This window comes from Peromyscus californicus, unplaced genomic scaffold (assembly GCF_007827085.1).
Source record: "Peromyscus californicus insignis strain IS unplaced genomic scaffold, ASM782708v3 Scaffold_4__1_contigs__length_199733344, whole genome shotgun sequence".
NCBI classification, from domain to species: domain Eukaryota; kingdom Metazoa; phylum Chordata; class Mammalia; order Rodentia; family Cricetidae; genus Peromyscus; species Peromyscus californicus.
In genome coordinates this window covers 62,237,971-62,374,240 of record NW_026294562.1, presented here as the reverse complement: position 1 = coordinate 62,374,240, position 136,270 = coordinate 62,237,971, and the positions used below count along the sequence as shown (strand labels likewise).

The window sequence follows — 136,270 nt, the reverse complement described above, 5'->3', positions numbered from 1 at the left end:
CTGTAGGCAAGCTTGTAGGGCATTTTCCTAATTAGTAATTGATGGGAAGGGACCCAGCCTGCTGTGGGCACTCTCCTGGGCTGGTGGTTCTTGATTCTGTAAGAAAGCAGGCTGAGCAAGCCACAGAGAAGAAGCCAGTAGGAAGCATTCCTCCATGGTCTCTGCATCAGCCTCTGCTTCCAGGTTCCTGCCCTGCTTGAGTTCCCGTCCTGACAAATGATGAAGAACAATGATGTAGAAGTGCAAGCCAAATAAACCCTTCCTCCTCACGTTACTTCGATTATGGTGTTTCATCACAGTAATAGTAACCCTAACTAGCACATAATGTATGTATGTATGATTTATTAGGGTGGCTTACAGGCTGTGATCTGGCCAGTCCAACAATAGCTCCAGCAGTTTGTCAGTCTACAAGACTGGATGTCTCAGCTGGTCTTCAGTTTCCTTCCTAGAACCCAAAGAAGTGGGTTCTAACACCAGTGAAAGAATGCCTCAGCCACAGGACAGATGAACTTGCCAGCAAGAGCGATAGCAAACAGGAAAAATGTGCTGGGCGGTGTGGTGCACACCTTCAATCCCAGCACTCGGGAGACAGAGCCAGGCAGATTTCTGTGAGTTCGAGGCCAGCCTGGTCTACAGCTAGAGATCCAGGACAGGCACCAAAACTATACAGAGAAACCCTGTCTCGAAAAACAAAAACAAAACAAAACAAAAAAAAAAAAAAAAAAAAAAAAAAAAAAAAGAAAGAAACCAGGGGAAAAAAGGAAAAACGTCCTTCAATGTTCTTTTATGTAGACTACCACCTTCAGAAGGGTTTGGCCAAGATTTAGGGTGTGTCTTCCACCTCAAATGATCCAGTCAAAAAACCCCTCCCAGGTGTTCTTGCCTTGAGTTTTAGTTGATTCCATATATAGTCAGGTTGGCAACCAAGATTAGCCATCACAATAGGTATGGGTGGAGGGCAGGGTTAGGAAGAGATATGCTTTAGTCAATCAGGCTTTAAGATCACTGACGTCACATTTCTCCATCAACTTGAAATGCCCTTAGAGTCTATAATTTGTATAAATATCAAATCCATTTGATAGTTGAGCCATAAAATAGTCATGGTGTATAATTATTGTTGCTTTGAACTTTTAACCTTCGGATTTAAGGATGACTGACCCAGTCAGTATCTGTGTAGACCCTGGTCTATATGGACTCATTCACACATACCTCTGAATACTCATATGAAACAGTATTCATTAAGTCATAGGATAGAAACTGTGTTAAGTTGTTAGAACCTTTTATTTGACTGCTTAGACAATATAATAGTATGTATGCATGTGTCTGTGTTTATGTGCCATGTGTGAGTGGGTACCCTCAGAGGCCAGGAGAGGGCATCAGATCCCCTGGAGCTGGGAACCAATCTCCAGTCCTCTGTCACAGCAACAAGTGCTCTTAACTACTAAGCCATCTCTCCAGCCCCAGAAATATCTTAACATATAATGATAGAACTAAAATTAGAGTACTCCTAAGTAATGTACAAAAAACTTTTCTATTTTTTTTATTCTTTGCATATATTACATCCCAACCACAGTTTCCCCTACTTCCAATGCTCCAGTTCCTTCCCACCTCTACTTTCCCCAAGATCCACTCCTCCTCCATCCCCAACCCCCCAAAAAAGAGCATGCCTCCCAGGGATATCAACTGAACATGACATAACATATTTCAATAAGATTAGGCACAAACCCTCATATCCAAGGATGGACAATGTGGTGATGTATGTGTCCCCCAATATACTGTGTCTCCCAATAAAATAAAACTTGCCTGGAGATCAGAAGAAAAAGCCAGCCACTATATAGAAGTCAGGCAATGGTAGCACACGCCTTTAATCCTGTCACTTGGCAGGCAGGGATCTGTCTGGATCTCTGTGAGTTCAAGGCCACACTGGGAACAGAGCCAGGCATGGTGGCACATGCCTTAAATTCCAACACTAGTTAACCATGGAGGTCTGGAGGTCTGTACAGACTGACAGAAAGTGACAGAGCTGGGCAGGAAGAGGAAGTGATGTAGTTGGGCTGAGAGAGCAAATGAGAAAACAACAGGAAGGAATATAGGTGTGGGTAGACAGGAAGTAGCTTGTCTTTGGAAGCTGCGAAGTTGGTGAGGTGAGGTTCTGTGGCTTTCCCTATTTCCTTGATCTCTCAGGTTTTCACACCTATATCTGGCTCTGTGTTTTTTATTTCATAAGACCATTTAGAAATTTATCTACAGGACAAGGCAACCCATTAGGAGGAAAAGGGTCCCAAGAGCAGGCAAAAGAGTCAGAGACATCCCTCACTCCTACTGTTAGGAGTCCCACAGGAACTCCAAGCTACACAACCACAATGCATACGCAGAGGGCCTAGCTCAGACCTATGCAAGGTCCATGACTGCTGCTTCAGTCTCTGTGAGTCCCTGTAGTTGATTCTGTGGGTCATGTTCTTGTGATGTCCTCGGCCCCTCTACCCCCTGTCTCATAGGATCCTTCCCCCCCCTCTTCTGAAGGGTTCCCCTGACTTTCCCTCATGTTTGGCTATGGGTTGAGCAGTGCGCTGTTTAACCAACAAGTGTAATGTGAGCTACATCAATGAACACATTTGGGTCTTCCTATAATACCAGAATTTATTACATAAGCCTAAGTTTACAAGGTGCAGTAGTTTAAGAAGCAGCAATACTGACTTTTCAGCGGACCTGTGTGGATCTTCTCTACTGGACCTGGACTCTGAGGACCTGGAAGAATGGGGCGGACCACAGTCTAGTGCTTTTACACACTGAAACAAAGAAAGCGACCACCTAAGGAAGGTTGTCTGAGTTCAGAAAAACATGCAAACAAACGCCAGTCAGCACACAATCAACACTAACAGAGCAGCCCTTTCCCAGAACTTTCTTAGGACAGATCAGTCTAAACACAGTTGCCTGACACCTACCACAGATTATATCCGGACATGCACGAAAGCAAAGCAGAAGGCCATATCCAGACTCAGGGCACACTGAGCAGATTGGGTCCGATAGCTACGTTCTGACATCCAACAAGAATAAGCATGCCTGATAAGTATTGGATCCCTGGTTGCTGGGTTCCTCTGCCACTGATACAATAAGCCAAGTCAAACCAAATTAATAAATCTAGATTTAATAAACAGGGCAATGCAAAGCAGAACACTCCTGGGTGGCCCTCAGGAAGGGAGGGGACAGAACAGGAGCGCACACAAGGCAGATCTATGGGCCGGGTCTTAAATAGCCTTGTAAGCGTGGTCCGGGGCATATCTCAGGCAGGAACTGCAGATGCCAGGCTTTCTGGAATGGGGAAGGGTCTTCTAGGAGAGAGAGGTGGGGCTTCTACCTAATCAATGTCTTATAAATTGAATGTGAATGTTAAACACAGGAGGCACAAAAGAATATCCAAGAACAATCCAAAGAACAAAATGCACCTGAGGTAAAAGGCCCTCTGCCTTTTTTCCTAGAGCCTCTCTCACAGTCCCCCAAGACATCGTTTACCGTGGGTCATTCTCTTGAACTTGTTCCAACAGCAATTTGCTAGACATCCCTGCTTTCTTTGATTAACCTGACCAAGGCAAACACTTTGGTTCCTATCTTAATAAATAATATTGACTCTCAGCCATATACACATTGCACAGTAAATATATGTGTGGGTTACAGAATTGCTGTAAAGTCTTAAGAGGCCACAGCAAGTTTGAGGGGTTTCACAAGTCCTTAGACTATCGAGGAAGTTTATGGAAATGTAAATAGAGTCTGTACTAGTAGATAATGAAGCCATCAAACAACAGAGAAGTTGGAAACAGGGTGGTGGCTCCTGCAGAGTCGGGCCACTGCAAGGCACAGGTTTGACAGTGAAGCCCAGAGTTGAGTTCAGCAGCAGAGAGAAAAGCAAGGAAGCAGGTGGGTGGGTGGGCGGCCTGCAGGTTTAGATACTCAAACAGGACAGGCAGATAGCAGTTGAGCACTGTTATCAACAGTGGAGACTGAGCCAGGATGAAGCTCCTAGGCAGTTGGGAGTTCTTTGTGACTCCTCAATGCACATACGAAGTATTAAGATGGCAGGTTGGTGGTAGTTGTCACCAACGCCATGAAAATAAGAGCAGTCCTGGTCAAAGACTCAGTTTACAAAGTGCCTGGTACAGTTCTGTAATGTCGGGCTACAGCATTCCGTGGCTAACATTAGATTCCTGGACTGAGCTTCTGAAAATTCCCCAGTGGTGACACACTCAATTTCCTCGTCTCTTATTAATAACCTTCCTTCCACGAATTATTAGTTGCTTTTGTTATTTCAGAGTGGTAGATTTCTGAGGCAGATTAAAGAGAGGGAAGGCAGAAAAAAAAGGAGGCACCTGACCTTTGACGGGATCATGCTTATTGGTGCACACGGTGATGGCAGGCATAAGCAACCGAGGGAAGCTGAGCTGTCTGCCAGTGGAAAAGATGGCTGCAACCGGAAATGACTGCAGCCAGTAGTTTACTTTCCCCTCTTTCTGGAGTTGCTTTGCCTGGTTGCAAGGGACGCTGGGAAGTGTAGTCATTTAACTGCAAACCCAGATTCGATTCCCAGCACCCACATTGGGGTGGCTCACAACAGTCTGTAACTCCAGCCATTAGGAGATCCCACGCCCTCTTCTGGCTCCTGCTGGCACTGTGCACATGTAGTGTACAGAAAAACACGCAGGCAGAACATTCACACATATAAAAACATAAAGACTAAAAAGATTTCAAACTTAAATCTCATTTTGAGGTTTGAAGATGGACTTGGGACTAGTTGGATCTTCCTGTCCCCCTTCCCAACGCGGCTACATTGAATAAATCTCCCTTTTCTGCTTTGCATGTTTAATTTGACTCTTTTAATTGGCTTATAGAGGATAGGTGGCTGGACCTGACGTGGGGCAGGGCTGGGGGTTAGGGTTCTGTCCCCCAAATTCTATAACACTAAATTAGTACAGCAGGCAGGCACCTGACAGAGGCCCACCAGGGCTGCCAGGTGGAAGAGGCTTCTGGGAAGGAGACGCGCATTTTCTCATTAATCACATAACAATCCCTCCCATCTCCTTTTGCTTAGCAAGACCAAAGAGTAGATTTAGAGCAAAGCCCAGACACCATCACCTTTTCATATGGTAATTTAAATTCCAGGATAGGGCAAAGCTGATGTTTACATTTCTAGTGTCACCAGGGAAACTGCAAGTAGGGACCCAAAGCTTCAATAGCTTGAGGCTACAAAAAAAAAAAAAAAAAAAAAATTCTTGATTAGTTGAATACAGAAAAAAAAAATCAGTATCTCCTACTATATTGCTACAACTATATGGAACATTCCTGTGACCCCAGAAGCAGGCAGGCAACCCTTCTCAGACACTAAGGGACTAGGTGCTAGATTCCCAAACAGGTAGACAGATAGAGGGGCCATAACTGGGTAATAAAGTTGACAAATCTCACCCTCCTGACCTGGGACAAAAGCCTGGCCACTTAAAACAAAGGCTCAAGCCTCTTTCCTTCCCGCCAGTAAAACCCCCTTGCTGATGGGCCTGAAAGATGAACGAAGGCCAGATAGGACATGATTGCACAACACTAGTGAGCCAATCAGACACCCTGTCTTTGTTCTACCAAACAAACTCTTAAAGCTGGAGAAGAAGACCTTTAGAAGTTTAAAAAGCCCCGAAGGAGAGGCTGGGTTTTCAGGCTTCCTCCTCTCCTGCCTGGAAGACCAGCTTTCAGCCATGTCGGAGAAACAGGAATCTTAAGAGGGGTGTCCGCGGGCTGAACTGCATAGGCACTGAAGACTTTTTTCTGAGGCCCAAAGCTTAATTCTTCACTTCATTTTTCCCTCTTTTCCTGTCTTTCGTTTCTCCCTTATCCCTTTTATACCACCTGAGGTAAAGATTTCCGTTGAAGAGAAGATTACCTCATAACCTCGTTACATATTTTCCAAAAACAAATTAAAATCTACATAAGAAGAAATCATATTATGATCACAAGTTACATGTTTTCCTTAGAAGCCCACAAGTAAACATTTTCTTTGTATTAATTTTCCCACCACAACATCTTCACCCCAAAGCAATGGTTCTTTTTTTTTTTTTTTTTTATTTTCAAGACAAGGTTTCTCTGTAGCTTTGGAGCCTGTCCTGGACTAGCTCTGTAGACCAGGCTGGCCTCGAACTCACAGAGATCTGCCTGCCTCTGCCTCCGGAGTGCTGGGATTAAAGGTGTGCGCCACAACCGCCCAGCACAATGGTTCTTTTATGACTGATTAACAAAGTTTTGAGCAAACTAAATGTATTTCAGCCCTTTCCTTTTGTCCTGGCAGGCAGCTGTTTTGGGTTTCACTGTAGCAGATTTCTGTTCTTAATTCTCCTCTGGAGAAACTTTACATGAGTGCTCAGCTAACCATCTATTTTTCCTTATGCACAATAGGGTCATCTAATTTCCTTTCACAGCTTTATTTTTCAAGGTGCTTACCGGGGCCCCTGATTAATTCTGTAAGTTACATGACCAAGGAACTCAGACCTATCCTTGGGTGTAGGGACATACTTGTTTTCTTTGATCATAAGCCCATTTTTCCACAGACAGAATTCATGGGTCTATAATGCATGAAACTTCCTTGTTCTTATTTTTCATCTTCTGCAAATCTCATATCTAACTAAAGGGAAGGTAACTTTTAGCCTCTTTATATCTTTTTTGTATCTCTTATTGGAGCAATTGTCAGAACAACCTAAATCATGTCCCTAATCATCTTTACTAATGTCTTTTTGTTTTGTTTTGGTTTTTTTCGAGACATGGTTTCTCTGTAGCTTTGGAGCCTGTCCTGGATCTCACTCTGTAGCCCAGGCTGGCCTCGAACTCACAGAGATCTGCCTGCCTCTGCCTCCCGAGTGCTGGGATTAAAGGGGTGCACCACCACCACCCGGCCTAATGTCTTAACCACCTGTACTGTAATGCCTGCCTGTGAGCCCCCAAACAAGACTGCCAAGGAGCCAACTTCTGATGCAAGAACAATAGGTTTCGTTTATTCCAGCCTAGGCAGGGACCTCCCCAACACCACGTTACAGCAGGTGAAAAGAAGGCAGGTCCCGGGCTGGAGAGATGGCTCAGAGGTTAAGAGCACTGGCTGTTCTTCCAGAGGTTCTGAGTTCAATTCCCAGCAACCACATGGTGGCTCACAACCATCCGTAATGAGATATGGTGCCCTCTTCTGGCCTTCAAGCAAAACACGCAGGCAGAACACTATATATAATAAATAAATAAATCTTTAAAAAAAAAAAAAAAAAAAAAAGAAGGAAGGTCCCGAGCACTCACTTTAAGTGGTTTATATAGCAAAGGTTTACATCTAGAGGGTTACATACCTCAGGATTGGACAAGGGGTCTAGGGGTGAGGTAGTTCTTTGAAGTTACTGGCTGAACTATAAGCATGAGGTTACTGATGGCTAACAGGATTCAGGGTATCTACAGAGACATAATTTTTTTACTCCCTATGTCCTGCTTTTGCTGAACCCAGGATATATACATTCAGATTTATTGTTCCAGTCTTATTCTCCCATGAGTTCAACTTCTAGTCAGTTGAGTCCATTACTCCCCGTATCTTGTTTTGCCAAGTCCAGGATACACAATGTAGGGCCCTGGCCCCCGTTTTGGGTAGCTATTGCCTTGCTTGCTGACCTTGACCTTGATGTCCTCCCTATGCTAATCCCCTGCTGGTTTCCACCCTCCTGAATGCTTAAGGGAAGTTCCTTGTTTGTGTATCCTGCATATTGGGCGTTAACAGCTTAGATGCAATATGTAGAACATCAGTAGCAAACTTCTGCCCTCCAGGGTTCTCCCATTGTGCTGTAAGCCTGTATTTAAGGCCTCCTCCCTCCTTCAATAAACGGCATTCAGCATTCTGCTGAGGCAAATGACCGGATGTCTCTTGTCTTTGTTTTTCGATCCACAGCCCCTCGCTCGGACACGGTGAACAGGTGGTGGTAGCACAGGCATTACCACTACAACATAGATTTATTGTTCTAGCCTTATCTTCCCATGAGTTCAACTTCTGGTCAGTTCTAAAACTGCTGGTCAGCAAATACCTTTAGAGGAAGTGGGGGAGGGGAAGGAATGTCTCTCAAAATGGCTACCAATTTTTCCCTTTCATTCCCTTCTCTCCAAGTAACTCGAGGACACCCAATCATGGGTTGTCAATACCTTGTTTGCAAATGTCTACCCTGAGTCAAACAGCCCATTTCTATATCTTGGTTGAGGGTCTCATACTGAGTTTGGGTCCTTTGCACCATTAATTGAATGGCCCCTGACCTTTCTCCAGTGAATTTGCATTAGATTGTTTAAGGGACAAGGTCCAAACGTTAGTATGAGGACTAGTAACAGTAGGGGTCCCAAAAGAATGGAGATTAGAGTTGTTAGCCTGGGGGAACTGTTATACCAAGATTCGAACCATGCCTGGCCAGCTTCCCTATCCCTTTTCCGATTGTTGAGGCCTTCTCTTACTTTGGCCATAGAGTCCTTAACCAACCTGGAGTGATCTATATAAAAAACATTCCTCTTCCAGGGCTGCACATAGTCCTTCTTGTTGTTAGGATCCTGCCCTCACTCCCGAATATGCACAGCTCGGGGTCTGCATCTTACATCATCAATGGGCGCTGGTGACTACGTATGCGCCGCGTGGTCATGCAATCTGTGATTTAAAAAGCTAGACGTGGACCTTCACCCTCTCTTTCTGTTCTCTCTTTGTTCTCTGCTCTTTGTCTGCTCTGCTCCCTGATTCCCTCCCCTGCCAGGCCTGGCTCTCCTCTCTTTCTCCACCCCCCCACCCCTGCTTTCCCTCCTAATAAAGCTCTAAAACTAGCACTGGGTTCTGTCCTGACCATGACCTTTCCATGTGGTAACCAGCACCACCACCCGTGCTGTTTACCTATCTTCCAAGATGAGATCTAATAACTACTTCCTCTAAGGAAGTCAGAGATTCCTGTAAATGAGAGATGGAGGTTTCCAATCTCTCTATATCTAGATCAATAACTGCTTGAAGGTTAGAATAATGCTGATTCTAGGTTTTCAGAGAGGCAGTTCCAGTCCCCATCCTGACAAGGCTAGCTCCTAGTAAGACACTGAGAGTTAAAGCAGTCACGGGTTCCCTTTTGGTTCTGATATGCAGATTCCCGATCTCATCAATGAATTCGTCTTCCGCATGGTAAGTGAGTCTAGGGACCAGGTACACAGAAAACTAGTACACAGAAACCCTCAGTACCTTTAGGAGTCATAGTGTGGATACAGGGGGTGAGGCTAGTGGAACAGGCCCACCGGGTATCATTGTGGGGAATCAGGTAAAAGGCCTCTGTAGGACTGGTTTATAAGGAATTGCATAAGGACTACCGGTTAACTGGGACATCTCCGATACATGTCCCTGCTCCAGCTATCTGCTGGAGGGTCAGCTGTGCCATGGACCTCCATGAGTGGGATCTAAAATCAAAAGCCCGTTGTTTTCCTCCGTCCAAATAAAGTTCTGTCCCTCTCTTGTGGCTTCGTATAGGGGCTTTGCCAGTTCAGCGAAGCCTGGGATCCACAAACGACAGAACCCAGTGGTGCCTAAAAACTCCCTCACTCCTTTAGCAGTAGCGTGAGAGGGGATTTTTTTTTTTAATTAAGAAATTTTCCAGGGGCTGAAGAGATGGCTTAGTGGTTAAGAGCACTGACTGCTCTTCCAGAGGACCCGGGTTCAATTCCCAGCACCCACATGGCACCTCACAACTGTCTGTAACTCCAGTTCCAGGGGACCCTCACACAGACATACATGCAGGCAAAACACCAATGCACAAAAAAAAAAGAGAAAAGAAAAAGAAATTTTCCATTCATCCTACATATCAGTCACAGATTCCCCTGTCCTCCCTGGGAGTTGGGGTTTTTTTGTTTGTTTGTTTTTTTGGTTTTTCGAGACAGGGTTTCTCTGTGCAGTTTTGTGCCTTTCCTGGAACTTGCTTTGTAGACCAGGCTGGCCTCGAACTCACAGAGATCCGCCTGCCTCTGCCTCCTGAGTGCTGGGATTAAAGGCGTGTGCCACCACCGCCCGGCAGGAGTTGGGGTTTTTTTTTTTATTCGTTTTTTTTGTTTTTTTTTTTGTTTTTTTTTCGAGACAGGGTTTCTCTGTGTAGCTTTGCGCCTTTCCTGGGACTCGCTTGGTAGCCCAGGCTGGCCTCGAACTCACAGAGATCCACCTGGCTCTGCCTCCCGAGTGCTGGGATTAAAGGCGTGCGCCACCACCGCCCGGCGAGTTGGGGTTTTTAACACAGTCTCTTTGTGTGCATCCGAGAGCCACCTTTGGCCCCCCCTCCAGGACATACCCCAAATACATTACCCATTGTTTGCCTTCTTAGCTGAAGTTCAGTACCCCAGGTTTCCAAGAGTTTGTTAAGCTTTCTGTACCCACCAGGGGGCTTTCTTGGTCTGTGGCTGTGATCAGCAGATCATCTACACACTGTAACAGACTGATACCTGGGTTCTGTGTGCGATACTCACCCAAGTACTCATGGAGGGCTTCATTAAAAATGGTTAGTGAGTTTTTGAACCCCTGTGGTAGTCGGGTCCAGGTCAGTTGTCCACTGACCCCAATCTCAGGTTCCTGCTACTCGAATGTGAAGTGACTCTGGGTCACCAAGGGTAGGCTGAAGAATGCATCTTTGAGATCTAGAACCGTGTACCATTGCCGGTCTGGAGGCAGAGTGCTGAGTAGAGTGTATGAGTTTGGCACTGTAGAGCGGATATCTATGACCCTTTTATTTACTTCCCTTAAGTCTCTGGTGCTTCTGGATCGTCTGGAGTGTATCTCCTGAAGGTCTCCTGCAGGCATTCTAAAAACACCACTGGACTCTCCTCAGCCCTCTGTCTCACGTCATATACTTTACTCATATCGGCAGGCCACCTAGCCGCTGCCTTAAGACCTGCCAACAGAGTCTGGCGATAGATCTTGAGTCTCTCCTTACCTTCTGCAGTGTTATAATCCCAACTGGGCCTTATTGTTGGGAAACTCATGTCTATGATGGCAGATCAGCTGTCGGCCCTCCTCCATTTGGTCCTGGCACTAACTGAAGGGCCTCCAGGATAATCCTGCCCCACTCTTCTGTGGTGAAGAGGACCAGTAACAACTGCTGTACATCTTCCCGCATGGGCGTGTGTGTGAAGAGGATAATTTCTAATAGATTAATAAGATCGCGAGGGTTCTCAGAGAAATGGGCGTTCTGCAAACACCAGTTGTATAGGTTGTTGGTAGCAAACGGCCAGTGGTGAAGCTGCTGGCTGCCATCCTCGCCAGGTGGCCCCACTGGTCTCAGGGGTAGGACCACAGGACCCTGAAGTTGGGGAGTACCTCCCCTTCAGCTCCGTGTACCGCGAGTGGGACCCACTTCTTTAACCTGAGGCGGGACCACTTCCTTGACACTTTCCCTCCTGGGGTCCCCTCCTCTCTCCCTTCCCTTGCTTGGTGCTGGGGCCATTGTGAGCTGCGCTGATGGGAGCCTTCCGTGAAAGTGCCTCTGGCACAGGAGCAGGAGCGTGGGGCGTGGCAGGCACTGAGACGGGAGCCTGGGGGACATAATGGGGGGAAATATATCTTCCTCTGGGGTGGTGTCCTGTAGAATCGGAGAGGAATGCGGGTTCCGCTACTAGGACCCTTCATCTGTTGAGGCAAGAAAGGTTTAACCTAAGGCGGGGGTTTTCAGTTAGCTCCCTCCAAGTGACTACATATGGTATCTGATCAGGGTAACCATCCTGTGGTTGGAAAACCATCTCCTCCACCACGTTGATGAGATGGGCATCAGAAGTCCCTTCTGGAGGCCATCCAACATTGAATCTTGGGCATTCTGAATTACAATAAATGTTAAATTTGCCCTTACTGACCCTAACATTATTCTTTTGAGTGATGCTTCTTACATCGCTCCAATGTGCCAGACATAAACCTAGAGGAGAGGAGGAGGGTTTCTGTCCCATGTTAGCAGTTAGCGTCAAGTCAATCATCAATGTCACACACAGAGACATGACAGCTAAGACAATTACAAGGGTCCAGTGAGACGAACAGGCTATCTCACACAGATTCAACAGGTCAGAGTCCTGTCTCTGCCTCTGACCTGAGTCTGGAAGATTTATAACTCTGAAAACCATATAGACCGGAGGCTCTCCATTTTCCAGAAGGGATTCAGTATCTCCATTAACGGGGTCTGGGACATCTCCCAGACTCCTGCTATCTGGGCTGTCCAGTGCATCCACTCAGCTCCACCAATTGTCTCAGAAAAGAATACTTCTCAGAGGGTTCTACTTCCCTGAGTAACAACAAAAACCTGAGGCTGACAGAGAAGACAGGGATGCAAAAAGAAATAGATAAAAACTCACTGATCAATTGAAACCTTTGGAGTCGGGGTCCAGGGGTCATGACTGGGGGAATCCCGGACGAGCCCCCAAATGTACTGCCCACGCATGAGCCCCCCAACAAGACTGCCAAGGAGCCAACTTCTGATGCAAGAACAATAGGTTTCGTTTATTCCAGCCTAGGCAGGGACCTCCCCAACACCATGTTACAGCAGGTGAAAAGAAGGAAGGTCCCGAGCACTCACTTTAAGGGGTTTATATAGGAAAAGTTTACATCCAGAGGGTTACATATCTCAGGATTGGATGAGGGGGCTAGGGGTGAGGTAGTTCTTTGAAGTTACTGGATGAACTATAAGCATAAGGTTACTAATGGCTAACAGGGTTCAGGGTATCTACAGAGACATAAATTTTTACTCCCTATGTCCTGCTTTTGCTGAACCCAGAATAGATACATTCAGATTTATTGTTCCAGTCTTATTCTCCCATGAGTTGAATTTCTGGTCATTTGAGTCCATTACTCCCCATATCTTGTTTTGCCAAGTCCAGGATTCATAGATTTATTGTTCCAGCCTTATCTCCCCATGAGTTCAACTTCTGGTCAGTTCTAAAACTGCTGTTCAGCAAATACCTTTAGAGGAAGTGGGGGAGGGGAAGGAACATCTCTCAAGATGGCTACTAATTTTTCCCTTTCAGTATCTTTTAAGCTAACTCAGAAAGTCTAATTAAATCATAGATCTAACTAATCATCATTGCTTGTATCAGGAGTTTCAAAATCATAGATCTAACTAATCATCATTGCTTGTATCAGGAGTTCCAGCAGAGCTTTGCAGCTGGTTTCATTCCAAGTGTTAGCACCTGGCTTTGGTCTGCCTTTTGTGATGCTACTTTTCTGTTTAAAGTATGTAAATTGTATCTGAGTGCTTCCTAAAAGGTTCAAAGCCTAAGCAAAACTTGGTTGCAGAAGAACTGGAAAAACTGAGACATTTTGTGCCTGAGAATTGCTGTGGCATGTCTCTTTGTTGAGCTTCCGATGTGGAGCTCAGATAAGAGGTTTTGGTATGTGGAAACTGACTTGCTAAAGGTAGGAAATGTATAATCACCCTAGCTTTCCCCATACTCGCTCTGTAGACCAGGCTGGCCTTGGACTCACATCCACCTGTCTCTGCCTCCTGAGTGCTGGGATTATTAAAGGTGTGCACCACCACTGCCTGGCCCGCTTTTTAATTCTTTAACTGGCAGATTAAATGAACCTCATCAAGACCCCAGACATAATGAGAGTCTAGGAGTTAGACTCCCTGTTAGGCAGATAGGGGAGGGGCTGCGGCTAGGTAATAAAGATGACAAATTTCCAACATGGCCGGCTTCTTCCTCAACCTCCAGACTTGAGGCAAAAGCTTTTGTCTCACACTTGCAGGCCCCCTGCTAACAGACTGGTTCAACAGGTTCAAGATCCAATCAGGACTGTCACACACAGTTGTGGACCAGATCAACCATCCTGTCTTCACACTGACTCACCCCAAAGTAGGGGAGTAAACTCTTCAGAGGCTTTCAACCCCCAGCCCTCAAGACGACACTGGATTTGTTAGCTTCCTAACCCAGCCCTCTTTGCAAAGGGTCTTTTTCTCTGTGTGCCTGTTCCATGTGAGTGTTATTCACCCCAATAAAGGCCTTCCTTCAACTGCTGATTCTTCTGCAGTGTTTGAGATTTCTCTGCTGCTGCCTGTTGAGCTTCAGATTTTTCCTGTCTCTTAATTCTTTAACTGGCAGAGAAAACAAACCCGATCAAGACCCCTGGACTGTATCAATAACATCACCAGCTGGGTTTCTTTTCAATTCAGTTCTGGCACTGTCCACCTGGAGGTTGTTAAACAGGGACTGACCAAGGTGATGTGGAAATGAAAGATGACAGACCGGCCTCTCCAGGGTAGATGGTCCTTTAATTAGAACAATGAAGGACACCAGTCTCTCTGGGGGAGTAGGGTCTGTGCACAAGGCACGAGGAGCTTAGGGGCTTTATCGGGCAATAAAAGGAGATTTTGGGGATGGAAGATCCTATCTGTTCCCCTGTAGTATCGAAGTGGTGCATACCATCAGAGATTGGTACTTGATCTCATCAGAAGCCCCTGGGGTCCTAAGAGCCCACAAGTATCTTCGGTCAACTCAGTGTTCCTGTCTGCCTGGACTTTCTCAGCCCACCTGAGGCTTTTTTTTTTCTTTTTTAAAATTTTTACTTATTTTTATTTCATGTGTGCATGTATGTCCATGTGAAGGTGTTGAATCCTCTGAAACTAGAGTTACAGGCAGTTATAAGATGCCATGTGGGTGCTGGGAATTGAACTTGGGTCCTCTGGAAGAGCAGCCAATGCTCTTAATCACTGAGCCATCTCTCCAGCCCCACCTGAGGCTCTTAGGTGATCAGTCCTTCAGAGATAGCAACAGATCCCACAGGTCAGGGCTGAGACCAGAATACTGACCCCCACACACATATACACTTCAGATGCCATTAACAGCCCCAGGTCATGACCCCCATCCATGCTTCTGGATGGTAGACTGACTATACAGTCAGATAGCCTTCTTGGAGTCAATTCATTTTCTCAAGTCACACACAAAAGCTCAAGGGAACACTTTTATTGACTGGTTCATTGTAAAGGGTATTTTTAAAGTTATAATTATTTTACCTTTATTTATTTATTTATTTATTGGGGGACAGTGCAAGCATGCTATGTGTTGTGTAATAGCCTCAGGTCATAAGGAACTGAATCAGGCTGTACTGGGCAATAGCCTAGCCCTAAAGTACTGCTCAGCTCCAATCTGAGGAACCATTCTGTCCCATCTGTGGAAATAATATGCCAGGTATCAGAAACAACCCACGCGGATCCCAGTCAAACCACACACACACACAAAAGCTGTAACTTCCTGGTAGCTACATTTGAATGCATACATACATACATACCCTCCTGCCCCTCTAAATGCACTCAGCCTTCATCCTGAGGAAAGTTTGCCCCCTACCCCAAGTTATTCTGATAAAGCAGGCTCAGCCTGTTGAGGTCAAGTCTGCTTCTCGGCCTCATTTTTCTTCCATCTGGTGTTGAAAACCAGGACCCTGTAGGATCCTTCAGGCAGAAAGCCCTCCTTCCTCCCTCCGCAGGGTCATTCCCTTGGGAGAAGAGATACCCTCTAAGCTCACTATACAGACTAAACAGCCACCGGTTTCGACACTAGACCTCTGGTCTGTGAGCTCTGCCGCCATGAGCAGAGCGAGCCTCATTGACCGAATTTGGTTTGGGAACTTGTTTGTGCTCTGTGTAAATCTATCTCGACCCCAGTCCTCTGCTCTCCTACGGATCCTCCCCATCCATCGTCCTCTAACCTCTTCATCCCAGACTCTGATCTCCAGGCTAAGAGGACTTTTGTCATTTGGTCATTGCCATCCATGCACCCAAATTCTGCAGGACAAGGCAACTGCCTGGGCCTGACTCAGAGGTGCCCTGAACAGACCCCAGAAACTCTGGGAGCTCCTCACTCCTTCTGTATCACAGAGGCTTGGATGTTCTGGAAACTTCCCACATTTGTGACTCCCCCAAGTCTTAGAATGTGGGGACAGACCCTCCTAATACTCAGGTCTCTCTGTGAGTTCAAGGCCAGTCTGGGCTACAGAGTGAGTTCCAGGAAGGAAAATCTCATTTCACAGCCTCCTACATTCTTACTACACACTCACTCAAGGACCTCATCAGTTACTATGTTTTTCAAACACTCCCCCACCCAGGGTACAGCTTCTCCATGCTTACATATTAGATCCCAACCTGTGTATGAACCATGCCCATCCCTCAACTCCACAACATTCCTCCCCCAAACCCCTCTACATTCTCAGATCTCCTTCAATCCTGATCATATATTTCATTACCCCCTGCAAAAGACTGGTAGTACCCTAAAACAAGCCCTTTATGCAGCAGGATATGCTTTACTTCAAGGGGATCCAACTACCCCTACAAGCTCACATGTTGTTGTGGGATGTTCTGTATGGCAAATGTGTTGCTAATTAGTCAATAAATAAAACACTGATTGGCCATTGGCTAGGCAGGAAGTGTAGGCGGGACAAGGAGGAGAATAAAGCTGGGAAGTGGAAGGCTGAGTCAGAGAGACACTGCCAGCCGCCACGATGACAAACAGCATGTGAAGATGCCGGTAAGCCACGAGCCACGTGGCAATGTATAGATTAATGGAAATGGATTAATTGAAGCTGTAAGAACAGTTAGCAAGAAGCCTGCCACGGCCACACAGTTTGTAACCAATATAAGTCTCTGTGTTTACTTGGTCGGGTCTGAGCGGCTGTGGGACTGGCAGGTGAGAGAGATTTGTCCTGACTGTGGGCCAGGCAGGAAAACTCCAGCTACAACATGTACTAGAAGGCAAAGCTCTACCCTCCACACAACTTCACAACAGGCAGAACTAACTGTTCTTACCTAGGCTCTCACTAACAGGCTTCCTGCCAACCCTCCCCCACCACATAATAAGATTCTCCGCTGATGCAGTAAGCCAGAGCAAGCTGAAATTAAAAACTGTAACAACAGGCCGGGCGGTGGTGGCGCACGCCTTTAATCCCAGCACTCGGGAGGCAGAGCCAGGTGGATCTCTGTGAGTTCGAGGCCAGTCTGGGCTACCAAGCGAGTCCCAGGAAAGGCGCAAAGCTACACAGAGAAACCGTCTCGGAAAACGGAAAAAAAAAAAAAAAAAAAAACCAAAACTGTAACAACAGGTACATTTGAGCAAAGAGCAGGGCAACTCCTGTGCGGGTCCTCCAGTCCCAGAGATCGAGGCCAGAGAAGTCGCACCCCCAGACGAAAGAAAGCAGGGAGATTTGACAGGTTGTAGCGGAATGGGTGGTAAGGTGTCTGCCACAAGCTGGGTTTGTACCCAAGTGTGGTCAAAAACTGAGCGCTCAGGTGGGGACTCGGGTGGCTGATGGCATCAGGGGAGGAAGCTGCAGTAGCCGCCAAGATTTCAGAACTGGGCTTTTGTGCGCCTTCCCTTTGTTCAGAGACTCTCTGAGCAGGTGGAATTTGGAGAGAGACAGACCAGATCATGCAGGGGTGAGCCGGAGGTTCCAACTGAACATTCATATATGCCTATAATATAATACACTCACTCCATTGTCTTAATCTGGAAAGAGAAGAGCTTACTAACCCAGAAGGGAACTTGCCAGAATTTAGAACCATCTGAGAGACAGGCCTCTGAGCACAACATGGGTTGGTTAGGCTCTGTGCAAGTCCTTGGAAGATTATCTTGATTAGTGAATTGATGCCGGAAAGACGCATTGCATTGTCAGAGGGACTATTCCCTGGGCAAAGGATTCTGGACTGCATAGAAGGAAGAGAGTGAGCCGGACACCAGCATGCTTGCATTTGCTGATCTCTTCTGACTGCAGACTTAGTGTGACCAAGTGCTTCAAGCTCCTGCTGCTGCCTCGACTTCCCTGCCCCAGTTGACTGTAACCTGGAACTGTGAGGCAAGATAAACACTTTCTTTCCTTGAGTTCTTGTCAGGGTATTTCATCATAGCAACAGACAAGAAATACGGCAGAGCATCAACTTTTTCTTTGAGGTAAAATTTGGATTTTTTAAAGATTATTTTTGTTTTATGTGATGACTGTTTTGATTGTCTATATGTCTGTGTACCATGTATGTGCCTGCTATCCAGAAGAGGATCAGATCTTCTGTAACTGGAGTTACAGACAGTTGTGAGCTGCCACATGGGTTCTGGGAAGAAAACCCAGGTCCTCTGCGAGGACAGCAAGTCCTCCTAACCACTGAGCCATCTCTCCAGCCCCTGATTTGGGATCTGTATTCTCTTTTCTTTTTCTCCCCAGTATCAGAGCTTTATTAGGAGGTGGGGGACAGAAAAGAGTTCGGAAGGGCGGGGGGTGGGGGTGGGGAGCAGAAGAGAGAGCTCTTTTCTTGAAATAGTCTCACTATGGAGCCCAGGCCAGCCTCTAACTCACTGTCCTCTCTGCTCAGTCTCCCAGCAGCTAAGAGGACAGGTCTGAACCACCACACCCAGCTTATGGCAAAAGTTGCATTTACTTATTTATTTATTTTTGAGTCAGGGTCTCATGTATGCCTGGATGGCTAGGTAGCTGAGGGTGGCATTGTACCACCTCATTGCCTGTATTGCTAGGATTATGGGCATTTGCTACCACTCCTGATTTATGCAAGGCTGAAGGTCGAACCCAGGGTTTTGTGCTAATTAAGCAAGCACTCTGAATGCTGAGCTACAAATTTAGCCCCCAAAGCTTTCAATGTTTTTGTCCTAGTTTCTCAGTTTTCTTTTTAGTCTGTTTATGGTATTCTGTTATACAAATTTTTAACATATTTATATAATCATGTGCGTTCCTCTATGTTCTTGCCGCATCTGGCCTTTTAAGTCTTCCTTGGAAAGGCTTGTCTTAACATTGAGGCTAGAGAATTATCCCTGGGCTCTGATGCTTGTGTGGCCTCAGCTTTCATGTTCAGATCCTTGATCAGTTGTGTTTCTCTTGTGTATGGTGGGAAATACAGATCTCTTGTTGTCTTGCCCCAGGACCCCCCAGCTGCCCCAGGACCCCCCCCCCAGCTGCCCCAGGGCCTCCCCAGCTGCCCCAGGACCCCCCAGCTGCCCCAGGGCCTCCCCAGCTGCCCCAGGGCCTCCCAGCTGCCCCAGGGCCTCCCCAGCTGCCTCAGCACCATTCACTGAAGAATCTACATTCATCTCACACACTATATACCTCCTGTGTTGGGTTCAGATCTGGATTGACTGTGTTCTCTCTGTCCTACCTGTCTATGTCTGCGCAGAGGGCGTACCCAGCTTTAGCCGGGCCTCTTCTATGGCCTCCTGCTCTTGCTCAGCACTTGTGTCTTTAACGTGTCCTTGGACTTTTTCAGTATGAGCCCAGTCTGTGGGGGTAGCCTGAGCTGCCTGAGGCTTTCCTTGGTTTTGTTGCAATTCTTGGACCCAGGAGCTGCTTCTAGGAATCCCCTGAGAGTTCACTGACCCATCTGTCTCGAGGCCCAGTGTCCAAGAGCTGGCTAGTCTATGGGTAACCAAAGCTCTACTCCCCATCTTTCACTGGCCCCGCGGAGAAAGGGGTGGGAAGCCAAACTCCTCCCTCTGACCTTCCCATTCAAAGCCAGACAGTGGGCCCCAGTGAGGAATCGTTCCCGGAAGCCAGCTGCTCCAGAGTGGATTTGAGGGAGGAACAGTTTGTCCTTCCCCAACTCTGGAATGACCAGAACCTTTCCCTTCCTGGGCCCTCCTCTCCTTCACAGACCCCAGGACCCGAGGAACTCTGGCTTTTCTCCTGAAAGATCCCTTACAAACTGTGTTTGTAAACTCACTGACACGAAACTTATCTCATCCAAGTAACTCTTTAACCTTTTCAAAAGAGACTTTGGATCTGTTGATAAGGCCAGAGGGTCTTAAGCCCCACCCCCACAACCCACCCCCACACCCCCACACCCCACCCCCCTCAGCCCCCCACCCCCCCCACCCCCCCCCCACCCCCACCCCCCCACCCCCACCCCGCAGGGACTAAAAGCCAGTGCTCAGGGCAACCTTGGCTGAGGCAGGACACATAAAACACTGAGAAAGATTTCTAAACAAAACAAACAGAAACTCAGGTTTCCTGACAGACAAGAGTCTCACAGTAAAGCAGGCTTCCAGGCTGCAGTTCAGACTTGCTGCCAAGAAACCAGCTCCAGGGCCCTGCCCTGCTGGTCCCAGCTCCCCAGGGCAGGGAACCATCTCTTCTGTGCACATACCAATGAGTCCACCCTGCCAGGGCCCTGTGCCAGCCCTGGAGAAGCCTGAACACCATGAGCCACAGCAACTAGGAGTGGTGATCAGAAGCAGCAGTGGGACACTTTGTTTTTCTTGATCAAGTTCGGTTACCGTCACATGTTTGGAATATTTCTCCATTACAATCTACTTTGGATTTGTCCTTAAGAATTATGGTGGCTCCGGCCTGTAATCCTAGCAAGATGATCATGAGCTGAAGGCCAGCAAGAGTTGCATAGCAAGACCCTATCTCAAATACAAATAAATAAATAATAAATAAAATTGTAGTATCCTTGGGGTTTGGCTTACTTAAAGTAAAGGTTCATCCTTGCACTAAAACTTTTCTCTGCCACATTTATGGCTATCAGCTGTGCCCTGCTGGAATATGCCTCAGCATGGCATAAGACACCTCATACTGAGTGGAATAGTGACCGTAGACTGTGCTTTACCTTGGGAGACTACATTTTACTAAGCAGAATTAGGCTTCACTCAGTGCAGAGGCAGGACAATCTCATTTGTGTGTGTGTGCACACACACACATATGCACACCCCCTGTCCAGCATCAAACATGCACACACATACACACACACACACATACACACACACACACACACACACACACACACACACACACACACACACACACACACACACGCATACATGCACACCCCCCTGTCCAGCATCAGTCATGATGTATAGACTAAAACTTGTTCATACAGGTTAAGGAGTACCACCCATGCATGATCTCATCAAAACAGATAGAGACTACAGGACATATTAAAAGCATCTCAGAAAAGCCAGGCTTGTTGACTTACTAAACATACCAGACCAACCAAAGGATGCCACTCTCTCACCTAGCTCACGTAAAATGGGGAACATGTAACATTGGGGTGGTGGTGGCCCCACCAGTCAGTCACTCAACCACCCAATTGCTGCACCAAGGAGTAGACAGGCAGACAATTTCAGTGTAGTCCCTACTGCACGATATGTCTATCTCTTGAACTGCCATGTTGATCTGGGTTGGTCCTGAGTTTTCTGTCGACTTACTATGTACCAGCTCAGCTCTGCACCTGAGCTCTGTTGCCTACAGCAGCCCTCTGAGTTCTTTAAAATCTTACCTAACCAGCCAGGCATGGTGGTGCATGCCTTTTATCCTAGCACTCTGGAGGCAAAGGCAGGAGGAACTCTGTGAGTTCAAGGCCAACCTAGTCTACCTAGTGAGTTCCATGACAGCCAGAGCTATCAGTGAGACCCCATCTCAAAAAATAAAAAAATAATTTAAAGGAAAAAAAAATCTAATCACTAGAATCTTTCTTAGCATCCATGTCAGCTCTCTACCTCTGTCTTCAGGAAGGTGTCTTTGAACTGTGATCTATATATAGTTGTATAAAGTGTAATACATGACCTAGGTTAATTTTAGTAAATAAGATTATAAACCGGGCAGTAGTGGTGCACACCTTTAATCCCAGCACTTGGGAGGCAGAGGTAGGCAGATCTCAGTGAGTTCAAAGTCAGCCTGATCTACAAAGTGAGTTCCAGGATAGCCAGGGCTGTTACACAGAGAAACCCAACTCCCCTTCCCCCCAAAAAAATTTTTTTTAAATAAAGGCTGGGCATGGTGGTACATGACTTTAATCTCAACATTCAGGCAGCAGAGGCAGATAGAACTCTGTGAGATAGAGGCCAGCTTAGTCTACTGGTGAGTTCCAGGCCAGTCATGGCTGCATAGTGAAACCCTGCCTAAAAACAAACAAGTAATAAATCAATAAATTAGAATAAAGGAACTGTCACCATCATGGTCCTACTCCTGTCAAGAGAAATCTGGACGACTCTAAATTGCAGCCAATAAAACCAACTAACGTCGTTTGTGAACTTGTTTTTGTTTTTGTTTTCAATAAACTCTGACATCATGGAAAAACACAAAAGATGTCCATGTTTCTGACATGATGTGCTTATTTTGGATCTTAGGAAAGGTGTTTATATTCAAACACGGACATTTCAATTGCTGTCACTGTATGTCATACAGAGTTAATCTAGTGAATGAACTATTTTGTTTTCATGCTGGGATGCCAGGGCAGGGGGCAAACAAACGCTCCCCATATCCCCCATATCGATTTCACTCTACACCTCACCCGGGCAGCCCCAAGAGCCTCTTGAGGCTACAGTCTGTTGAGGGAGCTAGAGAGAGGCATACCCGCCTGAGGGTTAGGTCTTCACAGTACGGGTGATTCAGCACAAGGTCTCATTGGTTGCCAGAACAGGAGGCTGAGCCTGGAACGGCAGGCAAAGAAAAAAGGCTGTGGGGGAGTCCTCACCAGTTTTGGAGAAGCCAGGAGGGTTCTTCCTATCTGGAACAGTGTAGAGATGGTCACGCCCCGTGGCTCCCTTAATCCCTAGATGGGCTCTTTGCTAGATATAAGAACGTAGCTAATAGTTTTCTTGTCTAACAAGAGAAAAGCATAACAGTTTTTTTTTTTTTTTTTTTTTTTTTTACTAACTTTACATACACATTGTGGGGATAGTCATCACTTAGAACTGTTTTTTTCTGAGGTGTTTGGGGTGTGTTTGTTTATTTGTTTGTTTTTTTCAGTAGAAGTCAGACACACTGAGCTGGGACTCAGATCAGTTCCTTTGCTCGGCCATCATCAGGGAAGCATCCTTTTGCAATACTTGGGAACTAACAGAGACCTACAACTGGACAACACAGAGAGCGAGAGATTCTGGAACATTCAGTCCTAACTGGGATGTCTTCATCAGACTCCTTCTCTCAGGGCTCAGGAATCTGTGTGGAAAAGGAGCCTGCAGAAAGATTTAAGAGCCAGAGGGCATGGAAGGCACCAAGGAAACAGTGTAACCACAACAGGGCTGACACACGTACGAACTCACCGAGACTGTGGCAACGTGCTCCGGGCTGCACAGCTTCAAGCCAGATGGAGTCCCAGCACTGAGAGAGGGAGTGGACATGAACTCCCATCCCCAACCAAAAGCTATGTTCACTTGGCATCCACTTTCAAATGAGAAATCAGTTTTCTCCAGTGGAGTCTCAGGTGTATTAACTACACTTAAGGGTAGGTCCCATGAAGCGCGCATATGTGCAAGTGCATACACACACACACACACACACACACACACACACACACCACAGGAAGAATGTCCACCCTGTTTGCCCAGACCCATAGGCAGTAGATGGCCAACACAAGAACTCAATGGTAGTAGACTTCGTCTCATATTGCCTTTGTGTGTGTGTGTGTGTGTGTGTGTGTGTGTGTGCATTTTTGACCTACTGATCTTTTGCTTATATATGATTTCTGAATCTGTGTTTTTATGGGTTTTGTGTGTACATTTATTTTTTAAATTTTGGCTTTTGGCCAGGCAGTGGTGGTGCACACCTTTAATCCTAGCACTTGGGAGGCAGAGGCAGGTGGATCTCTGTGAGTTCGAGGCCAGCCTGGTCCACAGAGTGAGTTCCAGATGTTAGGATTCTGCCCCTACTCCAGCTGCATGACTGCACATGTGCAGTTCAGGAGCTAAGCAAGGGGTCTTGCATCTTACGTCATCAGTACACACTGGTGATTATGCGCGCATGGCGTGGCCACGCAATCAGTGCATGCATGGTGTAGCTTCCTAAGCCCACCTGCATATGTTCACGGGAACCCTTAAAAAGCCGGACATAGACTCCTCCTTCTCTCTGTTCTCTCCTGCCCCCACTATCTCTAGCTCCCTCTCTCTGTTCCCTGCATGTGCTTCTCCCCCAGGCCTGATTCTTTGTTGTCCCCCCCACCTTCCTCCTAATAAAGGTCTGATACTGTGTTTTGTCTGGGCTCAGGACCTTTCCATACAGTAACCAGCGCCGCTTCCCATTTTTAAAAAACAATACCAGAACAGCTAGGGCTGTTACACAGAGAAGCCCTCTCTCTCTCTCTCTCTCTCTCTCTCTCTCTGTTTTGTCTTTTTTCCTGTTTTGTTTTCTAAACAGGAAGCAAAGGAATGTGGATTTGGATGACTGACTGGGGAAGATCTGGTAGGAATTGGGAAAATGGAAACCATGATCAGAAAATATCGTAAGAAAAAAATTTTTCCAACATAAATACGTAAATAAAATAAAAGTGGAAGTCCCAGAACAGTTCTCTCCTACCATGTGGGTCATGGAGATCTGTCAGCCTAAGTGCTCTGACCTTTTGACCCATCTGGCCAGCCTATGAGAAGGAGACATAACCAAAGTATGATGTGCCCACAAATTACTATTATATTTTTATTTTTTAAAAGGCAGAATCCAGGATGATCTTGAACTTCTGACCTTCCTGCCCCTACCTCCCAAATGCTAGAATTAAATGTGTGCACTGCCACACCCCCTTTATGCTGTTTTGGTGATGATACCAAAGGCCTGGGGCATGCTCGGCACGCCTTGAGACAAAGAACCGTAAGACTGTGAAGGTAAGACTAAGATAAACTCATCTGTGAATAAGGGTGGTGAGGTCTAGGGCTGGCATCAATAAGGGTGGTGAGGTCTAGGGCTGGCATCAAGAGATAGGGGTGACACAGTTAGTGCAAGGAGTGTGTTCACTTCAGGTTCCAGGCCATTTGGTCAACTTAGTTAGTTAACTAGCTTAGGTTAGTGGCCACAGCAGCTCTCTGCTTCAATGTGAGAACATATGTTTCCCTAGAGACTCTCTGTGGCTTCTTGCCTGTGAGGAAGGAGGCCAAACAGCCCTTTCTGAAGTTCCAGCCCTGGAGAGGCCTAGGCCTGAAACAACTCCAGCTCCCCTGTGGGAGCTACCACCTCCCTCACTGCAAGGGCTTCCGGTCTGCTGTGGACCCCACCCCACTCCAAGCTAACAGGGAGTCGGCCACGTTCTTGGAAGCTGTCAGGAAATAAGAATCTTGGAGTGAGAGCCAAAAGATGTGGCTCCCCCGTCCCTAGGAAGAGAAGATCACCCGCCTGCAGCGTCACAGTCCAGACTGACCCTTCAATTGGTGTGACCTTCGGCCTAGGGAACTCTGCCTGCTGTGCTCAGGGTGGCTGAGCGGAGGAGGGTTCCACAGACAAGACACACAGAAAGGGTCTCCCCCACCTTTCACCTTAAAGCAACTTTCACTCTGTGAAAAAAACTATTCCCCCTAAACTGGGACCTGGAGTGGCCTCACCAAGTCATTTCCCCATCTCTGAGTCCGGAGCTGCTCACTGGACTGCCTGGTCACTCTAAAGTTTAGTTGGAGTGCTAGAATACTGCTCAGGACAGAGACCCCGCCACAAGTGGCCTTTCGGGGGTCACTGCTTCTCTTGAGAGGCTGCCAGCTACAAACTTACAAAGCTGAGGTTTTCCTTCCCCCAGCCTCCCTCCGAAGGGAAACTGGCACTGAGCGGAACCCTGGCAGCACCCCGACTCGGGACTCACGAATTTCTATACTGTGCTGAAGGATTCTAGGACCAAGGGCAGAAGCTGGGGCTGGGCAAACAGGGTGGACATTCTTCTTGAGGGGCGTGTGTGTGTGTGTGTGTGTGTGTGTGTGTGTGTGTGTGTGTGTGTGTGTGTGCAGGCGCTGCCTCCCGTATTCTGGGCCCTTCTTTCTCTGTAAAGTCAGAGCTCCAGGGGCCCTCACTCTGAGACCTAGCTCTTATTATTCCTCACCTTCCCAGCTCAGTACTCTCCCACAATTCCAGGCCTCTTCCTACCCCTCCCCCCTCTTCGGGGATCCCTCTCCCCCGGGCCTTCATTCGCTTGCTCCCCTCCCCCCATTCTTTGGGAACTCCCTCCCCCGAGCCCCGTTCGCTCAGTCCGCTCCCCAGCCCGCTCTACCCAGCAGTCCCTGTCACTTCTCGGAAGAGAGGAGGCGGGAAGCTGGGAAGCAGCCAGTCTTCTCTGTCCTCCCACGTCCCCACATGCCCGGGTGCATCACAGTTCTCCAGCTCTAGCCCCTCACCCACCCGCCCTTATCCAAACGGGCCTGCTCCCTGTGTGCCCCCTTCCTCTGTCTCCAAGTGTTCCCCACACATTCCCACGAACCCCTTTGACCTCCAGCGCTACTGGCTGAATGCCCACGGACTCCCACCCCCTGCCCCCTGGCTCCCCGGACCCTGTCCCTTCCTGCAGCCTGGAGACTAGGGCCTCTGTATTCGAGGATACTGTGGACATAGCCTCCCGATATTGTGCTCCAGGCACCAAGCACATGAGAAAATGCCACTCACTGCCAACAGCCCTCCCGAGCAAGCACTCAGGCAGCCCAGGACTTCCTAGGCGCAGCCTGGCGCAGATCCTGACCCAGGGCAAAGTCCAGAGCACTCTGAGACCCAAACTGCGAGCCTGCGGCGCCACCTGGTGACCATTCTAACAGCACGGACGTCATGGACAGGAGGGGTGGGCCCCAGGGGCGGGAGCGGGAGGTGGGAGTGAGGGATGGGGTGAGAGGTGCGTAGGAGTAGGTGAGGAGGGTGGGCTTCCCCAGAAGCTATCCCTTTCATTTCGGCAGGACCCCAGGCGCCCGCATTTCTTCCAGATGTCAAGCATTCCTGGTTACACTGAAGCTAAAAAGCCAGCACGGTAATTGGAGAAAGGTGAAATTGCGACATGAAAGAGAGGTCCGGGTCCTGTTGGCCCTAGGGTCTGGAGCAGGGTGTACGGAGCATAGGGATGGAGAGGATGTGAGTCACAAAGGCTGTTTGGCACAAGTCCCCGAAACCCACTCATCTCCGGGAAAAGATACCCTCCTCCACAAGAATTAGGGACAAAACAGAGAATCGGGGTCCATGGCAGGTTCCAGGACAGAAAAGGCCCAAAGATGAGCCTGGAAAATCCCAAAACGCCATAAAATCAAGAACTCAGAAAAACAAAGCCCATAAGAGATAGGTTATGTCATAGCAACACTGGAACCAGACAAAAGAGCCCTCTTGTGGTCAAAGCCGAACAATTTGGGCAACTAGATGAGCAGAGGGGTGTTGGAATACCCAAAAGCATGAAATTAATGTCCAGGAGTCCAGCCTGCGCCACCAAATCGACGAATAGGAGCAGCTCTCACAAAGAATCCTACAGCAAAGAAGGGGTTCCCCCAGACTTTAAACCTCGACTCTTTCCTCCGCCTTTCCCAGAGCTCGGCAGAAGTGGTTGTTCTGAAGAGACACAACAAACACACCTCTTCGATGCTCTGTGTCAGCATCAGCGGTCCTGAGCCACAGAGCAGAGCAGTGAGGACCCCATGGGAGGTGACCTGAGGACATTGCCTTTGGAGTCTCCCTTCCCAAGCCCCCAGTCTCGGGATTTCCCCACCCTGAGGAAAACAGCAGGCAGCTCTGGATGGAGCAGAGCCCTTGCACAGGCTGACCAGTCTTGTTCTTAACCACCTGGGACATCAGAGGCAGCCTGTTATCACCTGAGGAGATGTGATGACTCCGTGTTCTGTAAGACTCTGGACAGATATCTGGGCCAGAGGAGGACACTGGGGAAAATACGAGAAAACTGAGGAAATATGAACAGAGCAGGAACTTCAGTTTAAACAGTGTATCAGCCTGGGGAGATAGTGCAGGGTGAGAACATTGATTGTGCGAACATGAAGACCTGACTTCCTGGCCCTAAAAGTCAGGCCATGAGGGCCTGTAACCTGAGCACCGAGGGAGTGGAAGGCAGAAACAGGATGGCTGGGGTTTGCTGGATGGCCAAACTAGCCAAAACCCAGAAGCCTCCAGATTTAGAAAGAGATCTTGTCTCAAGACGGCAGGACAGAAATGATAGAGAAGGACACTTGATGTCTTCCCCTGGCCTCTAAGTCCACGAATACATGCACTTACACACACACACACACACACACACACACACACACACACCCATGGAGTAATATATTAATATTACAGTAAAAAATACATCACAGAAAAGCAAAATTATGGCTTGAAACTATGTATTATATGTTCTGAATTTCTATAAATGTATATACTGTTCTAAAAAGTTATTATTTGGGAGAGTCTATGACTCCCAGGCTGGCCTGGAACTCACTGTCTTCTTCCCTTAGCCTCTCATGCTGAGGTTACAAGTGTGTACTATACTTTGCCTTGATTCTATTTTATTGTTTTTTGAGACAAGGTTTCTCTGTGTAGTCTTGGAACTCACTCTGTAGATCAAGCTGGCCTCAAACTCACAGAAATCTACTTGCCTCTGCCTCTCAAGTGCAGGGATTAAAGACATTCGCCACCACACCCGGCTTTTGATTACATTTTTTATTGTTTTGAGACAAGGCTTTTTTTTTTTTTTTTTTTTTTTTGGTTTTTTGAGACAGGGCACACTATGTAACTCTTGCTGACCTGGAATTCGCTCTGTAGACTAGGCTGAACACAGACATCCATCTGCCTCTGCCTCCCAAATTCTAAGATTAAAAGCATATACTACTAGAGCTGGAGAGATGGTTCAGTGGTTAAGAGCACTGGCTGCTCTTCCAGAGGTCCTGAGTTCAATTCCCAGCAACCACATAGTGGCTCACAACAATCTCTAGTGTGATCCGATGCCCTCTTCTGGCATAAAGGCATGTATACAGATAGGGCACTCATACATAAAATAAAAATTTGCTTGCTTGTTTGTTTTTCAAGACAGGATTTCTCTGTGTAGCTTTTGGAGCCTATCCTGGAACTTGCTCTGTAGATCAGGCTCCAGGCTGGCCTTGAACTCACAGAGATCTGCCTGGCTCTGCCTCCGAGTGCTGGGATTAAAGGCGTGCGCCACAACTGCTATTTTTTCAAACTGCTACACAGCTGGATGTTGTATTTGTTTACCCAATCCTTCCCTGACTGGGCCCCCAGAAACATTTGGAAGACCCTTCCAGTTCACAGGGTCCTGAGACTGATTGACAAGGAGATTCTGAAAGCCTCGGGGGCTCTGGTAATACTGCGACTGAAGTGTGACTCTAGAAAGGCAGGGCCAAGGGGGCTTCACCTCCAAAGATGAGGGAGAATGAAGACTCTGGTGAGCAGTAGTTAGAGAAACAAAGAACCAGGCATGATGGCGCACACTCAGGAGGCAGAGGCAGGCAGATCTCTCTGAGCTAGAGGCCAGTCTGCCCTACAGAGCGTGCTCCAGGCCAGCCAGGGTTACGGTGAGACAGGGAAGGAGAAGAGGAGCAGGAGGAGGGGAAAAGGAAGGAAGAACTACTCACAGCAGAGGGGGCTGGGGTGAATATTTAGCAGGTAGTCTTGCAAGCATGAGGACCTGAGTGGGATCCACTATAACCTATGAAGCAAAAGCTGGGCATGCCATGCTTATAATCCTAGCACCAGGGAGGCGGAGACAGGCCGGACTCAATGGCCAGCCACTCCAGACTTCCAGGTGAGTTCCAGGCCAGTGAAAGACTCTCTCTCAAAAACCAAGGTGGATGGCACCTGAGGAATGACAGCTGAAGCCGTGCTCTAGTCTCTACACGTGCACCTAAATGTGCACGTGAGAGCGAGCACACACACACACACACACACACACACACACACACACACACTCACCATGCCACAAACATCTTTCTGCTAGCTAGTTTGTAACAGTGTCCAGAGGAACAAAATCAAAAGGCAGCTGTTAAAAGTTTCACTCTATCCAAGCCAATCAGAGTTACATGATGGGGCCGGTGGGTAAGGAACTGAAACAAAGTGTGGTTCACGTTTGTAACCTCAGCATGGGAGGAAGCCTATGAGTTCAAAGCCAGAATTGGAGAAAGAGACACAACACACCCCCACCCCCACCCCCACCCCCCACCGCCAAATGAACCTTTCTTTCTCTTTCTTTCTTTCTTTCTTTCTTTCTTTCTTTCTTTCTTTCTTTCTTTCTTTCTCTCTTTCTTTCTTTATCTATTTATTTATTTTCTTTTTCTTTCTTTCTTTTTATTTTTAAAGATTTATGTATACAATGTTCTTCCTGCATGTATGCTTGCAGGCCAGAAGAGGGCACCAGATCTCATTATGGATGATTGTGAGTCACCATGTGGTTGCTGGGAATTGAACTCAGGACCTCTGAAAAGCAGCCAGTGCTCTTAATCGCTGAGCCATCCAGCCCCGAACCTAGTTTCTTAGAACAGTATTCACTTACAGAAATTTAGTAAGTAGAAACTTGCCAGACAGCTAGGACATTCATAACCAAGTACTGAAGAGCTCTGGCCTTAGGGCATGGGGACAGGCCCCAAGAAGTTCAAGACCAGAGAACAGTCAGGCACTCCTACAACCGCAGAGTCAAGGTTCTGGAGACTCACTGACCAACGTGTGGTCCTGGGCAGCAGCAAGTCCAGTGGATCCCCAAAATTTGAGTCAGAAGAACATGAACCAGACAAAAGTGACCCCATCTAAGACAGAATGCACTTGGTTTATCTCAAGCTATTATCAATGGCATTGCGCACATTCTGGCACAGCCAGCATCCACAGCCAGTTGTGAAGTAGTACTACCTTAATGGGTTTGCCTGTTCATAGTCTGCCAGAAAACTTTGTAGGGAAAAGAAACTAGGGTTACCCAGGGCATCATGGCAGTTACAACCCACAATGCCTGCAGCCAGGGCAAGTTGGATCCATACATAGAGAAAGAAATGAGCTGCTCACTGCTCTGGAGGCCAGAAGTCTGAAATCAGGGTGCAAGTATGGCCAGGTCCAGGATCACACTTCCTTCCTTGCTGCCCAGAGATTCCACATTGCTCGTTCTTAAGAGGGGTGGGAACTGAGCTCCCTTATAAGAGACCAGGACCCCTCCATGACTTCACCTAACTCTAGTTACCTCCTCCAAATACCACCTCATACCATCACACTGGAAGCTAGGACCCCAGCATATGAAGCGGGGACTCTGCGCCTATAGTAAGAGCCAGGTCAGACCATCACAAGAAGGAATCTGAGCCTGGGAAGGGGGAATAGGCAGACCTTCCAGGGACTTTGGCTCTGAATTGGTGGATTCCTAGAAACCTGAAATCCACTTGTCAAAGGGACTCATGGAGGACAGGGTATTTATGGGCTCTTACCTAGGCCCAACTCTCAGAGGGGCTGTGGGTTCCTAGACACAGGCTGTGTTTACTCCTCTATGGCCCAGGCATAAAGGAAGAGCCTTGTGTGGATTCCTCAGCCCAGGCAGAAGCTGTTGAAATACCTACACCTGGAAACTGGGACGAGACAAGTGTACTGCCTCCTGTTGAGATGCCCGCACCTGGAAACCCGGACGGGACAAGTGTACTGCCTCCTGCTGAGATGCCCGCACCTGGAAACCGGGACGGGACAAGTGTACTGCCTCCTGCTGAGATGCCCGCACCTGGAAACCGGGACGGGACAAGTGTACTGCCTCCTGCTGAGATGCCCGCACCTGGAAACCGGGACAGTACAAGTGTACTGCCTCCTGTTGAGATGCCCGCACCTGGAAACTGACACGGCACAAGTGTACTGCATCCTGGATCATGTGTTCCCATAAAAGACTTGCTATGACTCCACATCACCCTGCACTTCGCCTATGTTTGGCCTATGGAGAAAACAGTACTTCTTAGAGAATGAAGATTTGTTATTGTAAATGTGATCAGACCATAGCTCTTGCAACTGCCTTTCCTGATTAGTTTCAGCACACTTACATCTCTACCCCCACCTCCACCCCACAGCTGTACTGATGTGCAACTGCCTTTCCTGATTAGTTTCAGCACACCTACAACAACACATCTCTACCCTCACCTCCACCCCACAGCTGTACTGATGTGCAAGTGTCCTTTCTCCATACTTGTTATAAAAGTGTGAGGGTGAAAAAGTGAGGATGACGACATTACTTTCAAAAGACAGCTACACTTTCATGGCCCTATCTCCCAGGACCAATGCTCTAGCCCAGAATTGTCTCCTAGTCCATAGGGACCTTCATCGCCTTTCCTTCCCATCATAGTCGGTGGCACAATGGTGACTAACTTGGTGGACAGAAAGCAGATGTTACTATCTTAGTAGAATTCACATGCCGAAGAGTGGACGCCACAGAGCCTGGGATGCACTGTCTTTGGAATTCCAGGGTGTTGGCTTGAATGAGAATGGTGCCCATCGGCTCATATGTTTGAATGCTTGGTCATCAGTTGGTGACATTGTTTGGGAAGAATTAGGAGGCAGGGCCTCGTTAGAAGAGATGTATCAGGGGCTGGAGAGATGGCTCAGAGGTTAAGAGCACTGGCTGCTCTTCCAGATGTCCTGAGTTCAATTCCCAGCAACCACATGGTAGCTCACAATCATTTATAATGAGATTTGGTGCCCTCTTCTGGTGGGTAGGCATACATGCAGACAGAACACTGTATACATAATAAATAAGTAAATCTTAAAAAAAAAAAAAAAAAAAGGCGTATCACTGGAGGGGGGGGTGATCTTTGGGGGTTCAAAAGCCTATGCTATTCCTAGTTCTCTCTGTATGTCCAACTCACATGTCCAGATGTAAGCACTCAGCTACTGCTTCAGTGCCATACCTGCTTGCCTGCTGCCATGCTCCCCAACATGGTGATCATGGACTCTAGTCCCAATAAATGTTTTCTTTTAATTTGCTTTAGTCATGGTGTGTCTTCATAGCAATAGAAAAGTAACTAAGACACCAGGGTCCAGTGCATCTAGTCTCTTCAAGCATAAGACCACCACCACCTAGTGGTCCCCGGCCTATATACTCTAGTTCCTCCCCAAGATCACAGGCAATTAAGGCAGAGTTACATACACTAGATGGTAGAGAACAGCTGGATACTCAAGTGAGAGTCTCATGACCCTCTCCACCCCTCTATAAGGGGGTACAAACTATCAATAAGCCCAACTGGGATGATCTTTTGCAAAGGGCTCAGTTGAATTTGAAGTTTATTGGCTCGAATGTCAGTCGCTCATGACAGGGTGCTCACTGCAACTCCCTGTTGGGGAATATTATTTTAAGGTGTGTTACTTTTGTTTATGTTGCATTTGTTTAGCTCTGTGAAGCTATGACAGTTTGCCTGTCTAAAACACCTGGTGGTCTAATCAAGAACTGAATGGCCAATAGCAAAGCAGGAGAAAGGATCGGCCGGGCTGGCAGGCAGAGAGAATATATAGAAGGAGAGCTCTAGGAGAAGTAGCCAAAGGAGGAGGAGGGCATCAGGGGCCAGCCACCCAGCTACACAGCAAGCCCCAGAGTAAGAGTAAGATTCACAGAAGTAAGAGAATGGGAAAAGCCCAGAGGCAAAAGGTAGATGGGATAATTTAAGTTAAGGAAAGCTGTCAAGAAACAAGTCAAACTAAGGCTGGGCATTTGTAATTAAGAATAAGCCTCCGTGTGTGATTTATTTGGGAGCTGGTTGTGGGCCCCCCCAAAAATCGAAAACAACCAACAACTGCCTAACTGAATAACCCAAAACAAGAGAAGGCTCTGCAGTTGTGAGCACTTACTGCTCTTACACAGGACCAGGGGTTAATTCCCAGTACCCACCTGGTGGCTCACAACCATCTGTAACTCCAGTTCAAACAGACTGCAATGCACTCTTCTGGCTGCAGAGGGTACTGCATGCAAGTGGTACATATACATACATGCAGGCAAACACTCATACACATAAACTAAAAATAAATAAAACCTTTAGTTGGAGCGAGGGACAATAAGTCCAGGCTAGTCCTTCAGATGATTATTACATTTGGCAAAGTGCTGCCCTCACCAGAAGAGCACTATTCTGGTTCCAACTGGTACCCTAGATACTGAGCATCTCTCCTAAGCCACTGTTAGAACATCTGACCCACTAAACCCTGGAGTGGAGTTCATGGTAGTGTCCCTCACTAATGAAATGTGATATATAGTGCTGGCTCAAGGAAGCCCTGGAGGTCCAAGTAGGCAACTCCAGGAAGCAGACCACATTGTTAAGTCCCTCTGAAGCTATCCATACCAATGGCTCAGTGGGAAGCTGTCCCATGTAAACACTGACCCAAGCACCACTTCAGCCAAGGCGACAGGAGATGCTGAGAAGAATGTGGATGGGACAGCCCATCTGTGGGACTATCACTTCTCCCCCGGCACCCTGCTCTTATCCAGGAGGAAAAAAAAAAAAACAACCAAGCACTGTGGCAACATGAATACATGTTAGACACAACCTCATGGGCTGGTTAATTTTTTTTCAACTTGACACAAACTGGAGTCACCTGGGAAGAGGGACCCTCAACTGATAAACTGACCTGTGGGCGTGTCTGTAGGGCATTTTCTTAATTGCTAATTGATGCAGGAAGGCCCAGCCCACTGTGGGTGGTGCTATCCTTAGGCAAGGTGGGCCTGGACTGTATAAGAAAAGGAGCTAAGTAAGCTGGTAAGCCGTGCTCCTCCATGGTCTCTGTTTCAGTTCCTGCTTCTAGATTCCTGTTTCAGGGCCTGCCCTTGCTTTCCTTAATGACAGACTGTAATCTGTCAACTGAAATAAATCCCTTCCTCCCCAAGCTGCTTTCTGTCAGAATGTTTCATCACGGGACCAGAGGAGCAAACTAATACACACCAGAACCTGGACTTCCCGCCACAGGCTCATTCAGTTATGGCTACTGCTGGGTGCCCAGTTGCCAGCAGCAGAGAAAGGCAGCGACCCTTCCATCCTGAAGCGGGCAGAGCTTTGCTCTCCCTAGGATAGTTGCTTACTCTGGTTGTGGATGCACCTTCCCTGGCAGCCTAAGGGACTCAGAGGAAGACCTACTCCACACAGCATAAGTTTCTCCAGAGAACTCACTGTCTGGCCATGTTCCCACTGAACAGTAAAAGGGCTCCTAAAAGCTGTTTTGGTGCCAGCAGAGTGGCCACACTGTGGGGCAGGGATGTACCCAATAGGCCTGATGCTCTGGATCGGTGTCCACGCTACAGCTCACCACGGGTCCAGGGGTCAGGAGAAGAAGTAGTGTAATGATCTTGTTTCCTGCCCCTACAACTTTGGCTCTACTGGCCTAGCGATCGCAGATCCGAAGGGACCAAGCAATTCATCTTGGTTCATCCAAGACTCCCCTGGGGTTAAAGCTAAAAGTACTTGGTCTTTTGAGCCCCTTTCAGTCCTGGGCAAATGCAAGAGTGTTCTCCCAGGGGACATATCATACAAAAGGCTGTCGTGGAGGAGATCTGTAGAGAGAATGGTCTGAGTGTTGTCCAGGATGCTAGGTCCTGTCAGGAGGAGATCAGGGCCATGTTATAGACAAGATGAGAGATTTAGAAGGCAGGGATTTCTTGAGGGTGTCCCTTAGCACCTGCAAGTCCCATAGGAAACAACTACAGAAAGCCAGCTCCATCGTGTACAAACAAAACTGTTGAAAGCACAGACCTTTTGGGAGCACAGGCTTAGGTTTCCCCATACCAGGGAAAGCAGCTCAGCCTTTTCTGAGGGCAAAGGTATCAGGATGCCCCATCTAGAAGGGCAGCTGTCAGTGCCACTACAGCCCGTGACTGAATGGTAAGTGCTCTCCCTTACCCTCTGGTGACCAACTCTTTGCCTCCTTCTTCCTTCTCGGGTTCCCCTCCCATCTAATGCATGTATTCACAGTGGTTAATGTGTTTCTGTTTGTAGCATTTACCTCTTGGATGTGCTCAGGGAGTATGACTCAGCTATAGGAATGAACAGTACCCAAAGGTAAACTTTGCATCCTCTGGCGATGCAGCCGATTTGGGTTAGGAGAGTTTAACTGTGGTTTTGCTTTGGTTAAACACAGTTGTAGGAGCTGGAGAGATGGCTCGGCAGTTAAGAGCGCTGGTTGCTCTGCAGATGACTCAGGTTGAGTTTCCAGCACTCATATGGCCACTTATCTCCTGGCAGTCATCCAGGAGATTCATCACCCTTTTCTGGCCTCTGTGGGCACCAGGCACACAGATGGTGCACCAGGCATGCACACAGGCAAAACACCCATACACATAAAACAATTAAAAACTTTTTTTTTTTTTTTTTTTTTTTTTTTGGTTTTTCGAGACAGGGTTTCTCTGTGTAGCTTTGCGCCTTTTCCTGGAACTCACTTGGTAGCCCAGGCTGGCCTCGAACTCACAGAGATCCGCCTGGCTCTGCCTCCCAAGTGCTGGGATTAAAGGCGTGCGCCACCACCGCCCGGCTAAAAACTTTTTAAGTAAACAGTTTTTTGTTTTTTTAAGAGTTCATGCACACTTTCATCAGGAGGGCTACTGTCTTTTTGTCAGCTTGGTTAGACTGGAACACTTCCCTCCATGGTTGGGGTGAGATGTGGTCATAGCGAGATGTGTTAGCAACAGGAACAGCTGGCTGGCTGGTCAAAGATTGCCTACTCAATTGCTCTGCCACCACCCTTTACCCTACTTGCTGGATTCCAGATGAACAGAGGAAATTCCCTAGCTGGGGACCAACGAAGAGTCCCACACACTTCTTTGCCAGTACCTGCTTTCCAACATCTGCTTTCTTTAAAGCGTTGCTTATTTTGTGTCTGCCCAGTAAAACATGCTTCCATCCACAGAAGCAAAGACCTTATCTCTTGTTATTAGTCTTCCAGCTGTAAAATACTGAGTAATGTCTCTTAGCTGAATGACTATGAAGATACAAAAGCAGCTACAACATGTGACGTGGAAGGGGTGTGTGCATGTGTGTGAAACAGACTGCTGTCTGATGAGAGCAGCAGCTGATGGTTGGAAGAAAGTTTTTTGGTTTTGTTTTTAAAAAACCACTTCATAAGGATAGAAATGTAACCAATTTGTTTTTATGTCCCAAGGAGATATATATATACACAGTGATGGTAGGGCAATGTTAAACCAAAAGACAAGCCAGGCAGGCATGGTGGCACCCGCCTTTAATCCCAGCATTCAGGAGGCAGAGGCAGGCGGATGTCCAAGAGCTCCAGGCCAGCTAAGGCAACATAGGGAGACCCTGTCTCAAAACAAAACAAAACAAAAAAACAACAAAAAAGAAAGACAAAGAAAAAAAAAAAAAGAGCCAAGCAACCTCCCAAACAGGACCAGTGGGTTGACAGTGATGCATGTGGTGTGGGGTAGCTCCACTGCTGAGCTGGAGGCCACCCCTTAGAACAGGCACAGGAAGGTGCCCAGTCATCTCTGCTGGGGCACAACCACTCCAGGGTGAGAAGGTCTCTGAGTGATTCCACCCCGATGCCGATGGCATCTTTCCACTTAAGGCCATGACATCAGGGAGGAGGGGAGACTATTCAAATGCCCAGTCCACATTCCTAACCCACGAGTTCTGCAGGCTCGCAGCAGCTTCTGCTACACCAACTGAAGTACTGTGGTCAATAGGCTGGAACCCCAAGAAGAACCGACTGGTGGCAAGGTGGAAGAGCGGCGGTACTCAGGCGGGTTTAGATGCGCCAGCAAGAAAGCAAACAGAGTAGACAACAGAAGCAATCTCGACAGAACCGCCCTCCACCCACCTGTCCTCCATCACAGCTAAACGAACTAGAACATCCCAGCCTAGTTCAAGTCCGACTGAGACCTAAGCTGAGCTCCTCTTTGGTCCACAAGCTTTCTCTGCGTGCTCATTATCCCCAAGGTTTTCCCAGACACACAGCCGTCTTCCCGCAGCACCCCTCACCCCCGCCACGGCCTCCACGGTGACAGCGACCTCTTACATCCCTCTCCCTGAACGTCCCTGGTGTCCCTCAACGCGGATTCGGTACCCGCAAACCCCGCATCCCCCGGCGCGCGGCCGGCGCCGACCAGGTAAGTGCGAGCGTCGTGAGGACCACTGGCACACCCTAACGCGCCGCCCCGCCTCCGAGCATCACGGATTGGTTGTGCGCAGGCTGGCCGCGGCCGATTGGCTCTAGCCACGCGGCCGCCGGTCCCGTTTCACGGTGGGTAGCACCGCAGCGTGGATGCTGCTCGGTCCCGCGGCGGCCGGAGGAGCTTAAGCAGCCGGGAGGGGCGGGCGGGGGAGCGCCTAGAAGAGCCGCTCCCACCGCCCACCCCGACCGCGGCCCGAGCAGCCCGGGCGTCGCGACCGAATCCCGTAGCCCCGGCAGCGGACAAAGGGCCATGCGAGGCTGCAGGCGCTGAGCGCAGCAGGGTGGGCCGGGGGATGTGGGGCGGGGCAGGCGGGGCCGGGGGGCCGCAGCGACGCCTCTGAGTGTGGCGTCGCGATGCCGTGGTTCCCGGTGAAGAAGGTCCGCAAGCAGATGAAGCTGCTGCTGCTGTTGCTGCTGCTCACCTGCGCCGCGTGGCTCACGTACGTGCACCGGAGCCTGGTGCGCCCGGGCCGCGCGCTGCGCCAGCGGCTGGGCTACGGGCGAGGTACGCGAGGGCGCGCGGCGTGAGGGCCCGGGCCTCCCAAGGCGCGGGGGGTCTGACTGCCCAGAGCCCCTGCTGCTGTGCTCCTCCCAGCTCCGCTATATTGGGGGAGGGGTCGCGGCTCTGTTCGGCGGGACTCCCGATGACGTCAGCAGTAACGCCGGGGACCCTCTTGGGGCGCATCCCTAACCTTTTCTGACCCTGGAATCTGGCTTAGACCCAGTGGTGATGGAGTTAACGGTGGGCTATTGCGGGCACCCGTGCCCTTAGCCAAGAGGCCTGGCAGGCCCTTGCCTACTTAGCAGGGCCTCAGTTTCCTTGTCTGCTGGGGGTGGGGGGTAAGGGTGGCGTTGAGGGATCCAGCTGCCTAGAGTGGCCAACACAGTTGGAAACCCTGGGTACACCTGTGACTGTGGACTGAGATGCCTATGTGCTAGGGACCAGTGTTAACTTGAGTAAATGCTTGTAGTCTGCACATTTAAGAAAGAGTGGGTAGAGGATGTGCAAAGCCGCTCAGGCCTGGCGAGCCCGGTGGGCTAGAAGCAGGGGAGAACCTCTGGAGATGGTGGCCATTGACCCACACTTCGGTGAAAAAGTTCCAGAGCAGGGTGGGCGTCAATAACAGCTAGGTAGAAAAAGACCAGGGAATGGATCTGAGAAGCCCAACCAAGCTGGATAGAGCCCAGCCAGGCTGTCTCTGATCCTTGTGAAGGAGGCTGGTGAGCTGAGGATATAAGGAGGAAGGTAGCAAGTGTCTGTCCTCTGAAAGACTCAGAGCAGTGACACTGACTTGTGACGTCCTGGTCCACTCCACCTGATGGATCCCAAACTCCCTGTTCAGCCCTGCTCCTGTCTCTAACCTGCAGAAGGTCCTTTGCCTCCGCATGCACCTGGACACCCGCTTCCATACATCTTCCACCAGATCCAGGGCCAAGGATCTGAGACAGATCCCAGCCCCAAAGAAAGTCTATGGGTCATCCCAATCCATGTACCTTATAACTGGGACGTCTTCAAGATACCCTGGCACATCTCTATCTCTCCCTAAGAGAAGCCTTGTCTCAGCTGTGAGCTGATAGGTCTGGACCCAGAGCTGACCTAGTACCCAATAAACCCAGCTCCTATCAGCTCCCCTTGTGGGTTTCTCAACAGCCACAGGCCTCCCTTCCTCCCGGCTAACTTCCTGAGCAATGTGATCCTGAGACCAACCAGGAAGGGGTGAAGACAGGGAGGCCCACTGCTGAAGGTTGGATCATTAGGGCAGCTGGCTCTGATTCCTCCTAGGTGGGTAGGATCTCTCCTGGCTCCTGGAAGACCAGTGCTGCCCAGTGACACTACTAGAAGCAGCCTGGGCTGCACAGATGGGGTCCTGACCACATGGACTTTACTCTGGGCTGAAGCCCCACCTCTTGTCTGGCCGCCTGGGATCCCACCAGGCACTACACGGCTGGTGAGAAGCTGAGCAGCTGCATGTGTCTAAGGCTTTCCTGACCATGTAGTCAGTCTTCAGTGCAGGCAACATTCAGTGGGTGACCTGCAGCCTGTGCTTCTAGATTTCCACAAGTGAGAGTGGGGCAGAGGCCTGTCTGCACACCCTCTGTGCTGAGGCTTAGCTCCTGCAAGATGGTGATAGTGGCCTGGGCTGAAACCCCACCACGGAAGGCTCCCCGTATGCCAGATGCCTGGACTTAGCTTGAGGGGCTGTGGGTATCCAGACCAGGCTATCCAGGCCAGGCTCTGGGAATTTGACCAAGCGAGTCTCAGTTCACTTCCTGGCTGGTCAGGAAAGGATTGAGAATGTAGAGCAAGTGAGAGGTACCACAGGAATTTCAAGAGAAAAGACCACAGGCAACCCCTCACCTAGAGACAGTTCGGGCCCGGCTGTACCCGAACAAGAGCCCAGCTTCTGAGCTCTGCACTGAGGGGCCGATGTGGATGCAAAGCCTAGTTTGAAACAGGAAGGGTTCCTGGATCCAGTGTCTCTCACTGGGAGCACCAGGAGAGACAGGACTGCGATAAAGTGAAACTTCCTGTCTTTGAAGACTCAAGTCCAGAAGAGTGGACACCTAGGAATGACGTGGGCTTGAAGCTTAGGGAGAAGGTCCAGGAAGTGGGACGAAACAAGGTACAGGGGTGTTCTACCCCAAACTGGAGGGGCAGTTGTGGACATGTCTTCATAAGATCTGGGGAGAGTCAGGAGGCAGGCACCCTAGCACATGGGCAAGGCATCGAGGGTGCCAGGCCATCTGCAGTTCTACCCAAGGCAAAGCCCTTCAGAAGATCACCAGATGGGGGTGAGGTGTGTAGTTTCACAGTAGCCTGAGTGTGTGTATAGTCCTGCTTCCAGCTGTCATCCAGGACTGGAGAAGAGCTGGAGAGGGACTCTTGCTTTGCACTTCCCACTCTAGGTGGGTTCTAGAGGGGCCCCAAAATGAAGGATCAGAAGTGCAGGAGCTTCAGCAACTCTTCCCGCCCCTACCCCTCCCCACAACAAAGATGCTAACCTTAGAGAGAATCTGGGACCTGACACTTCACATGCTCTCTGCAGATAGCGAGAAGCTGACTGGTGTGACAGACAGCAGGGGTGTCCGAGTGGTATCGTCCACGCAGAGGGCAGAGGACTCCAGTGAAAGTCATGAAGAGGAGCAAGTGGTAAGCAGTGACCAGGAAAAAACTGTGCACAAGAGGCCACTGTCTTAGGCTTAGGCCATGGATAGCTAGAGCCATGGGTTGTATGTGAGCTTCAGCATCCCAGTCTGGATGTTGTGTCTGGGTAGCAATCGATGATCTGCTTATGTTGTGCATCCTGTCAGTACATCCATCATACCTGCCTGGGCAAGCTTGCTGAGGGTTTCTATGTGGAGAGTACTTAGGTGATGTGCAAAAGGGGGACCATGAAGTTCTGCTTTGGGGTGTGTGTGTGTGTGTGTGTGTGTGTGTGTGTGTGTGTGTGTGTGTGCCTAGATGGACTGTGCAGTTGTGACACTTCCTGCCTTTAGAATGCTAACATGGCTACCCTTTCCTGCAGCCTGAGGGGCGGGTCCCAAACATGCTGTTTCCTGGAGGAGCTAGGAAGCCACCACCACTGAACCTCACTCACCAGACACCTCCATGGCGGGAAGAGGTGAGCTCTGTTGGGTTGGGTGGGGCTGGGCTGGGCTGGGCTGGGAGGAGGGGTGAAGCAGGGCTGTGTAACAGCTCAAGTCCCCTCTGGCCCCTAGTTCAAGGGACAGGTGAACCTGCACGTATTTGAGGACTGGTGTGGGGGTGCTGTGGGCCACTTGAGAAGGAACCTGCACTTCCCGCTGTTTCCTCACGTGAGTACCTCAGGAAAGGATGGGTGGGCAGAGCGGGCACGGCATGTGATGAGCTGTGAGTCAATGGTTGTTGCCCTACCGGCAGACTCGCACCACTGTGACAAAGTTAGCCGTGTCCCCTAAGTGGAAGAACTATGGACTCCGGATTTTTGGCTTCATCCACCCAGCCAGAGATGGTGAGTAGGTGGGGTATGCCAGGGGCAAGATGCCTCGAACAGTCCGGCTTACTGCGCCTCTGTCATGTGGACTAGGAGACATCCAGTTCTCCGTGGCTTCGGATGACAACTCTGAGTTCTGGCTGAGCTTGGACGAGAGCCCAGCAGCTGCCCAGCTTGTAGCCTTTGTGGGCAAGGTAGGTTCTGCCCTCCTTCCTCGCTCTATCTGCACCATATCTGTCTTCACTGGGCCTCCTGCAGCCTCTTGAAAATACAGACTGAATGTGTCAGATGCCCACGAGGAAAATGTGATCACTCTTCTACCCCTTCCTTGTGTCACCCCTAGACTGGCTCTGAGTGGACAGCACCGGGAGAATTCACCAAGTTCAGTTCCCAGGTGTCTAAGCCGCGGCGGTGAGTGAGGGTGCATGCATCGTGTGTGTGTGTGTGTGTGCGCGCGCGCGCGCGCGCGCACATGCGTATGTGTTGGCATGTGAGAGGGAGGCTGGGTGTCACCCTTGCCCATATTACACTAGCACCATCCTCCTGAGGGACCATCCCAGAGGGATGTGAGAGTCTTTCTTCACTCTCCGGGCTCTTCATCTGTTTGGTGGGAGACAACCCCGACTCCTTATGTCCACAGGCTCATGGCCTCCCGGAGATACTACTTCGAACTGCTTCACAAGCAAGACGACAAGGGCTCAGACCATGTGGAAGTGGGTGTGAGTGTGGCCTGCCCTCTGGAGGAGCCCCAAAGACCACAGCTCTCCTCCCATCCACTTCCCATGTCCTTATTGGACAGGCACTGCAGGGTGGTCCACAACCCAAAGGGATTTCCAGTCTAGGAAATAAAGCAGGGACACGGGCCAGGGTCAAGAGGGCACGTGTGCCTGCTGGATGCTCAGAGTGGCTGCACTGAAAAGTGGCCCATTCACCAGGAGACGTGGGGGAGAGAGTGTACAGCAGGAAGCACAGCATGTAAATGCTATACCTGGAGAACTGGCCCCCATCTTCTAGCATCTTTTGAGACTTCAAGAAGTCTGGTAGCCAGGCCAGGCCTGAGCTGTAATGCTGCGCTGAACTGCTCAGACTGTCATGTGAGAGGGGCAATGAGGTTTGCCTGCCAGGAGTCCCTCTGGCCTCTGTGGAACAATGGGAAGCCAAGAAATGGAAAGTGTATTGTTATCTTTTTATTGTCATGACTATCACTGTCACAAGTACCTAACAAGAAGCAACTTAAGGAAGGGTTTGTTTTAGCTCACAGTTTGAGGGTGCAGCCCATCACGGAGGGGGAGTCCTGGCAGGAGTGTGAGGTAGCTGCTTAGATTGCATCTGCAGTCTGGAACAGAGAGAGATGAACGCTGGTGCTCAGCTCACTTTCTCCTTTCTATTCAGTTTTGGACCCCAGTCCATGGAATGGTACTGCCCACATTTTAGGGTAGGTCTTCTCCCCTAATGAACCTCATCTAGAAAATCCCTCACCGACATGCCCAGAGTTTGCCTCCAGTGATTTTAGATCCTGTCAGGTTGAAAATCAGTATCAGCCATCACAGGGAAGAAAGACATGTAGCTGGGAGGGAGGGAGAAAGGTTCCTCAGCAAGATGGAAGAGCCCGGAGGATGAGGAACAGTGACCTCAGTAGGAGTCGGGGTTCTCAACCTCAGCACCATGGGATATTACGTATCTACCTCGGTAGAGACGAGACTCAGGGTTTTGATGGTCCTAGGGAAGCAGAGGTATTGGTACAAAGGTCTAGGACAAGCTGGCAACAGAAGTGCAGAGTCAGCCCCCCAGGAGCCCCAGATTAACAGAGGAACACATCTGCAAGGAGACTCAGGAGCAGCCATGGAGCTGGGCTATGGGGAAGCCATCTGGCGGCAGATCCTAGGTCTGGGGCTAAGGAAGAGTTCAGCAGAGACCTCAGGAAGGCAACATGCAAAAACCAGAGAGAAAATGGGATAATAAGTTATAACCGGCAATCCTTGGAGGAAAGAGGGAGGGAGGGAATGAAGTTGGATGGGGTCTGGATCTGTCCCTTGAACCCCTCAACCTTTTGGGCCTTCTGTCAGATGCCCCCTCCCTCCCTCTCTACCCACCAAGCTTCTTACATCCTTTGAGGATTTTCGCTCTCTAGTCCCTCACCCCCGAACTAAGGAACACCACCTACCACGACCCAACCTCTTTCCTATCCCCACACCCCCAGTGGCGAGCTTTCCTGCCTGGTCTGAAGTTCGAGATCATTGGCTCTGCTCACATTTCCCTGTACACAGGTGCGGGCTGGGTCCTTCCTCAGGGGAATGGCCGGGTTCTGATGGGCTCAGCATGGGGGTGGTGAAGGGTAGGCTGAAGCTCCAGACATCCTTCTGCTCTCAGATGAGTCATCTCTGAAGATGGACCATGTGACCCATGTGCCTCAGTCTCCCGCCAGCTATGTAGGGGGATACCCAGCACACGAGGAACCCAGTGCCGACATGCTGCGGCCAGATCCCAGGGACACCTTCTTCCTCAGTGAGAGGAGGCTCCAGAGGAGGGTGAGGATGGAGCGGGGTGAGGCCCAGGCCACCAAGTGACTGACTGCCCTCTGCTTACAGCTCCTCGGATGGAACCTCTGAGCCTGGAGAATGTACTGGAGCCCTGTGCCTATGCGCCTACCTATGTCCTCAAGGATTTTCCCATAGCCAGATACCAAGGACTACAGTTTGTAAGTGCCCAGCGAGAGAGGCTTCCCAAAGCAACCCTTTCCCCCACGCCCTAGCCCTGAGCGCTTGGCCCTCCCTGCAGGTGTACCTGTCCTTCATCTATCCCAACGACCACACCCGTCTCACGCACATGGAGACGGAGAACAGATGCTTCTACCGGGAGTCCCCACTATACCTGGAAAGGTAGGCTGGGGGGGGAGGGGGGCTCGTCCTATCGGAACCAGGAGGAGGGGCCTCCGTGAGGAAGGTCTCTGATGCCCTTTCTCCTCCAGGTTTGGGTTCTATAAATACATGAAGATGGACAAGGAGGAAGATGAGGAAGAAGAAGTTCAGCGTAGAGCCTTCCTCTTCCTCAACCCAGACGGTGAGTGCCCTACTCCTGCTGTCTACCAGGCCCATCTGCCAGATACTCGCTTACCAGACACTCTCTACAGACTTCCTGGATGATGAGGATGAGCAGGAACTGTTAGACAGTCTGGAGCCCTCTGATGCATCCCTGCGGCAGAGCCACAGGACCCCCACCCCAACAGCCTCCGTCGGGACTACAGCCACCCCTACCCCACCTACAACCAGTCCTCTGGATGAGCAGACCCCCAGACACTCCCGGGCCCTGAATTGGGCCCCACGCCCCCTGCCCCTCTTCTTGGGGAGAGCTCCACCTCCCCGAACTGTGGAGAAGTCTCCCTCAAAGGTGTATGTGACCAGGGTGCGACCTGGACAGCGGGCTTCCCCAAAGGCACTGAGAGACTCACCCTGGCCACCCTTCCCTGGCGTCTTCCTACGCCCCAAACCTCTGCCCAGAGTGCAGCTGCGGATGCCCCCACATCCACCGCGGACCCAGGGCTATAGGACCAGTGGCCCCAAGATCACTGAACTAAAGCCCCCAGTCAGGGCACAGACCACCCAGGGAGGCCAAGAGGGCCAGTTGCATGGACAGGGACTCATGGTGCCCACAGTGGACTTGAACTCCTCAGTGGAAACACAGCCTGTGACCTCCTTCCTGAGCTTGTCTCAGGTGTCCAGGCCACAGCTGCCTGGAGAGGGTGAAGAAGGGGAGGATGATGGGGCCCCTGGTGATGAGGCCACATCAGAAGATAGTGAGGAAGAGGAGGAGCAGGCCGCTGGGCGGCCACTGGGCCGCTGGCGCGAGGATGCCATTGACTGGCAGCGCACATTCAGCGTGGGTGCCATGGACTTTGAGCTGCTGCGCTCTGACTGGAATGACCTGCGCTGCAACGTGTCTGGGAACCTGCAGCTTCCTGAGGCTGAGGCGGTGGATGTGGTGGCTCAGTACATGGAGCGACTTAATGCACGCCATGGCGGGTATGGGGCAGGTTGCTGCTTGGAGAGAGGGCATGCTGTCCCCCACAGGAGTCTCAGGCCTTCCTTGGCTCTCACCGGCTCTCTGATCCCCTTTTCCCTCTGCAGTGATGAGTGTCTTACTGTTCTGCCTTGCCCAGGTTGAAGGGCTCTCTGGAGCCCCACTCGGGACTGGCTCCATACCCCTTCACTGCCAAGCTCCAAATCCGTCACCTTGGACCTAGACTCTAGGATGAATCCAGACTACAGGGAACAGTTGTCAGGATTAGCCGGGTCAAGGGCAGACAGCCTTTTCAGGGACAAGAGACACTGAAGGGTCAAGGTCAGGACCACCCAACATCTCCTTGTAGAGCACTGAAGGGTCTGGGGGACTCTAACTCAAGGGGGAGATCCCAGGGCCCCTGCCCACTACCCCCCCAGCCTCCTAGGTCTTAAGAATCCAAGCTGTCTCTACCCCATTTTGAGGGAGATTAGGGCCATAATTTATCTTTGAGGGAATTCTTATGAGAGTCTGTTCTGTACATTGTCAGCCTTGAGGAAAGGTAGAACCTTCTGTGGACTTCGATGAACACAGGGACATCGAGACAGGGTGTCTAGCTCATGGATAGAAAGAGCCAGGCTCAACAGGAAGTTTTGGACAGGTAGGGGTTGTACGGCTATTCCAGAGGACAAGAGCATGATAGTCCTCAAATAGGGCAGTGATGGGGTGGCCTAAGACTCTCCCCCCATTGGTGGTGCAGGACAGTCCCAGGTGGTTCAGAGGACAGGTTTCCTGAAAGCAGTTTGTAAGGACAGTCCCAGGGTCTCTTTAGGGCACTGTCCGCCGTGAGTGGTCAAGGTGTGACCTTGTTTTGCACATCTGGGTGCTAGGGTGTGGGTAGCCCCAAGGAGTAACCTGGAGTGTTTGGTTGTGAGGGCAGAGGTTCCTGACCTGGGGTGAGGGGAGCAGTGAGTCACACCCATGAGTCTGGGCCCATCTGAAGTCACACTGCTGGGTTCCTCTAGAGAAGCACTAGCTGTCACCAGGAGGTGGGAAGCAGAATGAATAGCCCGAGAACACCTGCCTGAGATGCCTGCTGGAGGTGGGGGGTGGCGGGGGAGGACCAACATCCTCCTGATGGCTGCCTAGGAAGCTGACCATAGCAAGAGAGGCCTGAAACGGCACCCCAGGACAAAGAAAAGCAGGCACAGGACGTCATCTAGGAGAACACGACAATCCTGGGCTCACAGCACCTCGTACTGTAGCCTTCTCAACTTCCTGCTGGTCTGGGGAAGTGAGATGTGGGAAGGTCAACTTGCCTCTGGGATGGAAGGAGCGGGTTGCAGGTGTAATGCAGTCTGAGGAGCGTAGCTGCGTGGTTCTCGGGGGTGAGGTGGGGGGGCGTGTGGGGGCGTTAAGTGGAATTACGGCCCTTGGCTAATCAGCCCTGCCTCGCAGGCGCTTCTCGCTTCTGCGCATCGTGAACGTGGAGAAGCGCCGCGACTCTGCACGTGGAAGCCGCTTCCTCCTGGAATTGGAATTGCAAGAGCGCGGAGGCGGCCGCCAGCGCCTGTCGGAATATGTCTTCCTGCGATTGCCTGGAGCACGCATCGGGGATGAGGATGGAGAAAGTCCTGAGCCCCCTCCTGCCCCCTCCATCCGCTCAGACAGTCGCCCAGAGCTCTGCCGGCCCTTGCATCTGGCCTGGCGTCAGGATGTCATGGTTCACTTTATTGTACCAGGTATGTGCGCCTCAGTGGTGGCGGGGGCATGCTAATGCCAAGGGTATGGGTGGCTGAAGAGGGTCTTCCAATGAGAAAGCATGCTGTTCAGTCATGCTGGCTCAGTGGCACCCTCTCCTCCAGTGAAGAATCAGGCTCGCTGGGTAGTGCAGTTCCTGGCCGATATGACGGCGCTGCATGTGCATACGGGGGACTCGCACTTCAACATCATCTTAGTGGACTTTGAGAGCGAGGACATGGATGTGGAGAGGGCCTTGCGTGCGGCTCAGCTACCTCGGTAATGGTGATCACCACCACCACCTAGTGAGGCCAAAGATCTTTTCTCTTGTGGGAGGTGGGTTGTCCTGATCCTGTCTACCTCCCTTGATGATTCCTTCCCTTCCCCAGGTACCAGTACCTGAGACGAACTGGAAACTTCGAACGCTCTGCCGGCCTGCAAACGGGAGTGGATGCAGTAGAGGTCTGTGGGCCAGTCAAGGGCTTAGGGGAGAGAAATGAGGGTGCTGAGCTCACCTTGGGGAGGTGGGCAGGGCTCAGACCTCCCAACCTACAGGACCCCAGCAGCATCGTTTTCCTCTGTGACCTGCACATCCACTTCCCACCTAACATCCTGGACAGCATCCGCAAGCACTGTGTGGAGGGGAAGCTGGCCTTCGCCCCTGTGGTCATGCGCCTGGGCTGTGGGAGTTCACCGTGGAACCCACATGGTAAGGATCTAAGTGTTCCCCAGGAACCCCAGGTTCTCACAACCACCAGGGCAAAATCTAAGCCTAACCTCCCGGGTAAGAGGGCCCAGAAGTGCAGGGTTCATAAGACCCTTTCCTCTGTGGACCTATGAGTTCGTGGGTTATGATCAAATACCAAGCCCCTTAAGAGACTCCAAAATCAGGAGGCTTCTTGGAATTCCTCCTGGGGTCCTCCAGTCTTTCCTGGGGAGAAAATGTTAAGGACTGCTGCCTGATGATCATCCTCCCTGCTCCAAGGTTACTGGGAAGTGAATGGATTTGGCCTCTTTGGGATCTATAAGTCAGACTTCGACAGAGTAGGAGGCATGAACACTGAGGAGTTCCGTGACCAGTGGGGAGGCGAGGACTGGGAACTTCTGGACAGGTGACTGCCCTCCCTTACACTGAGACATCTCATCTTCCTCCAAAACCCCTCCCATCTGCCCCACTCCCAAGAACCCTCCCCAGCCCCAGGCTCCTGCAGTGTCTGGGCAGCCCTGAACCGGGGCTCTGACATCCCACCCACCCATCCCAGGGTCCTGCAGGCAGGGCTGGAGGTGGAGAGGCTTCGGCTGCGGCACTTTTACCACCACTACCACTCGAAGCGGGGCATGTGGGCCACACGCAGCCGCAAAGGTGCCCGAACACAGCGATCCTGAAGACCTGGCAGCTCTCTGTGCCACTGGGTTTTGAGGCAGCAGCTAGAAGCTGCACCCTGAGCCTGATTCAGGCTCTGCTACCACCTGTGCTGGCCCCATAAAGCCGCCTCTGTGACTCCAGATAGGCAGCCTTCATGGCAGGGCTGGTACCTTGGTCCCCACACTCCCTGATGATTTCTGTGAAATTTTCCGTAGCAATGACATTGTTTTCAGAATTTACAAGAGTTCTGTCTGTTCTGTTTTTTATTCAGAATGAAATGAAATATTTTTTTTAGTTCTGACTCGTTCCCTGTGACTGTTCTCTTGTGAGGCAGAGCCCTGGTTAGCAGGGCGGCTGGGAGCAATGCAGCCTCCCCTCCCATACCCACTTCCTGCCTCTAGCGGCTGTGTTTCCACCTGGTTTCTGTGGAGTCTGGCTACTCAGAACAGACATTGCATGAGACCTTCCCACACAGGAACTGTTGCTGACCCAGCAGATGTGCAGACACCAAGTCTCCTGTACGACCTCGATCTGTCACTCTGTAGGGGAGGACCCACACAGCCGGAGCAGACATACTGAAACCCCCAGTTACCCACATTGCCTTCTCTGTATCTAGTTCAGAAGAAGTGCTCCTGCTTACAGATGTTTTACAAGAAAAGCATTGGGTTTAAGAATAGATGTTCTAGGAGCTGGAGAGATGGCTCAATGGTTAAGAGCACTTGTTGCTCTTGCAGAGGACCTGGGTTCAGTTTCCAGCACCAACACGGTGTCTCACAGTTATCCCCAACCCAGTTCCAGGGGATCCAACACCCTCTTAATATCTCAGGTTGCCGGGCGGTGGTGGCGCACGCCTTTAATCCCAGCACTCGGGAGGCAGAGGCAGGCGGATCTCTGTGAGTTCAAGGCCAGCCTGGGCTACAGAGTGAGTTCCAGGAAAGGTGCAAAGCTACACAGAGAAACCCTGTCTCAGAAAAAAAAAAAAAAATCTCAGGTCACCTGGTACACATGTATATGTGAAGGCAAAACACTCATATATAGCCAGGCAGTGGTAGCGCACTCCTTTAATCCCAGCACTCGGGAGGGCAGAGCCAGGCAGATCTCTGTGAGTTTGAGGCCAGCCTGGTCTACAGAGCGAGATCCAGGACTGGACCAAAACTACACAGAGAAACGCTGTCTCGAAAAGAAAAACAAAAACACATATATATAAAATAAATAATCTTAAAACACACACACACATTAAAAGAAGAAGGTGTGGTGGCATACACCTTTATTCCCAGCAGTTGGGAGAAAGACTGTCATATCTCTGTGGCCCAGATACATAGTGAGACCCTATCAAAAAATAAAATAAAAAAGGTAGCCTGCTACCAACGCTGGCAAGGTGAATCAGCAGCCAAATCTGATGACCCAAGGACCCACATAATAGAGAGAACTAACGCCTGCAAGTTGTCTTCTGACCTCCACAGGCATGCCATGGCACATGCACACATAAATACATATTTTTTTAAAGTACTGCAAGTTAAAAGAACCTCCTCTCAAAAAAATAAAAAAATAAAATAAAATGATGTGGAGAGCTGGCTCAGCAGTTAACATTTGCTGCTCTTTCAGAGGATAGTATTCAGTTCCCAGCTTACATGGTGGCTCACAACCATCCAGGACTCTGGTTCCAAGGTATCCAACACCCTCTTCCAATCTCCACACACACCACACATGTACACACATGTGGTACAATCCATACATACAGGCAGGCAAGACACTCATCCACACACACATGTACACTCGTGAGCACATACGCACAAAATGTGAGCTGGAAAGACGGCTCAGGACTTAGCACAGCTACTCTTCTAGAGAAGCTGACTTAGGTTCCTGGCATCCACATCAGGCAGGTCACAATTTCCTGTAACTTTCAGATCCGGGGACCCAACATCCTCCTTTGGTCTCTGTGAACACCAGTACACAGATGGCATACACACATACACAGATATACACACATCCGCATAAATAAAAATAAAATTATTTTAAGACTGGGCGGTGGTGGCACATGCCTTTAATCCCAGCACTCAGGAGGCAGAGGCCAGCCTGGTCTACAGAGCGAGATCCAGGACAGGCACCAAAACTACACAGAGAAACCCTGTCTCGAAAAAACAAACAAACAAAAAATCATTTAAAATTAAAGCAACAAAAACCAGGTGTGATCATGCACACATGCAAGCCCCACCTCTCAGGAGACTATGCAGGAAAGTCTCAAGTTTGAGGCCAACATGGACTATTTAGCAAGACTTTGTCAAAGTGGGGTGGAGAATATATGGTACCAAGAAAGAAACATTATTTTTTCTTTTCTTTTTTTAAAATTTTTATTTATGTGCATTGGTATTTTGCCTGCATGTATACCTGTGTGAGGTGTTGGGTACCCTAGAACTGGAGTTACAGACAGCTGTATACTGCCATGTGGGTGCTGGGAATTGAACTCAGTTCCTCTGGAAGAACAGCCAGTGCTCTTAACCACTGAGTGATCTCTCCAGCCCCAAAGGAAACATTCTTAAAAGATAAGGAAAGGAAAAAGGAGCCATAAGTAAAAGAGAAATGAAGAAGATTAATATCAGAAGCCCAAGTCAGCAGGCTACGCTCACACTATAAATTCACATTAACACATTAAGGAGTCCTCTCTCTCTCTCTCTCTCTCTCTCTCTCTCTCTCTCTCTCTCTCTCTTCTTCTTCTTCTTCTTCTTCTTCTTCTTCTTCTTCTTCTTCTTCTTCTTCTTCTTCCCTTCCTCCTTCCCTCCCTCCCTCCTCACTCCCTCACCCCCTAGGGTCTCTCTACATAGCCCTGGCTGTCCTAGTTCTCACCATGTAGACCAGGCTGGCCTCTAACAGAGGTCCACCTTCCTCCGCCTCCCAGTGCTGGGATCAAAGGTGTGCACCACCTCGCCCTGATATGTTAAGGTGTTCTCAATGAGCACCAGCCAGAGGACAGGACTTGTCCTGGGAGGACTTACATCCTAGCACAGTACTGGGTGGTGCTGTTGGGTGCTACACCTAATAGACACACTAGTATAATGTCTGACATCAGAGTGCCAGTTAATGGAAGTGCTATAATGAATAAGGCCAGAAAAGAAAGCAATACATCTGAACAGTACTGCATTTGTAGTGGGCAGGAGAAGCAAGCCTGCAAAGGTCTTCCTCGAGGAGAACAAGCAGATGTTTGAGGGAAATTTAGAAAATTGATGAAGACAACAATGGAAATAGAAATTATTAACAGCACTTTAGGTAGAAAAATTTTTAAAGGTAAATAAGAAGCTGGGCAGTGGTGGTGCACACCTTTAATCCCAGCACTCAGGAGACAGAGGCAAGCGGATCTCTGTGAGTTTAAGGCCAGCCTGGTCTAGAGAGTGAGTTCCAGGACAGCCAAACTGTTACACAAAGAAACGCTGTTTCAAAAAAGAAAAAAAAAGTTTTTTTTTGCAGGAATAAAGCCATTTTAGCATTTGGGATATAGCTGAGTGGTAGAATGCTTCACTGGCATACAAAAATCCCTGGATGTGTTCCCAAGAACCCACACAGAACTATCAATAATAATAATAAAGAACAACATACAGAATGAAATGCTAAATAACATAGATAAATGAGAACCAGGTCTAGTGGCACATGGCTGTAATCCCAGGATTCAGGAGGCTGAGGCAGGATGATGGCCACAAGTTAGAAGCCAGCCTGTTCTACAGAGTGAGTTCTAGCCAACCAGAACTATATAATGAGATCCTGCCTCAGACAGAGAAAAGAACAACAAAAGCGACTCATGAAAAGACAGTAGCTGACAAAGCTCAACTAGAGAAGCCATAAGAGGAGGAAGGGGGAAATATGTGATAAAACAAAAGAAAACTTTCCCAAAGTAGAGGCCAGAGTCAAAGGAAGCCCCAGGCCAAGAGTGATCAGTACCTATGCAAAGGATGCTGCTGGATTTCCAGTGAGACCTCCCGGACACAAAGCAGGCTGGTGGAAGGTTCTGCTAACCTGGAGGTAGCCAGCTGTGGAACTAAGCAAGATCTCTGATAAATCCCATCTATAGGAGTGGGCCTCAAGTGGTCGGGCATGGTAGTGCACGCCTTTTGTCCCAGCGCTCTGGAGACAGAGGTAGATGGATCTCTGTGAGTTTAAGGCCAGCCTGGTCTACATGGTAAGTTCCAGGACAGCCAGGGTAGGTAGAGAGGCCCTGTCTAAAAAAAAAAAAAAGCCTCAGGCAAGCACTAGGGCTAGCCAAGAACTCCATAGAGGCAGTAGCCTTAGAAGAGAACTCACAGAACCAAAGAAGCAGTCTTCAAGACAGAATAAAACCCCGCCACTAAGAGAAACAGACTGTCCCCTTGGAGGAAGTGTCCAGGAAGTGTTCCAGACAGAGATGACTATCAAGAACTCTACCAAGACCCCATTCTGCCAGTGAGCAACACCCCATCACCCCTGTTCTGCTGCTCCTCAAAGTCAGAAATGTTTCTAGATGCTGCATGTGATGGCACATGTCTTTATTCCCAGCACTCGGGAAGCAGAGGCAGGAAGATCTCTGTGAGTTCAAAGCCAGCCTGGTCTACATAGAGAGTTCTAAACCAGCCAGAGCTACACAGAGGAACCCTGAAACTCTAGCTAAAAAAAAAAAAAAAAAAAGAGAGAGGCAGAGACAGATTCTGGCTTGCTTTACAATTTATGTAATTAACAGAAACTCATTTAGCCTTATGGAGCCTCAGTTTCACCATCAATAAATGGAGGTAGTAGTCATAGCTCCACTCTTCTGGAGTTCCTGTGAGGATTAAGGGCAGAGTATGAACTAAGACTTCATCACCCTGCCTGGTACATCATCATGCTGGGGTGAGCATTAGCCCCATTCTAGGGACAACTCACTGCCGTGTGTCAGCGCTTCCTACCCCCAACACCTTCTGCAGGATGCCACCCCCGTCTTTTCTCTCCTAATTCCTTCTCTACAAAGGCTAACTACACACACACACACACACACACACACACACACACACACACACGCACGCACGCACGCACGCGCACGTGCCCGCATAGGCACAGGACCTCCCATTTTTACCTTATTGCTGTGCTGCTGTGTTTGGTACTTGGTTCTGCTTTGGTACTTTTGCTCTGCCACAGACTGGCCGTTACCCTGCATGGCTCTCATCCCTGCAAATCCAGGAGGGACTACTAAGGGAAAAGTCCCGGGTGCCATGTCACAGGAGTCTCCTTCAGAAGTGCCTGGTGCACAGGAGGAGGTGAACTTGACCAGTGAACGGATTAATGTGGATGGACTGACAGGCAGGTGGACATGTTCCCACATGTGTTGGTGACCTGGACTGGCACTCCTCAGCTACCTTCCACCCCTGGGAGCATAGGCAGTGATGGTGAAACCAGGATACCCGTGGGCCCAGGATGGGACAAGGGGCCATAATGTCTGAGAAGGTATAGAGTGACACCCCTGGGGCAAGTCTGAGTAGGCTTTGTGAAAGAGGTGGTCTTCGGGCAGGCATGATGACGCTCAGGCTTCTGGACATCACCGGCACAAGGATGTGCACCACAGGTCTCTCAGGTCAGGCTACTGCACCCAGCCAGTTCATCAACTCATCCCAAAGCAGTGCTGACATGCCCTCACCCTGCCCCTCGGGCTTCATGAGCACCAGGAACCTCCTTAACCTGTCTGTGCCCCAGCATACTCATGGCATCTGTGTTTGGAAGATTCTGCTGTTACTATCCTAACACACTCCTAGGCATTTAACTTCCACTCCTTAGTAAGCCGTCCCTCACCCTTGTATTACTCAGTCTCTCAGCCCATAGGCTCCTCCCCCGGCTTTCCTCACGTGCCCACCCCCATGTAGCCAGCAAAATTCTCCCACTCCTCCGCCCATTCAACCCCCCTCCCCGCAGTTTGCACTCCTCTCTGGGAGGTAACAGCCACTGGGAGGGTGGCAGAGAGGGTGGCAGCCCACCAACTGCTTCACTCACTCTTCATGATCCTGAGTTCCAGGTTCTAGGCCTGATTACAGCAGAAATTCAACCATCCATCTCTAACGCTCCAAGTAAACTTGCTTTATGCATCAGACCACCTCCTCCTCGAAGCCCTGCTGCATCCTTCCCATCCTCTCTCCAAGAAAAGGAAGAGGGACACTCACAGAAGTTGAGAGGAAACTGGTCACGGGGGTCAGATACAGATCCAAACATGGGGCTCAGAGGAACAGACTCAGTGAGTATTACTGATCCTCTGAGCAATATAACCATTAAAGGAAGTATCCAGAGTCCAAGCTTTTTAGGGACACTGAGCCCCAGAGGTGGATACAGCTCTCAGTCCCCATGTCCTTAAGGAGGTTGGTCATTGCTGTGGCACCTACAGCTCTCTGCCAGTGAACCCCCAGAGCTGATTCTGGCCTTCCATCCAGTTGCCATGCATGCTCACCAGGTACCTCCTTATCTGGCTACAGCCAGACCTAAGTCATGTGTAATTATGGCCCTCCACTTTGCACTCTCCTGGAGCCCTCTGTCCCCTCTGCCCCCCAGCCAGGCTGCTGTAGGGCTCTGGGTGGACCTAGTACATACAGGGCGGGCCTCTTCAGACCAGGCGTGTGCCTCCAGGCCGCACGGCGCCGCACAAACTTGTCTCCCAGGATTTTTCCACACGAAACACGTCTCCCAGGGAAGCAACCGGTCTGATGAGATGGGTGTGCAACGTTCCCACCCCACCCTCGGGTGCCCCCACGGAGCCATCTCCAAACAGAAGCTGTTGCCCACAAGAGCTGGGCCCTGATGGAGCCCACCACAGGCTCTCGGACCCGGATGGAGCCCAGGAGGAGCTGTCCTACAGCCGTGGCCTCTAGAATGAGCCAGGGGGCCAGTGGGATCCAGGCCAGCAGCAAGGTAGGTTGCCCAGCCCTTGCCTCCACCCATGACCAGTAGACCCAAGCCAGACTATCCTGGAGGGGCTTCACCCTCCACACGATCTCCCCAACAACCTCTGGCCTCCGACTCCCATCCTCCGGCCCTTCCTACTCACTGTGGGCTTGTCCCTGATGCTGTCTATTTTCTCGGAGCACTCTCCACTTCCAAGCTTCTGCTCCTAGCCACCGCTGTTAAAGCAAATGTCTTTAAGGGACCAGTACTCAAGGCTAAGGGCCTGGCGTGGGAGAGAGAGCTCAGGCTGAGCCCAGGGACCAGGTTCTGGGAAAAGACAGAGCCTCAGGATAGAGTCCCAGGAATGCTTAAGAAGCACATGGAGCGTGCGGAGGCAACTTGTCCCCATACTCCAGTTCTCCTAGCTTTTTCCTTTAACCCTCCAATCTACCTGGATGCCAACCAAGCCTAACGCACAAGCTGGCCTACCTGACAGGGGTTCTTGGGAGACCTTCCAGGGACAAGCTCTGATGCCCCTCACTTCCAGCCCTCCCTCCAACCTCCTGGCCCCCCAGCCTGGCAAGTGCTGACATGAGCCTAGGCCCCTCTGAGTCAACCCCTTGGGGCGGCTCCGCCTGCCTGCCCTGACTCATATGTTGGGAACGGGCCTCCCACCCCAGGCCTGGGGGGCAGAAGCTGGGGAGAGGTGCCAGAGAGGGCCAGGCAGCCCTTCTGAAGCCTCTGTAGAGGTGGAGGCTGGGTGAGTTTCTAGGTTTGCAGGTCATGGAGTGGACATTTGTCTACCTCACTGGGCAGTCTTACTGAGTTGTAAAGCCCAGGTTTAGCACCTTCATGGGGTTGCTTTTGACCTTAAAACTCCAGCACCCACCCACATTCTTTATCCTCTACCAAGACTCGATAAACATGAAACTATCTCTGGATGCCAACCCTGCCTGGACCTCACCAAGCCCGGGCCCAGCTGTCTTGGAGGCTGCCTGGTCTTTGATGCTCTAGAACTCCCAACCCCCAGGCTGGGACACTCCTCATATGGCTTGGAGTGACAGGCCCCCACAGGCTCCCTGTCCTACTCTGTACTTAGAACGCTGGCACCCACGGGGCTTGGGCTGGGCTTGGAAGGCTGAGAGCAAGTAGAACCCAAGTCCCGTGGCCCTGTTCTGGGATAGGAGAAAAGGGAAGGCCAGGCCATGACTTGAGGACGCGCTGGGCCTGTTCTTCCGCCCAAATTCCACCTTAAGCAGGCAGAGGCCCCTCCCTCCCACCTGGCCCAGGTGTCCCCGCCCCCAGCCAAGCTCTGGGCTGGCCGGGCGCGTCTGTCTACGAGAGCCAGCCAGGAAGAGACTTCTGGAACGGGGCCTTGAGGGACAAGACCGGGAAGAGGCCCAGGACAGGTGGGGTGGCTCGTCGCCCCTGTCACTATGCAAGAGGGTAACTTCCTGCTGTCTGCCCTGCAGCCTGAGGCTGGTGTTTGCTCCCTGGCGCTGCCCTCGGACCTGCAGCTGGATCGTCGGGGTGCTGAGGGGCCGGAGGCTGACAGGCTTCGAGCCGCCAGAGTCCAGGAGCAAGTCCGAGCCCGCCTCCTGCAGCTGGGCCAGCAGTCGCGCTACAATGGGTCTACTGAGCTTGATGGCGCCACCGACACCGCCAGAGGTAGGCCAGCTTGGGCATGGTAGGCAACAGAGGGGGCCGAAGGCCCTGGGGGTGACAGCGGCAGGTAGAGGTGGCTGGGGCAGGAGTGGCGGTGCCCGGGGCAGAGGCCATTCGAGCTCGGGGTTCAGGCCTTGACTCACCTCACTGAGGCCTGCTCTGAGTCACCGCCCCGCCCCAGCGGGCATGAGGAGCAGCCTGGGTGGGGCATCCCTCCTCCCCAGCCAGGACAGGGGTCTTGGGGCTGAGCCCACCCACTCCCTAAGTTGGGAAGACCCAGGGAGGCAACAAAGAGAGCAGCCAGGCCCACCTGTCGGCTGTCCCCCCCATCCCAACACATTCCCTCCCATCACCACAGAACACAGGCTCACTTGAGGTCTCAGACAGAGGCCAGAGTGCCTTCCAACCAGATGGGAGTGACTCTAACAGTAGTATGAGAGAGCGATGATCCTGGATAGAGCCCAGGTCTGTCTGGAGCGGGGGCTCCCTGAGGAATTACAGAACTGGGCCTACCAGGAGTGACCCAGATACTCTACATGAGAATAGCCTGCAAGATACTCTTCAGGGGCGCTCTCTCTCTCTCTCTCTCTCTCTCCCTCTCTCTCTGTGTGTGTGTGTGTGTGTGTGTGTGTGTGTGTGTGTGTGTGTGTGTGTGTGTGAGAGAGAGAGAGAGAGAGAGAGAGAGTCACTCAGACATGCTGGGTTCAAGGCAGTCATTCCAAAAAGATCATTTCCCTACCTGCCAGGCTACAGCAATAGGGATTAAATGTAGACAGTACAATGAACCTCTGTTCAGAGGTCCAGACCCCAGTTCACAGTGGTCCACATGATGTCTAGAGAGGGTTGTCTGGAAGAAGGGCTGGTCAGGAATTGGATTGCTGCCTGAAATCTTTCTGAGCCTAACCCTCACTGGAGCCAAGTTGATGCCCAGGGGTCATGGGGTGGGGGAGGGCACAAGGAGGGCTTAATTAACACCTGGCTACCATGCCAATTAGGGGGAGGAGGATAGTAATTTGGGGGTGGGCGTAAGGTCCCCAGGCTGGGGTGTGCCCCCCTAGGCTGGCCCTCACTAGCGTCAAAGGGTTAACAGCCCCTGCCTAGAAGCCTCATTAACCTGGGTGGGTCTGGGGAACACCAGACCGTCCACCCCCTGGGCGGGGTTAGGAGGAGTGAAGGCCCCTTCCCCACATCCATACAGACTTCTGTAGTAATAGCTTTGCTCAGGGAGCCCTTGCCAACAGCAGAGGACCCTTGGCAGAGGCTGAGTCCACCGGAGACCTGCCCACTATCACCATCAACTCCTGGGATGATGTTTCCTGGGTGGCCTCACCTCTCTCACCCCTGCACCCACTGCCTCTCTGTTGCCCATTTTCTACCCACCTATGTGACCCTCTTTCCCCTCCCTCCCCCACCCATCCGTTCATCTCCGTATCATTCCAAGCTTCTGACCAGCCCTCCCCGCCCACTCACCCACCTTTGTGTCCACTGACCACGGAGCTGGGCTGACGCCCCGTCCTCAGCTAATGCGCAGCTGGGTGGGGTAGGTGTGGTCCCTGCCTCAGGCTCTACCAGGTGGCTCTCCCACTGTCCATCAGAGCAGATGGATCCAGAGAGACTACATCCTTGGTCTGCATCGTGTCACTACCCTGTGACTGTAGGACAGATGGAGTCTGGGCACAAGGGGAGCTCAAAGGAGGTCATTGTGGGTTGGGGCAGGTTGGGCTGGCTTCCTGGAGGGGGCCAGATGCTGTGCTCTGGCGGGGACTGGACAGCTGATGGAGAGCCTAGCGCATTCTCCAGGCAGGCCAGAGGTCAGCAGGATGAGTTGTCTGACCTCTTTTGAGCAGGACAGGAACTCTGGAGTTCCAGGGAAAGGGGGCCTACCAGAACAGATTGGCTGAAACCAAGCTGCAGCCATGGCAGGGCCATGGGCAAGGCGGTAGCCCCAAAGCCCACTTGGCCTCCTGCCCTGGTCTGATGTCACTCTCAGGGCTGTGATCAGAGACCTCTGGCAGGAGGGAGAAGAAAAGCCAACACTTGGCTATCTGTCATGGTCAGGCCGTCACTGTTTCTGTCCACAGGCATGCCCAGGGGTCAATACCACACTGTGCAGGCTGGCTTCAGCTCCCGATCCCAGGGTCTAAGTGGAGACAAGACCTCGGTGAGTCAGGGAGTCAGCTCTGAGTCCACACTGAGGGGGAGGCTCCACAGGGAAGGCTGGGAGCTCTGGATCAGAAGGGGAGGGAGCCAGGTAAACCCCAGATATCCCTTCTCTATGCCCTCCCCTCCCATAGACCTTCCGGCCCATCGCCAAGCCAGCCTACAGCCCAGCCTCCTGGTCCTCCCGCTCAGCTGTGGACCTGAGCTGCAGTCGGAGGCTGAGCTCTGCCCACAATGGGGGCAGTGCCTTTGGGGCTGTGGGATATGGGGGTGCCCAGCCCACTCCACCTATGCCCACCCGGCCAGTGTCCTTCCATGAGCGAGGTGGGGCAGCCAGCAGAGCCGACTATGACACATTATCCCTGCGCTCACTGAGGTTGGGGCCCGGGGGCCTGGACGACCGCTACAGTGTGGTATCTGAGCAACTAGAGCCTGCAGCTGCCTCCACCTACAGAGCCTATGCTTATGAGCGCCAGGCCAGCTCTGGCTCTAGCCGGGCAGGAGGCCTGGACTGGCCAGAGGCCACTGAGGGCCCACCCAGCCGGACCATTCGTGCACCTGCCATGCGAACCCTGCAGAGATTTCAAAGCAGCCACCGAAGCCGTGGGGTTACTGGGTCCGTGTCAGGTACTGGCCTGGAACCCGTGGCCCGAGCCCCATCTGTGCGCAGTCTCAGCCTTAGCCTGGCTGACTCAGGCCACCTGCCAGATGTCCGTGGACTGGACAGCTACACAGGCCATCGCACGCTGCAGAGGCTCAGCAGTGGGTAAGGAGCTGGGCTTGAAGAGGGAGGGGACCGTACCACAGTCTGGCCCAGTCCTAGGGTCTGCCTGGCCACTGACTCACCCCTGGTTCCACAGCTTTGATGACATTGACCTGCCCTCAGCTGTCAAGTACCTCATGGCCTCAGACCCCAACCTGCAGGTGCTGGGAGCAGCTTACATCCAGCACAGGTGCTACAGTGATGCAGCAGCCAAGAAGCAGGTGACATATCCCACTGACTGTCCCCTGTTATCTCTCGATGACTGCCCCACTGGCCCTGGGTGCCCTTAATGACTATCCTTACCAGCCCCCAACCCTCCCTGACTTCTGGTCCTTGGCCCTCCTTGCTGATCACTAGGCTGGCTGGGCAAACCTCACCTCTCCATATCCTCAGCAGAGAAAGAGCAGAAATGTCCTGTCGGTATATACCTGCATCACCTATATACATCAAATACAGATACATATACCTGTGGCACATATATGCATCATATATCGCCATGTACTTGGATGACCTCCATATGCTTGAATATGCATGCACAGTCCTACATACATCTGTAGCATATATAGCCACCATTTCCATGCACCTGCACCCCCAAATACCTTTGCATATGTCGTGTACAAACTTGCATATCGCCTGCAACCATCTGGATCACCTGCATACATATGCACTTATTCCCAGGCATGTGGACATGTCGGCATGCATCTTCAGTCCACATGGGCCCACGTATCTCTCTCCGTATGTGCCACAGGCTCGCAGCCTCCAGGCGGTGCCTAGACTGGTGAAGCTCTTTAACCACGCCAACCAAGAGGTGCAACGCCACGCCACGGGTGCCATGCGCAACCTCATCTATGACAATTCAGACAACAAGCTGGCGCTGGTGGAGGAAAATGGCATTTTTGAGCTGTTGCGGACACTTCGAGAGCAGGACGATGAGCTCCGCAAAAATGTTACAGGTGCCCTTGTCCCCCAGCCTCTTCACTCTGTCCCCTCCTTCCCCCCTCCTGTCTTGTCCCGCTCTTCTCTCACTGTGCTCCCCTCTTTCCCTTCCTTACTCTCAACACTCCATCTTTATCTTATGCCTTCCCTGTCCCAGATTGAACTTTTTTGTGTGTGGGGGGGGGCGTTATTGTTTGAGGTTTTTTTTGTTGTTATTTATCTTATTATTATTTTGTGTATCTGCATGCATGCCACAAGCATACAGGTAGAGGTCAGAGGACAACTTTGGGAGTCAGTTCTCTCCTTCAGCCATGGGTTCTGGGGAATCGGACTCAAGTAATTGGGCTTCCACAGAAAGCACCCTTACCGGCTGAGCCGTTTGCCAGTCCATTTATTCATTATTTCTATTGAGACAGGCGCTCACTATGTAGCCTTGGCTGTCTTTAAACTCATTATGTAGCCCAGGCTAGTCTCAAATTCATAGAGATCTGCCTGCCTCTGCCTCCTGAGTGCTAGGTTTAAAGGTATGTGCTATTACGCCCAGCTTATTTTATTATTTTTTAAAGATTCCTTTGTTTTTATTTTTTATGTATATGAAGTTTTTGCCTGCATGTATGTTCATTTACCACATACACACCTGGTACCTACACATGTCAGAAGAGGACATTGGATTCCCTGAAACTAGGGTCACAATTTTAAAAGCCATGTGGGTAGTGGGAACCAAATCTGTGTCCACTACAAGAGCAGCAAATGCTCTTATCCACTAAGCTATTTCTCCGGCCCCCATGTGTGTGTGTGTGTGTGTGTGTGTGTGTGTGTGTGTATTCAATTTATTTACTTTATTTTATGTGTATGAATGTACACGACATACATGCCCAGTGTCATGGAGATCATAAGAGGGCATTAAAATCTCCTGGAACTAAAGTTACAGATGATCATGTAGGTACTGGGAGATGAACCCAGGTCCTCTGGAAGAGCAGCCTGCTCTTAACCACTGAGCCATGTCTCCAGCCTACCACACCCCATTTGTATTGTCCCACCAAATTGTATTGGCACACCAAACTGGCTTCCATCTCACTATGTATCAGACACTGGCCATAAACTCATGGCAATCCTTCTACCCAGACCTTATGGTGATGGCCCATGTCTGTCATGAGCCATCACAGTAAGCCAAACTTGGTGGTGGTGGTGTTTGCTGTCATTGTTGTGTGTATTGTCTGTTTTCCAGACAGGGTCTCACTATTAGTTCTGACTGGCCTGGAACTCATAGACCAGGTTGGCCTCAGATTCACAGAAATCTACTTGCCCATGTTTCCCAAATGCTGGGATGAAAGGCATGTACCACTATGCCTGGCTATTGTTTATGAGAGAGGGTCTCTCCATGTAGCCCCAGGATGGCCTCAAACTCATGGCAATTCTCCTATCTTAGCTCCCTACATTCTGGGGTTACAAGTGTCACACCCACAAAACTCGATTTTTGTGGCTTCTATTCTGATTTTCTGTGGTGCTGGATGTCATACTTATGGCTTCAGGCACACAAGCAGGGCATACAAGTGCTCTGCCTCTGGCTCTGTCTTTCCAGCCACCTCCACTCCCAGGCCTTCAGGTCCCCACGCACTTTGTTTGTCTCTCCTGCTCTGCTCCTGCTCCACGCTTCCGAAGGTCACACTGAGGACCTCTCCAGTGGAGCTCTAGAGTAAGGCCAAGAAAGTGTGGGGCCAAGAGCTGAAGTGAAGGCTTGGTGAATAAGAGTGTTTGCTGCTCTTCCAAGGGACCCACGTTCTGTTCCCAGCACCTACCTCAGGCAGCTCATAACTGCATGTAACTCCAGCTCCAGGGGATCTGACACGCTCCTCTGGACTCCACGGGTACCTGTGCTCATGTGCTTATAATATACCCATGCATGTTCACACACATAATTTAAAAGATAAATAAATCTTTTTTTAAAAAAGAAGCAGCTGTAGAGAGCCTCCTCTGCGCCATCCCCAGAGGAAGCAGAAGGGCCAGGGAGCTGACCCTGACCATAGCCCTGGCCCCTCTTGTGCAGGGATCCTGTGGAATCTGTCCTCCAGTGACCACCTGAAAGATCGTCTAGCCAGAGACACCCTGGAGCAGCTCACAGACCTGGTGCTAAGTCCCCTGTCCGGGGCGGGGGGTCCCCCCCTCATCCAGCAGAATGCCTCTGAGGCAGAGATCTTCTACAATGCCACTGGCTTCCTCAGGTGTGCTAAGTGGAGGCGCTGGGCCAGGAGATGCTGAGGGGAACGAGCCATGTGCCAGACAAGGACCGGGGAAGCTTCTAGAAGAAGTATGTTCATTTGCCACCTAAATGGCAAGGACAGTTAGCCAAGTCTGCAGGGAGAAGTAGACAGCAGGGAAAAGTTTAGGGGCTGAGGCAAGAATGGGATAGGCCAGGTGTGGCTACCAGGTATAGATGTCAGGACACTCTGGAGCTTTATGATTCATTAAATCAAGTCCCTTGTCCTGATACTCATCTTCCGAAACTTTGAGGAGTTGATTTGGAGGTGGGTAACGTGAAGGGCAGAGGCAGAAGTGTGTGGTAGGGTCTAGGAACAGGAAGGCACAGGGGCCAGTCCCAGCTCAGGATGCAAAGATCAGTGCCTGATGATTTCATCGCCAGGACAGGGACTTCAAGTTAAGGGTCCCTGAGGTGGCACTTCTAGGGTCCCTGGGGGGAACTGTGTTGGTATCCCTGTGGGAGCTCTGATCTGCCTCCATCCCCAGGAACCTCAGCTCAGCCTCCCAGGCCACTCGCCAGAAGATGCGTGAGTGCCATGGGCTAGTGGATGCTCTGGTCACCTACATCAACCATGCCCTGGACGTGGGCAAGTGTGAGGACAAGGTGAGGGGCAGCTGGTGAGCCAAGGGGGCCCAGGGGCTTCGGCCCACTCTGACCACCCTCTGTTCCCTGCAGAGTGTGGAAAATGCTGTATGTGTGCTGAGGAACTTGTCCTACCGCCTCTACGATGAGATGCCGCCGTCAGCACTACAGCGGCTTGAAGGCCGGGGCCGCAGGGATGTGACTGGCGCACCCCCTGGTGAAGTGGTGGGCTGCTTTACACCACAGAGTAGGCGGCTGCGTGAGGTGAGCACGGACCTGGGAGGCCAGGAGCAGGGAGTGCCAAGCCTGACGCCCTGGCCTCAGTTGTAGCCTTGGCCCTGGTTGACTCCTGTACCCTCCCTCTCAGCTTCCTCTTACAGCTGACGCACTCACCTTTGCGGAAGTGTCTAAGGATCCCAAGGGCCTTGAGTGGCTGTGGAGCCCCCAGATCGTGGGGCTGTACAACCGACTGCTGCAGCGCTGTGAACTAAACCGGCATACCACAGAGGCGGCTGCAGGGGCACTACAGAATATCACCGCCGGTGACCGCAGGGTCAGTGGGCTGACAAGGCCCACTTTTGGTCTTGTGCTGGGCACTGGGACACATGGATGGGAGCCACACCCTAGGAGTTCACGGTCTACTGGGGGAAGGAACCCCAAGAGTAAGATGTGGAATGAGACCCGTGCTCAGTCTGAGGAATGGGGCCCTATGTGGATTTGGGTTTTGATATTCTGAGCAGAAGGGTTACCTGGTCATGTCCTGAGTTGGTAGAATAGGCAGAGGTAGCAGGCAAGAAGTAAAGTGGTTCTGCCTCAATTTTTTTTTTTTTTAGATTTATTTATTTATTATGTATACAGCATATATGACTGCAGGCCAGAAGAGGGCACCAGATCTCATTACAGATGGTTGTGAGCCACCATGTGGCTGCAGGGAATTGAACTCAGGACCTCTGGAGGAACAGTCAGTGCTCTTATCCTCTGAGCCATCTCTCCAGCCCCTGCCTCAATCTTGAACAGGGCTGGCTAGGGATGGCTGGGGTGCTGCTGGGCTTTACCACATTCCCTACCTTTCCCTGCAGTGGGCGGGTGTGCTGAGCCGCCTGGCCCTGGAACAGGAGCGCATCCTGAACCCCTTGCTGGACCGAGTTCGTACCGCTGACCACAACCAACTGCGCTCACTGACTGGCCTCATCCGAAACCTGTCTCGGAATGCCAGGAACAAGGATGAGATGTGTGAGTTGTTCTGTCCCTGGTCCGGCACACAGCCCATGTCTCCCAAGGAGCTGGCTCCCGGCTAGCAAGTCAGATAGAGTGGGCAGGTGTGTGTGCCAGCCCCCAGGGGAGGCGGGGGTTCTGGGTGCCAAGGCAGCAGGGAATATGTCAGACTGACCCTAACCTCTTATCAGCCACAAAGGTAGTGAGCCACCTGATTGAGAAACTCCCTGGCAGTGTGGGTGAGAAGTGTCCCCCAGCTGAGGTGCTGGTCAACATCATAGCTGTGCTCAACAACCTGGTGGTAGCCAGCCCGATTGCTGCCCGGGACCTGCTCTACTTTGATGGGCTTCGAAAGCTGGTCTTCATCAAAAAAAAGAGGGATAGGTGAGGAACAACCCAACCCACAGCAACATGGCCAAGGGACGCCCTACCATCCTACCTCCTAACCTTGACCCTGACCTCTTGAATGCCCCCAGCCCTGACAGTGAGAAGTCCTCCCGAGCAGCCTCCAGTCTCTTGGCCAACCTCTGGCAGTACAGCAAGCTCCACCGTGACTTCAGGGCGGTATGTTCTACAGAGCCTGGGAACAGGGACTTGGGGCGTGGAGTCCAGTGTAGGGTGCAGATCACCAGGGGAGGGACACAAAGCCTGGAATACAGAGACAAGAGGCCCAGGCTAGGCCCAGAACATTATGGGGAAGGCAGGATTTCAGGGACAGCAAAGGCAGTCCTGAACTCTCTGTCCCCTCTCCCCTGCAGAAGGGCTATCGGAAGGAGGACTTCCTGGGCCCGTAGGTGAAGCCTCCTGGAGGTGAAGTGATTCAGCTTCCAAGAGATAGGCTCAGCTCCTACTGTTCCACCACCCATGGAAGGGGAGCTGATGGCCACCAGACCTCCCTGTCTCTGGAGTCCTGTGTGTACCCTTGAGGGACCAGGGCCACCAGGAAAGAATGGGGGCTTGCAGCTAGGGATTGATTGGCTTCTGCAGGGCAGGGGAAGGGGGCAGGGCTTGAGCTACTCTGGTGCTCGGGGTGGTGATTTAGTCGCAATGGCAGGGGTGGGACTGCCTGTGGCCTGACAGCCTTGTGACAGCTGGGAATAAAAGTGGTTTCGAACAGAACCCCAGCTTTGTGTCTCCATAGCTGGCCACAGACCCTCAAGTGTGCCTTGTCCCCAAAACATGCCTACTTGTCCCAGAAGACGCAACTCCAGGCTCACACACAGGCCTCCCAAGGCAGAGGACACAGGACAGGGAAGGAGTCAACAGTAGGGATAGCCAGCCTAACTGTTATCCAAGGCATAGACACAGCAGAGCAGAGGACGTCATGAGCAGTATCCATACCATAAACACATCCAACACCCTCTATCCACCCTGAGCTGATGCTAGGAGGTACCCAAGGCTTGAAGTCCAGGAGTATCAGGAACAAGGCTACCCATTTTTCCTTGTAAAATTACCAACAGTAGCTTCCTACTGAAGGACCTGTCCCGATGAGATGGGGCTGGGGACAGTCACATTCCCAATCAAGAACCAAGAAGGGATACTAGGGGCTATCAGAACAAGGGATTTGCCAGGGGTGGCCGAGAAGGCAGATTTGGGTTTGAGTGGGAACCTGGTGCAGGTGGTGATGAAAGGAAGGGTCAGGGCGTCATGGTGGAAGCGAAAAGAGACACAGCAGGTACCACCCAGAAGAGAAACGGGCCCAGGCAGGAGCAAAGACAAGTTTATTTGTGACACCCTGGAGCCACGCTCCTTCCCCGCGAGGTTCAGAGCTACAGGCAAGGGTTGTGGTCCTAGGGAGAAGAGGTGCCTGCCTCTACCCTGGAAGCTGCCACCTATGATCTGGGCTGCCAGGATAAGGGCTACACATCATCCTCAGACACAAGGCAGTAGAAGTCTGTTCGTGCACTGTAGTTCCGAGAGCCAAGGTCCGAGACATCCACTTCACTGCTGTGGCCCTCTCCCATGGAGACCCTGCTTGCATGCAGTGGAGTTGGTGGCTCCCCAAAGACAGGTCCTCGGACACCTGCAGGACACCACAAGGCCTGAGGCCGTATGTCTATAGCCAGTCTTCTACTGGGATCTGTGACAAGAAGGGACTACTCCATGCTCACCCACCAACCACAACGATACTAGAAACCCTGGAAGTTCCCCCCACAGAGGCCAAGGGGCGAAACACCTCCCCAGTAAGAGGCAGTTGGGGCACTGCCAGTGGAGGTCAAACTTCTACAGGAGGCAAGATCTCTCCATCCCAGACTAGGACACTGGATGGAGCTGTGTCTGAACCCTTGATCTGCAGTGAGGCCAGGTGAGCATACCCAGGTCTCCCTCGGGGTCTGGATCCAGCTCTGACTCCATGCCCCGGCCCTGGGCAGTTCGTCCTCTCACGATTAGCATGGGATCTTTGTCATCCTGTAGTCGGGTCTGGGGGTCTCCCTCCACCGGCCTGTATTGCACCTTCCGGGGCAGTGCCAGCTGTAGCTCTTTCCAAAAATCGGAGGAAGGCGTCTGGGGGCCAGATTTGGACCGTCAGTTTAAACACCTGGGGATCTGTGAACTGGAAGCCTCTAGCCACCCAGATCCAAAGTGCACACTGATGGTGCCTGACTTGCAGGTCCCCTAGCCCTCCAGCACCTCAAGCACCCACTCACAAACCCCCAGCCCTCGCACCACGGAGCCAGGCTTCCAAAGCAGCAGGGTCACAAGGTGGCGGTGCTGGCGCAGGAGCCGGAGAGCAGGGTGCATGGGCTCACGCCTCTGGCCCTCGAAGGTGATGAAGATAGGTCTGCGAGTGAGCTCCAGTAGGCGGCACAGTCCCTCCCTGCGGGGACCGGACCGTCAGGCGGGGCAGGACCAGAACTCCCGGTCCCCCACCCCAAGCCAAGCGCCCGACGCACCGGAAGCTCTGGCTACACCAGGCCCGGCCCAGGAAGGCGTCTGAAAGAACCACGATGAGGCGCCGACAGCGGCTCAGGTTCACCAGGAGGTCGGCAGAGGGCTCTGTGGGCAAGGGCGTGGGCCGGCGCATGAGAGGCGGGGCCGGTGACAAGGGTGGGACTCAGGGAACAGGGTGGGGATCAGGAGGCCGGGCCAGGGCGGTACCAGCGCGCGGCAAGAGATCGCGGTCCTCCAGGAAGAGCTTGTATCCCCGACGCCGCTCCAGCTGAGGCTTCAGAATAAAATTCACAAATTTGCGGTCCTCCGGGCAGTCGCTATAGGACACGTAGGCATCGTATAACTTTCCATCTGCAGAGGAGGTCATTCAGCAAGGCCAGTTATAGAGATACTCCTACCCAATATCCAGCACTTCTCTGAACAAGTGAACCAGACCCCAGGACTCTAACCTTCTGTCGACCCTAGTCTTGTGCCCTTCTGAGACACCGCCTTTCCAGACTGTACACCCAGAGCCCCCTTAGAGCTACAACTCCCTCCTCCCAGGCCTGAACCCAGCATGCAGCTGGCACCTCAGTAAGGCCCTTGGCAGAATACTGTGCCCTCATCCATGCGGGACCCTACGCACCGTTCATCTCCACCTCCCCATAGGCATCTTGGTACCAAAGCAGCACATTCAGACGACACTTAACATAGAGCAGGGCCACCAGCAGCAGAACCAGCAGGACAAGGAGGGAGGCCAGCACTGCAACCACATGGCCAGCAGGGCCTGCAGACAGGGAGAATCACTATTGCTTCAACCTTGGGACTTCAGGAAACCCTTGCCCTCCACCACCTTGAACTCCCTCACCAGCTCTCCAGAGACTGAAGGAGTGGGAGCTGACATTCCAGACAGAGCAGGTGAAACTTCCATAGTCCTCAGCATTGGTCAAGTTGAGCACCAGAACACTGGACACAACCTCTGAGAAGTTGGTGCCGACCCTGGGAAAACCAGGCCATACCCTCACCTGGGGACCAAGAACATCAGTGGATGCTCAAGTCCCACCTGCCTAGGATGCACCCAGGGAGACTGCAGATTTGGGCTAAGTGATCAGAATTTGGGCCTGGGCCCTGGGGACCCTCTGGTTACAGGCCTAGGTAGTAAACGGCCCATTCAGGAGTTAAGATTCTATCCCCAGACAGTCTACAAGATATACACAGGGGTCGGGAAGAAACTTTGGACCTGTCCCCAGAGTCAACCCTCTGTCTCTGTCCATGGGAACACTGCCACGCCAGGTTTGCACGGGTACTACACAGCCCTTGTCCAGGTTGTTATGGGTTAGGGTGTAGGTCAGAAAGGCTGCTAGCTATGGTGTATCTCGGCAGTTACTCTAATCCTGGACACCCCAGTCTCTTACCAAAAGTCCTGATGGAGGTTGAAGTGGCTTCCATTGCCCAATGGAAGACCATCTTTTAGCCACTGTACTGAGGGCTGGGGACACTGGGGTGTAGAGACCACCCAAGCTGTGCAATTCAAAGCAACTGTACTGCCAAGGGCAGGTCCCAAGGCCTGGTTTTCAGATGGTGAGAGGAAATTAGGGGCCCTGTCACAGACATCTGCAGAAAGAAAACAACAGGTCAGCCATGCTGGGATGCCTTCTCCCACTCTGTTTATAGATGCTCTGTGATCAAGGAAAACAAGACAATAAGGGAGTGGTGTCGGCGATCACACTACATCCATCCATGGGTCCTGTAGGCCAGAGTCCAGGCTCTCATTCTCCCCTCAGTAGTGGCCAGTTGTGTTCTTCTGGCCCTCATGTGACAGCCTGGTGCTCAGGGGGAACATTAACAGGCAGAGGAGTGGCCAGAGTCATGTTTGAGCTGAGCCAGCCCAGGCACAGGAGCCTGTCGGTTGGTTTATCCCTGCTGGATGAGTCTAGCCTCCACATGACCCCCTCAGAGCAGGATCAGTTCCTGCCCCCCTCAGCCTGGCTGGCTTCTACTGAAGAGCTGGGCTGCAGGGACTGTGGGCACCAAATGTGGAAAGAATACAAATACTAGCATCTTTCACAGGGACAGGGCAAGCCGGAGCCTGGGCTTCCAGGATCCCCTCCACTAACCACAAGACCTGCCCTCCCACTTCTCTGAGGTCTAAAGGTCATCATCGTCAAGTGAGGATGATGACCCTAGCAGGAGGCTGGAGAGGTATACGACGTCACCTCACTTAACACCCACGCCCCAAGATCCCCCCGTTGAGATTCTTGGGCTTACTGATTCTTTTTTCAGGTGAGGGTGGGGGTTCGAGACAAGGTTTCTCTGGGTAACAGCCCTGGCTCTCCTGGAACTCGGCTTTGGCTCTGCCTCCGAGTTTGTCTCTGCTGGGATTAAAGGCCTGCACCACCATGCCCGGCAGGCTTACTGATGCTTGTGTGCCTCCCCTGTAGGCCTTGGGCAGGAGAGAAGCAGAAGCTCTCATCATCCCTGCCTGCCCTGAGCTCAGAACCAACTGTTAGAGAGAAGAGATGAGCACAGGCCTTGACCTCTGGCATGTATCCAAGCACAGGGCTCAGCAGAGAGTGCAATGTGACACCAAAAACTGGGGTGGAGACTTGGTCATGGCCCTCTCTGATCTACCTACCTGCCATGGCTCTTCCAGGGCCTCTGCAGGCCGAACACTGGTTCCACCCCTGGCTCCACTGGGGCTCTTTAACCGAGCAGATGGGTCCACTGAAGACTGAGAAGGACTCCTTTCTTTCTGTCTATTCAGCCAGCTGGACAGGGTCCCTGGAGGTCAGAGGCTGTCACTGTCCCCAGGGGACAAGTTAAACAGGAACACGGTGAGTTAACCAGTAACTGTCAGCCAGCAGCAGTACTTACTGGCTGCACAACAGATAGCTTCCTTGCAATTTCAGCCAGTCTCAGAGTGCTGTGTGAGCTCCTACATATCACAAGGCCAGAGCAGACTCTGCCTCACACAGCTTGGGAGGGGCGGTCCCATGGACCACTTTCATTTGTCCTGGAGCCACTGTGGTGACTCAGGGATACCACAGGCATGCTCCAAGAAGGATGTGACCTCAGAAGATAGCAGTTGGCCTCATTCCTGGCTGTCCCCTGTAATGGACTGCTGCTGTATGCAGGTGGGTGCATGGGTGCTTGTCACCTGGCCAGGACCTGGGGATTAAGGGGATATGAGCCATAAGTGAAACCTAACTGTGAGATTTTGCTCTGGATGCAGTCACGCATACACATGGGAATGGACACATCACACCTGCAGACACCTTGAGGCTCATCTGGGCCAGGAAAGGTAAATGGGGACCAGGCTACTATAGAGATCACTCTGAAGGGCCTTGGGAAGCCCTTCTGGGTACCCCCCAAACAGATGACTCTTATCTAGGGTCCTGGGTCATTCTTAGCCCATAACAATTATACACATCTGGGATTCAAAAAGCTCCGTAATGGCATGACTGCAGGAAACATTCAGGATGCTCTTCCTTAGCAGCCCAGGGCCCTAGCTGACCCCTCTTTCCTGGGTGCCCCAAGTTCACTCTCTTTATACATTTAATTGAGTTCCTACTCTCCTCCATTCTGCACAGACACATGGGCAGCAGGAACATGGGGTCAAGCCCTGGGCCTGGCCTGCCTCAGATGCCCCAGATGCCCCAGAGGCTTTGATGAGAATTAGTCTCTTATACTCTCTCCCTTTGTTCTGCACTGGGTGATGCTGGGCCAGAAATCTCAGACTTGGCACGACATCAATCTCCTTGGGAGCTAGTTCAGGAAGAGGCACATTACTGTCAAGGGTGGCAAGGTGAGCCTTCCAGAAACCCTTTGGGGTGAAGGGCAGTCCTACTACAATCCTGGAAGCAGAACCACTTACCAAGGGCCTGTAGAAGACAGGCTTCTCAACTGACCCCTCAGAGTGACCAGAAGTGGATACCCCAGCCCAGCAGGTCCCAGAGCATGTCCTGCAATAGCCCTCAACCTCCTCAAGCTCAGAAGACCTTGACCCCTGCAAAGGTAGCAGCAGACACCGCCAGAAATGAAGACCAACCCTCCAGGATGTGACTCACGGAGGCAGCAGGTGCCCTCTTCCCTTTCCCATTCTATGCATGCACAGCCCCCTCAGGCCCCCAGTCAGCCTCACTGAGTTCACCTTAGCCAATGTGCACACATGAATCTTCCATACAACACTGCCCTCCACACAGGTTTTGGGCTGCACACACCTCACTTCACAGGATCACTCCCAAATACCTCAGGGGCCACAAGCACACCCATACACGCATATGTGCGTGCGTACACACACACACACACACACACACACACACACACACACACACACACACACACACGGTGTGCCTTCATGCACCTCAGCACCATGGGCCTCTCCTCAACCAAGCCTACCTCCAAGGACAGACCACAAGGCCACAGGATCCCTCAGCAGTAGGGAGGCACAGTCACCTCATTTCCGGATCTTTTCCTCCAAAGGGGAGATGGTCATTGAGGTCAGTAACATGCACTTGTGAGCAAATTGTCCCCTCTGCTGGGCCCCGGAGAGGAGCCACAGTGTTGTGGCTACCCACGATGCATCACCAAGCTTGGGCGAGGACCTGGCTTTTGTTGATATATATTTTAGTCAGAACTTTCCCCCTTAGTTTCCTGGCCTTACAGTCACATCCTCTCCTAAACCTAAACCCCACCCAGGTACCCACCCCTTCCCCTGGCGGGGCGGGCTGTTGGCGGTCCTTGCCCCGCCTTGCCTGGCTCTTCCTGTAACTCTAAGAGGCCCCTTCCTCCCAGGACAGCCCCAGTCCCTAAGTACTACATTTGCTCCAGCACTAAAGCGTAGGTGGATACTTCAAGTGGCAGAGGTTGGGGCGATGTGCAGAGATCCTGGCAAGGAGATCTCCAGCCAGAATAGTCCTAAACATACACTATGTAGGAAGCGTGCCTTCTAGATTCCATCCACCACCCCACCTCACCCCTGTTTGGCACAAGGTCTTGCTGTGTAGTCCTGGTTGACCTGGAACAGTCTGTGTAGACCAGGCAGGCCTGGAACTCACAAAGCTCCACCTGCCTCTTTCTATTGAGTGCTGGGATTAAAGGCATGCTCCAAGTCTGGCAACACTCCCATTTTTTTATACTATACTCAGGAGTGGAGAGGAAGAATTATATTATATACCCCACCCCCCAAAAAGCCCCAGGCATGACTCACCTCTGACCTACTGTAATAAAGGGGATCTCTCAGAAACTGGTGACCAATAATGAAACAATAGAGCATATCTCTCTGGTCCTTACCCTGTCCACCTCCTAGGCAATAGACTCCAATGAATGAGCAGTTGTAACAGGCTATGGGATCCCACAGACATGAGCTCAGGGCTGGGGTGAGAGAGCAGAGCCCCCTTTCAAGAGCCAAACACGCCGGGCGGTGGTGGCGCACGCCTTTAATCCCAGCACTCGGGAGGCAGAGCCAGGCGGATCTCTGTGAGTTCGAGGCCAGCCTGGGCTACCAAGTGAGTCCCAGGAAAGGCGCAAAGCTACACAGAGAAACCCTGTCTCGAAAAAACCAAAAAAAAGAAAAAAAAAAATCAAGAGCCAAACACAAGAGCCACAAGCCTCTGGCTCTGAGGTGGGATTGGGTGGGGGGCGGGGAGCACAGCTGGTTTCTCCTATTGTAACCACTGACTCCAGATTGACTTGAGCCTTGGGGCCCAGTGGCATTATTTACAGAATTGGACAAAGGTCTTCTCCAGTTCCTGTCCCTCTCTACCCTCACAGTTGCAGGAGTAGGTCCTGGATACTCTCCTGTGGTCTTCCTGCCCTTGGTTCAGGCCACCCAGGAGTATCCTCAATTCAGGAGCAGGCTTTCCTGCCACCTTACCTGATTATGACCCAGCCTTGTTCAAGCCCCTGTGGCCTGGCATTCATGACCTCTGGGTGATGGTGCCCCTTAGGCTCAGGGCTAGAAAGGCTGAAGGGAACAGTTCCCCTTCCTCTACACTTGTGGAGCTGCTTGCTACCTGAAGCTGCCTCATAGGCCTCCTGAGTATCCCATGCACAGTAACTAGCTGACCTCGCCAGAGGCAGTTCTGTACTTTCCCACATTGTGAGTAAAGAAACTGAAATGCGGGGCTGGAGAGATGGCTCAGCAGTGAAGAGCACTGGATCCTCTTCTAGAGGACCCGGGTTCAATTCCCAGCACCTACATGGTAGCTCACAACTGTCTGTGACTCCAGTTCCAGGGGATCCAGCATCCTCACATAGACATATATATATACACAGGCAAACACCAATGCACATAAAATAAAAATAAATTAATTAACTAAAAAAGAAAGAAACTGAAATGCAGCAAAGTTCAAGATCACCCAGGTTGGAAATGAAGAGGTAGGTACCCAGTACTGAGGTCAGTGCTCCCAAACACCTTTGCCCCCTAATAAGTCTGGCATAATGTTTGAGCCCCCTGCTCCTAGTCCCTGTCACCCTCTCAGGGTCTTGAGTCGATACCATTCTCCTTCCATTTGTCTGCTAACATCTACCACCCTCTATCCTACCCTCAAAACCAATGCTTGGGACCCCTTTTGGCGGCAAACGACCCTTTCACAGAGGTCGCCTAAGACCATCAGAAAAGACAGATATTTACATTACGATCCCTAACAGTAGCAAGATTACAGTTATAAAGTAGCAATGAAAATAATTTTATGGTTGGGGGTCACCACAACATGAGGAACTGTATTAACTGGTCACAGCATTAGGGAGGTTGAGAACCGCTGCTCTATCCAGTAGCCCAGCCTCAGGCCAATCTTGCATAAAAGCCCAGATTGCCTCAAACACCTGCCCCTGCAGTCCTTTGGAGGCGCTCCAGGGCCTCGGAATTTAAATCCCAGCCTGGACCCTCGCATCACTCAGCATTGCCTCCACGTTATGAGGTTCCTCGAAAGCCCAGGTCCTTCTCCCGCCAGGCCCAGTCCTTGAGCTCTACTGGCCCCCGGTGCTATCGGAAGAGTTAGTACTCTGGGGCTGCGGACCCAGAAGCCAGAGCCCGCTCCCCTCTTGCGGATCTGTTTCGCTGCTTAGCATCCCGCGGCCGGGGTGCTGCTCCTGCTCAGTTCTTGACTTGTGCAGCTCCTGGTTTTAGCGTGTGCTGGGTCCCCAAATATCTTTTTGTTAAAGAAAGGAGTGTTCATAAAAGGCCTCAAGGAGACCATCATGCTCCTACATCTTGCCCTTCGTTTTCTGCGGGTGGCACATGACCAGTTTCCCCGGACCCAACAGGTGCTGCAAGCAGATCTATCAGGCACGCGTGCAGAAGACGGGGACGCGCACGGACAGCGGAAGCGCGCCGACAGCTAGTCAGGGCGAGGACCGAGTGCTGGTGCTTGCTGAAGGCGGAAGCTCTGCTGGGGTCCCCTCGAGCCGGGGCCCCAGCCAGCCTCTCAATCTGCCCAGTGTGTCCTAAAATTGCTCAGGGTTGAGATAAGCTCGTGGGAGCGAAGCTGGGGTCTTGCGCCCCTGGCCCGCCTCTGTAGACTTGCATTGAAGTCAAGAGGAGGCTATTGACCACGTCGGGCAGAGTGAAAAGAGAAAAGCCAGGGAAGGAAACTGGACGCAGCGCTCTCGAGCTTCCGGGCTGCTCAGGGGAAACCCGCCTGGTTCAGAGCTACTTCCTGCGGGACCATGGCCCCGAGGCTCCTCGGAGCGAAGTACTCCCAGGTTCCCAACCCTAGAACTGGAGCGGCTTCAGGAACCACAACCTCTACTCACCTCCACGCGTCTGACTGTCACCCACCTGCTTTCAGACCTGGGACTCGCGCGGAGGCTGGCAGTTTACCTGGCCTAGGTGCGCAGCAGCGACGGACCCAGCGGCAGGTGCAGCCCCGCCCCGCAGGCAGGGCGAGGGCGGACCCTAGTGTCCCGCTTTATGCCTAAGGCTAATGCTGGAGACTGTCGGGAGTTCAGCCCCCGGATCTTCAGCCTTCCCCGCTTTGGGGCAGTGGCCAAACCAGCCCAGCCAGCCCAGGCCGCAATGGGCCATCCAGCCGACCTTCATGGTGTTCTGCCTCTCTAGCCTGAGCTCTTCCATTTCGTCCAGGAAGTCTGTCTTGATCCACACCCCACCCATAACTGACCCTGTGTCTTCTCTTGCCACCCTAAAAATCCAGATATTAGGAAAGGAGAACCTTCTTTATAAGGTGTGCCTCATAGCCGAGGAGATAAAGTAAACCAGAGAAAAGCCAGGTGGTCTGAGGCTACCACAGTTCAGACTTGCCCAACAGTGGGCATCCTTCCTTTGTATAGCCCAGGGCAGAAATAATTCCTAGAAACTGGATCTACATAATGAGGCTCAGAAATCAATACACACAGGTTTATTTTGTTTGTAAAAAGTTTTATCGGTGGTGGGGATCCAGCTAATTGTGGGGGGTGGGGTGCCAGAAATTAATCTCTGGGCCTTCCACCAAGCAGGAGGCCACAGAACGTGATCTGGGGCCCAGAAGCCAGGAGGTCAGTGGAACTTGGGCTAATTTTACTGCAGTGGATTTTTGTGAGCAGCCTGAAATTCTATGGGTACTAAGGTTACTCAAGAGTTTTAAGTCAGGTCTGTGCCACGTTTGAACCCTAGGAAAGTTGGAGCAAACCCCACAGGCACATCTGTGCTACTCATAAATACCCTAAATATACCAGTGACCCCCTACATATACATACATACATATATATTGGTTTACATATATACATGGGCTTCCTAGGGTGCTCATATATGCCTACATATATTTAAGACCTCCTATGATCTTCAATCACGGACATATATGTAGACCACCCAGGATCCTACATATGCATGGACCATTTTACAGCCTCCCTCAACACACGGATACATGTTGTCATAGACAGGGCCAAGCTGTAGAGATGGGGACTCCTTCCTTCCTAGTCCAGGCTCCTGGAAATCAGCATTTCTCCACCTGCCCCGGATTGTCTATACGTCTGTGCTCCTAGAACTGAAGCTACAGGAAGAATGAAGTTGGTATGAGTCAGAGGCGTGGCCTGCCCCCAGGCACAGACCTGCCCCCAACCAAGTAAGCCACCGCATCCCTACCACATTTTCTCCCGAAGTATCCGGTACTTCTCCTCCAGAACCTTGTTCTTCACCGACTGGGGCACATCGGGCACAAACCATGCAGCGATGAGCTTGATACACAAGGCGACATGCTGGGGGTAAGAGGGGGGAGAAAGGCCCGGCAAAGTCGGCGGCTAAGAAGAACCTTTAGGATTTGGGGGCTGGGAAAGAAAAGTGAGAGAGCTGCCTTCACTTGGGCTCTCACAATTCTACCCACCTCAAAGAGGATGACGAAGGCCAGCCGGATGGCCAGAATGAACCAGAATTGCTCAGAGAAATTGTAGTCACGTTCGTTTCGGTAGTCCCGGTACCTGGGGTAGGGAAGCACCTAAAGTCAGAAACCAGGAGTTTAGAGGGCGTTTACGGGGGAATAAGAGGTTCCAAACCTGCATGTGGTCACATTTTCTTGGCCTTCCATCCGGCCGTGGTCCTGGAAATCCTTGGTGTAGAAGACAGACAAGCTGTGGTTGACATAGCCCTTGAGGCAGCTGGGGAGAGAGAAGTGTGGGACTCTCATGACCTGAGGCCCCTCCTGAGAACTCACGTGCATCTGGGGGGGCAGGAGGGGGAGGGCATGCCTTGGAAGGCCTCCTCCATTTCCCTTCATGAGAAAAGGCCTGCTGTCCAAGCACAAGGCCACGCTTGGGAGGGGTGAAAGAGGCGGAGAGGCCACCAACTGTCTACCCTACCAGGCTGGATGAATGCTCCTAGGGCTGACCCAAAGACCCCCAGTCTGCAGGTGCAGTGGGAGCTAGACATATTTGTTCTCTGCCTTCCCATGCCAGAAGCAAGACAGAGGTGTATAACTTGGTGGGAAAGCCATTTAGGTACTGCCTGCTCATTACCAAGTGGGCCTGGTACTTCTCTCCCCACCAAGGGTTCATTAGTTATTCCTGGGATCCAGCCAAGGTATGTAGGTCATATAGACAGTTCAAGGAAGAGCCAAGTCCCAGTCTCAGTGCAGCCCCAGCTACCATTGGCAGAACCCACATATACCCAGGAGAGCCCCAGGTCTGGACTCCAAGGGCTTAACTGGAAGGGCCAGTCTCTCAGGGGGGCTTGACAGTTTAATGCCTTACTCTTCTGTGAAGTTCCTGTTCTGCCGGCACGGGCCATAGCGGTACTTGTAGACCACTCTGGGAATGAACTCAGAGGTGAAGGCGATGACCATCCCGTTGGCAATGACTGCCAGCACTCCAATGGTCTCCAGTACCTGCAGCCAGGTCCCTGAACCACAGCAGTACAGTGAGTGAAGCAGCCAGTCCTGATCTTTGGTAGTCTCCCATCCTAAAAGCTTAGAGCCTGATTGGTCAAGGAACCCTGTGACATCTCTGTTCATGCCTCATTGAAGCTGTGTGGGCCAAATTATCTACAAGGAACCCCCCAGCTAAGACAGACATAGTATGGCTGCACCCTCTTCTCCTTGACGTGAGCAGTGAAGGACTCAGGTTTCCCCATCCCCATTCTTCCGGGAACTCTTCAGCGGGTTGTTTATCTCTTGGACCCCACCCAAGTGAGGATTCCTAAACCTGGGCCCTAGCCTGGGGTTCTTCCTAATGTTTCTCCAACATCTAGCAGCTAAACCCTCTGTTTCCCTGACACCTGTCATCCTCACTAGGGAAAGTCAGGATGACTGAGGGCTTGTGCCTTCTGCTCCCTCCCATGTGATCAGACTCCGGCTCTAACGTTTGGAGAGTCCCCTTAGAGGTTGCAAGACCTTCAGCCACACGCTGGAGGCTCAGGAGAGGACCTTGTCAGGTGTACTCATTCTAGCCTGCCTTTTTCTAGGGACTGAGACCATGAGACATGTCTCCATATCTGGAACATCTAGGAACTGTCTCTGGAACAAGAGGGAAGGGCCCCAGCCATTACAAGTTGCTTCAAGGTGGCCTGGCATGGACAGGTGAAAAACCTAGGGTTGGAGGTTGCTCTTCCCAGTGCCCTGGCTTCTTTCCTCCCCTGTACAATTTGTGTGCCCTCTGACCTATGTCCTTAGCCTTTCGAGGAACCAGGCGCCGCTGTAGTCTGACCATCTTGATGGCGTCCAGGCGGATCTCCACAAGGTTGCTGAAGAGTGCCAAAAGCGGTGCCAGGGGGAAGGCAGCCACAAAGATGGTGGTGAAGCCGTACTGGATCACTGCGGGGTGGAAATGTCACCCTGGGTCCAGGACAGCCACCCACTTTTCACCCCGCGTACCCACCCCATCTGCTCAGCCCACTGGAGCTTCACACACTCATCTCCATGAATTCGTCAAACAGGCTGAAGGTGTTGACTGGATTCATGCGGTAGTTATGCTGCCACTCCTCCAGATCTGGGTCCCTGGACTCACGACCATGTTCATGAGCCCGCATTAAGCGGCATTTCAGGGCCAACCACCTGTGGGCACCAAGAATGTGTGGAACATACAGGAAGACTGCAGGGCAAGGGAACGGCACTGTGGGCACTGGGGTGGGGTAGGAAGAGGTCCTCACGGGCGCAGATACTCGATGCAGTTGCTCAGGGTTTGCTTGAGTCCCATGATGATGGCCATCTGGATGAACAGGTCCGTCATGCAGCCACTGAGATGGCACTGTGGGGCCAGTGTGAAGGTCAGGGATGGAGCTCCAGGGAGGAGAGGGGCTCAAGAACTAGGCAGTGGGGTCTTAGGACAGACTGACCTCCTCTAGCTTCCACAGCCCAGCCAGGCGCGTGGACTTCCCAGGGTGACCATTGATCCTAGGGAGAAAATCAAGGCCTGTGAGGAAGTTGAATAGCACCCTGACGCCTGGGACCATGGGAAGGTGGAGGAACTGTGGTGGTTTGAATGAGAACGCCCTCCCCCTACAGGCTCATATATTTGAATACTTCATCCTCAGGATATGAGATGGTTTGGGAAGGATTAGGAGGTATGGCTTTGTTGGAAGAAGTAAGTCACTGGGGTTGGGCTTTGAAGTTTCAAAAGACTCATGCAGGGGAGGGGGAAAACAATCAAAATATATTATATGAAAAAGTTGTTTTGTTTTGTTTTGTTTTCCGGCCCAGCGGTGGTGGCACACGCCTTTAATCCCAGCACTTGGGAGCTAGGGGCAGGCGAATCTCTGTGAGTTCGAGGCCAGCCTGGTCTACAGAAGGAGTTCCTGGACAGCCAGGGCAACACAGAGAAACCCTGTCTCAAAAAGCCAATAAATAAATAAAAACAATTTTTTTCAATTAAAAAGACGAAATGAAGCCGGGCGGTGGTGGCGCACGCCTTTAATCCCAGCACTCGGGAGGCAGAGCCAGGCGGATCTCTGTGAGTTCGAGGCCAGCCTGGGCTACCAAGTGAGTTCCAGGAAAGGCACAAAGCTACACAGAGAAACCCTGTCTCGAAAAAACAAAAAAAAAAAAAAAAGACGAAATGAAACACGTTATTCCCAGTACACTCTCTCTGCCTCAAGGCTATAGATCAAGATGTCAGCTTTCAACTGTTCCTTCACTTCACCATCGCAGATTCCAACCCTCTGAAACTAAGCCAGATTAAGCACTTTCTTTTATTAATTGTCTTGGTTATAGTGTTTTATCACAGTAAAAGAAAAGTAACTAAGACAGGAGATGGTACCAGGGAGTGGGCTGTTGCGGAAAGATCTGACTATGTTGTTTTTGGAGAAATGTGGAAGACTTTGGGACTTTGGACTAGATAAATGGCCGAATGCTGTAGGCAGAGCTTAATGGGCCTTCCTAGAAGCTTAGAAGACAGTGCTGAGAGCCATGTGAACTATGGAGGCCTCACAAAAGAATAACATGAGCAACTTGGCTAGAGACAATTCTTGAGATATTTGGGCAGGGTGGTGGGGTGGGGTGAGGTAGTGGTGAGGGTGGCTGCCTTCTACCCTAGGTTTAAGAATTTGCCTGAGGCTAAATTGGAAAGTATTGAACTAATTTCCTTGGTGGAAGAGATTTCAAGACAGCCTAATATTGATTCTGTCGTGTGGTTATTAGTAATCACTCTTATGCAGGTCTACAATGAAAAAGAGAAAGCAGACGAAAGAGAAATACAAAATATTCAGTTTAAAGAAAAAAAGAGTACCAGGAAATTTAATGTTGGAGTCTATACTGTTCTGAAAGAGATAAGGGGATTCAAAAAGGCCTGATCTGAAATGGGATAAAGGAAGGGGGCACTCAGAGCAAGACCACACCCAGCTAAGCTTCCAGCTTGTGGAAAGAAAAGGCCCAAAGAAATTTCTGCTTTTAAAAAGCAACAATCAGCCAGGCACTGACGGCACATGCCTTTAATCCCAGCACTCCGGAGGCAGAGGCAGGTGGATTCTGAATTCAAGACCAGCCTAGTCTACAGAGCAGGGGGGAAAAAAAAGATAAAGAAAGGAAGAAAACCAAACTACTGGGATATAGGGCTTGAGAAAATATCAGTAGTAGCTAGGGTTAATGGCAGAGGCCTGTAATCCTAGCACTCAGCACACTGAAGCTAGAAGATTAAAGATGGTGAAACCTTGTTGAGAGAGAGAGAGAGAGAGAGAGAGAGAGAGAGAGAGAGAGAGAGAGAGAGAGGAAATAATGAGAATAAAATGAAATTCACAAGAAATCTGCAGGACCTATGTGAAGACAACTACATCCTGCTAGAGTCCGATATGAAGACAGCTATACTCTGCTAAAGAGCATAAAGACTTGAATAGAAAAGAAAAACTGTTCTTTACTGAGAGGGCTTGGGCTTGACCTGGTACAGCAGGATGACAGGGACAAAACGCTGGGAATGATCTCCAAGGACAGGGCAGGTTAAGGGACTCCCATGTCTTTGAACACACTAAGAGATTTAGTGGATGTGGTGGTGGGGGGGGTTGGTCAGAAGCTTGTGATTATTGGTAATATTTAAATGCCTTATAAAATTTAAGCACGTTTACAAAGCAGCAATTATTTTCATCAGAGAAAACAGAAAGGCAAACATTGACTTCACCAAAAGTGGTTCATTCAAACCAGGAAGGTGAGGCGATATTCATTTGGCTTCTTCATGAAGCACAGCACCCCACAAAAGGTGTGCAGAATATGGGACACTTGGCAGAGACACCTGGATGTTTCCATGCAAAAAGTAAGTCTGGTTGCTGACATGGCAAAACCGCCTAGCCAGTGGGTGTCTGTGTGCAGATAGATACACATGTACAAACAAGAAGACCCACCAGACTGAGCTGGGTCACCTCTGGGGCCTAGGGTCACGAAAGGTGTTGCTCTATATTGAGTTTCTAAGTATTCTGGGCATGGACTATTTTTTAAGCTAGAAGAACAGATCTGATCAGGCAGTGGTGGTGCATGTCTTTAGTTCCAGCACTCAGGGAGGCAGAGGCAGGTGTATCTCTCTGAGTTCAAGGCCAGCTTGGTCTAGAGAGTCAGTTCGAGGACAGCCAGAGCACACAGAGAAACCCTGTCTCAAAAAAAAAATGAAAAGAAGAAGAAGAAGAAGAGGAGGAGGAGGAGGAGGAGGAGGAGGAGGAGGAGGAGGAGGAGATCTGACTGTTGGTTACGCTGTGGCCGGCGGCGGAGGAGAGTGTTGGTTGGAAGAATCACAGCCATGGTTACCTTTTTAGAGCTTTATTGAGAGAGAGGGGGAGAGAGGGAGAAAGGAACAGAGGGAGGGAGAGAGAGAGAGAGAGAGAGAGAGAGAGAGAGAGAGAGAGAGAGAGAGAGAGAGAAGAGAAGAGAAGAAGGGGGTCCAGACGGAAGGAAGGAAGGAGCGGAAAGGAAAGAGAGAGACGCACAGAGGGCCCATCCGCTTTTTAGGCTGGGATGCTGTCGTAAGCTGATGACGTAACTAAGGACAGAATCCTTACACTGACCACTTTTTTTTTTTTTTAAATATGAAACACTTCACAAATTTGAATGTTATCGTTGTGTAGGGGCCATGCTAATCTTCTCTGCATTTTTCCAATTTTGGCTGCCGAAATGAGCACTTTTTTTTTTTTTAATTCAGGGTCTTATGTAGCCCATGCTGACTGAAAACTCACTCTCCTGCCTCCTTGAGTCCTAAAATTACAGGAGTATGCCACCACATCCAGCTTATGTGGTGCTAGAGGTCAAAGGTAGGGCTTCATTCATGCTGCACAGGCACTCCAACTGAGCACATCCCCAGCCTCAAGATCTGGCCACTTTTATTTTTCATATTTATTTATTTACTTAGTTTTTTGAGACAGACTCTCTCTACTTAGCCTTGGCTGTCCTGGAGCTTGATATGTAGACCAGGCTGGCCTCAAACTCACAGAGTTCTAACTGCTTCTGCCCCCCACTTCCCCCACTCCCCTCCCTACCCCACCTTACCCCCACACACACACCAGTGTTGGGATTAAAGGTGTGTGATTAAGATCTGGCCACTTTTAAAAGCAAGAAAGAGCCAGGAGGACTGAGGCTGAAGGAGCTGGGGGCTGGGGTGGAAGGCAGGCATATGGGACGGGGGTGGAGGGCAGGCATATGGGACTGGGGAGGGGGGTAGGTGGGGGCTTACCTGCCCAGGATGAAGGCAATGTAGATGAGAGAGGAGAAGTGGGCGAAAAACTGCAGAGTGAAAAACTTGACGGTGAACTTGCTCTCTCGCTCTGAAAAGGTCCTGGGATCCTCTGGAATGAGACATGGCCATCCTGTCTTTCCCTAGACCAACAGGACAGCATGACCTACACCTCCCAAGTGAGAGTCCCAGAAGAGCAGGAAGCCCCCACCCCATGTCTGATCACAGCTCCACGACTCTCAGCCCTGAGTCCTCCCCAGCTCCCAGAGAGAGGCTGGCCTCTGCTCACCAAAGTTACAAAGCTTCTGGGCTACCCATTTGTTGACCTGAGGGAAGAAGGAACCAAGTGGGATTTACCTAGAACTTCAGTCGAGCCCCCCAGGGCCTCCCCTGCCTGACCTCTACCTTAGTCATGATGACTATGATTACGTAGTGTACCACGGCCCCGGTCACCACCACGACAGTGGTCACCTGCTGCTCCAGGAAGCTGCTGAAGAGAGCAGCGGCCAGCACACGGTAGACAACCAGCACATGGGCCATGCCAATCATGAAACAGATCTGCAAAGGGTTGGGGGTGGCCATGAAGGGTAGGCACAGCTGGGTCTCCAGCCCTTGCCACAGTTCCCAGCAGTACCATGAACACGGACAGGATCAGAATGATAGTGCTGTTCAGGTAGGAATGATGATGTGTTCTCAGCTTGTAGTCCGGATAGTTAATGAGCTCAAGGGCCATCTCTTCCTAGGAAGAGGTCACCAGACACACCTCAGACACAAGGTGCGGGCCACACGGGCCACTGGAAACAAGCAACCTTGTTGCCGCTGGTCCCGTCTTACCTCTTCCTCATCCCATCCGTACAAGTCCCAGTGCAGGACCACGCGGGCACGCTGCCGCTTCCAGATCTCCAGAAACACCGTGGCTGCAATGAGCATTGGGAGCTGTCACAGCACCCCTGGGGTGAGCCAGGGTGGCTGAAAAGCTAAGGTTGGCTGTCCCCAGGGCCCTCCAGGAATGCCCAGCAGCAACTCACCCCACAGAGCCATGAAGATGGCAAACATCACAGTACCCTCGTTGTCGAAGAGATGAGTGAGCTGAGGAGAGGAGCAGAAGGGCTCATGCTGGACCTCCTACCCATGTCCCCTAGCGGGGAAGGAAGAGCCCGGCCCATCAGGGCATCCAAGTGCCTTGTCTTCCCCACTTCCAGACGGCCATACTGTGCCAACCCTTTCATAAGCCCTGGAAAGACTCCAGTAGGCATCAAACCTTCGCAAAAGTGCACATTTCTGAGAGCGGCTGGTATCTGCGACTGTGGTCGCCAAGGGGGCACATGAAGATGTCCTTGGCCGCACAGATTTCTTTGCTGCCAGTATAGAGACAAGAGCAGTGATTCTCAGGTGCGGGCTCCCACCCAGGCTCCCACCTCCATTCCTGGCCCACAAGGAGACTGCAGGCCCCAAGCCCTGACCCACCTGATCTGGCTGGAATCAAACAGGGCAAAGCCGCTCAGGAAGATGATGAGGCCCACCAAAGCAGCAGGCACGAGCATGTAGGTGTACCAGCCAAGCCAGGCGAAATACAGAGCCACCTTCTCGCCAAAGTAGTTCCTGTGGGAAAGCTTCCCCATCAAGGCCACCCTCCCCAGTGGCCTCAGTACTAGTAGGGTATGGGCATTATGAGGAGAGGGTAGGAGGGGGAGGGTACTGCTAGCATCAGTGTGAGTGGGGACTGTATGTGTCACTTAGGACTGGATGTCCTGGTGATTTGAGCACAGATGTGTCTATGGCCCACAGGTGAGCTGCTTGGTGTGGTATTACCTAATATCATCAATCGGCTGTTTCCGGAACATGTTTCTCCATCGGGCCCATTTTTTCTTCAAGTCTTTTTCTCCCTGTGTCACGGGAGACAAATGAGAGCTTGGCTTCCTACCTCAGGTTCCCACCCTTAGGCCCATTCTGAACTTGTCACCCCTCACCTCGTGCAGAGGAAACATGGTCTCAAAAACCCCATCCTTCACCAGGTCCTCGAAGGTCTCTAGGGGTTACAGGGAGCCTCAGTCAGAGAGCAATGGAAGGTAGGAGAATCCAGCCCACAGCAGCACCCTCCTAGGCCACCTGTCCATCTGTGCTCACCACCAGGTTTCATCTTGTTGTTCACGACAAAGCTCACAATTCGGATTCTGAAACCCAAGAATCTAAGGATCAGAATGGCCCCCACGATGGCCTAGTGGACCTTGCCTGTTAAAGCCCTGTTCTCCACACACCCGGCCCTCTCTGTTCTAGAAAAGACATCCCACCAATACTGACCAGAACCCAGAGTCCATAAATCACCCTGAAAGCCTGCCCGGGTCAGGTTTGCCGGGCCTCCAGGATGGCGTCCTGTCCTTACTCTCAGGTTTCCACAGCTCTCCCAGGTTCGGGGTCAAGAGCCCCCATCTCTGACCACACTTGCCTGCACATGCTGAGTGTTAATGTGCACAAATCCTCTTACTTGGTTATGAATCATTCTGCTTATGTGGAAACTGAGGTTCGGAGGCTAGGGTACCTTGCCCAAGGCCACACAGGCATTTGTTCAGATGTTAGGGTACCTTGCCCAAGGCCACACAGGCATTTGTTCAGATGTTAGGGTACCTTGCCCAAGGCCACACAGGCATTTGTTCAGATGTTAGGGTACCTTGCCCAAGGCCACACAGGCATTTGTAGAGCCATATTCAGACACATTTTAAGTGTCTGAGACACAGTCACCGTATGAACACATGGAAATCGCCCCGGCCGCCCCTGTGACTCTTTCTTTGTCCCCGCCAAGGTGTCTCTACTCTTCTGATGTCCCCTCAGTCCTCCCCAGTACCAAAAAACTCTGTGTTCACAGGACTCTGTTGCCTGGTACCTATTCTCTGACTGCCCTTTGCCAGGGTCAACTAGCCAGGCCCCAGATAGCTCTGGCTGGACGTGGGTGGGTGACACAGAAGGACCAGGAAGGGGTCCGTGAGTGTTCCTGGAGGAGCAGGTGACTGGGGACACAGGAGGCTGTCCCTGTCAGATAGCTAGGACCAGCTGTCCAGAGAGGATCTTGAGCTGATGAGGAAGGGATCTATGGGAGATAAAGACCTCAGAATCCAGAAGGGGTGTCTGCTCATTTCACTGCTGACTTTGATCCAAGGAAAACCATGACAAGGAGTTCTCACAGGATGTCAAGAAGTGAGCTGTTGTTGTGGAATATCATTTTAACTGGGCAAAAAGATGTGTTAATTCGTTTATGCTGCACAATATTACTTTAACCGTGTAAAGGTGTGTTACATGTGTTTAGGCTGCATTTGTTTAACGATGTAAGGAAGTGTGTTTAATGATGTAAAGATGTGTTGCTGTTTCACCTTGCCCGCCTAAGGCACCCGATCGGTCTAATAAAGAGCTGAACAGCCAACAGCTAGACAGAGAAAGGAATGGGTGGGGCTGCTGGGCAAAGAGAATAAATAGGAGGAGAAATCTAGGTGCGGGGGGGGGGGGGGGGGGACAAGAGGAAGAAGAGAGGAGAGAACAAGGGAGACACCCAGGGCCAGAAGCCAGGCGGCCTCCAGCCGGCCAGCCAGCCAGGAGAAGCAGTGAAAGTAAAATATACAGAAGGGATGAAAGGTAAAAAGCCCCTGGGCGGTGGTGGTGCATGCCTTTAATCCCAGCACTGGGGAGGCAGAGCCAGGTGGATCTCTGTGAGTTCGAGGCCAGCCTGGTCTCCAAAGCGAGTTTCAGGAAAGGCGCAAAGCTACACAGAGAAACCCTGTCTCGAAAAACCAAAAAAAAAAAAAAAAAAAAAAAAAAAAAAGAAAGAAAGAAAGATAAAAAAGCCATGAGGCAAAGGATAGATAAAAAAAAACAGGTTAATTTAAGTTAAAAGACCAAGGCAGAAACGAGCCTGAGCTAGACCGAGCATTCAAAACTAATGATAAGTTTCCATGTCATGATCAGAAGCTGGTTGGTGGCCTAAAAGAAAAAGCCTAGTACAAGCTGTCATTATTACTATCACAAAATGAGAACTGGGGCACAGAGCCTTGCTCAAAGAGTGGGGTCTGATCCCCTGTGACATCCACAATAAGACTGTATAGAGCTGTATTGTCCTACCTCAGGTGGAATGTGGCCCTTGTTTTGCCTGGACAAGAGCAAGGGTTCTCTTGCTCTGGACTCTGGATACATCCTCACCTTGTGGTAGCTGGGATGCAGTTCATATTGTTAAGTTTGGCTCTGGGGCCAGGATCTTCAGGCTTCATGAGAAGAGTCCGGTACAGGTCAAAGATCCCACTGTCAGCTCGGATCCCAAAGAACACCTTCTTCCGGTCTTTTATCACCTTGGGAGTCACAGGGGAACCAACTCATCCACAGGCACTATCCTGTCCCCTGTTCCTGGGGCATGTGACAAGGCATGCCCCATGACTCTCTGGCCCATGATTTGGCCCCTGATGCAAACTAGCCCACCTTGAACTGAAAGCCTTTGCTCTCGAGCTTCTCCAGGAACTGCTGTTGCCTATGAACCTGCTTCTGGATTTTCTGGGTCTGGAGATCAGCCACCAGGACACAGTCCCACCGATGAGAGGCCTCAAGCTGGAGGAAGAAGACGCAGGGTAGAAACAGAACACTGGATACAGATAGGAGGAAATGTAGACATGGACACAGGATGGGAAAAGGTGTGGGGCAGGAACCCAGCATAGGACATGGCTATGGGAGGAGGTGTAGGACCATAACCAAGCACAGGATACACAGTAGGCAAGGGGTTGGTGGGATCAAGCCTGGGAGGTCTGATCAGACTCACCTTACAAGTACCCATTTCCATCAGGGGCAAGTTGTCCCCATCTGACCCCACCAAGATCTGGAGGCTCTCATCACCCTGGGGAACAGAGAAAAATGGGGAGATGAGCATGTAAGCCCCTCACAAGCCTCCTCTTCCATGCTCTAAGCAGGCACACAGGCACACAAAGAAGCAAGACTCCCCACTCTGCGCCAAACTAGTTGGGAAATAGGTAATTCCTGGTGGAGGAGAGGCTGAGGATGTCACAAGGTAAGGTAGCAGAAGGTGACAACAGAGCCAGCATGGTCTGTGTGGAAACACCAAGAGGCTCCATCAGGGCTTTCCTTTTTTTTTTTTTTTTTTTTTTTTTTTTTGGTTTTTCGAGACAGGGTTCCTCTGTGTAGTTTTTGTGCCTGTCCTGGATCTCGCTCTGTAGACCAGGCTGGCCTCAAACTCACAGAGATCCACCTGGCTCTGCCTCCCCAGTGCTGGGATTAAAGGCGTGCGCCACCACCGCCCAGCTCCTTCAGGGCTTTAAGGAAAGTCAGACAGCCCCATTCCTCCATGGCAGGCAGACAGTGGCTCACAGGGATGTCACTGAAAGGAATCCCAGTGAGCACCTGATGGGTGAAGAAATGGCAACCTCAGGAGAATCAGGGAGGGGCAGTCAGAGGGCTAGAAGACCCCGGCTGCACACATTTTAAGAGTCTGAAGATGCCAAAGTCACTTGTGTACTGGTGGTGGTTCACACAAACTTGGGGAACATTTTGCACTGGGTTCTTAATTAGGCAGTACTAGGGCCTGTGGCCTGGCCACCCTTGAGGACTCCGACAAGAACTTCAAGGCAGGCATATTCCCCATCGCTGAGAACCACTAGTGGAATCTGGAGGACTTGAGTTTTTTCTGACTTGTTCACTACTGGACCACAGTGAGGATCCCAGATCTTCTGGGAGATGGGCTTACATTTCTCCCCACTCTGGGCTAGGTTCAGTGCCTAGAGAAAGCTGCGAGCACGGGAAACACTGTGGGTACCAGTATTACCCCAATCCACATGAGGACGGCTGTGGCTGCCCCTTGTATCCCTGGGAGTCAGGAATGCACAGCAGGAGGTGGAGGTGAGTGATGGTCCTGCTGCCTGAAGCCTATCAGCCATCCCGCCCTAAGTCCTCAGAGAAGTTCAGAGGGGTCATGTGAAGAGTGTCCGTCCAGGAGTCATGTCACCAAGACAAGGGCAAGATGTGTCTTAAGGGGAAGCTAAGAAGATGGTGACTAAAAGCTACACTGAATCCTGAGTGACAAGAATAGGTGAATAGTGACAAGAAGAGATACAAGGGTGTGTGGCTGCAAGTGCTGGGCAGCACAGGTGTGTCCTGAGACTTAGTCAGGGGAAGCTAATGGAGGGCTGGGGGACACCAGAATGACCTTCTAGTTCTATTACTAACCGAAATCTCAAACAAGCTTGTTTTTAAGAAAACAAACCTTAGGAATCTGCATCTAGCATGATATCCTTTTTTTTTTTTTTTTTTTTCTGAGACAGGGTTTCTCTGTGTAGCTTTGCGCCTCTCCTGGAACTCACTTGGTAGCCCAGGCTGGCCTCGAGCTCACAGAGATCCGCCTGGCTCTGCCTCCCGAGTGCTGGGATTAAAGGCGTGCGCCGCCGCCGCCGCCGCCGCCGCCGCCGCCGCCGCCGCCGCCGCCACCACCACCACCACCACCACCACCCGGCTGATATCCTTTTTTAAAAACGTGCATAGAATAGGTATTTTGCCTGCATTTTCCCGACTAAGTCTGTATACCACTTGTCTGCCTGGTGCCTATGGAAACCAGAAGAGGGCATCAGATCTGCTGGAATTGGGGAGGTAACACAGAAGGACCAGAGGAGTTACAGATTTTAATGAGCCACCATGTGGGTGTCTGAAATTGAACCAGGGTCCTCAGGAAGAGCAGCCAGTGCTCTTAATCACCAAGTCATTTCTCTAGTCCCTAGCATGATACACTTTTTTATAAAATGAAAGAAAATAGCATTAAAGCTCTGCTTTTTAACTTTTTATTTATTTTGTGTGTGTGGGTGTTCGGCCTGCATGTATGTCTGTGCACTGTGTTTGACCCTTGTGCCCACAGAAGCCAAAAGAGGTGTCAGGTCCCCTGGAACTGGAGTTACTGTGTGGGTGCTGGGAATCAAACTCGGGTCCTCTGGAAGAGTAGCCAGTGCTCTTCACCACTGATCCATCTCTCTACTCTAACCTGCTTTTTCTCCTTCCTTCCTTCCTTCCTTCCTTCCTTCCTTCCTTCCTTCCTTCCTTCCTTCCTTCCTTTCTTTCTTTCTTTCTTTCTTTCTTTCTTTCTTTCCAGACAGGGTTTCACTTTGTATCCCTGGCTAGCCTGGAACTCACTATGTAGACCAGGCTGTCCTCAAATTCAGAGACCCATCTGCCTCTGCCTACACAGTTCTGAGATTAAAAGTGCATACCACTACACCTGACCCCATTTTGTTTTGTACATTTTTTTAAATATCTTTATTATTGTACAAATGTTTTTCTTTCATGCATGTGTGTTTGCCATGTGTGTGCCTGGTCCCAGTGGAGGTAAAAAGAGGGTATCAAATCTTCTGGAACAGGAATTACAGGCGGTTGTGGGCCACTGTATGAGTGCTGAGAATTAAACCCATGTCCTCTGCAATTTTGTTTTAGTTTCTGAAACAGAGTTTCATACAGCCCAGATTGATTTAACTTCACTATGTAGCCCAAATGACCTTGAACTGCTAATCCTCATGCCTCTATGTCCCCAGCCCTGGAATTGCTGGCAGACACTACCAAGCCTTATTTGTGTGGTACTAAGGATTGAACCCAGGGTTTCATGTGTGCTATGCGGGCTTTCTACTGATTGAGCTGCATACCCAATCCAGTATGTTTATTTTTGAGTTTTTGACCCAGGCCGTGTATCCCAGGCCTCAAATTGGCTAGGAGGGAGGATGACCTTGAATTTTTAATCATCCTGCCTCTACCTTCTGAGTGCTGGGATTACAGACACTGAGTTTTTGTTGGTTTGTTTTTCTTAAATAGGGTTTTAATATGAATCCCAGGCTGCTCTCAAGTTTTTCATCTTCCTGCCTCAGCCTCACAAGTAAAGTGGTACATTTTTAGGAATATTCACAGTTGGATAAAACTATACCTCCATCTGGGTGGTGGTAGCGCACACCTTTGATCTCAGCACACGAGAGGCAGAGGCAGGTGGATCTCTGTGAGTTCGAGGCCAACCTGGTCTACAGAGTGAATTCCAGGACAGCCAGGGCTACACAGAAAAATCCTATCTCCAAAAAAAAATAAAACAAACAAACAAAAAACTACACTACCAAGGGAGGGGGCAGAGTCAGGGCAGTGGGTGCTGTGGTCTCTGTCTCCATGGGTGCTGGGTCCCGGGTTTCTCGAGACTTCATTTACTCTCAACAAACAAGGTGCCCGAGGACTGAAGGTAAGTGGCAGTCAGGGTTTCTTTCTGCAGGGTGTGGGCTATCGGAAGCAGGGAGAAAGATCTGGGGAGGTGGGGGCTGCCGGGCAAGTTGGAGCAAGTTGTGCTTTCCCAAACCTGATGGGGTAAAGGCCGAGGGAGGGGTTGAATGGGCAGATGCGCTGGCTAAGGAGACAGCATTTGGCAGATGCTGAGGATGCCAGTTTTGTAATGTATTATGTGTAATGCATGCTCTGTGCACATGGGTGACACAGAGCATGGGTGTCCACGTCCCTAAGAGCAACACACAGGGGTTGATGGAGGGACTTAAGAGGAACTCCAGAGTGACAAGGACCTGTGGCTCCAATGTCCCAGAAGCAGGTACACTTAGGTACCCTCTAGGCACCTGAGCCAAATGAAGCTGTTTCTCTGGCTGTCCAGCAGGTTGGGAGGCTCTTCTCATATCCCATGGCCCAGATCCCAAATCTTGCTTATCCTGTTACCAATTCCAAATGCCCATCCTCAGTGGCCCCTGCCTCTATCCCCACACTACATCTTACCATCCCTGAAGTCACTCCAATGCCAGGTCTGGCTCCTGCTTCCCCTGCCCAAACACATTCCTCCCACCTCCTCCAGAGAGTCTCACCATACTGCTCCAACAGGCCAGCTCAAGAGCTGCCAGGTAAAATACAGGCCACCCAGTCATGTAGGAATTTCAGATAGCCAAACAGGCTTTGGGATGGGCATGGTGGCACAAGCCAGCAATTTGGAGGGTTGTGGTGAGTTTGTGGCCAGCCTGATCTACATAGCAAGGCCTTGTCCCAAAGCAAAACAAAATGAAGGGGTTTTGTTTGTTTGTAAGTATAAGTATATCCCAATGTTGCCTGGGTATACTTATACTGAGGGGGGAAAAGTTGTTTATCTGAAATTCTGAAATTTAACCTAAGGTTCTTTGTTTTATTTGTTTGTTTTGCTGCTGAATCCACCCCCTGCTATATCCCCGTGAGTGCACGGACACACACTCACACATACCCAAGGAGCTTCTAGTTGAGGATGGGCTGGTCTTGCCCCTGCCCGAATCTCCGTCGAGCTGCTGGAGGGAGTACAGGCCTCAGACCTTCATCTCCCTGTCTGGTGTACATCCTGTGTGCTATACTTCCCTGCTCCCCTGGGCTCCCTGCTCTGACAGCATTCCCCAGACTCTTGGGCTTTCCTGGGCTTCCCATCCTCTGCCCACAGACACCTGCACCCGGTATTGTGGGCAGTGACGGAAACTTCTCCAGGAGAGAAACCCTACACCTAGAGCTGTAAGACAGAGTGAGCACCAATGTCTCAACTTGGGAAGAAGGTGACATCTCAACCACAGGATAGCTAGCCAGGGGACCCTTATGTCCCCGGCACCCAGCCTAGTAATCCACCCACCATGAAAGTTCAGCAAGTGTCACGTGAGATGAATTGGTGAGTGAAATGTGTTTGACTTCGGACCTGAGCAGACGTCCTCTCATGCCTTCCCTTCCCATAAGCCACAATCAATCAGTGTGGGACCAAAGCGTTAAAACGTGTGGAACAAATTAGAATGGAGATAAGACCTAGGAGAGAACCAGGAACCTGTAGGACTTTGGAATCCAAACTGAGAGGGATCCTAGGAAGAGGAGACTGTCCACAAAGTATACATTTGAAGGCTGGGCTAAGAGGCTGTCTCTAGTCAGCCCAAAAATTAGACTAGAAAGCCCCTTCCCACTAGAGATGTGTGCAGCTTTGGAACAATTACCTGGAGCCTCATGGGGCTGGGGACGTCACTTCAGCCAGTGTAGGTAGGCTGAAGCCACTCTGGGCAGGATCACTATTTAAATATACATGGTAAAGCAATATACACATAGCTAGGGGGCTGCACCAGCTTTTAGCTGCCACCATAGCACAGGGACAGTGGCCAATCTATCAACTAGGCCAGAGCTCCCCTAGCTAGCCCTGGTTCGTCCATTCCTAACCCACAGCAAGACAGGTCCGGCCACTAAGTTCTACATTCATGCATGCTGGGTTTACCAACCCATCCACAGCCACAGCACCCAGATTTCAAGGTCAGGTGGTCCAGGGCCAGTGTGTACAGGGCCACACCTTGTTGTTCCCCAATGATGATACCCAGTGTTGCCCTTGGGTCGTTCATGGTGGGACCAGCTAGTAAAGCTATCTCAATCTCCAGCCAAGCAGCTTTCTCAGTGTTCCTGAAATATTCAAAATTTCTGGGTCATAATCAATTGGGTGCCACCTCCAAGAAGCTGTGTGGGCTTCTGAAACTCCAAGATACCCAAGGCAGGGACAGGGCTGTCCCCACACACTCAGCTGGGGCCTTGGACCTTCAGTTCCAACCTTGCCATACATAGCCAGTCTAGGATTCAAGCTCAGGCAGACAGATACCCTGGCTCTGATGTGATCAGCCTTCTAAGAAATTCAATTTTCTCACCTACAGAATTTAAGGATATCACCTCCACAACAAAGAAACCTAACAGTATACACGGACAGGAAAAGAGTGAAGAAAATCATGTGCCCAGGCAGGCACTTAGGCTCCTGCCACTTTCCCCAGTTCTTCCCACCCCAAATCCTACAGGCCATACACAGTGGGCTGGGGCTCAGGGTTCAGGGCTCAGCTAGGGCCCCTAGCTCCTTATTATGTCCCACTCCTCCAGTGAGTGGGACACCATAGCACCTTAGGAATCCTCCCTTTGGGGGATCAAGAATGCAGGGAGCCAGAGCTGGGCAGTCCTGTTCCCTACTGTCCATCTCCTCTCCATCCTCCTGGTCAGTGCAGGCAGAAGGGACAGCTGTGCATACAGCTGCCATCCGTCTCCAAAGCAAGCCTGACCTGTGGGTACACAGTATACATACTGACTGCATCCCAGCCACACACAAAAGACATGTGGACCTCACTCCCCACCCCATTCGTGGCCCACCTTGCCCTAAGGTCGTGTTTACCTCCCTTGCTAGTGCTCTGAGGCCTACCACACTCTTCAGTTTCGTTAGCCACAGGGGGATCCACCTGCTCCACCACAGTGTACAACGTAGAGGCCACCTCTGCTGCCCAGGGCTCTGTTTTCCTAAACCCACTGCCTTCTGGGCACCATCTCTACTTCCTCTGCCTCCTAGGAACTCCCGAGGCTTCTGGCTCTCTCTCTTCATCTTTCCTTGAGTGGTCTGTAACCATCTGTCTTCCATCGGTCCATCCTTTTGTGTGCCTGCCCATCTGCCCATCCCTAGACGCTAAACAGGCAATTCATTCTGTGTTCTCAGTGCTAAGTCCTGGAGGGTAGGGCATGGTGTGGGTGCACAGAGGGACTGAAGCCATGTCTGACTGGTGGGAGAGATGGTCCCAGTCTTTACCTCATAAGGCAAGAGATTAGCAAGAGGAGAAAAGGGGTTGGAGCAGCATTTCTGGGAGAGGGAAACGTATGTGGATTAGTTCTGAGAGGCAGGTTGCCCTTGGAATTTTTACTCAGTTCTCAGCCCTTCAGAGACTCAGTCCTTACCATCTCAGAAGACTCAATAGCTATTGCTCTCAAGGACTCAGTCCTGGACCAGTGAGATAGCTCAGCAGGTAAAGACACCTGCCAACAAAGCCTCGTGTTGATCCCTAGGACCACATGGTCAAAGGAGAGAACCGACTCCAAAGAGTTGTCCTCTGACCAGCCACATGCATGTCCTGAGTGGACTCAGTCCTCAGCACCCCTGGCAACTTGGTAGTTACTACTCCTGGTGACAGTCCTCAGCACTTCAACTTTGCAGGAGTATAAAGGGCAAGAACAGGGCCACCAGGCGAGGCTAAAAGTTCACAGAAGCCAGATCAAGGAAGGTTTCCTGGACTTCAACAAAAACAATGGAGAGCCATGGCAGAAATTTAAACCATGGAGGGCAGGCGCAGATCCAACCAGGAGCTGGGGCCACCAAGTCCTCTGAGTGCCTAAAGGCTCATGCTCTCTCTTTCTATCACCAGTTTGGAAAAGAGGGGCAAGGGGGTTTGGGGGCCAGGCTAAGGGGTGTCTATGTGCTGGCTTGAGCAGTCAGCTCCCAGAACTGGGTTCTGGAAAGCCCAGTGAGAGTACTGAGTAACAGCAGAGGGAGCAGCCACCCACACAGCCCACACCGGGAGGCCTGGTGCCTGAGTGGGAAGTTGGTTTCACTCTCCACCTCGCCCTTCCCTCCTCCCTGGGGATGCCAGTGCTGGCCTCTGCCACAGGTGAGCTTTTTGGTTGACAAGAGGAAAAATAATGCTTTCTAAAAAGTTACCCCCCCACACACATATGCACAGACACACACACACACACACACACATACACACACACACACACACACACATACACACACACACACACACAAATTTCACCTTCTGCTCTACACCTGCTTCAATTCAGCATTAGAGCTGGCCTCTGCCTGGAGCAGGATCCAGAGAGCGTGGCACATAGCTGCCCAGGCCAATCTATCGTAGTGCCCATAGTCCCTCCCCCTCAGTGCAAGTTGCAGGTCTGGGGATTCCACCACAGCATCTCTGTCCTCACCTTGCACAGACAACTCTGGCAGAAAACCCTAAGTCGCACACTCCTAGGAGCCCAGTTCTGGGGTCTCCAGAATTCCAAGATAGGGCTACAAGGCTACTTCATGCCCTATATATAGGTCCTGATCCAAGTCTAGCCACATTCGCCCTGGATGGCAGGTTGTTGGGAACTGCCTGCCACCAAACCTTCCAGGTAAGGGTGGCAGTGGTGGGGGCGGAAGGCATGTCCCTTTAGAACCCAGGCTCACCTGCATGCTGGTGGTGGCTGGTCCCCGAGTCAATGTGGGGCTCTGGATGCTGGTGCTGGCAGGTGTGAGGGTGGCTGCCAGGCGGCCGGCTGTTACCTGACTTCCGTGTGTGATTTGCCCCGCCCTCTCCTGTGATAGCTTACCCCAGTGTGCTGAGGCGGAGCCAGGAGAAGCCCGCCAAGAAAATCCCTTCCAGTGTCCAGCAATTCCAATACCTTCCTTTTAGGGGTGAGGGTGGGGCAAGAGGGCAGAAGAGCACTGGAGCTCTCTCCTGGGTTCCCTATTATCCTCCCTGCGAGGTGCATTGACTAGAGAAAGAGGCGAGGGGACGTCGAGACAGACCCCAAAGGAACTGTCTTCTCACACCTGGGCTCCTGAAGCCTTGAAGTCTTGGGTGATCCTGAGATCACGAGCCCTGTTGTGCAGCCTGCACTGAGGCAGCTGTTGGAGAAGGCTATGGGGTAACCAACATGTGGGAGCAGGCTGAGGATGCTGAAGCTGGCAGGGGGTGGATGGCCTCCATCAGAGAACATAGGACACTGACTACAAATGCCATTACACACATGACAGGGGCCACATCTGAAAACCAATGTGAAGCTGCGGATACAGGGACAAGGCTGATACTCAGGACAGGATCTCTCTGAAGGTATCACAGGGTGGCTGGCAGCCAGGAAGCACCCAATGTCACTTGATCAACACTGTGTCACCGTGTATTACTCTCCTACAGTTCAGGCACTCAGTTGATGTATACTTGTTTCGGTTTCTTGGAAGAGTGGCATGCCCTTACTTCTGCTTAGGGGCAGTAGCAGGCTCCAGGTCTGCATTGTGATTGGTCAAAGAGAAAATAGAAAACAGAGGAAGGAAAGGGAGAGGGAGAGAGAGCAAACTGTGTAACTGTGTCTTAGTCACTGTTCTATGGCTGTGAAGAGACACCATGACCAAGGCAACTCTTAGAAAAGAAAGCATTTATATGGGGCTGGCTTATAGTCTCAGAGGTTTAGTCCATTGTCATCATGGCAGGGAGCATGGCACTGGTACAGTAGCTGAGAACTACATCTTGATCCCAAGGCAGAAAGAGAGAGAGAACCCCCAGAGACACACTTCCTTCAACAAGGCCGCACCTAATCCTGCTAATCCTATCAAAGAGCCCCAATCCCTGGTGGTTAAACACTCAAATATACGAGCCTTTCCTATTCAAACCACCACACTGTGTAAGCAACGAAGTCAACCCAGGACATACTACTGGTATATGGGAACAAATGGAAATGGTAGTGGCTTAAACACATTTCTGGATGTTCTTTCCTAAAAAGGAAGTCCGGAGATGGACAGTGAGGACTAACATGTTCAATCCATAATCATCAAGGGCCCAGATTTTCTTTACTGTGTTTTGCCACCATAAACACTTGGTCTTTATTCCCTTTGTTAGATTTTTTTTTTTTTTTTGGAGACAGTGTTTCTCTGTGTGGCTTTGGAGCCTTTCCTGGAACTCACTCTGTAGTCCAGGCTGGCCTCGAACTCACAGAGATCGTCTGCCTCTGCCTCCCGAGTGCTGGGATTAAAGGTGTGCACCACCACCGCCTGGCTTTGTTAGATTATTTTAAAAGGCTGCTGTTAGGAGACAGAAGGCAGAAAGAAAGAGAGGCTTGGTCTATCCTTAAGTGTAACCATATTTATTCACAGCAAGGGGGCATCTTGTCACCCACATGTGGATGGCCAAAATGCCTACTGAGGGAAATGGGAGGTGGTCCCTTATAGGGTGGAAAGTACTTCTGTAGTCTGCAAGGGAAGCTGGGACGTGTAGTCCTTCAGCAGGGAAACTATCATTCCTCCGTTCTAAGACGGCTGCTCAGTCTCCTAGCATTACATCCACACTCAGCCAGAAGAAAGAGGGAAGAACAGAGGGTAGCTCACCCCTCGCACGTCTGGTTACATAACCATACAAAGGCAAAGAAGCTTGGAGAATGTGGCCTCTTCTTCTTCTAAGGAAGAAAGTAGGACCCTTTGGTACCTAGCAGCCTCAATCTATGGACATCCAGTCTCAAACACCCAGTAAGAGAGTCAGCAAGGGTTGAATTCAAACTAAGACCCATGCTACAGCTGTTGGTCTTTCTGCCAGCTCCCACTTCAACCTGCCCAGGACACGGGCTCCCCACTCCCATCCTCTCTATTTCTTTCTTCTTTCATTGTTTGAGATGAGGTCTCACTAAAATCTACTATATAGCCCACGCTGGACTGGAACTTGCAGTGTTCGTCCTGCATTAGCTTCCTGAACTTTCCAATATGTACCACCAACCTAATAGGAGCATAAGTTTTGTTTTTTTGGTTTTTGGTTTTTTTTGTTTTTGTTTTTTGGTCTTTTTTTTTTTTGGGTTTTTTGGTTTTTCGAGACAGGGTTTCTCTGTGTAGTTTTGGTGCCTGACCTGGATCTAACTCTGTAGACCAGGCTGGCCTCAAACTCACAGAGATCTGCCTGGCTCTGCCTCCCAAGTGCTGGGATTAAAGGCATGTGCCACCGCCACCTGGCCAAGGAGCATAAGTTTTAGTGGGTGAAATAAACTATATTTACTCAGATTTTTTCCTGTTATTGAACATCTGGATGGTTTACAATCCTGGACACAAAAGGCATATCTCTATATATATCTTCATTACTTTGAATTTTTCCCTCTCAGAACAGTCATAGGAAGCAAGGTTAATGGGCATCACCAGAAACAGTTCTGAGGCTGTTATCAGTCTTGGGGATCGATGTCTAGAAAGACTGGCTCAACTTCTCTCCAGATCGGGGTGCTGAGAAAGGCTCTGGCTGTGCTCACTCCCCCGAATGTGGGCCCTTCTATGAGATAGGCAAGGCTAGAGTAAGATCTGTCTCTAGGAAATAAACAAAATTGTGCTTTAGGGCTGGATTTGAAGTCAACAGCAGAGTGTGTGCATAGCAAACTAGAGGTCAGGGCTCCATCCCACACACTGCAAAAAGAAAAAAGAATATGAAAAATGAGAATACGGAAAAATGCTTAGAATGTAAAACAAAGAAATTAAAACATGAAATTTCAACTAAGCTGAAAACTATGAAAATGTTGGAAAAGCAGGTTCACAAGTCGATACTTATGTCTGTGTAAAGTCAATTCACTGATTGTCACTCATGTTTCTTTCTTTTACATTTTCTTTTTTTTTTTTTTTTGTTTTTTTTTTTTTTTGTTTTTTCGAGACAGGGTTTCTCTGTGTAGCTTTGCGCCTTTCCTGGAACTCACTTGGTAGTCCAGGCTGGCCTCGAACTCACAGAGATCCGCCTGGCTCTGCCTCCCGAGTGCTGGGATTAAAGGCGTGCGCCACCACCGCCCGGCTTCTTTTACATTTTCTACCACAAACACACATCTATTTGATGTTCACTATTAAATTACTTTATTAGCATATCATGATCTAGTATTACAAACCTTATTTTCCCAGACTTGCTGTATTCTTTGGCCTCTGTTCTGGGTGAAGCTGAGGTGGAAGTGACAGCGTCAGGGACGAGGCCCCGCCGTGGTGTGGCCCAGCCTCCTTGGCTGTTGGCTGTGCTGCCCTGCCTTTCTAGGTAGAGAACTTTGGCCCAGGCTACATGGGGCTCTGGCTCTTCCCTGTGGACCATGGACCTTTCCACTCCTTCCTTATTTCTCCAGCTACAAATCTTGGCTCCTTCCAAGGGCCAAAGTGCATCAAGAGGCATCTGTTGCTAACCAGGACCCAGTGGCCTCACTGTGGATCACGACGACAAGGCCAACGAGGGCTCCAAGGAGCAGTGAAACTCCAGAGACAAGAGTGAGCACTGTCTGCCTTACCCCTTGACCTAGGACCTCCAGCCCTTCAGGAATGTGTCTCTCAATCCTGATGGCTTGGATGTGAATAGATATACTCTGATACCTTGACCAAGATGCCTCTAAGTGATGGAAGTGGATGCCTCCAGGAACCTGCTTCCCATCTTCTCTCTGGGTTGGTTCCAACCTTGTTCCATGCAAGGGGAGCCCGAACCATCTCTCAGGCTGCTTGCCTATCAGGTCTCTCTTTCTGAAGCTGGCCTTGGATTTTCCACACATAGGGTGGGGCCTTCCTACAGGGACTGCTTGGTTTCTCCGCTTTGCTCCTTTAAAAAAACTCTCGGGTGGCAGGTGTGCTGGGAATGAGTTTTCTGTAATCCATTCAGCTTTGTAGATTTACCACACCAGTAGAAACAAGCCATTGTTCCTTTGCACAGGCTTTCTCTTCTTTCCTTGTAAGGGTATTTTTAGAAAACATTTCCGTCAGTGTTCCACTATTTCCCACCATCGATGTGATTCCTTGGGCCTAAGGAAGCCTTGGGCTCTGATGCCAGGCCAGGTCCCGCCCATGTGAGCTTTGGCGCCCTCCTTCCCAGGGTAAGGCCGGAACTGGCCATTTCCTTTAAGCCCTGCCTGGCTCCAGAGCCTTGGGTCTCTGATATTAGGCTTCACAGCTGAGAAAAGGCCACTCTGTGTCCCACTCCCTAGGGGCTGGGGTGAGGGCTTTCGCAGCCTGCAGACAAGATGGAGTGAGACACTGGTGCGAACCTACAAGCGGAGGGAGCGCCTGCAGAATCCTGGGGTTCAGGTAGAGGCTTCGTGATCCTGTAAAGTGTTGGGAGTGGAGGTCACCAAAATTTCCGGGTTCAGCATCTGTTTCTTTTTTTTTTTTTTTTTAAGAAATTTTCTATTCACTTTACATACCAACCACAGATCCTCGCATCTCTGTTACTAAACAAGGCGCAAAGGTAAAACTCTACAGTTGTGAAGACTAAAATCACTTGTAAAACATTGAAAACTTGGATGAATTTCCCACAACGCGTCGCCAGACCGGGGCAGTGATTACTAACACTTGAACAGAGCAGCGTGGTCCGACTAAAAGGTGGGCACGCCCTCCCAGACCACGCCCTTTCCGGGGTTGCTCTACCCACCGCCCACGAGCTGCCGGCCCGGCCCCTGAGCAATTCAGCTCCGCCCCGGAGCTGGCCTCTCCCGGCCGGACCTTTAAATCTTGGCTCCGCCCTCGAACCGCCCGCCCACCCGCCGCTCAGACCCTGGCCACGCCATTCACCCCGCCCCTCGACCCCCCAGCCCCGCCCTTCAGCCCCGCCCACAGGCCGTCATGTCAGTCCACCCGAAACCCCGCCTCTTGACCCTGGACCGGCCCCAAACTGCCCTTCCAGAGGTCCGAGGCCCGCCCCAGACGACGCCCCCGAGCCGGCCAGCCTTTGGCTCCGCCCCTCGCCGAACAGTCCCGGATTGATGCTGCCTTTGCTCTCTGAACAAGGCTGCGGCACTCCAGCCATGCTTGGGAAGGAGGATCCTGGTCTCTGCTCAGGAGAAACACCCACACTAGGAAAGCTCTCTCTCTCTCCACCAAGGGAGCTCCGAAGGGAGATGCAAGAAGAGGGCACTGAAGGATGGCTCGCAGGGAGCCGCCCTTGGGCACTGCTACAGGGTAAGCCGGTAGCCTGCCGCCCCGGCGCTGGACTCGACCTCGCGTGGTATGACATCACTTCCTCGCCAAGTATATGTTGGTACAGGCCCATTGTCTTAGTCCCAGACAATGCAGTCGCGGTGCCGCCGACCCCATCACGCTTTCAGCTGCTTCAAGGCCTATTACAGGATGGAAACTGAGGCCCAGCCCTGCCCTTCTTTGTAGACCGTATTGTCCACTCGCACACCCAACGATAACACAGGGCTGACGCAATGTGTGGGGCCATACCCGACCAGAGCAATGGATGGGTGACTGGGTGCCCAGGGGCAAAGCACTAAGCTTACCAGAAGACTCATACATCTGTGCATAGAGCAAGGTTCAGTATTCATGTGATGAGTATTTTAACAAACTGTGGAGGTTGTAAACATTGAGGCAGGCTAGAAAGACAGGGGGAAAAAGTAAGGTGACATGGGAAGGGAAACAAGCCCTTCCCCAGATGAAAGTCAAGAATTCCAGCACAACAAATTTGCTGTGAAGACTGGCGACATAGAGACAACATACTTCTTTTTTTACAGAAGTACTTTCAAATAACAATGTTACAACAGCAATGAACCAGGCTTAAGCCCTGAGTGTATATGACCTTAGAATATGGACTCACTTCTTTCTCACATTGGAACCTGAAAACTTTTGAGAGTTTCACAAACAGAAGTTTACAGTAAAAGCTCCTTGCAGCTGGGCGTGGTAGCACACACCTTTAATCCCAGAACTCAGGCAGAGGCAGGCAGATTTTTGTGAGTTCAAGGCCAGCCTGATCTACAAAGACAGTTCCAGGACAGCCAGCGCTGTTACACAGAGAAACCCTGTCTCAAAAACCCAAACAAACAAAAACCTCCATGCAATCTTTGTGACCTAGTGTTTTACGTTATCAACTGCAATCCTCTCCAGTGCACATCAGGAACTGCTTTATGACCACATTTAAATTCTTTAGCAACCCTTTGAGATGTAACTTCAGATGATACCAACATCTTATATGGCTACCGTAACGATACTTAAGAGGGACTGTCTTGAGAATCCCCACTTTCCCACTTGGGTGTGTACTATTCTAGTCCCTATAAGTCTATTACCCACCCCCACCATGTATAGATCTGTGTTAAACTCTCTTCTTAGTTAATTCCAACTTTACTTCATACTGACTCATCCTGACGTGTCCTAGGGTGTATAGTCAAGAAGTCCAGTTTTGAAGGCCTAAGCACGGAGCTGTGTCTTCAGCCCACACTCCAACTACTGCTGACAGAATCCAAATGGAAACTCTTTGTCAAAACCCTAATCAAATGAATCTGAGTATGGCGATAAATGCCTGTAGTCTCAACCCTTGGGAGCCTGTGCCATTAGGATTGCTATAGGTCCCTTAGTCAGCCTGAACTACATGGTGATTTGCAGGGCAGTTGAGGGTACCTAGGGAGACCATGTCATAATAAAAACCTACCTAGAGCCAGAGAGATGGCTCAGAAGGTAAACGTGCAGGCTGCACAAACCTGAAGGCCACAGTTTAATGCCTGGAACCCATGTAAGAAGTGGCATTCTGTGGCATGCATCTGTAATCTTAGCACTCCTATGGGTGAGATGGTAGGCAGACGCAGGAGAGTCTCTTGGAGAGCTGGCTGCGTCTCGAGAGCCAGCTAGCCTATACTATGCAGTACAAGAGCAGTAATGAGAGATCGTGCCTCAACAGGTGTGCTAGAAATAAGTTCAAGGTCAAAACCAGAGACCACCACTCTACTTGAAGTGTCTCTTCAAGGGTAAACTTTACCCTTGATTGTGCTCTAAGGAACAAATAGTCGCAGACAGGAAGTGCACTTGATTTTTATTCTAATACAAGTGGTGATGAAGAACCAGCCTGCCCTCCATCTTAGGCTTAAAAGCCATCTTATAGTAAAGACAAACCAGGTTCATTCCTGTTTATGATTAAACTTCTGTTTCTCAAGGATTGGACTATGTCCTGCCTGTAACCTTAACTACAAGTGGTTCTGTTCAGGAATGGCAATCATGTCTTTGTTTTTAAAAGTTCTTTATAGCCATCTTGCACCCCTACCTGTTTCAAATGGTTTTATGACTACCTATAGCCACCTTGTTAGGACCACCTGTTGTTATGACTACCTCCTTACGCCCACCTTGTGACCATGTCATTGTTTGAGGAACTCATCAGGACTAACTGGTTATACCTATGTTCTTATCCTGTAGCCCCGATTTTGCCTGCCAAATTCCCCATGTGGAAACCCCCTACCCCTGAGCTATAAAAGCATTGTCTTTCTCACATCCAATGCTGACCTCTCAAATCCCACCTTAGCGGGAGACAGCCCGTGTTCAGGAATAAAAAAATTTGCTTTAACTAATTGCTTGTTTTAATTAATGTGGCCATGGTGATTTGAGTTGGTCATCTTTTCCTCCCAGCTTTGGACTTAACATTGACAGTATTCATTGGCTGGAGTCTAACCTCTCAGTCTTTCAAGACTGGCCAATTTTAAAGCATCTGCTGCAGAAAAAAATGGAGGAAAGGAGAAAGGTGTCACTTGCTCCAGACATCCAGTTCCTGGAATGCATGATGCCTGTGAGTAAAGGAAGGTTTACTGGGTGGGGGATTAAAATATTTGCATAAATGTTGTATAAGGTGGGGGGGGGGAGATGAAATAATTTGGATTTCTTGTTTTAAACACAGTTTTATAGTATTTGATAGAAAAGACTCGTCTTTAATATTTTGTGCAAGTGGAAGGCAAGAACCGGTTCCCAAATGTCCTCTGGCTTTCACATGCACAGCCTTACTCTTGCACAAACATACACACACGATCTTTTTTTTTTTTTTAAACAGTTTCAGCTGTGGTTTTATTTGCTCACTTAACATCACAAATAAATGACATCAAATTTCACACAGTTGCTTTTACTTAAAATTCAAATGCTTTGCGCATTTTTTGAAGTTGCCAATTGGCACTTTTTCCTCCGGGGATTGCTACTGCATTTTCTAAATACACTGATGGGGACCACGGTGAAGCAGGCTGCTGCAAAGCAGGACAGTCTCTTAAGATGGGTTTGTGAAAGGATAGTGATTGACAAAGAATACATCCCCAGGTTTTACCCAATAGTCAAAAAGGATGTTAGGTTGAACACAGAGGTGGGGAATGAGTGGCTGTTAAGGATACTAAAGACAGCTCAAGATAATTTGGATTGGGATCTGAAACATTGTAATTCTCCTCAATCATGAGGGTTTACAGGTGGAGCCTTTTTTTTAAATGCAGAGTTTTACAGAACCATGTGTTGGGTCCTCTTGTTCTCACAATAAAATATTTCATCCTAGAAACATGAGTTTCTGAGTTTCCTTTTTCACATGTAACTTTCTTTTTTTTTTTTTTTTTTTTTTTTTTGAGGCAAAGTCTCACTTTGTAGCCTGGCCTCTGTCCTGCCTCTGCCTCCTGAGTGCTAAGACTAAAGGTATATGCCACCGTGCCTAGCTGTAACTTTATTTTCTTGAAACCTAGACATTGTCAGTTTGAGAAGAAATTCACTGAATCCACAGTGCTCTTGCCTTTAAATTCTGAAGTAGGTAGTACATTCACAAGATTGCTTAAATTTCTTTTTCCAATCTACAATCCTAATTCTCCCCAAGTAAGTGTAATTTTTTGTTGTTGTTGTTGTAAAAAAGATTAGATGATGGTTTGTGAGCTTTGTTTTAATTCTTTTTTATTCTTTTTTTTTTTTTTTTTTTTTTTTGGTTTTTCGAGACAGGGTTTCTCTGTGTAGCTTTGCGCCTTTCCTGGAACTCACTTGGTAGCCCAGGCTGGCCTCAAACTCACAGAGATCCGCCTGGCTCTGCCTCCCGAGTGCTGGGATTAAAGGCATGCGCCACCACCACCCGGCTCTTTTTTATTCTTAATTAAAATAATAATAAAAAATCTGGGAGAAACATGAACCACTGAGAATGAAATCAAATGCCTGAAGTTGTCGTGGCCCTTGTTTACAGCTCAAAAAAAAAAGGACTAGTAGGATTAAGGGACTATGGTTCTGCCTCTCTTTGAGATAACTGGTGAAATTTTTTTTTTTTTTGAGACAGGGTTTCTCTGTGTAACAGTCTTAGTTGTTCTGGAACTTACTTTGTACGCCAGGCTGACCTCGAACTCACAAACTACAAACTCTCAGAGATCTATCTGCCTCTGCTTCCCAAGTGCTAGGATTAAAGGCTTGCACCACCACTGCCCAGCTTACGGTTTTTGTTCGTTTGTTTGATTGCTTGCTTATTTGTTCTTGTTTTTGTTGTTGTTTTTTTCGAGACAGGGTTTCTCTATAACCTTGACTGTCTTGGAACTCACTCTGTAGACCAGGCTGGCCTTGAACTCACAGAGATCCACCTGCCTGTGCCTCTGGAGTGCTGGGATTAAAGGCATTCGCCACCACTGCCCAACTTGGTTTTTAAGATGGGGTCTCCTGTAGCCCAGGCTGACCTCAATCTGACAATATAGCCAAGACTTACCTTCTATGTTCTTTTCTCTGCCAGTTAAAGAATTAAAAGGCATAAGCAGCTGGGCAGTGGTGGTGCACGCCTTTAATCCCAGCACTCTGGAGGCAGAGGCAGGCGGATCTCTGTGAGTTCAAGGCCAGCCTGGGCTACAGAGTGAGTACCAGGAAAGGCGTAAAACTATACAGAGAAACAATGTCTCGAAAAACCAAAAAAAAAAAAAAAAAAAGGCATAAGCAGCAGAAGAGGAAAGGCTTTTATTAGGATGAGGAAGCACACAGGGCACATAGAAAGACCCTTTGCAAAGCTCAGGGTGCACTCAGGAATCACAAACCCGGTCTTTCTTTGAAGACTGGGTAGTTGTTTGAGACAGGATCTCACTATATAGCCAAGGGTGGCCTGGAACTCACTATATAGGTCATGCTGGCATCCAAACTCACAGAGACATGCCTGCCTCTGGGTCCTGGGATTAAAGGTTTGGACCACTGTGGCCATACCAGCAACATAGGCAGAAGGCTTTAAGGATCTTGAAGGGGTCTTGTAGCTGGAGTTCTCTCCAGTCCTGCCCAGCTCCATGGACCCCACAACCACTTATAAAATAATCACTCAGAAGCTCATATTAATTAAACTGCTCGGCCATTAGCTCAGGCCTACCACTGTCTAGCTCTTACACTTAAACTCAGCCCATTTCTATTAATCTATACCTTGCCATGTAGCTCATGGCTTACCGGTAACTTACATCTTGCTACTCATCGAGGCGGCTGGCAGCATCTCCTGACTCAGCCTTCTTTCACCCAACATTCTCCTCTCTTCTTGTCCCGCCTACACTATCCTTCCTGCTTGACTACTGGCCAATCAGCATTTTATTTATCAATCAATCATAGCAACATATATTCACAGCATACAGGACATCCCACAGCAGGGTCTCCCTCCCTAATTTATGCTTTGTCAGTTTGAACAATAGCAGGGAGGCTGATAGGCCCAGAAAAGGATCACAACTTTTAGGCAAACATGTCCTTATCTGGCCTTGAATTTGTCAGGCTGGTCTGTAGACTGGGGCTCCTACTGCCGGAGAATAAGCCCACCATGGCCTTTCTTTTAAGCTGCCAGAATTTTGTTTCAATTCAGGAGGGTGAAAAAGATACCAGAAGTTAGCCATCTTTTTTGTTTGTCTTTGTTTTTGTTTTTTAAATAATTTATTTAAGTTTATCTTATGTGCATTGGTGTGAAGGTATCAGATCCCCTGGAATTGGAGTTACAGACAGTTGTGAGCTGCCATGTGGGTGCTGGGAATTGAACTCAGGTCCTCTGGATGAGCAGCCAGTGCTCTTAATCTCTGAGCCATCTCTCCAACCCCTTGTCTTTGTTTTTTTGTTTCTTTACTTTTTTTGGGTTTTGTTTGTTTGTTTTTGAGACAGGGTTTCTCTGTGTAGCCTTGGCTGTTCTGGAACTTACTCTGTAGATCAGGCTGGCCTTGAACTCAGAGATCCACCTGCCTCTGCCTCTGGATTATTGGCATTAAAGGCATGTGCCACCATTCCCCTGCTGAAATTTGCCACCTTAATATCTATTTGTAGGTTCTCTTCCTATCTGTCTACCTATCGGGGACTGTAACTCCTAGTCCCACAGAAGGATGACCATGAACTTCCTGATCTACCCACCTCCACCTCAAAGCGCTAGGATTTGAGGCCTGTGGCACCACATGCCAACACAACTGATAAAACTGAAAAATAACTTACATACTCATACAAGTTTAGGTAACCCGTTCTGTAATCGATGGCAGAAATGTATTTTCAGCAACTATCCGTGCTCTTTTCAACTTTCCAACATGAGTCATTCAGTTAATTTAAAGCAGTAATAAATAGATAGATACATAGATAGATAGATAGATAGATAGATAGATAGATAGATAGATAGATAGATAATTTTAAAAACTTGAAGGAATTGAGACTAAGTCTCACTGTACTGTATGTAGCGTTGGCTGATCTGGAGCTCACTTTGTAGACCAGATTATCTTCAAACACATACAGATCTTCTTCCTGCCTCTGCTTCCTGAGTAGCTGGGATTAAAGCTATTTGCCACCACGTCTGGCTAAAATTTTAATTTTTAAAAAATGTGTATAGGTGTTTTGCCCGCACCATCAGTGTGCAGTGCGTGCAAGGTCACAAGAGGGCGTTGGGTTTACTGGAACTGAAGTTACAATACATTGTGAGCTGCCATGTGGGTGTGAACTGAACCCGGTCCTCTAAAAGTGCAGCCAGTGTTCTTAACAGCTAAGCCATCTCTCCAGCACACCCACCCACTTTTTAAAATAAGGTTTGTCTATGTAACCCAGGTTGGCCTTGAATTGGTGCAATCGTCCTGCCTCAGCCTCTCGGGTGCTTAGTTCGTTTGCTAGGGCCACCACAACAGTTTAAGTTGGTTCTCTTTGCGTCCCCAGACACCTGTCTTTGGAACTCTATCAACACCAACCACTGCCACACGCTAGAACAGTCTCCCAGCAAGGCGGAGCACGCGGCCGGTCTCCTAGCAACCGGACCGCGTCCCTCCCCGGGTAGCAGCTCAGGACCCGGCCGGCAGCGCCCAGCATGCCCTGCGGCTCGGCGCGCACTACGCGTCCCACAATGCTTCACGGCCCCGCCCCACTCCCGCGGAGACCCCGCCGGGCGGCAGCGCGACCCCTGCCCGCCGCCCGCAGCCTGGCGGGCTGCGCAGGCCGGGCGCCATGCGGAAGGGCGAGCGCAGAGTCGCCGGAGGCTCGGAGTCCGGGTCTCCGCTGCTCGAGGGCCGCCGCAGCACCGAGTCCGAGGTCTACGACGATGGCACCAACACCTTCTTTTGGTGAGGGGCTCCCCGCGTCCCGGTCCGGGCTTGGGACAGGCGGTTTGGGTTGGAGTCGGGGACCGTCAAGGCCAGGATCGGTCGGGGGAGCGGCGCACCGGGGCTCAGAGGCCGGCAAGCCGGTGGAACACCCCCCCCCTCCCGCCCCCGTGGTCGTCTGCGTGTGAGATGGCGAGTGTTTTTCGGGTCGGGGGAGCCCCGGAATGAGCTCTGGAAGGCCTCGCCACCACACATTAGTAACATGCAGGCTTCCCCTCCGTTGGACAGTTGGCGTCCCCTGCTCCTCCCCGGTGGCATTGCCCTAAACTGGCCTGATGGGTATGGCATGTCTGTGTGCTAGGTTTTGCTCATTGCTACCTTTTTCAGTGACTCTGGCCTGCACAGCTCAGCCCCTGACAAGTTTTGGAGTCAGGCTGCCTCCTCTGCCTTTAGTTTGAGTGAGTGCCTAGGAATTGCAGGTGCTTTGCTCCTTTAAAGGGCCATGTCACCGCCCTGGCTGACCAGCCAAATGTGTGATCCCATGACCTTGGACTAACCCTTCACCTTTCCTCATTTGTGAGAAACGACAAAACTCATAAACCAGAGAGCATGCTTCATGAGAGGAATGGTTTTGCCGTGTGTGTGTGTGTGTGTGTGTGTGTGTGTGTGTGTGTGTGTGTTTCGAGACAGGGTTTTTCTGTTGTGATAGTTCTTGCTGTCTGAGAACTCACTCTGGAGACCAGGCTGACCTCGAACTCATAGAGATCCACCTGCCTCTGCCTCCTGAGTACTGGGATTAAAGGTTGCACCATCATTGCCCAGAAGCTTTACCGGTCTTTACTTCAGATGGCTGTTTCCACCCACCTATGCAATACTGGGTGGGTCCTGTAGATAAGTGGGACCCAAGTGCAGAGAGACAAATGCATACCCACTGGGGATACTAAGTGGAAGTAGCTTTGAGAGAACAGCAGTAGCAGTGCTGAGAGCACATTTAATCAGAGTGAGAGAAGCCTGGCCGAAAGTGATTGGATAATTCAGAAGATGCCATTACACAGATAGGATTCTCTGAGGGACTCTGGCTTGTATCTCTGGCTTGCAAGAGGGAGTGGTAGCTGAGGCTCTGGTGAGATACAGTTGAAGTAGCAGGAAAGTGGGTGGGTGTAGGAGATAGCTTTGCATCTTATATTAGTAGCGCTTTCTCCGGGTTATGGACAGCTTCTGCAAGGGGTCCAACCAGTACTTCTTTTCAATATGATGCCCTCTGGTGACTGCGAAAACATTAGAAGGGAAAGAAGCAATTCCAGCACTCGGGAGGCAGAGGCAGGTGAATCTCTGTGAGTTTGAGGCCAGCCTGGTCTACACAGTGAGTTCTGGGACAGCCAGAACTACATAGTGAAATCCAGGGTGGAGGGTGGGGAAGAGAAAGCATGGGGCAACTGAAGTTGTGAGTATGGGGCCAGAGCTAGTGCCAATGGATTTCTCTGACCGTTGAGGTCCTTTGGACATTGAAATGACCCAGAAGAAGTCAGGCTGTCCTGACCTCAGGACTGACCCCATACCTCATCCTGCTTGACAGGACATGTGGTTTCTAATCCCATAACTGACCCCATACCATCTCCTTCACATCCTGCCTGACAGGACAAAGGATTCCTCTTCCCTTTCAGGGAAATGATTCCTGTAAAATCCCTGGCCCACACCTGATTCTTGTTTTTATAAACTCTGGCTTGCCTTCAGGGCCAAGAGTTCTTTGTGGCAGGAGCCTACTTTTGGTCCCCTGCTTAAATAAAGGACTCTAATTGGCCTTATATTCATGATGGACTATACATTACTCAAGTGGATATTTCAACATCATTCTCTGTCAGGTAGCCCCCACCATGCCTCTTCGGCAGGAGGGAGGCACCACCCTCCCCCATTATCGTTGATGGCCACTGGAGAAAGAATCCTGGAGTGGGCAGCTGGCTTACCTTTCTTGTTTTATATTCATTTATTCATCCAGTCATTCTTCAGTGTGTATTTTGGAGACCTCTACCGAGTGCCATTACTATCTTAGGAGATATGTCAGGAAACTAAACAGGGGCTCAGACGCTAGCACAGTCCTGGAGCTTTATTTAGAATGTGTTCTGATGTCCTGTCTGTATCTGTACCATGTATGTGTGCAGTGCCCCTGGAAGCCAGAAGAGGGCGTTGGATCTGATAGTTAGTCCTTGGGACTAATAGTTCCAGACTGATGGGGTGCTGTATGGGTGTTAGGGATCCAATCTGGATCCTCTGGAAGAGTGGCTGGTGTGGTTGTTTATTTGTTTGTTTGTTTTGTTTGTTTTTTGAGACAGGGTTTCTTTGTGTAACAGTCCTGACTGTCCTAGAACTCACTTTGTAGACCAGGACTCACTGAGATCCACCTGCCTCTGCCTCCCAAGTGCTGGGATTAAAGGCGTGTGCCATCACCGCCCGGCACAGCTAGTGTTCTTAACCTCAGGGCCATCTCTCCAGACCCCCAGTGTCACTTTCTAACCTACTCCCACCAGCATGGAATCTGTGACAATTTGAGAATTGGTAGTCTATGCTTGAATCTTAGAGCTTGGGACCTCTGGTGAACCTTCTAAGTGAGTTGAGGCAGATATCACCAGTGCATCCTCAATAGTTCTGTACTTCTGCAGCTTCAGGTGTGTGTGGATAATCACTGTGGACTAGGGCTTGCCGAGGTTTGCCCACATCTAGCAAACATGATTTGACAACTCATACCTGTTTACCTATCAGGTCAGCAGGCCAGGAAGGCCAGTGTAAGAGGCTAGGAGCCTCTTGCAGACCTGGGGCGAGCCTTCTCCCTTTCTTGGCAACACCCTCATGTTTCCCTGGTTGGTTCTGGCAGGGCTGCCTTCCTTCCCACTCAGCATGGGGAGCATGGTCATCTCTAGGGAGGAACAACAACTGGGTATTTTCCACTCATAGCAAGGAACCAGTTTGTCCTCGTGCTTGCCCCATGCAGTGACTGAAGTCCCAAGATTTACATAGGTCAGCTCTCATCCTGGGCCTAGTCATGGGACCCAGACCCTCCCAGTGTCTGCCCACACTAGGGAGGAGGAAGCACACCATTGCACAAAGCTGACATTCTGGAAGGGGAAAGATGACCTGCCTTTGGAATCTGTTATGCACATGTGTGTGCGTGTGTGTGTGTGTGTGTGTGTGTGTGGTGAGCTAGACAGGGTGCAGCAAGGTAGAGCTTGCTCTTTAGCGATCATTGACTGATACATTCTGAAGTCTACCTGCTGTGAGTTTGTCTGGCTGATGCCCTTGCCTCTGGATCCCCCTTCCTGCTGCTTTACTTTTCCCAGGTCAGGGGAGGCCAGGTACTTGGTGACTATGTGAACGATAGGGCAAACAGTTACCTCAGGGGAAAGGTGTTCTTTCTTTTTCAGATATTCCTGGTATATTTAAGAGAAGTTAGAGATAGTACTCCCGGCCAGGCGGTGGTGGCCCACACTTTTAATCCCAGCACTTGGGAGGCAGAGGCAGGTAGATCTCTGTAAGTTGGAGGCTAGCCTGGTCTATAGAGTAAGTTCCAGGACAGCCAGGGCTACACAGAGAAGCCCTGTCTTGAAAAACCAAAAAAAAAAAAAAAGAAAGAAAGAAAGAAAGGAAGAAAAGAAAAGTCAAGGATGCCCTCAGCTTACTGGCTACTTCAAAAACTATGGGAAGATCAGTGTACTAGTAAAAAATAACAGTAAAGGAACCAAGTAACCAAGGAGCTGGAGTAATTTTTTAAGCTCTATGGAAAAGAGCTGGGGATTGTACCTCAGTGGTAGAGTACTTGTCTGCCATATGTAAGGCCATAGGCCCACTCCTCAGAACTAGAGGAAAATGGGGAAAGCCTTCCATGTTTAACTTGTGTTGGTTATGTGATCCTGTCTACCTGTGCTGTAGGCAGTACATCCCAACCCCTCTGGTACCCATGGGAATGGTCAGTCAGCTCGGGAGTGCAGGTCAGACCCTCTGCTGTGCTGGGTGAGTGGGTATGGCGAGTCCTTGGTAACCTCTGCTCTGACACTACCTGTGTGCTTTGGATTCAGGCGTGCCCACACCTTAACTGTGCTGTTCATCCTCACCTGTGCACTGGGCTATGTGACTCTCCTGGAAGAAACACCTCAGGATACAGCCTACAACACTAAGAGGTAACTGCTTATGTGCGGAGGGTGTGGTGCTCTGTGGTGCTCTGGCCAGCCCAGGATCTGAATTCTCCTTGTACGTCAAAGTGACTAGCTTCTGCACCTTCCCTTGGCACTGTGTAGTAGTTCTTGCCCAGGACCCTACTTTGAAGTAATAGGGTGTTTTGCAGCAGCCTTCGGGGTGATTCCCCCTAGCTGGTGTGCATCTATGGTGGTGTTGATGCCAGCACTTTCTAAATATTTAAACAAACTGCGTAAGAGGCCAGGTGGACAGTCCATGACCACCTGTGACCATGCTTCTCAAGGTTCTCCAGAGCAGCAGGTCACAGGCACTGTTCTGAGGCCAGTGCCCAGCATACAGAGTACTGACAGGCTTTCCTATTGCTCCTCTAGTTCTCTAGCCTGTGTATCTGCCCTGGAATGCTGCCTGGCAAGACAGGTCCTTCTTGCTCTGGGAGGGCTAGAGAGGAGACCAGAGAGGATTTAGTAGGCAGAGGCACAGGGAGATGTCAGAAGTCTGTTAAGATTTCAGTGCCACCTTAGTTGTTTGCCCTCCAGACTTTTGGAACCTCCATGGTCCTGACACTTGTAGGCCAAAATTTTGTTTTTGGAAAATGGAAGTCTTAGTACTTTGCTATAAGAATTGAGTGGGGTAGGGCTGGAGCAATGGCTCAGAGGTTAAGAGCACTGACTGCTCCTCCAGAGGTCCTGAGTTCAATTCCCAGCAACCACATGTTGGCTCACAACCATCTGTAATGAGATCTGGTGTCCTCTTCTGGCTTGCAGTCATACATGCTGTATACATAATAAATAAATAAATCTTAAAAAAAAGAAAAAAAAGAATTGAATGGGGTAATAGTGAGTATGGTGTGAACATGTGGATGTAGTCATTCCCTCCTCCCCAATCTCTGTGGGTCTTGTGAGAGTGACATCACATCAAACAGCTCACCATCAATGTGGTAGACTCTAGGACATAAGGATACCCAGCCTGTCTGGGATGTAGAGCCACCAACAGTGAACCTTTGTAATGGAGCTTATGCCCTTGGGTACAGCTGGGTTCTTATGGGTAAAACACTGCCGTCAGGCTGCTGGACCCACAGGCTCCCATCTGCCTTTCTTGGGCAATACAGGTACCTTCTCTCTAGCTGGTTTCCCAGCTATTCCTGGCCCATTTTCTGCGAGTTTTTCTTTACTGTTTAGTAAGTTCCGACTCACAATCAGCTTCTTAGGAGTTTCCTCATGTTTTCTGAGCTTGAGATGGCTTGATTCCAGGCCCACCAGCCCTTCTCTAGTCCGTCATGTCTGGCTGGGCCTATACTGGCACTTCCTGCTCATTCTCATCTACAGGCCTGCCTGTTTCTCCCCTCTTTCTTGGAAAGGCTTCCATCACACTCTTAAGTCCCAGGCTAGGCCTGTAAGCTCAACATGCTCTTAAGGAGCTGAGCTAGTACTGAGAGAAGAACTTGTGCTTCCTGGGCCACTAGGCAGGGTCTGTTTTGCCCTTCCTGTCCTGGTCCTGGCAGAGGGACCATCTGCACATACTAGCCCCTAGGATATGGAGGCTGTAGACTCTTGGTTGAGCCTACATCTGCTCAGAGGGAATTTTCAAATAGAACTGGTCTTAACTAGGTATGATTGCTCATACATGTAAACCTAGCACTTGGGAAACAAGAGGCAGAAGGATCAGGAGTTCAGGGTCAATCTTGGCCACATGGTGAGTTCAAGACCAGACTGGGCTATGTGAGACTGTATCGAAAAACAACCAAAAGGACATGGTGGTACATACCCTTCTGGCACTGGGAATGCAGAACAGGCAGGTCTCTGTGAGTTTGAAGCTAGCCTGGTGTCCATAGAGAGTTCCGGGACAGCTGTTGCTACATAGTGAGGCCCTGTCTCAAAAACAAAACAAAACTGGGTCTGAGTCTGTTGGAGTTCTCTGAATTCATCTCTGTGTACTTGGGCATGGAGGGTCAGTAGCATTCTTTCTGCAAGGCTAGTAAGAAGTCCAAAGAGATGGGACATGGCTACACCTCAGAAGGTGTTCTCCATGGGCTGAATGTATGGCTTAGGGGCCTAGAATTTATCCCAAAAGGTTTCTCTATAAGAGAAGTAAAATTAGCTAAAGATGCCCAGCTCTGAGGTCACTGGAAAAGAGTTGTCTCAAGGAAGAGCAGGAACACGCAAAGGTGTTCTGGAATGGTCACCAAGCACCTGCCAGAGCAGTTACAGAGCTGTTGTCCACCCAATATGTTGGTCCTGTTGTCAATACTAGGTGACCCAGACCCTGGAGAGTCCAAGAGCTCAGAGCCCCAAGCTTAAGGAGGGTGGCACTGTGGACCTGTGTGGATGAGGCCACTCTTCCTCCAGCACTGAGCTCAGGGGAGCTGCCTCACTGCTCCTCCAGGGGACACTAGACACTCATTCCTCATGTTCTTTGTCTCCCTCTTTCGTCTTTAAGAGCATGAAGGAAGTGACCTTTCTGGCCTGTAATTCTTTTGATAGAGCCTGGAATCTGCTATTTTCTCCTCCCTGGGAATATGTGGGAGTTTTCTTATGCCCTTAGGGTAGCCTTCATGTGTCAAATATTTTTTTTTCATTACATTTGTTTCCTTTGTGTATATGTATATGTGTGTTCAAGTGTATACAATGCACATATGCACAAGTGTCAGAGGACAACCTATAGGAGTTAATATTCTCCTTCTAGCATGCAGATCCCAGGGATTGAACTCAAATTGTCAGGCTTAGTGACATCCATATTACCTGCTGAGCCATCTCACCAGCCTTATAGAAAATATTTTATAATTTTTGCGGTGTTGTGGATGGAACTCAGACACTCACATATACCAAGCAAGCACTCTTGCTTGCTCAGAGACACAACCCCAAGACTTGCTTATTTTTCATTTAAACAAATATTTTTATTTATGTGAATTATGTGTTAGGATAGGTGAGTGTTCTCAGAGGCCAGAAGAGGGTGTCGAATCCCCTGGAGCTATAGACAGCTGTGAGTTGCCTTATGGGTGCTGGAATCTGCATCTGGGTTCTCTGGAAGAGCAGCATATGCTCTTAACCACTGAGCTGTCTCTCCAGCTCCCCAAGATTTATTTATTTATTCATATTTTTTTATAATTTATTTTTATTTTACATGCATTGGTATTTTTGCCTTCGTATATGTCTGTGGGAGGGTGTCAGATCCCTTGGAACTGGAGTCACAGACAGTTGTGAACTGACATGTGGGTGCTGGGAATCGAACCCAGGTCCTCTGGAAGAGCAATCAGTGCTCCTAACCACTGAGCCATCTCTCCAGCCCCCCTCCCCCCAGCATTTATTTTTAGCATTTTTCTTTTTTGTTTCTCAAGACAGGGTTTCTCTGTGTAGTCTTGGATGTCCTGGAGCTTGCTCTGTAGACCAGGTTAGCCTCAAACTCAGAAATCTGCCTGCCTCTGCCTCCAAGTGCTGGGATTAAAGGTGTGCGCCCAGCTATTTTTAAATTTTTTCTAAAGATTTATTTAATTTTTCATGTGTATATATGTGTGCCTGTGTGAGTTGTGTGTACTCTGTGCATATAAGTGCCCACAGATATCAGAGGCATTGGATCCTTTGTAACTGGAGTTACAGGCAGTTACAGTGAGCTTTCTGATTCGGATGCTAAAAACTGAACCCAGGTCCTCTACAAGAGTAGCCAATGCTCTTAAGTACTGTGCCATCTCTCCAGCCCCTTTTGGGAAGTCTTTAATTTCAACTTGTGTATCATTGTTTTTGAGATGTGGGAGGAGGGGGTGGTCACTGTATTGCCAGTCTGGGCTTGATTTTTGGATTGTGTGTGTGTGTGTGTGTGTGTGTGTGTGTGTGTGTGTGTGTGTGTGTTGTTTTTTCGAGCAGGGCTCTGGCTGTCCTGGAATTCACTGTTTATGTGGATCAGGCTGATGTGGAACTCACAGAGATCCACTCGCCTCTGCCTCCCAAGTGTTGGGATTAAAGGTGTGCTTTACCACGCCCAGCTACCAGTCTGTTCTTGATCCAGGGCTCAAGTAATCCTTTTACGTCAGCCTCCTGAAGAGCCAGGACTCCAGGCACAGACCACTGTTTAATTTTTTTTCTTCTCAAATCAACCTTATTGGCCTATTTTTTTTTTTTTTTTTTTTTTTTTGAGACAGGGTTTCTCTGAGTAACAGTCCTGGCTGTCCTGGAACTCACTTTCTAGACCAGGCTAAGCTTGAACTCACAGAGATTCACCTGCCTCTGCTTGCTAAGTGCTGGGATTAAAGGCGTGCACCACCACCACCACCACCACCACCACCACCACCACCACCACCACCACCACCACCACCACCACCGTGGCCTATAATTTAATGCATTTCTAATAAAGTTACAACTTGGTAAGTTGAGGTACATACACCTAACCTGTGTGCCTGCTGCTGCCCAGGAGTGGAGTTGCTGTGTTGTTCTTCTGTGTCTGGCTTCTTCTCCACGGCAGTGGTGTGTGTCTTTGTGGACTGTTGGACTGTTGTGCTGTGCCACACAGATGCTCATGATTTATCATCTGCATGGGGCACTTAGGCTCTCTCACTCAGTTGGTGAAGTGTCCATTCCATCTACAATTTAAAAAGTTGTACAAAATTAAAGGCAGACATAATGGCACACACCTGTAATCTCAGAACTCAGGAGTTTGAAGGAGGAGAACCCTAAGTTCAAGGCCAGTCTGGGCTACATAGCAAGAATCTGCCTCTTTTCTCAAAAACAAAAACCCACCCACATTTTTAAAAGAGCAAACACAATTAAAATCTGTTGATACACACATGTGCTCCCAGCTGCTCTGGAGGCTGAGGTATGGATTGCTTGAACCCAGCCTGGACAGCATGAGAAGTCCGTTCTCTAGAAAGTAAGGTAAGGGGGCTGGAGAGATGGCTTAGCAGTTAAGGGCACTGGCTGCTCTTTCAGAGGTCCTGAGTTCAATTCCCAGCAACCACATGGTGGCTCATAACCATCCATAATGAGATCTGTTGCCCTCTTCTGGCCTGTAGGCAAACATTCAGGCAGAACACTGTATACTTAATAAATAAATAAATCTTAAAAAAAAAAAAAGAGAGAGAGAGAGAGAAAGAAAGAAAGAAAGGTAAGGACCTGAGTAAAAGACCTGGACTTCAGGAAAGACACAAAGCTACACAGAGAAACACTGTCTTGAAAAACCAAAATAAGACCTGGACAGACTGCTGGAGAGACGGCTCAGCTGTCGGCTCAGCTGTTGAGAGTACATACTGTTCTTGCTGGTGGAACCAAGATCAGTTCTCAGTACCCATCTCCAGCTCTAGGAGATCTAACACCTGGCACCTGCACTTACGTGCACATTCCCACATACATGCACATACATACATTTGATTAAAAGGAATAAAAGTAAAGCACTCGGAAGGCAGAGGCAGGTGGATCTCTGTGAATTTGAGGCCAGCCTAGCCTACAAAATGAGAAGGGCTGCTAAACGGAGAAATCCTGTCTCGAAAAACCAAATAAATAAAGAAATCTTGGAGGGGGAAAGACCTGAACAGCTACCTTACCAAGGAGGAAGCTGAGGGAAACAGCATATGAAATGTGCAGCACTTGACATCACAGGGCATCTCAGACTTAAAACAGTGAGATGCCCCCACACACCTGCAGGGAGGACTGAAATGTAAGAACTGGTGAGGGTTTGAAACAACAGCGGCTCATCCCTTACTAATAGGGATGCAGAGTGGCCTGTCCACGTTGGAAAGAAACTTAGGGAACTAATATCTCTTTCTTAATTTTATGTGTGTGTGTTGTGTCTGTGCACCATTTTTGTGTCTAGTGCTCATGACAGATCTGGAACTGAAGTTAAAGATGGTTGTAAGCTGTCTTGTGGGTGCTGGAAATCAAACCTGAGTCCTGGGCAAGCATCCAGAGCTCTTAACCACTGAGCCATCACTCCAGCTCCACTGTGTTCACATGTGGTCCAGCATCAAGCTTCTAAGGGTGAGATCAATAGTAGAGCATTAGAGCATTTGTGTTTGCATTGTTGAGGCTCTGAGTTCCATTCCAAGTGACACACACACACACACACACACACACACACACACACACACACACACACGAAAACTATCTTAGATGGCGATGGTGACTAGGACCCTAAGAAGGAAGGCGTCCAGACAAGAGAATCAATTTATAGATACACTGAGACACCTGAAGTGCCAGGGGCTGAAGTCTTTAAGAACAGAGGCAGAGACGCTGCAAGAGCTCATGTACTGGATGACAGCTGAGCCCATGGGTACCTGTACAGTTGCTGCTGCTGTGTCTTTGATGTGCCTTTGTGACAGATGCCAGAAACCAGCGGAGTTTTTATGTCACCAAGGACAGAGGTCAGAACTGTCCCCTCTGGGAGACATCAGAAACAAACTCAGGTTTAGCTCAATACGGAGCTAACAGGTGGTTACAGTAGTATATGTTATCTATAACACTTCAGCTTCCCGTATCCACCAGCCTCATCTCTGAGGGGTCAACCCAACTTTGAAAACATTTGAAAGGGGACTGGAGAGATGGCTAAGTGGGCAAGAGCACTGGCTCCTCTCCCAAAGAACCGAGTATCTACATGGTAGCTCACAACTCTAGTTCTAATTCCTTCTTCTGGGCTCTCTAGACACTGCATACATGTGGTACAGACATTCATGCAGGCCAAACACCCAAGCACATAAAAATAAATAATTTTGTTTCTTTTGTTTTGTTTTTCGAGACAGGGTTTTCCTGTGTAGCCTTGGCTGTCCTAGGACTCATTCTGTTGACCAGGCTGGTCTTGAACTCAGAGTGCCTCCCAAGTGCTGGAATCAAAGGCATGCGCCACCATACCTTGTTGCTGGCTGCTCAGTTTTGACTAAGGCCGTTGATGTCAAATGACCTAAGAACACTGTAGGCTTTTCTGAGTTTCAGACACAACAGGAACCTCTAGGCCCATTGTGGGCCTTTTCTGCCTCAGTCCTGGCCTTACAATGACTCCAAGGAGTCTGGGTCTCTCACTGCAGAACACTAGAAGCCAAGATCTGGTGCTGGGTGTACTTGTTGCCACTAGGGTAAGGCTAGCTTTAGGCTCTGAGTTCAGAGAATGGCATGCACTTGCCTTCACCAACCTATCTCCACACATACAATTACCCTGATATCTGTGGGTGTTGGTTTTAGGATCCTCCAGAGATAATGAAATGTGCGGACACTCAAATCCTTTACATGCAGTGCTCTCAGTGTATAGCACACAAATCTCCCATTTACTAAAATCATCTCTAAACTGCATATACTAGCTAATAAAATGTGGCTGTTACCTACAGAGCTGATTCAGTGCGTGATGGACAATGACAAGGAAAAAGTCTATACATGTTCAGTGTAGATGTGGTTTCTTTTCAAACATTTTCTTTTTGTGGGGGTAGAGGGAGTGCGGGTTTTGAGACAGAGTTTCTTTCTTTGTGTAGCCTTGGCTGTCCTGGAACTAGCTCTATAGACCAGGCTGCCCTTGAACTCACAGAGATCTGCCTGCCTCTATATCCCAAGTGCTGGGATTAAAGGTGTGTGCCAAAACAAAAAATGTTTTCTTTTTTTAAAAAAAATTGTGGTGGTGTATCTTTAGTACTAGCACTCAGAAGCAGAGGCAGAGGCAGGTGGATCTCTCTGAGTTTCAAGCCAGCCTGATCTACAGAACGAGTTCCAGGACAGCGAAGGCTGGAAAAAAGAAAGCAAAAAGCTGAGCAACAAAATCAGTAAAGTGATGTTGGAATATTACCCAAAGCATGAAATCTCATATACAGGAGTCCATAGTGAGATGTGTGATTAAATCATTAAACAGGAGCAAGAGGCATAGTTCCCATGCAGAAAAATCCCACGTGGACGGGCTCTACCTGAGGAAGCTTTAAGCCCTGCACCTTTCCTGCTCCTTCCCCAGAGCTCATCAAGGGGGTAGAGGATTGCTCTGTAGAGAATAGCTGTGCTCAGGGTCAGCATCAGAGTCCTAAGAAACAGATCAGGTAGATAATGGGGACTATAGTTGGAGACCAAGGGGTGTTTGACCCCTGGGCCTTCCTCCCCAAGCCTGCAGCCATATTCTTACTGTGAGGAAAGCAACAGGGAAGTCTTCAGACAGGCTGAGGGTCCTGCTTCCAGCTGGGTCACCAAAACCAGCCTGTCACCACCTGAGGAGCCTACAGCGATGTGAAGACCCATCATCATTTTTCAAGGGCTTTATGAGGGCTAATCATCATGTGCCCGAGTGGATGAGTGGTGACACTGTAAATGACATGAGAAGCCTAACCCAAGGACATCTGAGAGGGGAAGTGACTCTGTGCATCAGCCGAGTGGCTGCCAGACTGAGTGTGGGCTGTTGCTCACACCTGATCCTGCATGCCAGGGACTGGCTAACATGGGTGTCCTCTGGGGTCCCTGCTGCCTCCCACCTCTGCCTGGAAGAAGCTTGCGCACACTGAGGGGCTGTTTGTTCTTTATTTGCAGAGGTATTGTGGCCAGTATTTTGGTTTTCTTATGTTTTGGAGTCACACAAGCCAAAGACGGGCCATTTTCCAGACCTCATCCAGGTAACTCGCCATTTCTTTCTCCATGTGTGCTACGTAGCCCTTCTGTTCTGAGCAGCTGCTGTGTCTGTGCCGCTGGATGTGAATGTCCTGTCCCTGCTCCTCCTGTGGCTGCTACCTGCATGGCAGGGATAGCTGACTAGACTTCCTCCACTTGTTCCTCAACTGTTCTATGGCTCTCACCTTCTTCCTGCAAGACCAGGGTGCCCTAGGATCATAGGAGGGCTGGAGAGCTAGCGGTCCTGTTGGGTGCTGTCTCCATCACCCCTTCTCCAAAGTTCTGACAAATCCCTGGCATCAAATTGCCCCATGTGAACCTCAGTTGGAGGTCACAGGCCACCACCCACTTTTCTCCTCAGTTGCCCAGAGCTCAGACTAGGAGACCCCTGAGGCTACAATTTGGTTGATGTGACTCAAGGGCCTCATCATATGTTTAGAAACATGTTTCTTTCCTGTCTCAATGGGAGTATAAACTGTGGAAATACAGAAACTATTTTTTAGGCATTTTAAAAAATAAACACTTAAATTTGGATGTGTTGTGTATATTTATTTATTTACCTATTTTTAAGAGTCTCACTATTACTCAGGCTATTCTCCAATTTCTGGATTCAAGGAATTCCCTTGCCTCCCTTCCTTAAAACTAGGACCACAAGTGAGTGCCACAACACTGCTGGTTCCTAGGTTTTGATTGTTTGTGGTTTTTTGTTTTTTGTTTTTGTTTTTAAAGATTTATTTATTATGTATACAGTGTTCTGTTTGTATGTATGTCTGTATGCCAGAAGAAGGCACCAGATCTCATTATAGATGGTTAAGAGCCACCATGTGGTTGCTGGGAATTGAACTCAGGACCTCTGGAAGAGCAGTCAGTGCTTTTAACCTCTGAGCCATCTCTCCAGCCCCTTTTGTTGTTTTTGTATTGTTTTGTAAATTAGGCAGTCTTGAGGTTTTGCCCATATGTCTCTGTGTACTTACCTGATTGTGTAGCAAACCACTGTAGGAGCAGAGATAAGGAATTATCCCTGAGCTTGTTAGCCTTCAAGATGGGGCATGTCTGCCAAGAGTAAGTCAGTTCTGAGCTGGGAACAAGACAAGACTCCCCTGTGGCTCAGAAGCTCTGAGCTGGGACCTTCGGGGATCCGAGGAGGCTGTGTGGTCTGTGATTGCTGCTAGATTACTGAGTTGCCTCAGAGTCTTAGTGAGCTTCCGCCTCTGGGCCTAGCCAGCCTTGCCTCAGTAGTAGGGTTTGGAGCAGAGCCCCAGAAAAGCAAAATAATTAAAAAGTGCCCAATTTGCTTTGTTTCTCCTTTGACACGTTTAATTGTGATGTTTCAGATGGCACTTCTGAAATAAGTCTCTCTCTCCTAATGATGACTTGAGCTCTACCATACAGTGGGAAAATCAACAGAACCTACAGAATTTTATTTGGAGTTGACATTCTCTGTTTTGTAATTGAATTATGATTATTACACACACATGCATTTGGTTTTCACTGGAAAGGAAAGATGCTCAGTTTTAGGTGTTAATGTTGTACACATTGCTTTGTTAAAATAAAACTACATGTGTACAAGGGGGTGGGACTGATTGCTAAGTGCTTGTCCTGTGTTTGGAAGAAGAGGGCTGTAAGCCCATCCGGGAAGGCATACTTCTCCCTCTTGGATGCCGCATCTCAGTGAACATGACAGATGGGACCAGACTGGACACTGGAAGTGTCTCTAAGACCGTCTAGTCCAGGGGCACAAGCCCTCTACCCTGGCAAGCTCAAGTCACCGTGTCTGGAAGGGTTTAGAGCTTTTGGAGGCTCCCACTGGCCTCTGAGCCAAGTGACTGTTGCACTAGCTCCCAGTACTTGGATGTTGGTCTTTTCCCTCTTTTGTTTTTTTTGACAGGATCTCACTGTGTAGCCCCGGCTGCCCAGAACTCACCCTGTAGACCAGTCAGGTCTTCAACTCAGTATCTGCCTGTCTCTTTCCTGAGTGCTGAGATTAAAGGCCTGTGTTACCATGCCCAGGAGTCCTCTCCCTCTTAACGTGCATGCTCACCTGTGCGTCACTTTGAGAGCTCTGCCCTGCCTTCTCTCGCTCCGCTGTAGTTGCTTTGCATAAGCTCCAGGCTTCCTCACCATTCCTTGTCTTACTTATGCAGGAAGTCTGTCCTCAGCCATCTCCCCGCTCCCCCTCACTATGTGTTAATATACTGAGCATGGAACCGTCAGAGCCGCCAGTCAAAAGGCCTGTGATGTAGCTAAGTGAGACTTCAACAAGTAGCACCATGGGAGGGACAGCTCAAATGTGTTCCACTCTAGGGAGGTTTCCTGCAGGCCTCTGCCCTCGCCCCTACCTCCTGGTCTGCACTTAGGAGGACCCAGTCAGGCTGCCTCAGCTGGGACCATTATTTGCCTGGCCTCATTAGAGCAGCAAAATGAGGTTTCAGCTGACCTGTCTGGGGAGTTGCTTTATTTGGAAACTTTAATTGGATTCCAAGTGAACACCTTGAAATAGGTCCTGGTTCTTTTGAAACAGCCTCCCTCCTTGGTTTAATTTTTTTTGTTTTTGTTTTTTGCTTTTGTTTGTGTGCAGTGCTAGGAGCTGAACCCTGGGCCTCATGCTTACTAGACAAGTGTGCCACCACTGAGCTACAACCCCAGCTCCTTTCCTAGTTCTTTTATCAGTGGCTGTGTCCAAAGCTAGGGTTCAGATGTCATCCCCAGCACTGCTAAACTGCCTGTGTTCCTTTCTCACATTTTATATTTGGGTGGACAGGGGACACTGACATCACCACCAGAGATTAGAAGATTAGGAGGGGTGTATGGAGGCAGTTGGAAATTTAGGGGTGGGCCTAAAGGAGGCAAGGATTCAGGTGGTTCAGCTTCTGATTTGGGCTCTTCCTTAAAAAGAGTATGGGAAAGACAGGAAACAGCAATAGCAAAGAGATGGTGTCAGCCTCAGAATTGAGGACATAAGATAGATGTTCCTGTTGGACCGGGTGGTGGTGGCGCACGCCTTTAATCCCAGCACTCGGGAGGCAGAGGCAGGCAGATCTCTGAGTTCAAGGCCATCCTGGTCTAAAAAGTGAGTTCCCGGACAGCCAGAGCTGTTACACAGAGAAACCTTGTCTTGAAAAACTAAAGAAAAAGAAAAAATGTTCCTGTTGGAATGTGTGGCTTTAGGTATCTGGCTCTTCTTTTAAGCACCCCCACCCCCACCCATTACACAAACTCCGGTGGTGTAGGACATCCTGCCGCCCTCAGCTGCCATTGCACCTCTAGAGCTGTGAAGGTTTTCACACAGGCTCTTCCCACACTTTAAGTGGGAAGAACATGCATAACCTCCATCTGTATCCGAGTGACATGAGCAAATCCATTAAGAGCTTCCCATCATGTTCCCATCTGGGTTGGTCATTCTCAACCAAATGGATAGGTCACACACCCTGAATGCTTGGAGCCTCCCTGGCTCTTCAGTACCATGGTGGTGTTGAGGGTGAAGGGTATTTGAATATCAGAAGTCTGCTGATACGGTTTGTGTTAAAGCACCTTCCTAAATGAAGAAGACTAAAACTTTATACTTATTCATGATTAAAAACGGAACATACTAGAATTACAAGGTTCTCTCTCATCCCTGAAAAGGGTGTCCAGCAGAACCTGGTGCAGGTCAGCCCCATGAGTAGTAGATAAAAGAGCAAGATGCTGTCATCACCTCTTCTACCCAACATTATAGGCCTCTGGACCTCTGTGGGAAGGCAAAATGAAACCAACTCCTCAGGACTGGAGTAGAGGAAGCATTTCAGAGAGAAGATCTCTGTGTAAATTTATTTAGGCCTTGCTTATAAAAATTCTATGAAGGACACCTGAGCACTGACCGCCCCCCCAAAAAATACTGTCTGTGATCAAGAACCTCCTGCGGCTGGGTGGGGCCTAGAGCCCCAGAGCAGAGCCCCTGACATTGCTGTTGTCTTGTTGTAGCTTACTGGCGGTTTTGGCTGTGTGTTAGTGTGGTCTACGAGTTGTTTCTCATCTTCATCCTCTTCCAGGTAAGCAGTTTTCCTTGGTTGATAAAATAGGAATAGATAACAGAGGAGGCCTTGACTTGTCAGTCCCCAGAGTCCTGGCAAGAAGCCACCAGGCAGGACCAGCATAGGTAGCTACAAACTGTCTCACTCCAGGAGGGCCCACATGGAGGACTGTCTTAGTGTAGGTGCCCGCAGAGGCTGCTGCCATGTCTGTGTACAAGCAGGGACAGATGTAGAGAAGACAGCTCATCTGATTTCAGGACAGGAAATGTGCAGGTTTGCCCCTGGCCTGGAGCTGAGCAGCTGCAGCTTTAGGAACTTTGGCCTACCTGGGACCCACAGAGCTGGTAGGGCTGGCAGCTCACCAGGGGGTGGAGCGGGGATGGAGTGTCACACTGTGTTCACTGATGGTTCACTCACTGAACTCTGAGCTTCATGGGTGAGTGGCCGGGTTTGTTACTGTGCCATCTGTGGGAGTTATTTAGGGCCGAGTCCCTGTGCATGGACAAACATCGTAGTAGGGCCCAGAACAGTTCTTTCTCTAGAAAACTCACTCAAATCCCTTGATAGTCTCTTCTGCCCTGTAGTCACCTGCCATCTGTCAAGACCTGTCTCAGAACAGCCCATGTGAGCCATGTGAGCTTATCATACCTCTGAGGTCCACCCAGCCCTATCATTGGCACAGTGCCTCTTCCTGTGGCTGAGAGACATACAGGATGGCATTCTGCCCACTCAGCAGACCTGAGAGGCATTTGGTTTCCCATTTGGAGCTGTTATGAATCAAGCCGCTTTCAACACTCCTATCCGGCCTTGTATGGACACAGACCTCCATTTCTGTCCTAGACAGGCCGTAGTGGTCTCATTGGTCACATCACACATGTGCCTTCAGCGGTTTGAGGAGCTGCCAGGCTGTTTTCCAGCATGGCTGTGCCATCTTGGATCCTACCAGCACTGACTTAGAATTCCTGCTGCTCTATACCCTTTCTTTCAGTTCTGTTGTGTGAGTGCTCAGAGTGTAATTGCTGCTGGTGAATGGAATTATATCTTAATGGGTATAAGGTGGCATTTCTTGGTTTTGTCTTTTTCCTAGGAGCCAGGGGTCCACTTGAAAACACCACAGCACACCTAGGTTCACATCTTCTGGGCTCCTCTGGACTATGTAGTTCTCAGGCTGACCTTGCTTCTCATGGGCTGGCAGCTCTGCAGAGGCTGGTGGGTGTCTGGTTGGTCAGGTGGCAATGCAGTCTTCCACACTTTGTTCTTCTCTTTCAAGATTGCCCTGTGTCGGCTGATCTACATTTCCAAACGAGTGATAGACTCACTTTCCGGCCATGTAAAAGCCCATGAGATTTCTTTTTCTTTCTTTGCAGTGCTGGGGATGGAACCCAGGCCTCCTGCATGCTAGGCAAGCGCTCTACTACTGAGCCACACCCAGCCCTAGCAGGTGAGATGTTGACAGGGGTTGCATTGATCAGTTTAGAATACTGCCATCACAACGTCATTAAGTCTTGCGATCCACGAACACGGGATGTCTTTCCATTTATTTAGGTCCTAAATTTCTTCCTACTGTGTTTTATAGTTTCCATACTGTAAGTTTTGTACTTCCTCCATTAAACTATTCCCAAGTATTTTACTCATTCTAATGCTTTTCTTAAGTGGAATTGTCTTCTCAGTTTTGTTTTGGATTGCTTGTTAATAGTATGTAGAAATACAGTTTATTTCCATGTTGATTCGTGCCCTGTGGCCTTGCTGGACTTATTAGCTCCTGTACTTCTGTAGGATTTGCTGTTTTCTAGTTCGTGCCATCTGCCTTTTTCCTAGGGCTCTGTTCCTTTCCTGAAGGATGGAGGACAGTCTTAAGAGACTGCAGTCTGGGAACTGGGTTTGCTGGTCAGGTGTCCCAGTCCTCGGCTACAGAAGCAGCTCCGTTTGTGTTGGCCTGTGTGTGACACTTCTTTGCTGTCTGGTGCCTTCTGTTTCCTACTCTTGCCTGCCTCCCCTAGCTGGGCCTTCCAGCAATGTATTGAGTACAAACATGGACCTCCTTGACCGGTTCTTGATCTTAGGGGACTATCTAGCCTGTTTGTCCTGAGCGTGCTGAGAGCGCTGACTTTTCCCAGAAGCCTTCACCAAGTGGAAGCAGTTCAGTTGTAGCTGGTTGACTGCTTTTATTATTAGATTTTGTCAAATGCATTTCCTGCTTTGAGATGGTTATGTGAGTTTTTCTTTATTGATGATGGTATTTATATTGATTAATTTTTTTTTTTTTGGTTTTTCAAGACATTGATTAATTTTTTAAAAAATTATTTATTATATATAATGTTCTGCCTGCATGTATGCCTGCACACCAGAAGAGGGCACCAGATCTCATTGTAGATGGTTGTGAGCCACCATGTGTTTGCTGGGAATTGAACTTAGGACTTCTGGAAAAGCAGCCAGTGCTCTTAACCTCTGAGCCATCTCCTGAGCCTTATATTGATTAATTTTTAAAATGTGGTTCACTTGGGGTATCCTGTTCTGCTTTGTTTTTGAGACAGGGTCTTGTTGTGTAGCCCAGGCTGGCCCCGAGCTTGCAGTAGTCCTCCTGTTTCTACTAACCGAGTGCTTCGGTCAGAGGTGTGCAGCGCCCCGTACTTGGCATGACTTTTTTACCGGTACCTGTGATGCATTCCTGAGATGCGGTGGTGGTGTATGACCCCGTCTGTAGTCTGGATTCAGCCTCCTCGTATTTTGCCTAGGATCTTTGCATGTATATTCAAGAGACACATGTCTTTGATTTCCTGGAACTGTTTTTTCTGGCTTTGGCATCAGAGCTAATTAGAATTTGTCTGATGTGTTTGTTAGGATTTGACTGGGGTTAAGGTATATGTCATCTATCTGTCCATGGGGCTTCTGCCTGGTAAGACTGGCCTGGATTGTGGATATGCAACACCTCTCAGTGTCCCCTCCATATGGTGCCCTTTTACTGCCTATTTCTGTCTGCTTTCTAGAAGGAAGTTTCTGTGTGCTATCCATGTGGGAGGAGGAGCCAGGACTTGAGCTCCACTACCTCAGAGTTGTGTGTCTGTGTGTTACTGGAATTCCTCTTAAGGAAAGGCCAACTCTTTTCTACCATGTTTTAAGTATCTAATAATTTGTTGGGATCAGTGTGGCTCAAAGTTATTTTGTTTCAGGTTGTAATCAAATACTGCTTTTATGTTTTTCACTGAAGTTCTTTAGGCCATTGGCAGCTCTCATTTAGTTTCTATCTTGTTTGACACACTCCCTTCTTTAAGGGCTCTGGGTTTTTTGTTTGTTGAAGCCCTTCCTGACTCATACCATAGGATGCTCCAATTGTATGCACCTACCCCCTACCTGAGACCTGGACTCAGCCTTTTCCCATGGCCCTGTTCCTTTCCTGAAGGATGGAGGAGATTCTTAGGAGACGGCAGTCTGGGAACTGGGTTTGCTGGTCAGGTGTCCCAGCCCTTGCTACAGAAAGCAGCTCCGTTTGTGTTGGCCTGTGTGTAAAACATGACTGTGGTCATAGCAGTTTAGTACTCTCTCTTGAAGGTCCTTCTGCAGCCTGGCTACTTCCCATTTGCTCACCAGCCCTCCACAAGAATGCCACGGGGTCAGAGGGTTGCTGCATGTTGATCAGGGGCAGCAGGGGTTTTGTACCTAGGGACAGGTACCCCTTGATTCCAAACTTCTACCAAGCCCAGAACTCGCCTTTTCTGACTTCATTTGAGGCCTCAGGACCTTAGCTGGAAGGTGGTTTCAAGAACATTCCTGCCTCAACGTTTCCTCAAGTCTTGATAGTTTTCAGGACACGTGGCATTAGCAAGATGGCCATCTGTGGAGTCTGCACCAGGAACAGGTGAACCCTGACCTTCCGATCAGGGGCTAGCCTCAGAGCTGGTCCTGTCTGTGGTGTGTTTTCACTTCCACCTCCTCTGTGGACCTCGGCTGTATCATTGAGTCTCTGGGCCTTTGAGCCTCCTTTTGTCCTAGCTTGTGGTTTCCTCCTTTGCGTCCAAAAGTGCTTCCTCCACTGAGGGGACAGAACTCTTATCAGCTCTGCATATCCAGAAAGATGGGGTTGTGCCTGGCAGAGTGACCTTGGCATGGCCCTGGACTGTGTGGAAAGGCAGCAGTGTAGGCTGCCTCTTCTGGATAGGGATCTAGTGCTGTATCCCCTGGGAGAGAGTGTTGTAGGGGGCTGCCTGGCATTTGTGCCTTGATGGCTCCCTGGGACTCAAGGCACCCCCAGGTCTCCAGCCCTAGCTGGAGTGGAAGGGCCGTGCTGACCCAGACAGAGCTCACACCGCAGACTCCTCCATCCGGGCTGCCCTGCTGAGCCTGACCACGCTAATGGCTCTGCTTTGCAGACAGTGCAGGATGGCCGACAGTTTCTGAAGTATGTGGATCCCAGGCTGGGAGTCCCGTTGCCAGAGAGGGACTACGGGGGCAACTGCCTCATCTATGATGCTGACAACAAGACTGACCCCTTCCACAACATCTGGGTAGGGGTGTTCTCCTCCACTGCAGGACTTCAGGAACCCCAGGACTGTCCTTCACTGTATGGGATCAGGCAGGGTACCCTGCAGGACTGCCCCCCTCCTGCTTTTCCACACTGCTCCTTCAGGGCAGTGTGGTGTGGCTCTGCACATGGGGTCCAGGCCCATGGTCCTGTTCATGTTAGGTGAGGCTCCAGCAGAGAGGCATCCTGCTCTCTGTTACCAGCATGGTCATCTGAAGGTGTCCACATAACAACATACTTGCCAGACTCTGACTTGGCATCAGCCTGAAGGGTGGGGAGGGGGAGGGAAATGACGCTGGGCCTCTGCACAGCCTGAGGTTGTATGGTCCCTGGAAACTTGCCCAAGATACCACAGGGGAGGAGACTGCCTGAGGGAGGAGCCGCCTGAGGCGGGAGCTGTGCCTCAGGGTCACATCCTTGTTACCTACAGGACAAGCTGGATGGCTTTGTTCCTGCACACTTCATTGGCTGGTATCTGAAGGTAGGGTGACCTAGCTGGCCTGACACCCTGGTTCTCTCTAGTTGCCCTTCCTCCATGTTCCAGGCCATTTGGGGCCACAGTTGACCTGAGTGGTAGGTGGGTGAGCCCTGGTAAGGAAGCACTGCCATCCTGAGAGTGTGTGTACAATACTGGAAGTTTCCAGGTTTCTCGGTAGGACTCAAGTGCTAGTGCTGACCCTGCTACCTAGATCTGTGCCCTGTCCCCAGCACTGCCGCCTGTTAGGAAGGGACGGGGGAGATGGCAAGGCAGGAGGCCAGGTCAGCCTGCGGTCCTGGTGCACTCCACAGCAGTGCTGCCCACCAGTTAACAGCACACACCTTGAACCAGGCCTCCTGGCAGAGCTCAGTGCCAAACCTCTGGGCCCCTCCATGTTAACCAACACTCTTAAAGGTAGAAGGGCAGCTGCCCATCTAGTACACATACCAGGGACTCCCCAGGCTGGGGGCTGGAGGCAGGAAGCAGGGGTAGTTTGTTTGAAGGGCACAGTCTGTAGGGGTGAATGGCAAAGCCTGATGGGGTGCTTTCTGGCACCTCACAGACCCTCATGATCCGTGACTGGTGGATGTGCATGATCATCAGCGTGATGTTCGAGTTCCTGGAGTATAGCCTGGAGCACCAGCTGCCCAACTTCAGCGAGTGCTGGTGGGACCACGTAGGTGCAGCGGGCAAGGCGCAGTCTGGGTGGGCCTGGGCCTGTCGTCTCAGGCCCCGTGGCTAACACCTCTCCTTTCCTGACCCAGTGGATCATGGACGTGCTCATCTGCAACGGGCTGGGCATCTACTGTGGCATGAAGACCCTCGAGTGGCTGTCCTTGAAGACATATAAGTGGCAGGGCCTCTGGAACATTCCAACCTACAAGTACATCTTGGGAGTTGTAGAGGGAACCACAGAGCTTTGGGCCCCCAAGCACAAGGCCTTGCTGCTCAGGAGGGTGGCAGGCAAGATGGTCTTTGTCCTCCAGACATTAGAGTGGTGGAGAGTCAACTGTTTCTCCTCCATCTGGCCCCTGGCCTGCTTCTCTCAAGAGGCTGTGGGTGTGTTCGGTCACCTCTCATACAGCCCAGGTTAGCCACAGATTTGCTGTGTCATCTAGGGTGACTGTTGCCCCCACCTCCCAACTCCTGGGAGGACTAGTGTGTATCCTTATACCCAGTTTCTCTGCTACTTAGGAGATTTAAAAAAAAGAAATGATACCAGAAATGATGGCATACACTGATAGATTTCACTGCTTCAGGGAGCTGATGCGGGAGAATTCTTTGAGCACAAAAGTTTGAGGCTAGTCTAGGCAGTCCAGTGAGACTTTGTCTCTAAACCAAGAAAAAGTGGGGGCTGAGAATGTAGCTCAGCTCAGTAGAGTACTTACCTACCATACTCAAAGCCCCAAAACCACATAAATCAAATGCGCTGTAATCCCAGCACTTGGTGGTAAAGGCAGATCAGGAGTTCACAGTCATCCTCAGGTATATAGTAAATTTGAGGCTAGCCTTAGCTACATGAAACCTAGTTTCAAAAAAATAAAACTAAAAGTTAGCCAGGTACAATGGCATACACCTTTAATCCCAGGAAGGTAGGAAGATTTCTATGAATTGGAAGCCAGCCTAGTCTATATAGTAAGACCTTGTCTCAGCAACAAAGGTGAGGTGCACGACTTTAATCCCAGCACTCGGGAGGCAGATAGGTCGTTCTCTGAGTCTGAGGCCAGCCTGGTCTACATAGCAAGTTCCAGGACAGCCAGCACTACATTACAGAGAGACCCTGTCTCAAAAAAAAAAAATAAATAAATAAAAATAAAAAGGCTGGAGGAGCTAGGCAAGACAGTCCCAGCACTGAGATGGTAGAGGACAAGAGGATTGAGACCCTGGTCCCAAGCACCACAAAAGAGAAACAAATTGGGGGACGGTAAGGAATGAGGTCCCCTCCTGTCTGCGTGCCTCGGGTATGGGAATAGCCCCCTGAGTAGCTGTGGGATTTTGGACAGGACGGAGCCTGTGTCTGCTGAGGGCAGTATGCAATGGCTCTCGAGCTCGGGCAGCAGCTCCGCGACCTGGCCGTTGTCCTCAGGCTCCTGGCTTTCTGGTTCCCAGGGGCAAGATGAAGAGGATTGCCTTTCAGTTCACGCCCTACAGCTGGGTGCGCTTTGAGTGGAAGCCAGCCTCCAGCCTGCACCGCTGGCTGGCCGTGTGTGGCATCATCTTGGTGGTAAGTCCCAGCAGCCTGGTGACTGTGTATCCACACACCATCAATGGTTACTTCTCAAACTGACGAACTGACCTTCTCCCATTCCCTAGTTCCTGCTAGCAGAGCTGAACACATTCTACCTGAAGTTTGTGCTATGGATGCCCCCTGAACACTACCTGGTCCTCCTGCGGCTGGTCTTCTTCGTGAACGTGGGTGGTGTGGCCATGCGTGAGATCTATGACTTCATGGATGAACTGTGAGGGCCGCCCATAAGGCCTAGGGTGTGGGAGGCAGGAGCCCGGGAGTCCCAAGGGCATTTGGGGTGCTGAGCAAGCCAGGCAGCTGCTGCCTCTCTGCAGGAAGCCCCACAGGAAGCTGGGCCAGCAGGCCTGGCTGGTGGCAGCCATCACAGTCACAGAGCTGCTCATCGTGGTGAAGTATGACCCGCACACACTCACCCTGTCACTGCCCTTCTACATCTCCCAGTGCTGGACTCTTGGCTCCATCCTGGTGCTTACATGGACTGTCTGGCGCTTCTTCCTGCGGTGAGTGGGGATGGGACCCCAGGCCATCAGGCTTCACTGTGAGTGACGTCTGTCCCCCTCTTTGCTTGAATACAGACAAGGCTCCATCCATTCCCCACCCTTGTCTTGTGGCTCTAGCTGCCTTGGTCCCTGTACTCTCTTTGAGTTTCTGCGGCTCTGCCTGGTAGATCCAGGTTCTTGAGGTTCAAGGTAGCCTGCCTTGCTGCCTGTAGCTGGCACTCCAGCTTAACCTCTACTCAGCCAGCCCCAGAACTGTAGCAGGTGTAACCTCTTGCAGAGCAAAGTATCCAGGTGTCTATGGGCCACGTGCTGGGGGCTGCTGCAAGGACAGGTGCTAAGGTGGCTCTGCCGCCCCACAGGGACATCACCATGAGGTACAAGGAGACCCGGCGACAGAAGCAGCAGAGTCACCAGGGCAGAGCCGTCAACAATGGGGATGGGCACCCAGGGCCGGATGATGACCTGCTAGGAACTGGGACTGCAGAGGAAGAGGGGGCCATCAATGACGACAGTGTACCTGCTAAAAAGGAGGGGGCCTCAGCCGCCTCATGATCCTCCCCCTCTTCACTGGCCTTGTGCCATAGGACTGTCCCATTTCTCCCATTCTTATGCTCCCTGCATCAGAGGAGGGGGGGGGTCTATCCCCGCTCCACCAGGGGCACCTGAGTGTACATGTTTGTGTGCAGGTAGGTGTGTGCACATATTGGCTCCTGACACTTCTCCAGGGCTGTGAGCTGACCAGTGAGTCTGGAGCTTGCTCTAGAGCAAGGGTCCTGCCCTGTCCTGGTCAGCCAAGGCCCTGGCCCATGGTTTCCCTGTGCTCAGTCTCAGCACAGGCCAGGAGAGGCATCTCGGCACTCTTCCTCTACCTTCTGTGGGGTAGACAGAAGCCCCGTGAGACCCTGTGGCCCCACCCAACTGGCAGCAGCAGAAGTGAAGGATGTCACACCACCAAGATGGCTACAAAGTGGTGGGTCTGGAGTCAGTACTGAGCCGTTTCCTTTGGAGCCTTCTTTTAACCCGACTCTAAGCTGAAGGCTGTGTACATGGAGGGAGGTCGCCAGATTGGTCCCTTGAGGGGGACCAAGTCAGAGAGTCCAACTTGGAGACCTGTACCCCAGGTGCTAGGGTTTGTTGTCACCATGGCTCCCCGAGTTTATAGTTGTACTCTTGAGCAGACAGAACAAATAAAGTGATGGCGAAGGTACACAGCCTCTGGCTGCCTTCTCTGCCCCATGCTCCCAGGGACCTCGCAGGGGGCGGGACTACTCCATCCGTTTGGAGTTGGGTGTGTGCGTGTAGTTCTCACTGGACTTCGAGGGCTGGGGACACAGCTCTCCAGGGCCAGGCATAGCTGCTCAGGACATGTCCCCTGCCTGCCACATTGTCTCTCACGGGCTGGGGCTGGTGATCACTGAAGAATGACTATGGGAGATGACTGAAGCTAGCTTTACAGTTGCAGCCATTGGGAATGCAATGACAAACCACTTGTCTTCTGACAAGTTGAGTTGTCCCACAAATGCAAATGTGCAAGGCTTGTCTCAGTCTACTCAGGCAACGTGTTGTTTCTTGGGGGTTTTTGAGACAGGGTTTTGCTGCATAGTTCAGAGTGGCACAGAACTCCATATACAGCCCAGGCTGGCCTCAAATTCTTGCCAGTCTTCCGGCCTCAGCCTCCCAGTTTCTGGAATTACAGGTTTGTGCTACTATGCCTGACTAAAAGATTCTTTTAAAAAATATTTAATTTTTTTTCTTATTTTTAATTAAGTATATGAGTGCAAGTGCCCATGGAGTCCAGAAGAGGGCATCAGATCCCCTGGAGCTAGAGTTAGAGGTTGTTTTCTTTCTTTTTTTTTTTTTTTTCCCAGAGCTGAGGACCGAACCCAAGGCCCTGTGCTTGCTAGGCAAGCGCTCTACCACTGAGCTAAATCCTCAACCCCCAAGTTAGAGGTTGTTAGCTCCCATCTCTCCAGCCCCAGGTACTACTCCCCCACCCCTTTACTCTTTTTTTTCCCCCTGAGACAGGGTTTCTCTGTGTAGCTTTGGACCCTGTCCTGGAACAACTCGCTCTGTAGACCAGGCTGTCCTGAAACTCACAGAGATCCTCCTGCCTCTGCCTCCCGAGTGCTGGGATTAAAGGTGTGCTCCACCACCGTTTGGCCCTCCCCACTTTCTTACTGCTAGTGTTCAAGGCAGTCCAGATGTCTCTGACAAACTGATTTAGTTTGTT

The 136,270-nt window shown here is 50.3% G+C and overlaps 5 protein-coding genes and 1 pseudogene across 19 annotated transcripts; 3 read left to right on the top strand and 3 right to left on the bottom strand.

The window, feature by feature from the left end:
• The first annotated feature begins 37,895 nt into the window (after positions 1-37,895).
• On the top strand, positions 37,896-49,202 carry B4galnt4 (beta-1,4-N-acetyl-galactosaminyltransferase 4). 4 transcript variants are annotated; one of them, XM_052762730.1, is made up of 21 exons: positions 38,218-38,330; positions 39,609-39,774; positions 40,873-40,976; positions 41,353-41,448; positions 41,546-41,641; positions 41,727-41,817; positions 41,893-41,993; positions 42,143-42,210; positions 42,440-42,518; positions 44,000-44,066; positions 44,170-44,304; positions 44,388-44,497; positions 44,578-44,678; positions 44,768-44,859; positions 44,930-45,818; positions 47,254-47,537; positions 47,661-47,814; positions 47,925-47,997; positions 48,091-48,244; positions 48,521-48,647; positions 48,798-49,202. In XM_052762730.1, the coding sequence occupies exons 4-21, from the start codon at positions 41,374-41,376 to the stop codon at positions 48,919-48,921; spliced, it is 2,820 nt and encodes a 939-aa protein (XP_052618690.1). In that variant the 5' UTR covers positions 38,218-38,330; positions 39,609-39,774; positions 40,873-40,976; positions 41,353-41,373; the 3' UTR covers positions 48,922-49,202. The 4 variants fall into 4 exon arrangements, 3 of the variants coding, with proteins under 3 accessions (XP_052618689.1, XP_052618691.1, XP_052618690.1); XM_052762729.1 differs by lacking the exon at positions 39,609-39,774 and having other exon boundaries at positions 37,897-38,330; XM_052762731.1 differs by lacking the exon at positions 39,609-39,774 and having other exon boundaries at positions 38,162-38,265.
• Positions 49,203-53,538: 4,336 nt separating this feature from the next.
• On the top strand, positions 53,539-66,462 carry Pkp3 (plakophilin 3). 8 transcript variants are annotated; one of them, XM_052762732.1, is made up of 16 exons: positions 53,539-54,156; positions 54,980-55,121; positions 55,650-55,789; positions 57,235-57,430; positions 59,509-59,588; positions 59,722-60,353; positions 60,448-60,571; positions 61,099-61,303; positions 63,334-63,508; positions 64,032-64,149; positions 64,222-64,392; positions 64,496-64,681; positions 65,208-65,361; positions 65,535-65,727; positions 65,820-65,907; positions 66,102-66,462. In XM_052762732.1, the coding sequence occupies exons 1-16, from the start codon at positions 54,055-54,057 to the stop codon at positions 66,135-66,137; spliced, it is 2,742 nt and encodes a 913-aa protein (XP_052618692.1). In that variant the 5' UTR covers positions 53,539-54,054; the 3' UTR covers positions 66,138-66,462. The 8 variants fall into 8 exon arrangements, with proteins under 8 accessions (XP_052618692.1, XP_052618693.1, XP_052618700.1 ...); XM_052762733.1 differs by having other exon boundaries at positions 54,906-55,121; XM_052762740.1 differs by having other exon boundaries at positions 54,906-55,121; positions 55,569-55,789.
• A 580-nt stretch (positions 66,463-67,042) lies between these two features.
• On the bottom strand, positions 67,043-72,874 carry Sigirr (single Ig and TIR domain containing). 3 transcript variants are annotated; one of them, XM_052762743.1, is made up of 11 exons: positions 72,613-72,874; positions 72,089-72,220; positions 70,850-71,015; positions 69,630-69,828; positions 69,083-69,213; positions 68,861-69,001; positions 68,443-68,586; positions 68,238-68,340; positions 68,011-68,161; positions 67,659-67,848; positions 67,043-67,366 (listed from the first exon to the last, which is right to left on the bottom strand). In XM_052762743.1, the coding sequence occupies exons 3-11, from the start codon at positions 70,854-70,856 to the stop codon at positions 67,203-67,205; spliced, it is 1,230 nt and encodes a 409-aa protein (XP_052618703.1). In that variant the 5' UTR covers positions 70,857-71,015; positions 72,089-72,220; positions 72,613-72,874; the 3' UTR covers positions 67,043-67,202. The 3 variants fall into 3 exon arrangements, with proteins under 3 accessions (XP_052618703.1, XP_052618702.1, XP_052618704.1); XM_052762742.1 differs by lacking the exon at positions 72,089-72,220; XM_052762744.1 differs by lacking the exon at positions 72,089-72,220 and having other exon boundaries at positions 72,670-72,874.
• A 4,207-nt stretch (positions 72,875-77,081) lies between these two features.
• Positions 77,082-109,461, bottom strand: Ano9 (anoctamin 9). The gene is made up of 24 exons (XM_052760119.1): positions 109,381-109,461; positions 88,571-88,645; positions 88,237-88,362; positions 87,964-88,109; positions 85,906-85,952; positions 85,749-85,807; positions 85,591-85,664; positions 85,246-85,380; positions 85,040-85,136; positions 84,807-84,867; positions 84,613-84,695; positions 84,413-84,517; positions 84,184-84,336; positions 84,068-84,104; positions 83,779-83,890; positions 79,973-80,030; positions 79,787-79,884; positions 79,549-79,691; positions 79,299-79,451; positions 78,394-78,541; positions 77,701-77,802; positions 77,532-77,625; positions 77,294-77,406; positions 77,082-77,201 (listed from the first exon to the last, which is right to left on the bottom strand). The coding sequence occupies exons 1-24, from the start codon at positions 109,459-109,461 to the stop codon at positions 77,174-77,176; spliced, it is 2,328 nt and encodes a 775-aa protein (XP_052616079.1). The 3' UTR covers positions 77,082-77,173.
• LOC128095758 (uncharacterized) lies at positions 83,132-83,228 on the bottom strand (annotated as a pseudogene).
• On the top strand, positions 109,288-135,247 carry Ptdss2 (phosphatidylserine synthase 2). 3 transcript variants are annotated; one of them, XM_052761025.1, is made up of 12 exons: positions 109,288-109,575; positions 113,622-113,723; positions 122,208-122,290; positions 126,246-126,313; positions 130,663-130,797; positions 131,245-131,295; positions 131,855-131,968; positions 132,057-132,175; positions 133,402-133,516; positions 133,606-133,751; positions 133,855-134,040; positions 134,400-135,247. In XM_052761025.1, the coding sequence occupies exons 1-12, from the start codon at positions 109,460-109,462 to the stop codon at positions 134,590-134,592; spliced, it is 1,428 nt and encodes a 475-aa protein (XP_052616985.1). In that variant the 5' UTR covers positions 109,288-109,459; the 3' UTR covers positions 134,593-135,247. The 3 variants fall into 3 exon arrangements, with proteins under 3 accessions (XP_052616985.1, XP_052616984.1, XP_052616986.1); XM_052761024.1 differs by lacking the exons at positions 130,663-130,797; positions 131,245-131,295 and having other exon boundaries at positions 109,365-109,575; XM_052761026.1 differs by lacking the exons at positions 109,288-109,575; positions 122,208-122,290; positions 126,246-126,313; positions 130,663-130,797; positions 131,245-131,295 and having other exon boundaries at positions 113,699-113,723.
• The last annotated feature ends 1,023 nt before the right edge of the window (positions 135,248-136,270 follow it).

Excerpts from the sequence above, each read along its gene's own strand:
- B4galnt4 (XM_052762729.1), top strand. The coding sequence starts at position 38,180 with ATGCCGTGGTTCCCGGTGAAGAAGGTCCGCAAGCAGATGAAGCTGCTG. Across the intron at positions 41,642-41,726 it reads ACTTCCCGCTGTTTCCTCAC|ACTCGCACCACTGTGACAAA; the intron begins GTGAGTACCTCA and ends CCCTACCGGCAG. Across the intron at positions 48,648-48,797 it reads GACTGGGAACTTCTGGACAG|GGTCCTGCAGGCAGGGCTGG; the intron begins GTGACTGCCCTC and ends CACCCATCCCAG.
- Pkp3 (XM_052762732.1), top strand. The coding sequence starts at position 54,055 with ATGGCTCTCATCCCTGCAAATCCAGGAGGGACTACTAAGGGAAAAGTC. Across the intron at positions 55,122-55,649 it reads GGCTCAGAGGAACAGACTCA|AAGCTGTTGCCCACAAGAGC; the intron begins GTGAGTATTACT and ends ATCTCCAAACAG. Across the intron at positions 64,150-64,221 it reads TGGGCAAGTGTGAGGACAAG|AGTGTGGAAAATGCTGTATG; the intron begins GTGAGGGGCAGC and ends TGTTCCCTGCAG.
- Sigirr (XM_052762743.1), bottom strand. Across the intron at positions 67,849-68,010 it reads TTTGGAAGCCTGGCTCCGTG|ACGCCTTCCTCCGATTTTTG; the intron begins GTGCGAGGGCTG and ends TCTGGCCCCCAG. Across the intron at positions 67,367-67,658 it reads AGACCCCGAGGGAGACCTGG|GTGTCCGAGGACCTGTCTTT; the intron begins GTATGCTCACCT and ends GGTGTCCTGCAG.
- Ptdss2 (XM_052761025.1), top strand. The coding sequence starts at position 109,460 with ATGCGGAAGGGCGAGCGCAGAGTCGCCGGAGGCTCGGAGTCCGGGTCT. Across the intron at positions 133,517-133,605 it reads TGTGTGGCATCATCTTGGTG|TTCCTGCTAGCAGAGCTGAA; the intron begins GTAAGTCCCAGC and ends CCCATTCCCTAG. Across the intron at positions 134,041-134,399 it reads GTCTGGCGCTTCTTCCTGCG|GGACATCACCATGAGGTACA; the intron begins GTGAGTGGGGAT and ends GCCGCCCCACAG.
- Ano9 (XM_052760119.1), bottom strand. The coding sequence starts at position 109,461 with ATGGCGCCCGGCCTGCGCAGCCCGCCAGGCTGCGGGCGGCGGGCAGGG. Across the intron at positions 85,665-85,748 it reads CCATGTTTCCTCTGCACGAG|GGAGAAAAAGACTTGAAGAA; the intron begins GTGAGGGGTGAC and ends CCCGTGACACAG. Across the intron at positions 80,031-83,778 it reads ATTGCCTTCATCCTGGGCAG|GATCAATGGTCACCCTGGGA; the intron begins GTAAGCCCCCAC and ends TTTTCTCCCTAG.